The sequence below is a fragment of the Coffea arabica genome, chromosome 6e, assembly GCF_036785885.1.
Source record: "Coffea arabica cultivar ET-39 chromosome 6e, Coffea Arabica ET-39 HiFi, whole genome shotgun sequence".
NCBI lineage: Eukaryota > Viridiplantae > Streptophyta > Magnoliopsida > Gentianales > Rubiaceae > Coffea > Coffea arabica.
In genome coordinates, this window is record NC_092321.1 from 14,539,409 (window position 1) to 14,669,984 (window position 130,576).

The window sequence follows — 130,576 nt, forward strand, 5'->3', positions numbered from 1 at the left end:
TTTACAACCATGATTTTATACAGACGTTCGAGTTTGACATTGTCTGTGAGCACAAAAAATGTGCGAATCATGCTGTTGATTTCATGACTTCAAACAATTATTTCATAGTCAACCATTATGTCTCTCAAGTTGACAACACTAGAACGTAGACACTACTATTTAACCTTGTAATCCTACACTTTGCAGATACAATGCTCTAGATTTAGGGTTGGTGGCTGTCTAGCCGAGGAAGAAATTTTCAGCTGGCAAGTAGGCTAGAAACTATTCTATATATATATATATATATATATCTTTTGCCTTCAATAAAAAAAATAAAATATCATGAAGCAAATTAAGTTCAATTACTGATGCTTTTCTTGTTTTTGTGTTTATTCTTCGAAACCTCAATAATATATATTGATCATCAACCAAGTCTCTCCCAACTAAAATATTAATGAGAGAGAAATGCCAAGGAAATTAAATAAAAGCAGAGTTGGGGATGGGAGAGTCTTAGAGGGTTGGAACACTCGAAGACTTGAAGCATATGGCAGCCTCCTGGCCGTTCTACGTGTAAGCCAGGAGGCTGCATGAGACTGTCAATAGTAAAAAGTGTGGCTGAAGGAGGGCATTCCTGTAAATTTAAACAACAAGAGATGAGCTGATCGGACAAGGAAGCCAAAAGAGGTTTTCCTTGGACAAACATTAGCAGTTTTTCTCCTAGTCTTCGGTGGTTTTGGTCCTTTTGGGGGGAGGGAGAGAGAGAGAGAGAGAGAAAGAGAAAGAGAGAAAGAAGTGTTCAAGTTTGGAGGATATGCTTAAACTTAAGACCGCTTTATCTGAAAATTTGGTTGCAGAAAGTCGTCTGGTTCGCTTAAAATAGCTTTGTCTTTTGCTTCATTTGCATTCAATTCTCCCTTGCTCTCTTCTGTCCTGTTTCTCAGTTTCTATCCTCTCCTCAACCTCTTGCGCTTCATTAATCCTAACCGACCCCTTTTCTCTCCTCCCTGTCGATCTCTTTTCTTCTCTTTTCACATCTTTAGAGCCATCCCTCTAGCTCTATTTAAACCACCGTTGGATCACTGCTATGGTCATCAGTCATCAGAGAAAGCATCTGATCATACATAATAGTAGCCTTTTAGGAAATTTCAGGGATTTTCGCTAGACTTATGGGGTTTGCAAGAGCTCTTGTTGAAACTTCAACTGAGCAAGAAAGCAAACTTTTTGTTGGAGGAGCTTCTAACTCCATTAACTCTTCTCCTTTCATGGCTTCTTCCAACAAAACCAACAACCACACTACTCAAATAGTGCTTGACCAACAACAACATCAATCACCAGTGCCATCACAGATTCATCCAAGTCATCATCAGCACCTTCATCAAGACCATCATGCTCATCATCATCAGCATCAGCATCAGCATCATCAGCAGAATATTAATCAGATTTCTTTTGGCATGATGCAATCATCTTCATCAGCCATTCCTGGCAACTTCATGTAACCCTTTTCTTGCTCCTAAATTCGTCAGAAAAACTCCCTCAAAAAACCCGTTTCTTACTTTTGGCTTTTTCTCTCCGTGTTTCCTTTTCTTTTCTTTTTTTCTTAGAAAATAAATCCCCCCTTTTTTTTTTAATTTTTGTTGCCTCTAATCATTTCTTGATCTTTTCTCTTTGTCTGGTCTCCTTCTGTCTGGGGTGTGAGCAGAAGCAAGGATACTGGAGCTTATGATTTGGGCGAATTAGATCAAGCCCTTTTTCTTTACCTGGATGGCCAAGAACCCTCGGCAATTCAAGAGCAAAGACGTGAGCTCCCATCTTTTGTTTTTTAAGTCTAAAATTTTTTCCTTAACCTTCAAAATGATCTAGCTCCTTTCATTTCTTTCTAATTTTATGCCTACTCCTTAAAGATTCTCTTGGGGAATACTCTTGGTCATGAGGAAAGTGTGTTCAGGGATCAAATCTGACTGTACTTTCTTTGACCAGATCCTCTGAGCTGAAAAATTTTCCAGTTTTCAAGAAACAATGCTGTTTTCTATTACGTGTCCTTTTGGTTTCAATTGATTTCTTGGGGTTGGACCACGACATGTAACAAACTCTTTGAACTACTACATGATTTTCCTGCAAATTTCTGCTCGTACCTCTAAAGGGTACAAATCAAAATTAAAAAAAAAATATTCCTTTCACTCTCTTTGCTTGCAAAGAGTTCAAAATGCATGACCAATTGCAGCTCTCTTGTCCTTTCTGACCCTTGTATCGGGATTTCATCCTTTCTTATCATATCTTTCCCTGAAATAATTTCCAAAAATTTATCCTCAATTTAATGCTTATGATGCGCGTGCAGAGAACTCCGGGATGAGGCCTCCAACTCTAAACATTTTCCCTTCTCAGCCCATGCATGTAGACCCCTCATCAGCAAAGGTATCATTCCGTTAAAAGATGTCTCTTTTACTTGTTCTCATCAACTTTGACATTGTATATCTTAATTAATTGGGTTCGCTTGTTAATTAGTTGTTGATACTAATTTTTTGGTAGGCAAGTACCGGATTAGTTTCCAATTCTCCATCTAGCAGCGGTTCCAAGAGATCATCTGAGCCGTCCATGGAGTTATCAAACCCCAGAAATGATGTTGCTTCTGCACCTGAACCAGCAAAAGCTGTAAAGGTGGGACTTAATTAACTAAGTACAGATCGAGCTAGTCAATATACTATCTGATATGCCGGCAAATGATTGATTTGTTAGTTTCTTGTAGACTCAGATTTTGGGGGGGTTTCACTTTCATTATTTTAATCTTTCTTTTCATTATTCTTGATTGTCATAATTCTTTTGATTATTGTCGTTGCAGCGTGAGGGAAACCGCAGAGGTCCAACTTCAAGTTCAGAGCAAGAAGGACCAAAGACACCAGATCCTAAGGTAACCGCTTTCTCTTTTTTGGTGAAATCTATCCCTACTTGTCCCCCGCTATTTAATATATTGTACCATAGCTGATAGAGTTCTCAATTTATATTTTATTTCTACCACAGACACTGAGGAGGCTTGCTCAGAATAGGGAGGCAGCCAGGAAAAGCAGACTTAGGAAAAAGGTCAGTCCACTCCAAGATTAGTATGTTTATCCAAAATAAAGGTATACATTTACCACAAAACTAATCAGTTTTTTTTTTTGCTTGATCTATCACAGGCTTATGTTCAGCAGCTAGAGTCAAGCAGGATCAAACTTACTCAATTAGAACAGGAAATACAAAGAGCTAGATCTCAAGTAAGAAATACTACATTTCTCTCTAATAAATGTAGCTATTAGAAGAGTGCATCTTTTATCTTTCTTTCTTGCACTCAATTCACTATATAAAATGCTATATTCAAGTGACCCCAGCATTTTTTTAATGTTTTCATTTTTTTTCCAGGGAATTTACTTTGGTGGAGCTTCTGCCCTTCTAGGTGGTGACCAATCCATGCCTGCTCCTATGGGCAACATAAGTTCAGGTATATTAGAGCCATATATTTTCATAATTTACTTTGGTAACAGATTTAGTTCAATACATTTTCTCAGTTGCAGATGCTACCGTCTTCGACATGGAGTATTCACGATGGCTGGAGGAGCATCACCGCCTAATGTGCGAACTTCGAAATGCAGTGCAGGAGCACTTACCTGAAAACGAGCTCAGGCTTTTCGTCGACAACTGTTTGGCTCACTATGACGAGGTGATGAATCTCAAAAGCATGATCGCCAAATCTGACGTTTTTCATCTTGTTTCCGGCATGTGGAAGACTCCTGCTGAGAGATGCTTCATGTGGATGGGAGGTTTTCGCCCATCGGAGCTCATCAAGGTATCTGTATATATGTATATATATATATATACACGAAAACCCTTTTCTCGGAACTAGGTTTTACGTAATAAAAAGTTAATAAAACGAAAAAAGACCATGCAAACCCTAGCTAGAAACCTTTTATACGGCTAAAAACAAAATGGGCTCGATTTATTTAACTTTTTATGCTTTCTAAAAACAAGTTTTGATTTATTCCGGCTTGTTTTATATTCTTGAAAAATTGTCTTCGACCCGACAAGGGTTTTAGAGGTGGTGAAGAAAAGGTTAACATTGGTGAGGTCGGGGAGGAATATAGTACTAAATAGACACGATGAGACACTTCACAAGGAATGTAAAATGTTGTTTAAGGGCACGGAGCAAGTTGTCGGTGTGATCGTAAAGAGGATCACCATTATGTAATATCAAAGAATGACGAGAAGGTATCGTGATGCTTTCCTTTGTAAGTTCTTGTTAGGTATTATTCCCAACTCAGCTATAAAGCCCATGTCTGTTACTCACCATTATAATTCCAGTCTTTGTCTCTCTTTTGCATTAGAAACAAAGATGATGCATACTTGCACGGCTCTTTAGCTATATATTAACAAGGCTTTTCTTCCAGACATGTTATCTTTCTGAGACAATTAAACAACAAATTTGTACAAAAAATATTTGGATTATTGTTAATGTATGATGAGGTAATGGTGGTGGATTAACTAATCTTTTTGTTTTTTTGGCTTGTTTTAATGTAGATAATAATGAGCCAAATTGAGCCATTAACAGAACAGCAACTCCTGGCAATATGTGGATTACAGCAGTCAACACAGGAAGCTGAAGAAGCCCTCTCTCAAGGACTTGAAGCTCTTAATCAGTCCCTCTCAGACACCATTGCTTCTGATGCCCTGAGCTGCCCTTCGAACATGGCTAACTACATGGGCCAAATGGCTCTAGCCATGAACAAACTCTCCACCCTTGAAGGTTTTGTTAGACAGGTATCCAACATTAAACATTAAACTCCCCCCCCCCCCCCACACCCCCACCACAAATATAACTGTAACACAATTTTCTATTCAATCACAAACATGCATGCTTATGTATACATATACTAATTGGTTAATCACATCACGTAAAAAGTCATTCTTCCCTAGATTAAAATAGGTACACTGAATATAATGTAGTATATACTTTAGAAAAAATTAATGCATACAAGCTACTAATTACATAGCAAAAGAGGGTATACAGCATGCATTTTGAAGTGATGACGTTGAAAGTTTTTTTTGTGGGGTCGTAATCGTAGAGGACAAGAATCTGTCCATTGCTTGGGTTGGGAGACCTGCTCCAACTGATGACCAACTCTCCTCTTCCCTCCAGCTCATACATGGACTAACAGGAGTAAATATTATGGCAGGATTATGTACTTAAACCGTAGAATCCTTAAAGTAACTATACCTTAAGATGGTTTGGGTCAAGGAGGAATCTCGCACGTTGGATTTGATTAAGTTAAGGTCCACCCTGATGTTACATGCACGGATATGTCTTAGCTAAAGAGAGTAAGTCAGGGTCCCATCTCTCTGGGTCACATCTCACATGGGTGTTGGGGTTTTCTGATCGAACATCCTGCGGTCCACATTGTGTGGGTACACTCGAAAGTCTGTGACCGTGACCCTGTCCTTCTGTGAAGTAGTTGCTTCCTCCTGTTTGACGCATCAGGCCATCTCTCTATCGAGTCTAAACAACATTTCTTTTTTTTTTTTTTGCAAACAATAATTTTTCTCTATTGAGTCTAGACATAGTTTGTCAAACACACGAACCCAATATTCTTTTCTAAGAGATTCACCAATTTTTGGAGTAGTATTTGGATGATAAATGAGTGGAAAAGTAATTAAATTGTTTAATTTTAAAGATTGGAAACTATAAGCTAAGGAGGCACAATTTTTCAAGTTCGCAGGCCTTTATGCAACTACATGAATTTCTGTAGAAAAAGTGTGGCTGCGGAAATTTATGTGAATGGCGTAGGCTGATTGCTTAAAGATTAAGATCCCATTTGATAGAGATAAAAATTTTCCCAATATTCCTATGTGATGTCACATGGTCATCATCATTCCTAGCAATCATGTTTTAGAGAAAAGGACCTGCAGGAAACTTAAGAGTCATTGAATATATTAATCATCTGCTTGATGAAATTCTTTTACTCGTCTGCTAGGCATTAAACTTGGTTTCTGTTTTGAGTCCGTTTCAGGAACTAGTCCAAATTTGCATTGTCATTCTCAAAGTTCACATTTATGGTGTATTTTGTCAGATGAAATGTTTCTTGGTCATGCACGTGCAACTAATGATATAGGGACTGCAAAACAGAAAATGAAACGTATTGGGAGACTCTTATAGATTAGAGAAATAGTACTAAATGTATGTCAACGAAGTCTAAAATTCTAAATCATTTTGAATATTACAACTGATGAAAAGTTTTCTTAGATTGATCCCCATGAAATTTTCTAGTTCTAGAAGGTTAGTTTTTTCCTTTTTCTCATTCACATCTCATATTGATTATCACATGGTTCTTACGAATAAACTCTATAGAACAGTATCCTTGCTATTCTTGGTTTCCCATATTATTACCCTTACAGAATTGTTCAGACCAGCTGCATGATCCCAGTCCCTGTCTAAACTGCTACAGTAAGCAAATGGGGAGAAAAAGAGAGGATTGGTTACACTTTCAAGTGATTTTTGAATGTAGCACCAGATCAACTCTGCACTGGTCAAAACAATGGAAGTAAATAAATTCCACATGTCCCAATTTCAACCGGTGTGTTCTGGACCAATCAAGAAATTCAAAAGGCGGGGTGGCCGGAAAGATTATGAGGGTCTCTAAAGATTTTCTATACTCATGTCAAATGTTAAGACTTCTGCCCAGTTAAGATTACTCCATTACCAACCCAAGATGCAGATGGAAGATGCCTTCTCTTTTATATTTTTCATCCTCCAAAAGTCAACATACATGCATGAGTACATTTTGTAACTTGTTGTTGCTGTTACTTAATTTCTATATAGTTTTGTTTTGACAAAAGACAGAAGGAAAAAAAAAAAGAAAAAGAAGTCGGCTCTAATATTCAAGGTGTCATTCATTTTCAGGCTGATAATCTGAGGCACCAAACAATTCATCGCCTGCATCAGATCCTGACAACCCGTCAAGCTGCAAGGTGTTTTCTGGCGATAGCCGAGTATTTCCATCGCCTCCGTGCTCTCAGCTCTCTTTGGTTGGCTCGTCCTAGGCAGGAATAAGAAGGGAAGGGAAAAAAGAAAAAGAAACCCTAGCTAGTCATCACCCATCTTAGGATGTTCAGCTTTTTATCTATTTCATGAAAAATATTTAATGTTTCTAAATTTTGTCATTTTCGATAGAGATGTATAGAGTACTATAGATAGACAAAATTAAGGTGGCTAGCTAGTTTTTAAATTACAATAGTAGAAGCAAACTCTTTTTGTACCTAGCTTGGTGTTTTTCTCTTTCTGTGGTTTGCTTTTGTCTTTGTTTTCGTCCTTGGTCATGATAATTAAAACGTTAATCATGATTTAGCAGCCATCTCTGACGGAGAAGTGAGAACCAATAATGTTTGGCTTGAAGAAAATCATGCATGATTAGGGAACAACAGGTGGTTGAGATGTGTTGTTTTACTGCCATATGTTGGAGTGCTTGAGGGCAACTTCTTTGGTCAAGATTGACAAAGGGGAGAATAGATCAATGAGGATTAAACTCAAGTACTTGGACTATGGACGTAGAAAAAAGATCACATACCACCAATTGCACTTACCCTTGCCTCGACTTTGTCTTACCATTGGATTTGGTAGGTTATTACTTGTTCACATGGAACTTAAAAGTCCATTATGATCCATTGAAAACTTATGGATAAAATTCTTTACAATAATAGTTTCTGGTAATTAATTTGTCGAAGGTTGCGGTAATAATCCAATGATACTTTGATCATTCAGTTTAATTAGGGGCAGTGGCGCATCAAAATTTTTTCAATTTGGAAGACTATTAAACTATGAAAGAATAGTTAAGGAAGCTGGTTAGTTGAAACGAGGTATCTCAGTCATGGATTAGTTAAAACGTTATGAGGAGGGACGTACTATTGCTTGCAAAATATAGAGAGAATATGGAAACTTCACACATAGGGTTGGTAGTTGGTAGACTAAATTCAAGGTCTCTCTCTCTCTCTCTCTCTCACACACACACACAGAGAGAAACATCCACTCTTGTTCACCTCGTATTTTATGATGGCATTTCATACATCTAAGTTTGTGGGGTGTGTCTGCATACACAAGATGAAGAAGCAACAATATGGACTTACATTTGTGGAAATTCATCGGGCAAAATAGCTAGCTAGCCTTTTTATTCTTGGGAAGCATGCTCTTTACACAAGAATTTTAATAGGCAAAACAATTATATGCAGCAAGAAAAATAAAAACTTAAGAAACTAAATTATTTGAGTATGTATTTGATAGACGAGATTTTGTACAAATCCTTAGAAAAGACGCATGCCCAAAACGAATCACAACAATCTTGAGCAGGTCAATTTTTGGTTTTCCATCGGCATTTTGTATTTGGGGGAATCATCATCAGCATTGATTAATACAATAAACACGTTAGGTATCAAAATCCATTGAGCTTAATTATAATAGGCTTTGCAGTCAGGCCTAAAAGGAAAAGTAGGCTTGAATCTTGTTCTTGATTTTACCATTTCCAACCAGAGTGGTTTTTGGCATACAAACATTGGCAAGAAAATTTTGCTTGTTTAGTCAATTTCATCAAGGGTAACATGCGAGATTGAATTAAACAAAGACATATGGCTGCTTCTTGATGAAAGTGTTGGAATTGAAACAAAACCCTACAACATTTTGGTTAAGTAAAGAGTGTATTTATTCATGTGGAATTGTATGCGATTCTCCAGTTAAATTTCCTTTTACCTTTTTCCTAGGCTGGCGAAAGCTTTGTATTGTCTAGGTTGCCTTTTCTTCGATGTCAATTCAGTATGGTATATGTACCAGAACTTCAAAACCACTTTACTATATTTGAGTAGTATGAAAGCAAAATAAACACATTTTGACGAAAGAATCATGAGCTTTACACGTTCCCAAAACTTCTAGAGATAAAGTTCTTTCACACTTCATAATCTTTATAATTTTTTCAGGGAAAGCAATTAAAACTGTTTCGCTGGAAAGTGGCAATTTCGACTCATCATCTTGCCTCTAATTCAAAGACTACCAAGAAATGGCACTATTCTTAGTTAAAGGTTGGAATTTGACTTCCTTTAAATTTCCTTTCGCCAAAAGTCTATTAATTAGATCAATGTGGTACTGTCATTGGTATTTGCACAACCTTTATATCTATATATATATATATACACACATATAAAAGATAATCAATAGTAATTTTTTGTTTGTCCTTTTGATGATTCGACTCTGTAATCTTCAATTATTAGTGAAAAATATTTTACTAATTAGACAGTACTTCGTTAGCACAATCTATATATATATTGTAGAAGGTAAGATGGACCATTTGTTACCACAAATGTAGAGGCGAAATTGGGCATCATAGATATTTGACGCTAGATGTCTCAAAATCGGTTTCCAAAACACTTTGCACATAAAACATATCTACAACAATTTAGCCCCAAAAAACAAAATTCGTGTTGAAAAAAAATCTCAATATTTGATTCCAAATCATCATCCTCTCCAACATTACCCATAACAAAGTGCAAGGTTTTTTTTGGGCCAAAGCCCAGAAAGTTACGGCAAACAGATCCAATAGAATTACATCTGCAGCTGCCGCTGAGCCCATAACCTTGACACCTTCAACAAATGCAGCAGTCGGAGCCACAACTTTTTGCACAACTGCTCCAGGTACTAGACTAGTTTGTTCCTATATTAGCTTCACTTCTGGATCTAGGCAATATGCTATAGCAATATAGTTGAATTTATTAAAATCAAAGTTTTGAGCCAGGTGCTGCTGGTCAGCTGGTGGTTAATTTCTTGCCCATGCTAGTGGAAGTGTTTGCTTTTCAAATGGCGCAAGTGTTTCTTACTTTGTCTATATAAAAAATGATTCTTTATGGTTCTTTGAGGACTATGAGAGATACTACTTCAAAATTATCAAGTAGAGTTCTTACGTTTACTGGATTTCTCTTGACCAGTTTAGGTCTCCTTTCCCTCCAGTGTAGGAGTAGGACTAGTTGAAGTATAAAATTTACTAGTGGTGGTTCATCGGGTTCTCTTTGAGTCGTTTAGATCTTCCCTCCCTCTAGTATAGGAGTAGAAGTAGTTGTATCTATCGTATCGAAAAAAAAAAAAAAGAGTTTTAAGCCAGGTGTTGGTCGGTTGGTGGTTAATTTTGTTAGGACCCAGGCACGGAACAAACAACTATTGAGACATCAAGTGTACAACAATTTAATGAGGAATAAGTCACAAGTATGAAAGATAAATGACACACAATATTTAACGTGGTTCGGTTCCATCATTGAGCCTACATCCACGGAGAGAAACTCGTTCTTTATTATGAGAGGAAAGCCCTATACAAGAATACAATTTGAACCCAAATTCAACCCTTGTATACCATATCTCATCTTTTAAGAACCCTCTTTCACACCCCATATATAAGACTACATGATACCCTCTTGTGTGCCCTTATGTGTCTTTGTAGTATGCCAACCTACCTATTTATAGAGAACATTACTGCCAAAAAAATCAAATAACAATTGAAAACCAATACTATTTTCTAAACTCATATAGAGTAGAAAATAGCATCTAACTAAATAGAGCTTTACCTGACTACTATTTCAAATAACTAAAACCAATTAGGAAACTAGTTACTTCCACACAAAACACGAAATCTACCTAAAAGAAATTAAGCCAATTTCCTAACAAATCTCCACCTTGGCGAAAATTTCTTTTAGTAACCATTTGCCTTCAACTACCAAAAATATGGTACCAAACTACACACCCGAATCAATACAGTCCTGATACCAAATTGATTCAATCGGCAAATGAACATGTGTAGTTGCCCCCGAGTTTAACCTCCTGTTAACTCGCGAGAAGGTGTCTCAATTCACCATCCCCTTTGCAGGATTTCTTCTCACCACCACTTGCAATTTGGGATCCCCTTCTGTGAGTTCTAACCCTAACCATTGAGGCAACCAAGTGGTAAAATCACCATACTTCTTCCCATCCTCAGGACTGTCTCACCACGTGTGATTTCTAAGACTCCACGTAAAACGAAAAATTCGTAACTGTCAGAGTCTTCTGGCGCATGAAAATTAGATCTCCTTGTTTCTTTAGGACACTTGCCACACCACCCAAAAAACATAATCGAAATCTAAAAATCACCGGGATGAAGTATCAACCGTTGAAGGTGTGAGAAAGTCTCCACCGATTCATGTCCAAAATCAACATTGGACTCCATCTTTTTCTTGACCCTTGAATCACCTGCTTAGATTCACCATCAAGTATTTTCATACTTTTCGACTTCCTATCCTTTACCATCAATACTTTTTGCCAAGCCATTGAAACAAGAATACCACTCATTAAATCGTTCAATTATTAACAGCCATCAATCCACTTGATCTCAATAATTAACTAGGATCCAACCATGAACTTTGCTCTATTACCCAGTCTCACAACCAGGCTCTGATACCACTTGTTGGGCTCTGAGAGAGCCAAACTCGGGGAGAATTTAACCATGAGTTAGAATGGGAACCACAACCATGGGTTTGACACCATATCCAACCCAAAATCTTAAGGCATTGGGTTTATGGATCATTCCCACTTATATGTTTTTCATTCTACTCATCTCTTTCCGATGTGGGATATTGATTTACACTTGATATCCCAACAAGTGGTATCAGAGCAGATGGTTATGCTGGGCAGTGACTCCAGGATAAAAAGCCAGTGAGAGTGGTAAGGCGTGGCTTGAATAAGAGCGGGGAAAAAAAAATCATGCAGACCTGCAGTGAGGCAAGGGCATGTGGACTCTTGAGCAAGAATCGTACACTCCAGATTGAAATGGGCTTGATGGAGTGAATGGGTTAGGGAGAAAGGTCCGATGTGGAAGAGATTCACAATTGAGGGGGAGATTGTTGGGATATCAAGTGTGAATCAATATCCCATGTAGACACTAAATTTTTACTCATTTTTGTTTTAATTATCTCAAAATTTTATCTTAAACATTTTTTAAGCATTTTGGACATCAAATCTTTTAATTTTATTCATTTTTGCTTATTTGTCTGTTAATTTTAAGATTTTTTGAAAAAAGAGAATTGCTCACAAAAAAAAAACATTCTTTAAATTTTTAGATTCAAATTAGGAAGGTTTGTTGTTTATTTTGTTAAAAAAAAAAAGAAAAAAAGAAGGAAACCCGCACGCGGGTTTTAGACTGATTAAGAGATTCTGAAAAAGAAAAAAGAAAGCTGCGCACGCAGCATTACAGAAGCATGAAGAAATCGGAGGGCTCATGTTTTTGGGTAAAACTAACTCTTCATCCTCACCTTTGAGGTGAGGGTTTAGGGGCTTAGGGATTCCTATAAAAGGAGGAGCCGCAGCCAAGATGAAGGGAGAGGGTCTGGACGGCTAGATTTTGAGATAGAGAGAGAGCTGGAGGTTGGAAAGACGGCTGGAGAGAAAAATCGAGAGAGAGAACTAAGTAGAAAGATGACAGAGGAAAGAAAGAAGGGGGTGGACGGTTGGACAAAAAGAATGGGTGACGGCTGAGAGAGGCATCAGCAGAGGAAAAGAGAAAAACTAGAAAAGGATAGCAGAGAGCTTCGAGGCAGCGAGGGTTTTGAAGCAAAAGAGAGAAACAAGCCGAGGGAGAGAATCAGCAGGATGGCGGCTAAGTAGAAAGGTCGAGAGAAAAAGAAAAGGGGAAATCTGGAGAGATTTAGAAGAAAAACTGAAAGAAAAATGAGAGGAAAGAGTAGCAGCGGGGAAGAAGATTTTTCAGAAAAATTTTTACCCTCCAGGCTGATTTTCCGTTATCTATGGAGGCAATTTTCTCTATGAAGTTGGCTCTTTCTTGGGTTTTTTGAGTAATCTGGAGCATCTGCAACGTGAGGGGAGTGGGTTTTGTTCAGATGCCTTGAAGGGAATACCACAGAAAGCTCGTCAATTCTTGACCCAAAATAACGCTTTCACCGGCGCTAAAATTTTCGGCGAACAGTTCGTGGGTTTCATTTTTCCAGAAAAGCTCGTTTTCATCGGGATATCTCATCTGCAACTAATCACGAAAGCATTCTTAGGTATCTTCTCCCCTGTTTGGGTCGATTTAACAGATTCTTTTTGCAAAAATCAGAGCCTATCAGGCATGAACTGTCGAACTTTTTTTGCTGCTAGTTTGCTAAGTTTATCCCACAGCTTTGCCATGTTGGGATCTCCTTGATCCTCTTGTTGTTACTCTCCTTTATGTTTTGTGAATCTTGAGCATTTAAGTTTTGCAAGTGAAAAGTATAAGTTGCATAATCTTGTTGGTTTGAAATATGCTTCGGATGAAACCCAGAAAATGCAGAAAATTCTCGCCGAAAGTTCGCATGTTTGTTTCTAAATTTTGTGCTTAAATCCAAAGGTCTTACGTTTGCAAAGTTTGAAGATTGTTTGAGGATTTTGTTAGCTGAATTCAAATGGTGTTTAACTGGTTTTGCGCATAAAAAGAAATCTGCTGCAACAAGCTCGAAGCTTTCGGCTTGTTGCAGCAGCGTTAGTGAAGCTCAATTTTGGGATGGCTGAGGTTTTGGTTTGGCCTGAATTTGTTGCTTAGGTCTGTTGGTTGTTGGAAGGTGATGCTATTGCTTGCGTTTGCTGCAATTTAGTGCAGCAAAGTATGGCACCATAGCAGGCTATAACATAAACAGTGCTTTGTAAAAGGGTGCAGCGGGATTGATCTTCGGTTGATGAAACATACGAAAGTAGCTCCAATAGTTTGTCTTCCTCATGATTTTATGAGAGCTTGCATGACATGCCACCAAGACTGCATTTGTTAATAAATGTTTAGCCGTGTGTAGCTAACTTTAGTTTAAAAGTGTTTGTGTGAACTTTTGTTTGCCGAAAGTTGCCTCGAGTTGCAGAAGCTTGTGCGTGGAAAACTACAGCAGAAATGGCAGAAAGAAATAGCTTCAGCCTTGGCCGAAAAGTTTTTTTGATTGCATGCATGTAGATGTTTTCTAAAAATTACACTTCAGCCCTCAAGTCTCCCCTTGCTCCACTATGACCCAACCAATTGAATGATTTCCTCAATTTGGTCCTTGGCAGCTCTAACTTTCCAACTTTTCATTGCTTGTTTGATTCAATTAACCACCATGCTTTGTTTAAATTGCTAGTTCATGATTTTAAGAGCTTTATGACCCAGTGAGTCTGTATTTGCATATTTTCTTTAATTTTTCCCAATAAATTGGTACCTTGACCATTTCTTTTATTTTGGAAGGTAAATTAGCAATTTCACTTCGTTAGGGCATCTACACAAGGGAGGTATAACTTCTTTTATCTTTTTTGTCTCTCCCCTATGTGATCCAACGTACTAGTGAGAATTGCATGTCTACTTTGCCTGCTTTCCTTGCTTTTCCTTAATTCATTTCATTTGCTTTTACTTTTATTAAGTCATTCTTTTATTTATGGGGTATGTGTACACCTCTTGGCTTGTAATAGATAGGGTTCGGAGAGCATTTTTATTCCCTTTTCCTCTTCCCCATTTGTTTTAGTTAGCAAATGTAATAGGTTCATTAGCTTGATTGCTTGCTTTTGTTGCTACGTGCTAATTTGCTTTATTAGGCTTTTGCATTTAGTCGAGCATGCTAAGTGTTATGTGCTACGTGTTTATAGGTGATTGGCATGTCTACTTACTTGCTATAGTCATAGATGAATGTGATGGATGAATGCGTCAACGTGGCTAGTCCAACGCTGGTCATGGTTCTTCCCCTCGAGCTCTCGCAAGTCCAATGCTTGTGAGAGAATTTTAGAAAAGGGCTAGTCCAATGCTAGACCCAATAGGCCGTCCCCTCTCGTTAGTACATACTTGCATGTTTCACTACATTTCATACATTTTTCTTAGTTTTCTAGCATTTGGCATGCTCCTCCAATCCTTTCCCCTTCATTTTAGGTTTTTTGCATTCTCATGCTAGTTATAGGGTACAATTGCTTGAGAGTCCCCTTTCGGTAAGGGAAACGAGCGAGTGTGGCTACAAAATAGCCTTAGCACGCTAGTTCTTCCTTCTAATCAAAGGGAAAATTAAAAATCATGAAGTTAGAAGTCATTCCCGTACCCGACTTGATGCACTCCTCTAGGTTCATGCACCTCCATTTTACCATATCACTTTTTCATTTTTTTATCTACATTTTCTCACTACTTATATTTTTCTCACTCCACATGCCATGTTCACATTTCTCTTCTTTCCCTATCACTCATTTATTTTCTATCTCACAAATTGCACCCAATTGCACTTATATGCATTTACTACTATTTATACCATATTTTCATCCACTTGCGCACAAACACCTTCATTTTCTCAATTGGCACACATGCACTTTTCTTACATTTGCACACATTGCACCTTTCTTACATTTGCACACATTGCACTTTTCTTACATTTGCACACTTGCACTTACATTTGTATTTTTATGTTATTTTGCATTCCTCTTACATTTTTCACACTTGCACTCATATTTGGGTCTTCATTTGCATTACCCGTGACCTCTATGAGAGTTTTCCTTATTGGCCATCACAACTCATGTGATTGGGACCAAAAAATCTCGTACGAGACATTTTAGATTTAGGATTGCATTTTTTTTCATATCCATTAGTCATATCCAACATGCAACACATACTTTGGGTAGAAAAATTGGGAAAAGAAGGGCTAAGTCACGCAACTAACTTTGGCTAGGGTAAGGGAGTGCCTTGGGCTTTGCCTTTGCCTTCTCCCTTATCAAATGTGACCCCCGATCCCTTTCTTTGGTTACGTAAACCTAAAAGTTCCTTAAAAAGGGTTTGTTTGCTTTTCTTTCCAAAAATCATTTTTGGGTGATTTGGTACACCCTAACTCTATACCAAGTGGCGACTCCATTTTCCATTCAAAAACCCTTTTTGAATTTTGTTTGGCCAAACCGTCGCATTTCACAATCCCACGGCCTTTTATTTTCATTCTCACATATGTTCCCATACATATCCCACACACTATTTTCACACTTCAAAAAGTGGGGCGCGACATCCCACATCGGAAAGAAATGAGTAGAATGAGGAACATATAAGTGAAAATGATCCATAGACCCAATGCCTTAAGATTTTGGGTTGGATGTGGTGTCAAACCCATGGTTGTGGTTCCCATTCTAGCTCATGGTTAAATTCTCTCCGAGTTTGGCTCTCTCAGAGCTCAACAAATTTCTTATCCATGCTAGTGGAAGTGTTTGCGTTTCAAATGGCACAGTTTTTCTTACTTTCTCTAAACAAAAAATGCTTCGGTATGGTTCTTTGAGGATGTCAAGAGATACTACCTCAAAATTATCAAGTAGAGTTCTCTGTTTCCGGGGACAATATAGTGGCTTCATCTTACTGCATCCTATTGGATTAAAAAGCTAATTCTACATTAAAACATTGTGTAGAGATGTCCAAATGTTAGATGTGCTTTTTTGATTTGGCTCTTTGTGGCTGTGTCTTTGAATGTATTAATTTGAAATTCAAATCCTGGATACAGATATATCAATTCATAGAAACTTGGTTGGAGTGACATGACAAACATTTCATTCAAAAAGCAAATAGCACATTGCCTGATGCATATGTTTTCTACTTAGAGCATACTATCAGCTCCAGAGGGCAATCTTCTGAAGAGGTTGCTGGGTATTGAAGGCATCTTGCTCCTGAATCTTGGGTGACGCAGAAAGTAGAAGCCTGCTAGCAGAGTCACTAGTTTGAAAGGTGTGACATAAAGAATTATTGCTGTGCATAGGCAGAAGACTATGAAGAGGCAGGTGGCTCTTGGATCTCTCCAGCTAAGCAGAGCATGAAACCTCTCCCCTTGAGTTGCCATATCTCCAACTACAGTTTGGATTTTTCCTGCCACACTACGAAGTCTATCATACCTCATCCTTATAACATCTTGAGGTTTGGATGTGGGAAAAGTGTCAAATTCTTCATCTAGTTCATCTGGATGAACCGCTTCAGCCCATGAAAGTTTAGTGTCCATATGTGGAGGATGCCTTGGCCTGAATCGGTAATTCCATATTCCAATGAGGAACATGTAAAGAAAAATGGTTGGAAGGATCAACTCAGGGTAGCATATCAATATGCAGAATAGGACATGCACTAGAACGGAGGTCACTGGGTTTTTCCAGTGACGAACTTCACCAAGCCATTTACTCATGGACACCATGCCTGTGAAGAGGGAAACAATTCTGAAGAAGTTTGCTTTGCTTCTTCTCATGCTCCACATGTGGGAATCTACATCAAGCATGTATTCCACAACCTCTTTCCTTAATGGAGGCTCAGCTCGTCCGAGCCTGGATGCTACTATGTTCATGGCTTCATATCTCAAACTGTCTAATTGGCTTACAGTGAACGGATGCAGATAATGCATTTTTGGCAGTAATGGACGACCATAAAGGTATATCATATGTGTAAGTGATAAGCAGGTAAAGCGAAAGGCAATTTGAAGTTCACCCATTTTCTTAACCCCTGATGGTTGCAGAACCAGAAGTGGGTAAGAATGGGTATAAATCCTGTCTGTTTCAAGTGTTGATAGCCTGATTCTCACCTTTCCAATTCTGGAGTCCCTTCCAGGTCCACCTCCAGCCGCTGGTTTTTCGTTGCCTCCCAAGTGGCAGTTATCAAAAACCCCCAGTGTGATAACTGTACAAGGGTCATAAACTTCCCAGGTGTATTGTTCATTCCATTTAGGACTGAAGCTTTCAACAATTGTTCTGGTTCTTACCCACTTCTGTCCATATTTAGCTACACAGTATGCATCTGTTGTTCCTCGACCATCCTTAGTTTTCATTGGTTGTAGCCCTTGTGCACTTAAGATCCCCACTTCTAGGATCCCAATTGGCTGCTTCCATAACTGGCGAGCAGTTGGGCGCTGATCACTTATGTACATAGTTGATTCATCTAGTACATGGTAAGCACCTTCAAGACAGGCTCGGATATGAATCCTAGTAGAGAATTTGTGCTCCTTTCTCCTATCTGCCTCCAGAACTCCGAACCCAAACTTTTCGAGGTTGAACCAGCTAGAATGAACTGGCCGGTGATCTAACCTTCTTTCAAAGATGTTAAGTGGCAAGCTTTTCCTGCCTACAAGTTCATCTTTCGTTGGGCTTGATTTGTTTTCAACTGTAAGTACCAGCTGCTCTTCAAAAGGCTCGGCTGCTACAAAGATTAAGTCTTCATTCCAGAATGGACTAGTTGTCCGAGTTGGACATAGTTTGGTTTTGAGTATCTGGTTTCCAACTTGAGCCTTGACAAAAACCTGAGGGAGTTGACTCTTGTCCTGAGATTCAACATCCTGTGCTTCGATTATGTTGACTCTCAAGTACCATAATTTGGGTGAAACATACACCTTTGATCTGACACTGTATACACCTTCTCCTTGAACTGTAGCAGCATCTGAGTGCCATGATTCTGGGAAAGCTTCATCAGCTTGTGTTCCCATCCAAACTGCAAGCATAATCTCCCCCTTTACCTTGCTGTCTCCTCGCCGGTGCTCTAGTCTGTACCACTGCGGTGCTAGAGGGCTATCTGGTGGAACCCTCGTGGGCACTTCATTCATGTCAAAGACCACCTTCCCTAGATAATCATCTCTTGCTACCATCTCTCGGTCTCTGACAAAGACTTCAAGCATCGAAGACTGAATCTTCTCTTTTGAGAATGCAAAAACTTGGTTCCATTCAGGGTTCGTCTTCTTCTCAAAACGCTGTGTTTTACCTTTGTAATTCCCGAGTTTCACCTCCACATATGGATCACAGCTTCCAGTCACAGGGTTTGTGGGCAAGTCTTTGGCTTTGACCACTCGAACATAAAGGTAATACATCTGTTCGACAAGATCATAAGTGCTTGTGATTCTTTCACTGCTAATCCACCCTCCACCACCACGTACTCCCCCATGCGGCCATCGTTCCCCAAGCTGGGGTTTTGTGTCCTTGATGTTGTAGTCATCTGGCCGAGTTGAAGGTGCCTGAGCATGCATTCTTACTAGAAGTGTTTAGTTCGTCAGTAGCTGCCTGCTTTCAAGTTGCCTCAGTACCAGCAGCGAGTCTAAAAGAGCTAGATTATTGACAGAGAAATAAATAAATAAGTCACTTAACCTGAAACTTCACTCTGCAAAATTTGGATGTGTCATGGACCAGAACCTGAAGTGAGTCTCACTTTTCACCAAGCAATGGCAACCCACTTTGATATTCTTGATCTTCTCCTCTGAAATTAAGCTATGATTGCAATTTGCATGTGAGCCAAAGATTAAAAAATTCAGAACGGGAATGTTAGTGCCAAGAAGTTGTAGACCTACTGAAGTGTGAATGTTGCAGTGGACTAACAGTTTGAAAGGAATTCGAGAGTTCTATGAGTAAAGAGTGCTGTTGCATGGCTTTTGGACTTGGCGGCTACGCTTTGCTGTCTAAATGCCCCTTGCTTTGTACATTTCACTGTGCACTTTTGATCGCCTTCTATCTTTAAATCACGGTATTCTTTAGAAAAGTATGCCACTTTGAGGTGAATTAAGCAATCACAAAATTTAAAAGTTGAATTTAGCAATCATATTAAAACTTTCAAGACGAATTTGCTTTATCGTTTGATTAGTGAAGTACAGTTGGATTGCTCTGAAAGCCTGTAGCTCTCTAGATAGAACAAGACTAAACACATTGCCTTTGTTAAACGCATGATTTCACATTGGCCAGATTTTGTGCGATTATTCTGAGATTTAGATGCTCCTAAGTGATATATTCAAATTCTACATCTTAGTCTTTTGTAAAAAAAGATGTTTGATGCCATATCGGTAATGACAATGGCGACCTTTTTAAAACTTTAAATATGTTGTATTTCTACTTTCTTAGATTCTCTGACTTTGTTTAAGAGTTGGTGTTCAATTCAGCTGTGGCATCTATCTTTCCTCACTAAATTAAATGTCAGCGAATTTGCATTAGAAGCTTGGCCAGTCTGGACTCTGGAGCCAATAGCACCATGGCCAATAAAAAAATGCAACCAACATTGAACTCCAAAAAGTAATGGTTATCTCCTCAAGTCTCATTAGATCTGGTTACATTTTTTTTTTGGTGAATTGTTAGTCTAGTTCTATGCCTATATTCGTTGTTGAGCAAAGAATGATAGTGGGGAAGTTTGGCCAGTCTAGAAACTCAAACGTCAAAGTAAGTTTCGAAAAGCTGAAGAACTGTAGTGGAACCTAAAAATAGCAAAAGTAATCAAGAAAGGTAACAGATAAACGACCATGCCCCTAAAGATGCTTTTATCCTTTGCTTCCCATCTTTATTCTACTTTAATCATCTTTCTTTATGTTATCAGGTGCTTTCTTAACCCAACTGGACTCTTAAAGGTATTCTTCTTCCATATTCCTTTCTAAAGATATTAGGTTGGCCCATTTTCTTCTGTTTTCTGACTTGTTATTTTATAGTAGCTCTTTCTATATTAACTATCTCAGCCAATAGGTGATTCCTGTTTTCTAGTATTGTTGATAATTTACTTCGCTAATAATGACTGGACCACGCAGATACAACTAATTAGTGCCCACTTAGGTAGAGAATTATAAGATTCTTCGTCAGTTCTTTGGATGGAAAGCAGCAGTTTAATGTGCAGGCAGCAGATGATGAGCTAATTCTTTTTCCATGAAAACTTGATTATGACTGCTGCTTTTCCCATTCTTTGTTATGTCGACTCCAGAGTCCAGGTTACCAGTACAAGAAAGAAATAACATCTAACATTGTTTTTTCAAAAAAAAAGTGAAAAAGAGAGGAATGTAGAGAATAGACTTCTGCAAACCGCTTCTGTTTGTTGAATTTCATGTAGTGCCACAACTACTCCTGTTATCTACGTTTTCCGAGTTTTAGGCCTTGAAGGAAGAGGGTGGAAGGAATTGAAAACTCAGAGAATTGGACTTACTTCAAGACTACATATCATTACAATGTTGCAAAATTAGAAAAAGAAAAAGAAAAAAAAATCAACAAAGAGTCGAGATACAGGGTTGGCCCTACTTTAAGTCCTGTCAAACTCAAGAAGTGAAGAACAAGAGCAGAGCAAGTGTTTAATTTCACAGCTCGTGCTTTGGGTAAATCCTACTGGATGCTAAAAGAAAAAAAAAATTGAGTTAGTTTATCTAAACTAGATTGCTTAGGGATCTGTTCATGAAGAATTTAATTTGAGGAGATTATTTATTTTAGGAAAAGAAGGTAACTTCGGGTAATAGTATGGGAAGATTTCAAGAGGATTGTCATGGGATGTTGTCATTGCAGTCAGCATTGCTCACCATTGTATTTCTGCAACATTGATCCCAAGAACTACATGTTTTCACTAGTCTTCAACTGAGATAAGTGAAAATTTTTTTTGAAGGTAAGCAATTACAGGAATATGCTTATATAGAATTGGAAGTATTAAGTGTAGGTGTGGAAAAACTTTTTATCATATGGCCCCGGCAGCATGATGAGCAAAAATAACAGAACTAGGACTTATATATTATATCACGTATGCATTGCAGACACAGATGAAAATTACATGGCAAACATTTGAAGACTGTCTAACCATCCAGACATTTGCCACAGGATCTGCAGCTTTAGTCTTCTGAAGAAATGTGAGATCATGAGGGTGAATTTCAAGTTGAAGGGAATCCCCAAATTTGACATTTGGATATTCGTCAAGCAGGCAAATGCACCTAGGATGAAAAGATTGATCACAATCACGGCAGTGGCAGAACCAATACCTTGGGTGCAATTCTACTTCGCAAATCTCGCAGTAAAATTCATCAGGACGGTGAGCAAACGGGGGATAAATCAGGGGGAGGGGTGCTTATCCCATCTATGAATGACAGTGATTGTTTTTGCTAGACAAGCACACTTGACATCAAGGTAGAACTCACATGTTTCAGTTTCACAACCATTGAAAAATTCATTGCAGGCGTTTTTACGAGCGCTGCAATTAAAAAGGAAAAGTTTTTTAAAACGTCCAAGGAAGAGCGACTGCTCAGGGTGGCCTGGATGTTGCAGCTCTCCTGGTAAAGCAGCACAAGAGAGGCGGAGAAAGTAACTGCATGAAGAACAACTATAAAACTCTCCTAAAATAGGTCCAATGCAACAATTGCATAGCATCCTGTTAGTGGTGCCCTTTTCCTTTTGCGTATCCAAAAGAAACAATGGATGGTCATGAGTTGGGTGGTTGACTTGTGTTCCATCCGGGATATCTATAGAGCAGATTTTTTTGACCAGGACTGCTATCAGATCAAGGGATACATCACTTAGTGGTAAGGAAATTGGAATTGGACAGACATCCTCTTTCACTTCAAAATCTCTTTTAACCGACCTGGAGAAAACTTAAGAGCAAAACATCAGACGAAGAGAACAAAAAGGCTGGTAATTTTAGGTCGAAAGCAAGTGTCAACCTCAATGACTTGCTCAGTTGCTGTAATTGCACATTTCACACGTGTTGCATATCTGCAATCAGGGCACTCATATACCCAATATGGGGGGTGCATTTTCGGATCACAAATATGACAAGAATAGCCAAACTTTCTAAGTGCATTTGGGAGAGAATAGCCAAGAACTAGAGGATGATCATACCAAGTATGCGTTGTGTTGGTTGGCAAGGAAGCACAGCTTTGCCTCAGTCCCACAAGCATTGCAGAGAAACGAAGCTGGTCTTCGTAGTAGTGCCAATGGATGGTCATGACTGTCATGTTTTATTGTTCGTTTCTCCAGTGCAAAACTCATGCAGACATCAATATCACAGATGGAACAATGATATGTAGAAGAATCCCATTTTTCTCAGCAGACATTACAACAGCAAGAGTTATCTGTATAAGGTGGTGCTGTGTGGAGTGTGAGAGTGTGCTGAGCATCGATAGGGTGGTGTTCAATCTCTAGTGGTTGTTCGGCGCAAGTTTTGTGAAGGAAGAAATCACAAGGCTTGCAAATGTATGCAGGGCTAGCGGAGGTTGTTTTCCTGCACCCTAAACAGTTGCCTTCTTTTCCATCCCCTTCTTCGCTCAGAGTTAAACTATGTCCATGGCTGAAATGATTAAATTCCATACTGTTGGATATTCTCACTCTGCAATTTCTCTCTTTCAGTGGCAGCTACCAGGGGAAGGGACCAGGTTACAGCCCATGAAATAGTTGGGAAAATACTTTGGATTTGCCTCAATAAAAGAAAATCAGCATATATGGAAACAGACAGAACATTTATTTTTTGATAAACATTCATCTGGCCTTGCAAATAACTGACACACTTCAGTTCAAAGAAAGTAGTCCTCTTTTAAAAGTTTGGTGCTATTCAAACTCTGAAAACAATGCTTCTATTATGGCTAAAGTTATTTACATTCCAAGAGTGCAGAAGAAGGCATGCAAAAAGAGAAATGAAATGTCATGCTCTAAGATGTAAACCACATCTTTGTGCCCCAAAGGCAAAAACCAGTATTCTATATCAGCATTGAATTCGAAAACAGTACAGGCTAAAACTATTCTATTTTGGCTTGTACAGGGATTCTCATTTCAGAAGAATCATTCATCAACATTAGTGGGGAATTTTCAAGTAAACTGGCTGCTGAGTTGAATAGATCAAGAGGCAGAAAATTGGATTTAATTAATTTAACTACATTTTAGTTGACAGTTTTCACAAAACAGCATTTATTTGGACATTTAGTTCAATCATTTTTAGATAAATTTCATTGTCACCATTTTGTGCGTATTGTTAACCTTGCTGAATATTTTTGTGAAAGAACCTTGTTGAAATGGATGAGAAATTTCCAATTTTGTGATGAATTTAAAAAAAATTCTACAAAAGGGGTGATTTTGGTGGGATATTCCGTAGGGGGGTTTTCGCATTCTGTGATGTTGAGCTCGCATTCCCGGAATGCGAGCTCTACTTATTGATGTGCATTCCGCGAATGCGAGCTTAAGTATAATTTAAATTTTTTTGCTTTTTTTTTGGGAGCTAGAGAATTTTTTCCAGAAAATAGTAAGAGCTAAATGCGAGCTCCTAAATGTTTTTTTTAAAAATTCTTCAAATAGCTCGCATTTGATAAATTTGACCTCCAAAAATGGTATTTAATTTTTTTGTTAGATTTTGCATTTATAAGTATGACTTTCAGAAAATTAAATTCAAACTTGCTAGAAAAAAAATTTAAAATGAAATTTACGAGCTCCCAAAAAAATGTAAAATTAACTGTAAATGTTGTTTGTTTTGTAGAATTTGCCTTTACTAAAATGCTATCGGTAGTAAAATCTTATTTTAAAAGCTCTACTAAAATCTTATATTTCGGAGAAATGTTAGAGAAATGTTATTTAAAAATCTGTAATTAGCAGAGGAATAAATTTTTTTTATTTTAAAACTTGCACGTGCCTAAAGTCATCAAATATGTGCTCTAAAAAAAATCATATTTCTTTTATATTAAAAAAAATTGGTAATTGTACGGTTATTATAATACATTTAAATGGTGGAAAAAGTACACATGCATAGTTTTTTCTATCTATTTCATATATCAATGTAAAAATAGAATGAAATTGTTAACATGTAAGGTGTTGACTATATTTTATGAAAAAAATACTAACTTTTTTTCCTTTTTTATGAAATAAATTTTTTTTATCAAATTCTAATTTTCCTTTGTTATTAATGAATCGTATTTATTTGTTGACACCGATGAATATTAGTTATAAGAATGTAATAGTTAATAGTCATTAATATCTGTTACAATTTCAACTGTAATTTTAGAAATTTCATAACGCAATGTTATTTTAAAAAATTATATAAGTTATTTTTATGAAGTGCATGTTATTTGTTTGGTAGTTGAAAAGGAAAAGAAAAAGAAATTTCATGGAAAGCTCACTGCAGTGACCTCGCATTCTCGGAATGCGAACACCCCATTTGTAGAAAAACCTGCAAAAACCGCCCCAGTTATAGAATGACTTTTTTTTTTCATCATAAACTAAGAATTCACCCTGAATAAATCTAGGAATAGCTGATCAAGTCGGAGATCAACCCATCTCTTAAAAACATAAGAAAAGATTAAAAATGGGGAAATTTTTTTTCTTGTCAATTGAATTCTCATAATGCGTACTTCACGTAGCAGTAAGGTGTGTAATTGCCAAATTATCTATTAAATGAAATTTTAGCTCAGAAAAAAAAGGGAAGGAAAAAATGTAATTCACAAAATAGGACAAACAATTGATTAAAACCATCTAGGTTGGTCCAATGGGTTAGTTTACCCGTTTCCCTCCATTCTGGGTCACTTAGGCTAGCTCGGTCCATTCTGTAAAAAGTCCATAAGAATTTTAGGGACTAAGGTTTGCCTTCTGCGAAGAGTTCTTTGTCACAGGGGCCTTGTATAATTGGATCTGTCCAGCCCAATCTTCTTGTTATACGTGACAAGGTTGTGGTGCTAAATGCCTTGGACTTGAGAATTATGAAATGAGTAATAACTGCTTCTTAGTAATGCCTGTAGTGGGCCTTGGACTTTTCCTAGAGTGCAAACGAGCTAAGTTGCGTCGAATTTTGACCTAATCGATTTGAGACTCAACTTAATTTTATGAAATTTGAACTCGAACTCAAGTTTGATGAGTTCAAAATGTAAAACTTGAGCTCGAACTCGAATCCAAGATTAAAAAATAAAAAATAATTATTTTATTTTTTAAAAAATGAATAAAATAATAATTTTCTTAACAAATAATAAAATATTAGGAATATATATATGTAATTTTACTATTCAAAATAAAAAATAAAAAAATATATAATCGAGTAGACTTGCGAGTTAACGAACTGAATATCTTTGAGTTCGGGTTCGATTTGGTCAGTTCGACCTTGACTTGAGCTCAAGTTGAGTTCGGATTTGAGCTGCTCGCAAGCCGTTAGATTTGTTTCCAACCCTAACTCTCCCACACACCTCGAAAAAAAAGTAAGTGCTTTAAATTGCCTATAATTTATATGGGATGAGCACTGTTAGAGAGGTCTGGACAATTTGAATTTTGGTAATATTATTATAAAACCCTTGTGGGGATAAATTCTTTTTTTTTTTATTGTTAATTGTGCAAAGGACATCATTTTTAGTTACCAAATTAATTTGGTTGGCAACACCTTAGAATTATCAAAAGTGTTATTCTTAAAATCATTTGTAAGTGTTTCTAGGTGTTAATCATCATATTTTCTGTCAAGTGTTAGACTTATTCATGTCATTTTACCTTAACTATCCAGAAATAATAGAAAATCCCAAGTCAACTTTTATTGTCCCTTTTTTTTTTTGTTAAAATGTTCTCCTCCTCCAGTCTCCTCAAACGATTTTAGTCACTCTAATAAGTAATAACAATTAACGGCTTCTAAAGTAAACCTCCATTATGCTCCACTCTCACTCCAGCTATGCCAACCCTAGCTACAGTACTATACCCCAATAGAGAGGGTATATGCTATGTATTCCCTCCATCTCACATTGATAGTCCTGTTTTCCTTTTTCGTCGGTTCCAAATCATAGTTCACTTTCCAATTGAAGAATGTAGTTGTCTTTTAATTTCTCTAAAATACCCTTATTCAATGTAAGTTGTTATTACTATAAATTACCTTATTTAATATAGATTTTTAGTATTGAATATAACCTATCCCATTTAATGCATTTATATATTCTAAAACATATTGATATATGAAAAGCCAACTTTATTTAATGTAAGGATATTTTAGAAAAAAAGTAATCTAAATTTATTTTTTCAACAAAGTTAGCTATTTTTTCTTAAATTATGTGAAAAAAAACTAGAATTATCAAAATGTGACAGATGGAGTACTATATACTATAGTAGCCGCCTTCAATGCTATTCCCTATAATAGGGGCCAGTCCTTAAACCTCATCTAAAACCAGTTAGTACCAACCTTAATTTACTTCAGTATCTTTAAAGCCTCAAATTATGACCTGCAGATAACTACGTGAATATGTGATATGTTTTCAATCCATATGGGATGCGTTTTCAATTCATTTGTAGCATAGGCTACTAAGTACGGGTGGTCATATATAAAGCAAGTGAACATATTTGAGTCCACATTATAATAGGGATCATTATAGAAGCCGTAAATAGTCAAGTACTGCAGAGAGCTAACCAATATTTAAGGTCATACATTGCACTTAACAAGCTGGCACTATTACTTCTTGGATTCAAGGGAGACTCTGAAAGCACAGCACACAGATCAAATCAAGAAATTTATTTTGAGGAGTCAAACTGTAACACATCTAAACTTTTTTTTTTTTTTTTTAAAAGGATACCATCCCTTAATATATTAAAAATCGAGAAAAAAAATACATCAAATTAGAGGGGGGTCAAACCTGACCTCTGTTAAAGAAAAAGAAACATGTAATGATGGAAAATAAACACACATATAAAGGAATTGTAAAGACATAACAGATCAATCCAAAGAAATCATCCACACGAGGGTGCTCCACATTTGTGTGACTGCGAGTGAGCATTGGAATTTGGTTTGAGATCTTGACGTGTTTGCATTGTTTTACCTTTTTTTGAAAGCTGTTTCCTCGCTTTCTTTGAAAACACTTGGGTAAATTGCTGTTGTACTAGATTCTGGTCTTGATCTTTGTGTTTGTCGTGTTGTGAATCGTCTTCTTCTTCTTCTTTTTTGTCGTTATTGCATGTTATACTTGAACGAATAAAACTAATTTGATGTGGTCGGGGAAGTGTACCATGTAATTTTTCCCATTTAACCTCTTCGAACACATCTTTGAAAGCTGGCACTGGATTTTGAGGCACCGTGGTTTTCGTTTCTGTTCTTGTACTTGTACTTGGAATCACAAGGAGTGGTAAGGCAATGTCGGGGTCAGTGGTGTCGACCTTTTGATGATTATCGTCTCCCAAATTCTGCTTCTCAAAAGCTTGGGACCCATCACTTTTATTCCAATTAGAATTTTCAGCATTTTGATTTCTAATTGAAGTATTGTCGGCCATTTGCTGCTGACCATCTCCCAATATTTGCTCCACTAGAATATGGGACTCCTCACAATCATTTCCAGCAATGTGATCGCATGGTCCCTCCCTTTGGTCATCAACAACGAACTTTGCTTTTCCATGCTTGACAGCTTTTTCGTTGCAGTTTTGCCCTGGCACAGCAGCCCCCTCTATGGGCTCCATCATGCCTGGGCCTGCTACCACGTTCAGCTCCACCAGCGCCAATTCTCCCGTATTAGCAGTCCCTTCCAGCACTTCCTCTGGTTCGCCAATCACGCGGTCAGCCATAGCGTGAAGAATGGCATCAGCAGCAGCCTCTATCCCCTTCTCCACAAGCACAACCGTAGACCCTCCAAGCTGGTTCAGTAAGCACGATGCATCTCCCACAGCAGTAGTAGGGGTGTCAACGTGCAGTGACCCCTCGGAATGGCTCTTACCCGAATTCTGTGTCGCACCAGATTTCACCCCATCTCCTTCACTCACCCCCCTTCGCTCCTCATCCTCTGTACGCTGCGTGTTAGCTGGTGAGGAGCGAACCTTTGCGCCCATCACCCCTGTGACCAGATCCTCCTGCGTCTTGTGCAAGCGCAAATCAGGGTGCTTCACACGGCAATGATTCTCGCCATGCCCTTGACGATAGCAGTGGCTGCAATAATTAGGGAGGTTCTCAGGGATAAGAACCTGCCAAAAACCATCCCCATCTCCCATATCGACCCACACCCTCGACGGAATCGATTTGAGCAGATCCACCTCAACACATACCCGTGCCACATTCGGTCGCGAAAACGAAGACGTAGCCGCATCCACGAATAGCGGCGTACCCAAGCAGGAGACAAGATGAAATAGACATGGCTTAGCAAATAAGTGAATTGGGAGTTTGGGCAATCTAAACCAGACGGGAACAAGGGAAGACTCTCTGTTCACATGGAACTTAGATGTCCACTTAAAAACCCTCATGGGGGATCCATTCACGTACCACAAACTTCGTCCCCAAACGCGAAGGAAATCCGCTTCACACTGAAATTTCAGCAACACATGCCTAGCATCTAACAATCCCACAGTCGCCGTATCCTTCAAATCAAGAGTCGACAAGAATTTCCTCAGGTCAGGCAGCAGCGGCTGCCCCTTAGAGAACTTTCCAACCAAAGTGTAGCGGAATGGAGCAGCAACCATTGCTATGTCAGCCGCACTGAAGACCACCGCAGGCTCTCCACGGTGTGTTGTCATCCTCGCTTGAACTTGCACTACCTCGAACGTCGGTTGTGGCTCAAACAACGCAGAGAAGGCCTTCTTCCTAAAGGGGGAGGAAGAGGCCGACAGCCCCCCACCCGGAGGAGGGGGGGCAGTCTCGGCTGCCATGGTTAATTAGTGTATAACATAAAATTTTTTTTTGGGGTCAAATTTTTGCAGATGCAAAAGTTTAAACTTACAAAGAACAATTTTGAAAATTCAATTTTCTAGGGAGGAAAACACATGTTGTAAAACTTGGAGGAAGTGGCCCCTCTCCGTCTCGTCCAATTTTTGTCTATGCCTTAAAGCGTTACAAAAGAAATTGGGCTAGGAGAGGGTTTGAAAGTTGAATATCTGACTTTTTTGAAAGTATAAGCTTAAGTGATTATAAAGTTTGACGAGATTTCAGCCATGTTCAATCCTCATTAGCATACCGGGTTGAAAACATCTTAGTCCCCATTTGGGGTTGTTGTGATTTATCAAAAAGCACTTCGATTAGTACTCAAAGTATTTATTAAGAGTTTAATCATATCATTTGGGTACATACTTAAATAAGTACTTTTTCTATTTTATAATAAGCAATTTTTGAATTTTTAAAATATATTTATCTCTTTATTTAGTTCAAAAGCTATATTAAAGTTAATTTTTATTTTTGAAATACAAAGGAAATCGGGCTAGGAGAGGGTTTGAAAGTTGAATATCTAACTTTTTTGATGAAGAAAGTACAAGTTTAAGTGATTATACAGTTTGATGAGCTCTCAGCCACGGTCAATCCACATTAGTATACCCGCTCGAAAATGTCTTAGGCCTCATTTGCGACTGTTGTGACTTATCAAAAAGGTCTTCAATTAGTACAGCTATTGCTCAAAGTATTTATTAAGAGTTTAATCATATTATTTGGATACATACTTAAATAAGTATTTTTTCTATTTTATAATGAGCAATTTTGAATTTCTAAAATTTATTTATCTCTTTATTTAGTTCGAAGTCATATTAAAGTTAATTTTTATTTTTTGAAATACAAAAGCTGCTCTAAAAATATTAATTTTGAACTTGTGCTAAAAGTGCTTTTATGTCCAAAAACTCTGTTTCTAAATTCAAGGAATAGTATCCATCAAACACATTAAACAAATACTTTTACCCTGCAATAGTAATTTTTTAGCAAAAGTACCCAACCCTAAATGGGTTCTTATATATTATTGTTGTTTTGTCTATATTTTTTTCGAACACGAAGATGTAGTGAATTGATTTCCAACCTTGATGGAGTAGATTGTTGAGCCAAGTCCAAACATACATAAAATGCTAGATGAACACTGAGTAGATGACAAACTGATCAATTTATTCAAAACAAATAATACATTATAGCCCTCGAGTCCTTGACTTTATTAAACACATAGATAAGCCATGGAGGAAACAACTGAATAAACATAGTAAAAGAGCATAAAAACCAAGAAACCTAGATTTCAAGAGGGCTAGGATTCTGAGAAGCAACAGCAAGGAGCTCCTGATTTTTCTTGAATATATCCATGACTTCTTCTTTTAAAGTCACCCACGCCTCAATCGATCTTGTATCCATTAACATGACTAGATTCCCAATTCCATATAAATCTGTACCCCATTTCCAAGGCATGACCATAGAGGCTTTCCCCATCCAAAGTCAGCCGCATAAAGACCATTCTTACAGCTACTGGAGATTGGAAAAGGTTCAGCAGCGTAAGAGTACTTCTCCTGCATATATTTGATAGGCTCGATCAACTTGAGCAATCGATCTTCACCTTTTAAACCTTCCACGAAATCACTGTTGATAGTATCAATTGCCTCACTTATATGATCCACCAACATTTGCAGCTCAGGATTAGAATCATCCTTACACGTCGAAAAGGCCATCCAATAGATATTTCCAAATGAATGAGGTGGCAAAGGTGGTGAACTTCTTGACCTAAGATTGACCATGAGTACCAAAGGGTTTTTTTTCTGAATCCCATATCTTACTTTGATAGTGTCCATGTAAGAATTCCAAAGAATTCCCAATAACAACTTTCACCGAACTTGGGTTCATCACAGATGAAGTTACAACTTCAGTTTTAAGTGAAGCCAAGGCAGAGTGATTAAACACAAACCTGTTGGTGACAAAGCTCTGCTTTCTTTGGGTTGAGTAACGTGTGAGTCAGCAAGCATAGACTCAGATAATTTTGGTTCTGGAAGAAACAAAGAAGATGAAGTAAAACAGGGATGTATTTGTTGTGAAGAATCATTACGTGCTGTAGCTGCCCAAGCTTTTGGGAATGTCAACTGCGAGAGACCATCGACAATCTTGTGAGAAGTGTATAATGTTAGAATATTAGTGTGGCAGGCTTGCTGAAAGGGCAGTGAAATTCTTCTCCAAAATGTCTTCAATATCTCAAGGTATGTTAATCTAGAATTTATAAGTTTTGGACAACAATTTCACAGAGCCAGGATGAAATGGAAGCAACTGATGTATCATCTGATTTTTTGGGCTCCTTAAGAAACTCAAAAAGTTGAACTTTTATGCGAGCTTCAGAATAGTAGACCCCGTCATCATTGCACTCGAGTTCGAAGTTATCTTTGATCCTTCCGGCTAGAGGATAAAAGGATACCAAAGTTTCTGAGAGAGATCTTTTAAGAAGTTGCCTTCTTTCCGAAAGGACATCAATCACATAGGAGCTTTGGTTGTTAAGGTAGAAAAAGACCCGTGGGTTTGAGTACCTGTGAGGTTGAAGCTGGTCCAGAATAGAAAGTCTGTGAATTCTGAAGTGGTGTGGCGTTGGAGATGCCGGTTTTATGTCTTCCTTTGAGATGATTTCGATGTCCCTGTTGACAGTTTCTATACAATTTGTGGCACCTCACTTTTGGGGCCTGAATGTCGAAGGAGTCCATAATATATTGGGGTGAAGTGTTACTTGAATTTTTTTAAAATCTTTTAATTAATTCATTATACTCCCTCCCTCTCATAATTTGAGCCGTTTTTTGGAAAAAAAAAAAAAAACTTTTCAAGGGAACGTGTAATGCTTGGATGAGGTGGATTGAAGTGATTTTATAACGTTGTCCTCAAAATCAAAGGTTGAAAGTATGATGAGTTCATTGACAATTGCAAAAAGCTACTTTTTCAAATAGTAAAGTGAAAAAACTAATAAAATATTGGGTTGATTTTTAAGGGTTTGTGGCAAGTACGATTAGCCTGCGGTTCATATGGTTATTATATATTTTTTATGATTTGGTATATATTCACATATTTTTGTTGTATTTCCTGACGAACAACAAATTAAAGTTATGTAAGTATATATTAAATCATGAAATACAATAAAATTATGTGAATATATATCAAATTATCAAAGGAATACAACAATTGCATCAATTGCACCTAAGGCCAATTGTACCTGCCCCGTTCCCAATTTTTAGCTTATTTTGAGATATCGAAAAGGTGAAAACATGACACTAACAATAAGATAAAGAAAGTACTATTTTTTATGTCTTGGGAATGGGTTAAATCCACACCCTTACAACGTAGATTTAAATTATATTAGGTGTGAATTTAAGCTGTAGGGATATGAATTTAATATCATTTTTTTTTTTTGTCAAATGATCAATTAAACCCTAAAAGTAGTTAGTCAGACCATCCCATCTATTTGCTTGGTTAAAGAGACGGAACCTCGTTGCATATGAGCCGCACGCTATAATTAAAAGGGCGCATCCGTCATTTGGTACACGGAAAACGGTAGGATTGCTAAATGAGACTGTGAAAAACAAAAAAGTTTATTAACCGATGACGCACGCTTTTAGAAAATTTCTTGGAAGCTAAAGAGATTTTCTGTTTTAAAAAAAAAAACTTCTCAGAGAATAGCTATAACATAAATTATTCTTGCTTTGCAAAACTAATACAAGTATGTTAGGAAAATAAATCTGGATTTATATATTGAAAAAGAAAAGAGAGAAAAACTACAAAGCAGAGTCATGACAAAACTTTAAAGGGAATATTTTATTGGTAAATAGGTAAAATAAGGATAAAGAAAAGTAAAGAAGGATAAAAAAAAGAAATTTATTTCAGCAAAGAAGGAAGTATCGTGGTTAACAAAACAATTTTTACATTAAGGGTCTGTTTGGTTGGAAGTAAAATATTTTCCTTGGGAAAATATTTTCCGTGGAAGTAATTTTCCATGAAAATCATTTCCCTTTCATCATTTTCAGGTGTTTGGTTAGTTTATTGAAAATATTTTCTTACTTCATTTTTCTGGTGTTTGTTTAACTTTTGAAATATTTTCACTTTTATCTCTATCTTTACTTTCTACACATTATAACTACATACTTCTTCCCATGCAAAATAAGAAAATTTATCTCATTGTTTAACTTTAAAAAATCTTGGAGAAATGTATATATGAATAAAAAATATCTCCTTAAGCAATAAACAAATTGTTGGCCATTTAGTGTCAAAAATCAATCATATGCAATGCTTATTGTGACATATATCTTGCACTCTCACTGCTGAAAGTTTCTCTAGAAAAGAATGTTCCTATTATACATAATTAATTACTAGCATAGGATGAGTAGGATGATGTTTTTTTTTTTTTTTATTTTGAATATACTAGGGGGAGGGTTGGGTTGGGTGGTACGGGGGAGGGAGTGTAAGGAAGAGGTCTTGGGTTCGAATCCTCCTGTTTACACTAAAAAAAAAAAAGAACATACTACAAGATGTTTTCAGTAAGTTTGGAACATACTACAGGCGGGATGCATGCATTTCGGAAAACAACTTCAGTAAGTTTGGAAGGGAAGTTGTTTTCCATAAGATGAGTGAAAATATTTTACATAGGAAAATGTTTTCAGTAACTTTTGTGCAACCAAACACGGGAAATTAGGAAAATATTTTCCTGGAAAACATTTTCACCTGAAACAAACGGACCCTAAAAGGAAAATTAGTACTGACACATCCTATTTGAGATCCACACACTCTCACTATTTTAAATTGACCTAGAATGCACTGAAATTAGGGTCATAAGGGTTTGTAGATATTACATAGAGGTGTGTAAATATCATTTTCTTTTTTTTTTGGGAGAAAAATTGTTATACTTTTTTTTTTTTTAACAATTTCGTAATATCAAAACATTTAAATCTATCTATATCTATCTACCGATACTAATCAAAAGTACAATTAGTTTTGGTATTACAAAGTATTCCGTATTGTCTTTTTAATAAATTGAGGCGGATGATATACTAGCTGTAAGAAAACTAAGGCTAATTTTTCTTAATATTCATTGAATTGACCAAAATGTTCATAAATGATATTTAAGGTTACAAAAAATGCCTATTTACTAACCATCATTTTCTTTCTTTTGGCCTACCACCGTCCCCGCATACCTTTGCAAACAAAGCCATGGCGACAACATGATCAATCGTCAAAAGGGTAGATTGGTGGAACAAGATGTGCATTTTCATAAACTCAGCTATGGATTTTGGGTATTTTAGTTAGGTCAATTAAGGAAAACAAAAGTTGGAGCTTTTTAGGAGTTTTTCAGAATGTCAATATCAATATATCATCTCCCTAAATTAATTACGTATATGGTACTTCTGATTACTATTCATTAAAGCACAACTCTTAACCCTCCAACTTCCTTTTGTAGTTAATTCTTAAATAATGCTGAAATGTTTTGATTATAGTCAACAGCATATATATTCCTAAATCATATATTAGAATTTGGAAAAACCTAAGAAAAACAAAAATGCAACTATAATTGCAAACCAAATTTCAATTGACGAGAACGAATGGCCAATCAAAACAAATGTTTTAATTCATTTAAACCCTTAATTAACTAAATTAACACGTCCAAAAATGTATTTAATTGATATTCAAAGATTGTACATGTATTCAAATTAAGAAGAACTACATTATAATTCATATATATTGAATAAAAGTTGAACAAAATACTAAAAAATTTAACTCACATAAGATGACAAAAATAACAATGGTCTAAATAACATCTATGCAAACAATTAATATAGTCAGAGTTTGATAAAAAAAAAATTCATTTTGTGATAACATAATCATGAAAAAAGCACATGAGTTAAATGTATAAAGCAAACGGCGTTTAATAATAATTACCAAAGAATGAAACCTCCAATTCAAGGGTAACTTATTACAAAATAATGAAGCAAACAACTAAATAAACTATGTGATGCAATAATTCAAAGTAGCATTCCCGAATTAACTATGACAATTTGTTTCATGAAGTTTTTGCAGGGCTGCTGATTTAGAACTTTGATTGAATTGTCTCCACAATATTCCTGTCGACTTGGAATGCCTTGGCTAGAACATCACTACTGATGAGCGGATTGGATCCAAAGACATTGGCCGCAACGGATATGACACCCGGATTTTGACTGTTTAGACCAGCTATGGCAACAGCATTTGTGTATCCCACGTTTCTCTGGAAATGGATGAGTCCTGCCGGAAAGACGAAAACATCACCCTTTTGAAGGACCTTGGTGAACAGGCGATTCTCTGGAGCGGAAGTGACGAATCCAACATGGAGAGAACCTTCAAGAACAGTGAGGATTTCAGTGGCTCTGGGATGGGTGTGAGGAGGGTTGATTCCCCAGGGCGCATAGTCAAGGCGCGCCATTGAGATGCCAAGAGTGTTGAGTCCCGGGAGTTGAGCTGCAAACACTGGGGTGACCCCGGAGCCAGACGGGTTCGAGGTGTTGCCGGGTTCCTGCAATCCACTGAAGAAGAAATCTTCTGCTGTTACTTTCTTGGGATCTTTGCATACCACACCATTCACTCTAACTGAAAAAAGTTACCATTACAATCAATAAGGAGTTAGCCCCGTGACACCAGGGGAGGGAAGGAAAAAAGCAAATTAAAACTGGAAATTAGTTAAACATTTTTCTTTATTTGCTCTTTGATATCGTTGATGTGATAATGAAAGCATTAGCACACGAAGAGCTGGCCAGAGCGAGTGAATATGAAAAAGTTGATATGCATTACCTGCGCCGCCAACATCAGCTACACAGAAATCTTGCAAAGGTTGGGGATCAAATGCAAGGGAAACGTAACAGAAACAAAAAGCAAGAAGACTTGAGAAAACAATTGAAGTTGCCATTTGGGCGGACGGGGGAAGCAAAAAGAATACAAAGGTTGATCAATAATGGATTAGCTTTTGGGTGTTGGACGTGTTTCTCCTACTCAAGCAATATATAGAGGTCAGAGCTAGAGGCACTTCACATTGTTGCAATATTTTAGTGATCCGTAGACATATTTGTCTGCATTTTATGTAAATGGCCGTCCAATAGCATACACATGAAATAGTCATAGATGTGGTTAATCCACCGACTAAAATTCTCATGCATTCTGATATTAAATCGTGCAGAAATCCACATTAGTGTGAGCCGGCTTCCGCGTGGAGTAACTTTTTTAAATTAATCAAAATTTTAATCTATTTTTTCTATCCGGCCATGATATAGTCATCTACAGAATTTAAGATTTGAAGGTGATCTAACTGTTTGGCTTATTCAGAAACAACCAAGCAAATTGCTGCGTTCGAATTCATGATTTCTACGAGAATGAGTGAGGATCGGCTGAAAATAAAATAACTTCAACGGCAAAATTGTAAAGCGTAAACTAAATGGGATAGGGAAACTCATGAATTAAAATGTAGCTACAAAGTATAAACATGTAATGTCTATCTATTTATGCAAAATATTAAATGTTGGGTAAATATTACTTTAGATCCTTCAACTATAAATGCGCTTCTATCTTAAAACCACTTTATAAACCCCATCTTTCAGTCTTTTTTCGAATAAGTTCTTGTGTATTTTCTCCACTCTTCTAATGGACCCCCTCTTTATTTTTTAGCACCTCTGGCTTAATTTCACATATATTCGCCAAAAGAAACTTGACAAGGAGCTCCTCACTTTCCCAATTTCAACCTCATTAATTCTCAAATTTTGTTCGAATTAATAGGCAGAATAATTTTCATTTAATTTCACATAGTAATAGATAGATAGATAGACGTTTCTAGTTTGTAAAAACATTTTTGTATTAATAACCACTAGGGGATGCGCATGTATTTAGTGCCTGTGATTAAAAAGAATTTTTTCATTGGACCAATAATAGTATATTTTGGAAAGAAATAATAATCAAATATGATAAAACTAATGATAGTACATTTTAATTGCAGCACATATTTGTACACTTTACTTTATCAATACTTTTATAATTTTATCATTCCCAAAAGATTCCTATAGATGTCAGTTAAAAATCGCACAAGAGGAGATATAAGTTGTTTCAGACAAAAGAATAACCTCCAATGACTAGTTATAGCAATGTGTTATTTACACACGGTATTAATATATCTTTGTGTTAATTACACAAAGCCACATTTCAATTAAATGTGTTTACAATACCATTTTAGTAATTATACCACCATATAAGCTTATATGAGTTGTATTCGATGTAAAAATGGTTGCAAAATAATTTCATATTTCAGAAATACTCATATGTCTTCATAAATCAAAGTTTTAAACGTACTAAAATGAGGGTATTTCGATAAATATATCTAAACACATGCTGCTCTCGCTTGTACCAAAAGTTTTAAAACAATTACACAACATTCCACATTTCCAAAAAATCTCTATCCATGCGATTGAAATTCAAACCCCCCATTTGACAACAATTCATTCTTATATAGTATAAAGATTCTCGATCTCCACATTACAGAATCGAAGAAATTGCACAAGAGGCCTTATTCATGAATTTTCCTCGTCCCTTTTTTGCATTTTTTTTTCCTTTCGAGTTATTTATTTTCAGCTGATCCTTGCTCACTCTCTTAGAAATAGCGGATTCCATTGCTGCAAAATTCATGGATGCTTGCCATGTAGTTTTGTACATAGTTATCCTCCTAATTCTATGTGTAGCAACTCAGCCGGAAACTTCTTGAGAGAATTAATTAATATTTGAAAGATTATGACTATATGATGGCAGGGCAAAAAATTAATAAAAATTCTATCAATGCAAACTGGTTCCACCACGCGGAAGCCGGCTCACACTATTATGGATCTGTGCAGGAATTAGTATCAAAAAGCATGAAAACTTTATTCCATTAACTAACCATATCTATGACTCATTCCTCTAGAATGTTGATTGGACGGCCATTTAAATGAAAGGAAAAAAAAAGGTCTAGGGGTATTGCTTGAACATCAACTTCCTCTCTATAAATAGCTTGAAATGGAGAGACACGTCCACCAAACAAAAACTAATCCCTTTTTCATCAACATTTCTGTTCTCTTTGCTTCCCCCCTCAGCCCAAATGTCGAATTTGTTTGTTTTCTCCAGTCTTCTTGCTCTTTGTTTCTGTTACGTTTCCTTTGCATTTGATCCTCAACCTTTGCAAGATTTCTGTGTAGCTGATGCTGGCGGCGCAGGTAATGCATATTAACTTTAACTTTTTCATATTCACTCGCTCTGGCCAGCTCTTTATGTGCTAATGCTTTCGTTATCACATTAACGATACCAAAGAGCAAATAAAGAAAAATGTTTAACTAATTTACAGTTTTAACTTGCTTTTTTTCCTTCCCTCCCCTGGTGTCACCGGGCTAACTCCTTATTGATTGTAATGGTAACTTTTTTCAGTTAGAGTGAATGGTGTGGTATGCAAAGATCCCAAGAAAGTAACAGCGGAAGATTTCTTCTTCAGTGGATTGCAAAAACCTGGCAACACCTCGAACCCGTCTGGCTCCAGGGTCACCCCAGTATTTGCAGCTCAACTTTCGGGACTCAACACACTGGGCATCTCAATGGCGCGCCTTGACTATGCGCCCTGGGGAATCAACCCTCCTCACACCCATCCCAGAGCCACTGAAATCCTCACTGTTCTTGAAGGTTCTCTCCATGTTGGATTCGTCACTTCCGCTCCAGAGAATCGCCTGTTCACCAAGGTCCTCCAAAAGGGTGATGTTTTTGTCTTTCCGGCAGGACTCATCCATTTCCAGAGAAACGTGGGATACACAAATGCTGTTGCCATAGCTGGTCTAAACAGCCAAAATCCGGGTGTCATATCCGTTGCAGCCAATGTCTTTGGATCCAATCCACCCATCAGTAGCGATGTTCTCGCCAAGGCATTCCAAGTCGACAGGAATATTGTGGAGACAATCCAATCAAAGTTCTAAATCAGCAACCTTGCAAAAACTTCATGAAACAAATTGTCATAGTTAATTAATGTATTCCAGTTTGAATTGCTGCATCCTATAATTTATTACTTGTGTGTGCTTCATTGTTTTGTAATAATGAATCCCTGAATTAATGGAGCTTCCATTCTTTAACAGTCAATTTCTGCCCACGTGTTATTGAATGTTAGGCATCGGGTAATTGGGTCAGAAGTTAGGAAATTGGGTCAGCAATTTGGGTTAGTAATTGGGGAGATTAGGACACGAACGGTGTCGTTCCAATTAATAAGGGATTCATGGGAGTTAAGGCGGTGCAATTGTTAGTTAAGGCAGTTAGTAGCGTATTAGAGGAAAAATAATAAAAGGGGGCCCACACATGTACAGTAAGCAGGCAATAACAGAATTCAGTTGCTCCTTATCATTTCTTTTTCCTCTTCTGCTCTCTTTCCTCTCTCGCACTCTCTCCTCATTCTTCCTCTTCCCCTCAATAATCAGACTAATCTGGGAACTTTACCTCTCAGATCCTAACAATTGGTATCAGAGTCTTAGATCCTTGGAATACAATCGATTTCTATGGCAGAAGGTACGAGATTCCGAACCTTAGAAGATCAAGTGAAGCAACAAGAACTCAAGCTCTAGGAATTAATGGAATCACTGCTATTCCATCAGTCGGAGCAGCAACAGCTCAAGGACAATTTGAAGAAAGAATTGGAAGAAAACAACAAGAAAATGGAGAATATGCTGACCGGAATGGAACAGAATTTCAACAAATCCTTGGAGCAGAAGTTCAGCGCACTCTTATCTAAGATGACCTCTACGCAGGACAAAAGCACGGATAGAGAGGAAAGAATAATGGCAGATTTGCCGCCACTTCTTCCTACACCTCCAAATCATCAAAGGTTGCGACCTGAAGTAGAACAACAGAATGCCTGCAAACGAGATTGGGGTAAGTTCCAGTTTCCGAATCCACCAAAAATAGACTTACAATTGTTTTCTGGGGACAATCCTAGGGAGTGGCTGCGAAAATGTGAGAAATATTTTATGAACTACCAAATCCTAGATCACCAGAAGGTAGAAATAATAGAAATGTACTTAGATGGGAAGGCTGATAAGTGGTTCCAAGGTGTTAAGCTTGAAAAACCTGGATTAAGTTGGGTAGAATTTGGAGATCTATTATGTAAGAGGTTCACAGATAGCATATGTAAGGATGTGGTGGAGGAATTCAACAAATTAAGACAAGAAGGCAGTATAGAGGAATATCAGGAAAAATTTGAAGAATTGAAACCATTGATGTTGATTAAGAACAGGAACTTGGATGAGAACTATTTCATCTCTAGCTTCATTAGTGGATTAAAGGAAGAGATCAAACCGATGATTAGAATGCTAAAACTAGCTACATTGACTGAGGCTTTTGAGTTGTCACAGTGGCAAGAGTACTCACTCAAAGTACAGAATAAACACTCCAAGGAGAACTCCAGACCATCTGGGAAGAATAGGTTTGGAATGACAAGGGGAAATACTTCAGCCTTAAGCAGCAATACTTATAGAGTTCCTGCCAATAATACTGTCAAAACCTCCACGGTCAGTAATAGATTACAGGAGGACATCAGAGAGCTGAAGAAAATTTCAGCACAGGAGCTGCAGTATAGGAGAAGTAAGGGACTGTGCTTTAAGTGTGGAGAGAAATATAGCATTGGCCACCAATGTGCATTAGGACACGTCAACTGCATGATACTGGAAGAAAAAGATGATGCTGCTTTTGAGGATGCCATAGGAGAACAAGATGAACAAACTGGTAACCCAGGACAAACTATGGAAATGTCCTTGCATGCATTGTCTGGTTCCTTGCGAAGGAAAACAATTACATTGACTGGAATACTGGATGGTGAGGCGGTTTTCATACTGGTAGACACTGGTAGCTCTGATAGCTACATTAACAGTGAGAAGGTCATTGGGATGAATATTGACTACAAATGGGTTGAACAACCATTCTCTGTCATTATGGGAAATGGAACCACTGTGACTAGCAATGCTATCTGTTCAAATGTACACTGGAGAATCAACCAACATAACTTCAGATTCGATTTAAAAGTGATGGAGCTAGACGGATGGGACATAATATTATGGGTAGATTGGATGACACATTTTAGTCCTATCACCTTTGATTTCCAGCAACTCAGGATATCACTGCACCATGAGGGAAGTGAGATTCACTTGCATGGACAAGCTGAGGACTGTGAGATGGACTTGATTAGAGGGAAGGATTTGAGGACGTTCATAGAATACAAGAGACAAATGTGCATGGCCTTAAATTGTAAAGGTGAATCAGAAGGAAAAGGGGAAGATATTCCATAAGGAGTCAGGGAGCTGCTCCAGGAATTTGAAGATGTGTTCTAGACTCCAAGCTCCCTACCTCCCAGCAGGAGTGTTGATCACGCCATTCATCTTAAACCAGATGCACAACCCTTCAAGTTGAAGCCATACAGGTATCCACACTGCCATAAGGAGGAAATAGAGAGACAGGTGGTAGAAATGCTTCAGAAAGGGATAGTCAAGTACAGTAACAGCCCATTTGCATCCCCTGTATTGTTGGTCAAAAAGAAGGAAGGAACTTGGCGTTTTTGTGTGGATTATAGAAGGTTGAATGAATTAACCATCAAAGATAGATTTCCCATACCCAATGTGGATGAATTACTGGATGAATTAGTTGGGTCAGTCTACAAAACAAAGCTGGATCTCACGGCGGGATACCACCAGATTAGAGTCAAGCCTCAAGATACATTCAAGACAGCTTTCCAAACTCACTGTGGGCATTTTGAATTCCTAGTCATGCCATTTGGACTCACTAATGCACCAGCAACGTTCCAGTCACTGATGAATCAAGTGTTTCAGCCATATTTGAGGAGGTTTGTACTTGTCTTTTTCGATGACATCTTGGTATACAGTACTACCATGGATACACATGTTCAACATTTAAGGGCTGTATTTGATGTTCTAAGAAAGCATCAGTTCTATGTTAAGAAATCTAAGTGTGCCTTCGCTCAGAAGAAGATTGATTACTTGGGACACACTATCACAGACAAGAGGGTCAGCATGGATTCTTCAAAGATTAGTAGCATTCTCCAATGGCCTATGCCTCAGTCAGTCAAAGAGTTGAGGGGCTTCCTTGGGCTTACTGGCTACTACAGGAGGTTTATCAAACACTATGGCCTTGTGTGTAAACCACTCACTGAACTATTGAAGAAAGACAGTTTTAAATGGAACAACCAAGCACAGGATTCCTTTGAACACTTAAAGAAATTGATGTGCTCAGCTCCAGTTCTCCAACTACCAGACTTTAACAAGTCCTTTGTGGTGGAGACTGATGCCAGTGGGGGAGGTATTGGAGCTGTCCTTATGCAAGAAGGACACCCCATTGCTTTTTTGAGTAAAGCACTTTCAGTTAAGAACTTGGGACTTTCTGTTTATGAAAAAGAGCTTTTGACTTTGGTGATGGCTGTTACCAAGTGGCGGCACTATTTGATGGGCAATCATTTCATTATAAGAACAGATCACCAATCCTTGAAGTACCTCTTGGATCAGAAGCTGAACACTGCTATACAGCATAAATGGATGACTAAGCTCCTGGGGTTGGATTATAAGATTGAGTATAAGAAAGGGGTTGACAACCGAGTGGCAGATGCTTTATCCAGAAGGCATACAACTGGCCACCAGGAAGAGCTTGGCTCTTGCTTGGCTATCACATCTGTTCAGCCTGGCTGGATGGAGGAATTACAGAAAAGCTATGAAGGAGATACATGAAGCCAAGACATTATGAGCCAGTTAATCTTGGATCCTAATTCACATGCTGACTACAGCCTGCTGGATGGGATTCTTCAGTACCAAGGAAAGATATATGTAGGAGGAGCTAACAACATCCGAAGCAAACTAATCCAGACTTTACATGACTCAGCCATAGGGGGTCACTCAGGCCAAAGGAACTGTTGGCAGAAGCTCAAGTCCCTATTTTTTTGGCCTGGGCATGAAGCAGGAGGTGATAGCATATGTGCAGAGCTGTGATATTTGTCAGAAGAACAAAGCTGAGCATGTCCCTTATCCTGGATTGTTACAACCCATTCCTGTTCCTAAGCAAGCTTGGCTTCACATTTCTATGGACTTTATTGAAAGGTTGCCCAAGTCACAGGGGTACGATACTATCCTGGTAGTGATTGACAGATTCACCAAATTTGGACATTTTATCAGGCTTACTCACCCTTTTACAGCTAAGTCCATTGCTCAAATATTCCTGGACCACATCTACAGGCTGCATGGCTTGCCAGACTCTATCATCACTGATAGGGATAAGGTGTTCACCAATGTGTTCTGGAAGGAAATTTTTAAGTTGGTAGGGGTGGAACTGCACTACACCTCAGCTTATCATCCTCAAACGGATGGTCAGAGCGAGAGGTTAAATCAATGTGTGGAGAGCTACCTGAGATGCATGACAGGTGAACTTCCCTCCCAGTGGAGCAAATGGCTTTCACTAGCGGAATGGTGGTGCAATTCTACCTACCACTCTAGCTTAAACATGACTCCTTTTGAAGCCCTCTTCGGTTACAAGCCCACACCACTACCACTTGGGCCTTATTTGGACTCAATGGTGCCTGCAGTGGCTGACATGGTTCAAGAGAGGAGCAGAATTTCAAGCTACATCAAGGATCATCTTGGAAAGGCTCAGCAGAGGATGAAGCACTTTACGGACCAGCACAAAACTGAGAGAAGCTTTGATAAGAGGGATTGGGTGTTTTTGAAGCTGCAACCATATAGACAATAATCTGTGGCAGTGAGGAAATGCCTCAAGTTGGCTGCAAAGTACTATAGTCCATTCCAGATAGAGGAGAAAGTTGGAGTAGTTGCCTACAGGCTCAAACTACCTCCAGAAGCAAGAATTCATCCAGTGTTTCATGTGTCTCTATTGAAAAAGAAGATTGGGCCACTTCAGTGTAGCTCTTCTCAGTTGCCAGAGCTGGATGAACGTGACCAGTGTCCACTGAAACCAGAGATAATTTTGAAGAGAAAGGTCATCATGCGCAACGAGAGGCCTGTCATACAGTTTTTGATCAAATGAGACCATTTGAGTTATGATGAAGCTTCTTGGGAGGACAAGACATTCATTGAGAGTCAGTTTCCTGAGTTTCAGACTTGAGGACAAAGTCTGCTTTAATGGGGGAGGAATTGTTAGGCATCGGGTAATTGGGTCAGAAGTTAGGAAATTGGGTCAGCAATTTGGGTTAGTAATTGGGGAGATTAGGACACGAACGGTGTTGTTCCAATTAATAAGGGATTCATGGGAGTTAAGGCGGTGCAATTGTTAGTTAAGGCAGTTAGTAGCGTATTAGAGGAAAAATAATAAAAGGGGGCCCACACATGTACAGTAAGCAGGCAATAACAGAATTCAGTTGCTCCTTATCATTTCTTTTTCCTCTTCTGCTCTCTTTCCTCTCTCGCACTCTCTCCTCATTCTTCCTCTTCCCCTCAATAATCAGACTAATCTGGGAACTTTACCTCTCAGATCCTAACATTGAGCTCCAAACATATAAACCAACAGTACTAGTCCCATATCTTTGGAGCACATATAACTTTTCGGTCTAAATCTAACTTGGAAATGAATATCAACTCTTTATAGGCAATGAACTCTATTTGACGATCTTCTAGGCACAACTATAGATGGTGCCACGGACCCCAAAAAAGAAAAAAAAAATCTGTAAATGCAATTTGTATAAGACTTGGAACAACAAACTTAATTATCACCAACTTTGGGAAATTTAAGGCTTTGAAAACGTTGTAAACCAAGTTTGTGGCCATATGATATTAAACTTCGAATTGTGGGACATTTTAATTACTAATCATATGTTATCATTCTCTCTCTTTTTCTTATAAAGATAAATAGGCCTACGTCTATCTACATTTGAGAAACTCAAGTGATCAACATATACACTGGTTTAACTATCTGTAACTACTACTACTACTATTGCATCAGACATTCCATGGACAACCCCCATTCAATCAACAATTGCCAGTTCTCTTGAGTTCGAGTAGGTTTACGCCAGGAAACAACCACCGTTTGAACTACTCGACTGATAGCTGTAAAAACTTGTCCAGTGCTTGTAACAAAATTCGTAGCAGGCCATTAACGTAGTACTGTAGTAAAAAAAAATGTTGAACATATGGAGGGTGGGTGGCTTCCTAGGTTAATTAGCGACTTATATTCAAAGTTTTTTTTTTTCATTTTTTCAGCTCTTGTTTCGTGAACTTGTCTCCATAGACGTCGGGTGGGCTTTCTCTTGTAACATTGTCACTTTCAAGTCTTTTACCTTCTTTTTAGATATAAAATTTTTATTTTTAGTATGTCATAAGCATGAGAAATAAGGGTAGAGCTAGATGCTTGAAGCCTCGTCAAATATTGGATTTTAGACTATGTATGTGGTAATATCTGAATTCCTCCTCTTTTTTTTTTTATTAAATTACATAATATTGCTGATATAGCAGTAAATTAAATTCTTTAAGTATGTTATCGTACGTGGATACTTGATGCATGCGGTATGCATTTGGTGTCATGTTGTTCTTGTTCACAAGACTACGCACTGCCCATGACACACTAAAGTTGTAATGTCTCTTTTTTTTTTGGGTAAATTTAAAGCTACATTAATTGAATACGTTTGATTTTATATTTTGAATGTTACTGTTAATTATTTAGTTTTTTCATGTGAATCATAATTAACTTCTTAGTTTAAGTACTTAATTTTTTATATGCATCGTAATTAATTTCTTAGTTTTATAAATTAAAGGGTTCAATTGTAATTTGCACCCTTGACTATTCAAGCATCGGACTTTGCACCTCAAATTTTTAATTCCAGCAACTAACTACATTCAACTTTTGATTTTCAGCAATGCACTACAATAATCCAAAACAGAATTCTTCCGACCAATAATTACTAAAAAGACCATTACAACCCTTCCTCTTCTTTTAAATCAAAATGCCATTTTTATCAGGATAGGGGCCAAATCTCACATAATTAAGGCACAGAAAAATAATCTACCAAATAAGAACCGAAGTAGAAGCTAGGTAATTGGGGAAATTAAAAGTTTAGGGAGCAAAGTTCAATTTGCAGATAGTTGAGGGGTACAAAGTGCATTTAATCATAAATTAAAATAAAAATCTTCTTAGTATTATTTTCTGTACAATTAATGGTCAATTTTAGTTCGGAAAGTAAATGATTGAGAAGATTAAAAACAGAAAAAGTTTGATTTTAGGTCTGAAATTTGAAGTCAAATCACTCCATAGGAGCACTGCAAACTGCTTCTGATGGTGTACCTAATACAAAAAGGCATCGTATTAATCTTATCAACTTATTCAATGCCGTACAAGCACTTGCCGTCCCATGATTATTCAAGCTTTATATCCACAGGCATTTTCTGCAAATCCATTTTCATTTCCCAAATTTGAAGAAATCAATTGCAGGCAGGCAAAGGAGCACCACATAAACATCTATTGTTGAAATAGGTCAAGTAACCAAAACTCTGCAGCTTTCCACCTCTAGGAATCTGACCACAAAGGCTGTTGTAACTAACATTCAAGCCCCCTAAATTCAATTCGGCCAATCCCTCTGGAAGTCTTCCAAATATGTTATTATGGCTCAAGTCCAAATTCACCAAGCTGTCTGGAAACTCGATCTTTGAAAGATTAAACGCAAATAAGTTCCTCGACAAGTCAAGAGACATTATAGACTTATCCTTGCCAAACAAGAATGATGCATCACCTTCAAGCATGTTTCTTGACAAGTCAATCCGAAATCGGAATTCAAGGTTACCAAAGGACTTAGGAACTGGACCGGTGAGCAAATTGTGAGAGAGAAAAAGATCGGTAAATGTTCCCGCGAACCTCCCAAAGGAATCAGGGATGCTTCCAGTGAGTTTGTTGTATTCTAAGTGAAGGCTGAAGAGTCTAGGGAGCTGAGAGAGTGAAGGAGGGATTGAACCTTTGAGATTATTGTGTGACAAGTCCAAGACGCCAAGGTTCTTGAGCTGGCTAAGAAAGGAAGGAACAGGCCCTGAGAGATTGGTGTAGCTGATCCTGAGGAAACTGAGATTATTGAGCTTGCTAATGGTTGATGGGATTTCTCCTCGAAGATCTGGGATTTTTCTTAAGACTAATACTTGGAGTGAAGAGAGGCTGCCGACAGCAGGCGGAATGTGGCCGGAGATGTTGCCGTGGAAGATGCCAAGAGCAATTATTCGGCCAGTATTCTGGTCACAGGCCAAAGCATGCCATCTGCAACAGTCTGTATTTGGATTCCATGAGGCCAATTCATCTGGATTGTTTAAGGCTGCTTTGATTTCTAGTAGGGTTTTCTGGTCTTCTGCATTACATGGCTCAGCCCTGGCAGCGAGATAAAGAGATGGTAAGGCGAGAAAGAAGAGAAGAGAGGACAGAATGGCTGTAGATATTGTAGAAGATGACTTCTTCATTTCTGGTATGGCATCTAATAAGACAATATGGAGTAGCATTTATGCTACAATGTTGATAATAAACGTATAGCACAATTATCTCCTTCATTGCTTTCATTTGCATGTTCTACCAAACACTTCTGTCTCTTACATGTGTATAACATAGAATATGCACTACTTGTTTCAGGTGCATCACAAAAAAACATGCAGAAAGATTGCTTGCCCTACTCAAGGCTCGTTTGTTGCATGGGATTGCATTGCATTCAATTTTTGAACATATCCCCTTTTTCTCTGCCCGCTTTTTAAATGCCATCATTCTCCTAGTGATTTTTTTTTTTTTTTTGAAAAAAAAATCTCATTTGTTTTTGAAAACTACCTTATTAATGTTCAAACTTTATTTTAGTATTTGTGTGACCAAATGTGGCGGTTAATTATGATTAACGTAGTTGTTTTGATTCTACAATTGTAGGTTACATTTAACATTGCAAATAAAAAAAGTGTTATAAGACCGGATTAGTCAATCATGTCAAAGTAACAATTCCTTGTGTTCTTAGAGATGTGCCATTGCCTCTCCTGACCCCTTACAGGTATTAGGGGTAGTGGTGGGCTTGGGATCCAAAGAACGAATAGGCAGAAGAATAGGTTAGGCTTATGTATAAAAGAAGCCCATTGAAAAGAAGTAATGCTAGATTGCTCTTGGACAATGGATATCGGAGCATTTTATCAAGCTTTTCTGGTGGTGTCTTGTGGGCTAATATTCATTGTTTTTGGTGGATTCTTACTCTTGGACCACTATTAAGCAATGTTTTGTTTCGTTTAACTTGCCATTAAGAAATATCCAAGAGTGCGAGAAGTTTTTTTTTTTTTTTTTTTTTGCTTTTTGCACAAGCATAGGTAAAAGACAGGGTTAACAATACACTTTTACCTATAAATATCCTCCTGTACTTGTGACATTTTGAGAAAACTTGGCTGATCGCAATGCTATATATAACAAATTTGATGACCGAACTTTTTTGTGATTTTTTTTTCATTTTAATTCAAAAAATTGCAAATTTTACTTACAAATTCATCATTTTAGTCTAAATTTTGAGTTTTCATTCAACCTTGTAAGTTGATTACCTTATCCTTTTCTCTTTTAGTTATATCCCGGGAAAAAGAGCCGATGTCATTTTGCATATATAACATGTGGACAATTGCCATGATGTTCTTATGGTTGATTGTCAATTGAAAGAAATTATTACTTTTCCCCATTCCGAACTTCTAAATCTCTTCTAACTCCTAAAGGCTTATGTTGTTGTTTAGTGGATTACAGACTTTGGGTAAATTCTTGCCTTCTCCTTGCTTGAAAGTTAAAATGTGAAGATAGTTATTCCTTGAAATTTAATAGGGCCCCCATGGGTCCAAGATTTCGTAGATTTTTGCACCAATTAAATTAAAAAAATAAAAGTATTAAAGAAGAAAAATTTGTGCATAATTCAAGCGCAAGAAATCAAGAATAAGACAAAACAAAGGGAAAAAAGAACATACAAATCAGAAGAGAGAAGGGAAACAAGACAAATATTGCTTTTGGTCTCGAGTCAAAACTTCTTCTTTTATTGCACGCAAAAATTTCTTGATCTTATTAACTCAAATTGATATCAATAAATCCCATTACAAGGTATTGCTATTCTGTAGGACTCAAATCTTTTGGGTTTTAATGATAACAACACCCAGATTGTAGAATTGAAGGGTTCAAAGAATCACACATATTCACACGCAACTATGTATAATGGAAGATAAGAAAATGAATGAGTCAAACTCACAAAATTACTAATATTCCTATCAATACGAACATCTCATGACAATAAAAACCAAAGAGTAGTCTTTAGGACTCTCTTAATAGAATACTCTACATAACACCCTATTTTTAATCTGCTAATTAAATTCGTTCCATTATTTAAACTAGGAGAACTTGAATCCAATGAAAATTAATTTCTATACTTGGATTATTTGCCAACATACTCGATTCATTCTCACAATCTGAGTTCTTCCTCAATTCAGACGACTACTTGCAGCCGACAAGTATTATTGTATAAATCTCTCGATCTCAAATTGAGATAATTAAATCCCGTTCCAAGGCCCTGGATACCCCCCAAGCATTATCATTGTCCAAGTTCCTCATTTCTTGCAGGCCGGCATGGGATCCCCACACAAACACTTGTTGTGGCAATAAGAATTGAAATCAAAACTCTGCAGCTTCCCACCTACAGGAATCTGACCACAGAGCCTGTTGTAACTTGCACCCAAAAATCCCAAATTCAATTCAGTCAGGCCCTTTGGAGGGCTCCCAAAGATCTTGTTATGGCTCAGCTCCAAATAGACCAAGCTATCTGGAAACTCCATATTTGAAAGATCAAACTGAAACAAGTTCCTGGACAAGTTAATGTTCTGTATCGTCTTGTTCTTGCCAAACAGGAATGATACATCACCTTCAAGCCTGTTGGGCGATAAGTCAATCCACAATGAGACGTTCAAGTTCCCTAAAGACTTTGGAACAGGGCCAGTGAGCATGTTCTGGGAGAGATAAAGATCAGGGGCACTTCCTGCAGGGAAGTTCCCAAAGGATTCAGGAATGCTTCCAGTGAGTTTGTTGCAGTCTAAATGGAGGGCTCCGAGGTTAGGGAGCTCAGGTAGTGAGGGAGGGATTGAACCAGTGAGGTTATTGAATGATAAGTCCAAGAAATTCATGTTCTTGAGCTGGCCAAGGAATGAAGGAACTGGCCCTGAGAGATTAGTCCAGCTGAGTCAAAGCAAAGCGAGATGAGCCAGCTTGGAAATGGAAGATGGGATTTCCCGGCAAAGATTTGTGAGTTTTCTGAACTCAAGCATTTGGAGATACGGAAGGTCACCAACAGCAGGTGGGATTTGGCTGGAGATGTTGCCGGAGAAGATGGTGAGTGCACTTACACGGCCAGTGTTGAGGTCACAATCCAGACTGTACCAGAGCCGACAATGGCATTTTCATCTTGCAGCAACACAAATGTACTGATGAGGAAACTGTGTAACTAAAACAGTACTATCAAAACGTAGGATAGTAGTTTGTTGCAGCATCCGAGGGATTTATGTATGTAGCTGAGGCAAAACGACCGCAAGGAGGTCAATTTAGTTTACTAACAAAAGAAAAGGAGGAATAAGGACCAATATCTAAATTCGGCTCAAGACAAATTATTACTTCAATCTTCTGCTTATATTCGTACATGTATCTATTCCTATTCAAATCCAAATTCTAAGAAGTAAAACTCTAAATACATCTTATTACAGGGTGCAATGCAACGATAGGCTAGATGTTTGATGTCACTGAAATTTGATATCCCTCACTTGCAGGCTGGAAGAGGAGCACCACACAGGCATCTGTTGTGGAAATAAGTGTAATTGTCAAAGCTCTGCAGCTCCCCACCTCGCGGAATCTGACTACAAAGGCTGTTATAACTCACATTGAAAAACTGCAGGGTCAGTTCTGTCAATCCATTTGGTAGACTACCAAAGATCTTGTTATGGTTCAAGTCCAAATTCGTCAAGCTGTCTGGAAATTCCACTTGGAAAGATCAAACTCAAACAAATTCCTCGACAAATCAACAAAATGTACTGTCTTGTTCTTGCCAAACAATAATGATACGTCACCTTGAAGCTTATTGCGTGAAAAGTCAATCTCTAACGTGAAATTCACGTTGGCTATAGACTTTGGAAGAGGCCCGCTCAGCATGTTGTGAGACATACAGATCAGGAGCAGTTCCAACGAATTTTCCAAAGGAATCAGGGATACTTCCGGTGAGCTTATTGCGATCCAGTCGAAGGCCACCGAGGTTGGGGAGATCGAAAAGCGAGGGAGGGATGGAACCAGCCAAGTTGTTGAATGACAAGTCCAAGAAAGTGAGGTTCTTGAGCTGGCCTAGGAATGAAGGAACAGGCCCGGAGAGATTAGTGTTGCTAAGTATCAACTGTTTGAGGTGGACAAGCTTGGAAATGGCTGATGGGATTTGGCCTGTAACATTACTAAGTTTATGAAATATCAATATTTGGAGATCTGTGAGGTCTCCGATTGCAGGTGGGATCTGGCCAGAGAGGTTGCCTGCCAAGACGGAAAGAGTAATCACACGCCCAGTATTAGGGTTGCATTCCAAACCATACCATTCACAGCAGTCTACTTCTGGAGTCCATGAGACGAAGTTGTAGCGATCAATAAATGCTGCTTTGATCTGTAGCAGGGCTTTCTTGTCATTTGAGTTGCACTTGGCTTTGGCACCAAGAGACGGATATGGTAGAGATAGGAATAGATAGAGAGACAGGAAGACAACGAATCCAACTGATGCCTTCATTTTACTGATTTGGCAATTCTTGCTTGCTACCTAAACAAGAAATGATTGTGATATATATAGTCTTCTAATGGCCGCTTTTCAGACTATGCACATTATGCATTTTTAAACAAAAAATACGCCGTTACGAATTCATATTTTATCATTCAATGAAAGTTGAACGTTTTTCTTGGGATATGGAGTATGGACCGGGTGAGCTGCACCCAGTCGTCCATAGCAGACCCCCTCAGGTTGAACATCTTGCTTACAGATATACAGGTAAGCATGTAAGCCTACTCCCACTTGATATCTTGATTCAATCCAGCAAAGTTGTTCTCTTGTCTGCTTTGCAAATGTGTATACACATGAAACTTCAAGCAGACACGGATAACGAATTGTAAGAAGATTCTTTTGCCATACGTCTAGTGGATCGGATATGGGTTTCTACACTAGTCAATTTCAATTGTAAGCATGGTGCAAATACTACTATAATTTAAGGTAGACATTAATATAATAACGTAAACATAAAAAATATAACCAATTTTGTCTCTCATAGAAATTTGTGTCTCTAAACAGGGATGCATGTATTCCTATCATTTGTAAAAGGAATGCTATGTGGTTTGATGTGGATCCCTTCACTTTCAATAAAAATTAGACCAACAAGTGTCCCAAAACGAAATAAAAAATTTAGGATTTAGAAAGAATATTGATAAAGACCACTGCAATTTAACTAGTAAACATGCACTCATCCACAAGAATGCCCCCAACCCTACCAAAAGGAAAAAGAAATGAGGCCATTACCACTTGCATCTTTTTTATTTGTTTGGCCTAATTACTATGCAAATACGCACACAAATCGTTGTTTGCACACTATTTGATGCCAAATATGCAATCACTTTCAGATGTTAAAAGGTAAGCATGGTCATTAACATGTAGGTTGGAAATGCAGAAGGAAACGGGAAATCTCTACGCGTCTGCGACTTGCTGCTTTCAATTCAAATGATGAAATGGACGAATAGACAAGTGAAAATACGAGTGGAGGTTTCGGGCTTCCCATATCTTCCCACGCTGGACTGCTTCCAATCATTATGGCATCCGCTGTTTTGGACCTTCACCAACTAGAGCTGCCACAAAAAAAGGGGCTAAGTTCCTGTTTGGATCGTGGCCTCGTAGGTCAGGGATTCAAATCCTACTTATAGTGAAAAAAATTTAAAAAAGGTGTCAGCGCACTCATTTGATCTAATCAGATTTGTATATCTGCTAATCTCTTTCACAACGTCATCTTAGAATAAAATATATCATGTTATACAAATGTTATTGGAAAAAAAAAAATAGAGCAAATCTATTGGCTTTTGTGTTGGGAGTGGTCTAAGTTGAAGTCCTAAAACCGTGGCACGTCTTCAGGTAATATTTTTCAAAAACTATTTTTTTTCAAATATAATAATATACAAATAAAAATAATTTCAATAGTATCTCATGTATACAATATATTAAAAATAATTTATAAATATATATAAAAAATAAAAAAAATAAATTCTACAACATCTTCCACTTATCAACTACCACCCGCCACCACCACCACTATTGCCACTACCCCTTTCGTCCTTCCCTCCTCCTCACCCCTCTTTCTTCTTCCATCTTCCTTCTCCCTCTTCTTCCCTCTCTTCTCTTCTCCTTCCCTACCCTTTCTTGCCCCTCCCCTCCCCCCCCCCAATCTGGTCGTGGCTAGATCGCGATGAGAAGGCTGCAACCTGGTCAAGGCTAGATTGGGGTGAAGGAAAGAGGTGGGGTGTGGTAGGGAAGGGGAGAAGGAAGAGGGAAGGAGAGGGAGAAGAAAGAGAGGCGAGGAGGCAGAGGGAGAGGGAGGAGAAAGAAGGAGGAAGCCAGGAAGGGGGTGGTGGTTATGGATGATAATGTTAATTTTTAAAAGATACTTCAAAAATTTTTTAATTATAAAAAGTATCTCAAAATATATTTTAAAATTCCTCCCTAAACACTACAACAAACATTTATGGTAAAAGTTTTTCATATACATTATTATAGTAAAATATTTCAAAAACATCTCCCAAAACAGTGTGAGAACCTGTAATTTTTCCCAGTTTCTAGGTTTTATTCGGGTTACTGGCATGTTTTCTGCATTTTCTTTATTCAAAAAGTTTCTAGATAATTTTTATGAGTAAATATAGTTTTTAGGTGAGTTTTCTAGTATTAGTTAGGTTTTAAGAAATTAAGAGTGTATACCGGACGTGAGACCCACTAAGGCAAAAAGTTCAGAAAAATTCGGCCAACTAGGTTAAGTTTTGGATACTGGGTTTAAATTATCGGGTGTTAAGAGATAATTAGAAGTTACCAAGTGGATTGATGTAAGAGGGAACAAAGAAATATGGATGCATTAACTAGGGTGACAAGTATCACCATATGATTAGTTTTCACTTTTTGAACACTATTCACCCTTTTACCATTTGGTTAAAATAACTCAAAAATTGACCAAAAATCACTCAAAAATTAGCTCCTTGAAGCCGGCCCTCTCCAAGAAAGAAAGAAAGAAAACTCTCCAAGTTCTTGCTTCCATTTAGCTCAAATCCATCAAAACAACCACTTAAACTTGCTTTTGTTCCATAAAACCTCTTCATTTAGTGTTGGTGAGGTGATTGGTGAAGTTGTTTGGAAAGCTAAGGTGACTAGTTGCTCTCTCTCTTGTGTTGCTAAGGTGAGTTGTGAAGGAACCCCTCTCCTCCATCTAATGATGTTTAATTCATGATTGGTGGTAGTTTAAGATGTAATTTTATGGATTATATCTTGATATTGGTTGAATTGGTGAAGTTTTATAATTATTGGTGATTTTTTTGATTTCATATGATTATTATTATGTGGTCATGTATGATGATTGGAAATGATATTTAAGGAAGTTAGAAGGTGGAAAAAGTGGTTAATTGCAGGAAATTTCTGTTTTGGAAGGAAAATTGGAAAACTAGGGTTTCATGTCCTACATTCTAACCGGCACAGTACCTCATAGTTAGAGGCTGAATTGGCATTGGGTTAAAACATGAAAGTTGTAAGGAATGATATTTTAGAGATTCCTACAAAATTTTAGGTCAATCGGAGGAACGTAGCTTGTGAAAAGACTGAATTACCCCTGCTTCCCTGTTTTTACCCGAACTTGAGAATTGCTTCTGTAATTGGTTATTTTGGTTGGGAATACTTTGGAATTGGTTGTTGAGGTTTTCTGATGAATTGTAGCCGTGTATCTTAGGTTTTAGATGGCTTTGGAATTACTTGATTTGGACTTAGGTAGCCTGACTTATGATGTTTTAACCAGAATGTGGTTTGTGAACCTGTGTTTTACGGTTCTGGGTTAGTATTTTGCATTTTTGACCTGGTTACACCTGGAACTGGACAGAGTAGCCTTCTTTAACATTGTAACCCTATCTCTTAGCTTTGAAACGGTGTATCTTGCACCTCCATCCGATAATCGTAGTGTCAATGGTACCAAAACCGCAAAATGATGTCAAAAACTATTTTTTTTGGGTTAGAGCTTATTCCATTTCCGGATTTTCCTGGTTTACTCTAGTGCTTATGTATTCTTATGGAGCTTATTTTGGTGGTATTGGAACTTGGTATTCAGAAAAATTGACAGGTTGTCGAAGCCTGTGCAATAATAAAACCTGCTCAAACTAAAGGTAATTTCTGTAGATAGTGGTAAGCAGGGTCGAATCCACAGGGACTGGGAGTAACTGTTTCTTTTCAAGTTCACAGTGACAAGGGGAGTGTTTTTATGCAGAAGGTGACAATCAAAGAAATTCAACTAAAATATAAAAAGCTACTAAAAATTACTAAAATCAAATGAGTGATAATTAAGGATCTAGCCAAGGAATAACTTCAGCAATGGTTCACCTAGTTGATCATTGAAGCAAAGGCAATTCCAATTATTCATCAATAAATAGGTTATAACTACCAAACAAGCGATGGCAGTCAACCCCTCCTTACTGTGTCGGTGATCAAGGTACGCCCGTTAATCACTGCTCTAATTGAGAAATAATCCTAGGTACGCCCATAGAATTTAATTCCCCAATTGCCTTACGTATTAGAGGAGCCCTATTCTAACCAAATAACGCACTACCAGGGTTATTTTAGATTAGCCCGCGTATTCCCCTGACACAAACCTAATCATGCCAGTTGCCACTATTTAAGAGCAGTTAAACAATTACGGATTTAATGCCCTAATTGACAATAGATTATCCAATCAACTAATTATCTGGATCCAAGACAATCAATTAATTAAATAACCATAAGCATAGCAACCAAGAAATATGCGGATACCAATAAATAAAAGGGAAAAGATTAAATTAAAACGATCTCACAATTTCTAGGCAAACCAGAGCCTCAGTTGTCCCTTGACTAGACAAAGGGATTTAGCTCATTGCTGATGAACAAAGCCCACAAGAAATTGTAAAGAGAGCCGCGGCCATTGTCACGGATATTTGGAGAATTCAATTCGCAAGAACTAAAGGGGAAGAAAAGTCAAAGCTATTCCTATTTGCTCCTGACATGCGCAGGGAAGTCCTAATCAAAAGCTTCAAAAGGAAAATCGCAAGCTAAGATCCTCAGCAATCTTCATACGTAAGAAAGAAACTAGCTAACAAGAACTAAGAAAAAAGTCAACAACTGCGGCTAAGCTACAAGACGGAAAGCTCTCCAATGTGCGGCGGCTCCCCTTCCGGAGAGGAAGAAGAAGACCCCCACTTCAGCCCTTCGTTCCCCCTTTTAATGCTGCGCTCTGCGAATTACCAAAAAGGACTTGTATCTCCTTGTTCCAAAAATGCCCTGGATGCCTGCTACTTGAACTCTTTCCTGATAACTGTCAAATCGGCACTTATTATGGTATTTTCGTTCTACTCCCTGAAATATATGTAAAATACTAAAAGTGAGTAGAAACTAACAATTAATCCAGATTGGGTCAGGTAATAAAAGGAAATTAATAATAAAATAAATGATAAAATCGCAACCTATCAATTTCCCCCACACCTAAACCATGCTTGTCCTCAAGCATGAGAACAGTAAACAAGTACTAATATTTGACAATGGTCATTGCTCCATCTACCATATTGCCAAAATACCGGGAAAAATATATATCAAGCATGAGTGATCAAGATCCAAGAAACATCACTTCGGTTAGCTTCTAAACCACAAACTCCTCTAATTTCAGGTTAACTAATCTAAGAAAAAGGAATGACGCACAACATTTATCAACAAATGGTCCAACTATTAACCAAAATCTCAACATTAAATTCATAATTCGGCAAGCTGACTTTTATTACACACTAACACAACCTTCACTTTTTTTTCATGTTTTTTCTATTTTTCTATTCTTTTTTTTCTCAATAGCAACAAAAGACTTAGTCGCTAGCCATTTGAGCCTTTTGACGCGAACTCCAACATTGGCCAGATGAAGGAGCCCGATTACTCAGCTTCTATCGCCACGTGACCACGTACTCATAGGAATTACTACTTTTTGACGCGAGAATCGACACTTTTGGTGAAGATCCCCGGTTACTCGGTAGTAAATACTAGCGGAGTACAGTCAACTCTTATTCACATCCAAATAATACCAAAAATTCAAAATAACACAAAAATCAAAAGGAACTTTGCAGCTGCTAGTCTCATTTTTAAATATGGAGAACTAAGATTAATAACCGGACCAATTCACATGAAAATGCCAACAATCATTCCCTATGCCTAGGAAAGTTAACCAAAAATTATAAGAGCTACATAATCACTGATATTCACCAAAGGAATGCTCTTGGATTCAACCACATTAACTCGACACATTTTTATTATTAAAACTTGGCAAAAGTATAAATAGAGGCAATAATCCAACATCAAACTTTGGCATCACTTATGAGCTAATCATTAAAAAGGAAGAAAGAAATTGAACGAAAGGTGGACAAATAGCAAATTAAAAATAAAGAACTAGTATAGCTGTCCCCCCCCACACCTAGATCCTACATTGTCCTCAATGGAGGAAATAAAGCAATTAAAGTGAAAAGGACAACGAAACTTCCCTCTCGAGTAGCTAAGGGGTCGGCGGGAATGGCGGAGGGGAATCGATGTGGTGAGACATCAATTCAACCAGCAAATGCAAAACTCTGTCCACCCAAAATCTCAACAAAGTCTCCAATAATGTGCTAAATCCAGCAATATCAGTTCAGGACTTCAGTAATAGCAGCGCAGTCACAAGCCCTTGGTAGTCAATCAGATCTCTAACCAAATAGAGTTAACAAGTACTCGCACCCTTACCATTGGTGCAAATCGCAATTCAAGTTCAATGAGAGTTCTATAGCAGAGCAGATCAGTAGTAAAGCAATAGCCCCAAGTATTAATCTAGTCACAAGAAAGATTATAAACCTCTAAAGAAGAGCAACAGGCGACTAGAATTCTAATGAATAGAGCAAGTAGAGGAACCGTAGGTGGGAACCCAGTCCACCGAAGTCAATAAACAAACCCAGGAAACAAATAAGTCCGCAAATGAGTCAACAAATTGCACAAATGATCGGACCAAAATCACAGACACTGTTCCTCCAAATCAGTAATATAAACCAACATCCAGAATGTCCTAAAAAACTCGATTAAAAACTACTAATGCCAACAAGGAATGCAGTTACCGAATTAAATCAACCAAAATTTCAACAAACACCACCCTGGCCGAGAGTCCTTCCAATTATCACAAACAGCTGCGAAAATCCAACCCACCCAAAAACTAAACGATTCCCCCCCAAAGCTCTGAACAAATGGCCCCAGCACTGTCCCGTAGCAAGAGGCCAAGCAGTAAACAATATAAGTAATAATAGCGCCGCAATTGGGCAAGAACAACTTAATCTCAGGCATTCAGATTCCAATCAACCAGCCCATAGAGTAGAATGAACCCAAAATAAGCAGCAATTCCAAGTGAAAGCAGGCCAACCAGTACCACTGGTGGAAATAACCCAAATATGCAGGGACCCAAATAGCACCGATTAACACTGAGAAATTGGGGAGCAAGTGTCAAATACCTCCACTGGTACTACTCCAGGCGACAGACAGAGCAGCGGCGGCGCGCGTCTCCAGCAACGATGGCGGCAGCCTGGACAGAGCGCGCGTGGCTGGCAGGAAGAGCTGGGCACCGCGAGAGAGCGGCGGTGGCTCGCAGTGTGGCCGCGGCTGGAGCGTGAGGTGAAGTGGCGGCTGCGCCGGCCACTGGAGTCGCGAGCCTTTTCGAGGAGTTGCGTGGAGTTGCGGGCAGGAGTGGAAGGCGGCGGCGCCAATGTGGGCTGGTGGAGCGAGCGAGAGGTGGCCGTCCGTGGGCAGCAGTGGTGGCGCGGCTCTCAGTCGGCGTGCGCAGAGAGGAGGGGAGTAGCGGGGAAAGAAAAGAGAAAGAAAGAAGAAGAGAGAAAGAAAGAAAAGAAAGAAAAAGAAAGGAATTCTCGTTTTTTTTTTTTTTTTTTAAATTTGGAAACCAAAGCTACGATGAAAAACTATGCCCCCTTTTTTTTCCTTTTTCCTTTTTTTTATTTTTTTTTGAATCCTTACCTTTCCCGCGAACGTGACGCAGGCACGTCAAGAGAGCAAGAGAGCTCCCAGAAGTTTCAGAAGTTTCTGATCGTGAGTGTCCTGCACATCACCACGCGGGCACGTCATGAGGGCAAGAGAGCTCCCAGAAGTCTCAGAAGTTTCTGATCGTGAGCGTCCTGCACATCACCACGCGGGCACGTCATGACTGAAGGGCACCTATAAATCAGCAAAAATGAAAACTGAAACCCAAAATCAGTCGAATTCAAGGAAAAACATATTTAAACTAACAAATAAAATCAAACAAACAACTAAAAGAAATTGGGTTGCCTCCCAATGAGCGCCTTTCTTTAATGTCTTTGGCTAGACATTATCACGTTTTGTTCATGGAGGATAAAATCGTGTGGCTCGTCTTAATGCTTCATCCTCTATATAGTCCTGATAACCCTCGTAAATAGAATAATCCTTGAGCATACGAGCTACGGGCTTCCATGGACTAGTAAATGGCGCCAAACAAGTCAACGATAAGTTGAATTCTCCGTTCACTCCTCCCTCGCTTGCAGTTATTGGTTCAAGATATCTTGCCATCGCCACTCTTAATTTATTCCTGTCATGAAATTCAAAATTGTCTGGTATAATAAAGTCAATTTCATTAACAGGAATTGAGAAGTAAGAGTCAGGAGAATATTGATGAAGGAGTGGAGGGGATGTCACCGCATTTGGAGATTGTTCACTGGATTCATTCACTTGAATGGGTTGCGGTTGGGGTTCCATTTCTTCCTTTTCGGCTTCTTTTTCAACTGCATCTGTAGATTTCTCATTTTGACACTCTTGCGTCTCCTCATCACTAGTCAAGCAAGTTGCACTCTCATTTTCTTCTAGATCAACAATGGTTTTCAAGGGCAATTCTTCCATTTGAGAAGCCCATCGATTTATTCTGGATGTCAATTGACATAGTTGATCTGCCAGATAACTCATTGCATCCTTCGTCATCTCATCCCTCATTTGTGTCTCCTGTTGGAATTGGTATGTGTTAGTAGTTATTGGTTCAACTATTTCTTCAAAATACATACCTGACAGAGATGACGATTCTTGAGACTCATACTGCTGAAAATTCATTGGCCCCGTTGCATAATTATAATTGGAGTCATCCCACCATCCTTGATCATACCCGTTTGGATTAGGGTCATACCACGTTTGAGACCAGGGTGAAAAATCTCCGTAATTATTGAATGGGACACTTAGATTATCTTGATATTCGGGGCACATACCTGTTGAATGATCCCTGGCATAACAAATTTTACAGGTTGCAGCAGCCATTCTTTTTCTAATAGAGTTTACTGCCTCTGCATATGCAAACTCAGGAAAAAAACAAATCTCATCGCCTTGCCCGGAAATAAAATCCAATACATCACCAAAATACGGAGTGTTAGAAGCCATAAACTATATCAAAAAAAAAATACGAGAAAAATAAATAAATAAAAATAAAAACAAGATGAACTCAAAAAAGAAACAAATTAATCTGGCACCAGTCCCCGGCAACGGCGCCAAAAATTGACAGGTTGTCGAAGCCTGTGCAATAATAAAACCTGCTCAAACTAAAGGTAATTTCTGTAGATAGTGGTAAGCAGGGTCGAATCCACAGGGACTGGGAGTAACTGTTTCTTTTCAAGTTCACAGTGACAAGGGGAGTGTTTTTATGCAGAAGGTGACAATCAAAGAAATTCAACTAAAATATAAAAAGCTACTAAAAATTACTAAAATCAAATGAGTGATAATTAAGGATCTAGCCAAGGAATAACTTCAGCAATGGTTCACCTAGTTGATCATTGAAGCAAAGGCAATTCCAATTATTCATCAATAAATAGGTTATAACTACCAAACAAGCGATGGCAGTCAACCCCTCCTTACTGTGTCGGTGATCAAGGTACGCCCGTTAATCACTGCTCTAATTGAGAAATAATCCTAGGTACGCCCATAGAATTTAATTCCCCAATTGCCTTACGTATTAGAGGAGCCCTATTCTAACCAAATAACGCACTACCAGGGTTATTTTAGATTAGCCCGCGTATTCCCCTGACACAAACCTAATCATGCCAGTTGCCACTATTTAAGAGCAGTTAAACAATTACGGATTTAATGCCCTAATTGACAATAGATTATCCAATCAACTAATTATCTGGATCCAAGACAATCAATTAATTAAATAACCATAAGCATAGCAACCAAGAAATATGCGGATACCAATAAATAAAAGGGAAAAGATTAAATTAAAACGATCTCACAATTTCTAGGCAAACCAGAGCCTCAGTTGTCCCTTGACTAGACAAAGGGATTTAGCTCATTGCTGATGAACAAAGCCCACAAGAAATTGTAAAGAGAGCCGCGGCCATTGTCACGGATATTTGGAGAATTCAATTCACAAGAACTAAAGGGGAAGAAAAGTCAAAGCTATTCCTATTTGCTCCTGACATGCGCAGGGAAGTACTAATCAAAAGCTTCAAAAGGAAAATCGCAAGCTAAGATCCTCAGCAATCTTCATACGTAAGAAAGAAACTAGCTAACAAGAACTAAGAAAAAAGTCAACAACTGCGGCTAAGCTACAAGACGGAAAGCTCTCCAATGTGCGGCGGCTCCCCTTCCGGAGAGGAAGAAGAAGACCCCCACTTCAGCCCTTCGTCTCTGTTTTCAAACTCGGACCGGACCGGCCGGTCGAACCGGTTGAACCGGGAACCGGCCAGGTAGCCGGTCCGAGTCACATTAGAAAACCGGAAATTTAAAACCCGGTCAAAGCCGGTCAAAAACCGGGTTTGACCGGGTTTGACCGGGAAAAAACCGGTTTTTCCGGTTCAACAGTATTTTTTTAAAAAAAAAATTCAAACTTTTTAATATTATGTTTTGACCCCCTAAATTGTTAAAACTTATTGATATACCTCAAATATTTGATACTTTATAAATATTGTCCTAAAATTTGATGTTATTTTTCAATTAAATTCATAATTTTAATTCTAAACTTGTTAATATTTATTAAATAATATAAATTGCTACTTGATTGTTCTAATTTCTTTGTATTTTCTTGTTAAATATATTTGAAACATCAAATATATATGAATATGCCTTTATTAATATCAATATATTATTAGATATTATATATATAACATTTTAATTTTAAAATAATTTTTATTTATGACGTCATCCGGTTCGACCCCTATCGACCCCCGGTCGAACCCATTGACCCCTGACCCCTGACCTCGGCCGAGTCGCTATCCGGTCCGGTTCTGAAAACATAGCCCTTCGTTCCCCCTTTTAATGCTGCGCTCTGCGAATTACCAAAAAGGACTTGTATCTCCTTGTTCCAAAAATGCCCTGGATGCCTGCTACTTGAACTCTTTCCTGATAACTGTCAAATCGGCACTTATTATGGTATTTTCGTTCTACTCTCTGAAATATATGTAAAATACTAAAAGTGAGTAGAAACTAACAATTAATCCAGATTGGGTCAGGTAATAGGAGAAATTAATAATAAAATAAATGATAAAATAGCAACCTATCATTCTTATGGAGCTTATTTTGGTGGTATTGGGACTTGGTTTATGACTTGTAATTGAGTCTTATTGTGCTTATTTGAATATGTTAGGACGTGACGGTGGTGCAAGACGCTCTTAGGCGGAAGTACATGAAATATCATTTGCTTGATTGGTGAGTGTACCACTCACTTGTTGTGGCTTTGGTATATGTGAATTTGATGCCTTGAAGGCTTGTTTGCTGCGTTGAACTTAATTAAGTGAGGGTGTACTTGATCGCCCTCACCCATTTGGTATCTCATATGACTGTTTACTGTTTTACTGCAATGATTGAATGATACCTGAAATTCTGAATTGGTTCATGAATTTGGTGTCGTTTGGACGAGTATCCAACGACCATTACTGATACGACTGAGCTCAACCCCATTGGTAGTCGATTGGATCGAGCCGGCGAGGGCTTGGTCGTGAAAATTGACGAGCCATGGGGACTGTTATATGGAATCTTGTAGTAGTGAGACTCTTGATTCCGGTATACTCGAGTATTACCAAATTGCTAGTGTTTGGAGTTCGGGTCCGGTAGGGGTATGTTGGGTGGAAGGAATGGAAGTAAAGTGGAGCCTACGGTTGGTTACTCTTAAACATTGACGGAGGGTCAATGAGGTTCGATCAAGAATGCAAACGAGGAAAAGGGCTCTTGAGAGCTGCCCGTATCCTTTTATCACCACTATTGATGTGTGCCTTTGCTTACTTTTGCTTACTTTTGATGTATTGGAATGAAAAGCTTGATGCTTATATGAACTTGGTTGCTTGAATGGTATTATTTCACTGGGCGTAAGCTCACTCTATTCCTTTTGTTTTCCTTACAGGAAAATAAATACTTTTGGACTGGATTTGATAATTGGTTGCCGAATTGAGCTAGATGGACATATCTTTTGTATAGCTCCTTGATTGAAACCCTAAATATACTTTTGGGTCCGTTTCTCTTTTGATTTGGCAAACCGTACATGTATCCACTTTGGAATAACTTTTGTATGCCACTTTGGATTGTAAATGTTTAATTTCAACATGTAAATATTTGCTTGATGTTTGATTGGGTTTTGACGTGTCGGTTACTATTTATGGCCGACTCTGGTTTCATTTTTTTTTTTTTTTTGTGATTTTGACTTGTTTACGCGCGTTTGTAAGTTCCGGAACGTATTAGATTGCTCTGAACTGAACCGTTAGTCCTGGCGAGAGCTGGGCAGGCAGTTCGCTAACCCCTTTGGTTCGCCTTAGGGGTAGGTGGGGCTGTCACAAACAGCTAATCCAAATGGTGCTTTTATCTTCCCATATTCATTGTCCGACACTATTACAGGGATAACCTTGACCCTATAAAAGGGCCAAAGTTGATTACTGCAAATTTATGTATCAAAGGTCAACAATATTTGATTTGTGTGCAAATTAATTCACTAATTTGCCAAAAGTTAATAGTCTGAGGTACTACAGTTGTTAAATGATGGTTTAGAGGGAAAACTGCCATGCGTAATCAATAGCTCAAGTAAGTAAGCCAAATGAAATTAATTAATTAACCCTCGTTAAAATTAAATTTGCGATGGCATGGATCCTTTTTTCTTTTTTTCTCCCATTTCAGGTGGGGGACTGTAAAGACATGTACCTGTCTAAAGTGTAAATCACCCCGGTTCTTCATATTTAAATTTCGTGAATCCACATACTCTTCAATAATGATAGTTTTTTTAAGCAATATTGACTATATTTTAACTTTAAATGTATCACCGTTGGCCTTCCCGTGCAAGTATTTACTTAGCTCCAAGAAAAATAAGAAGTGCTTCAAGTCGAGGCAAAGATGGAAGTATCGACAATCATTAATTTAGTAAATCTTAAAAATTATAGATTTTTAAAATAATATTAGAATCAGTGAATTAAATCTTCATTAATCGTGTGAACTCAACCATCAGAACTGAAAAGTGCATATTAAATAGGAATAATTTTAGAAACCTTCCCTGAGATTTTTGACAATTGCAATTACCTCCTTTAAGGTTTGAAAAATTACACTTATCTCCCTTAATGCTACGAAAAGACTATGATAACCTTCACAAACTTTACAAATTTTAAATGAAAATGAGTTTAAAGGAGAAAAATATATTTTTTTAGTAATACTTCTTTAAACTAAAACTGTAATGTCATCTAATCATCATACTTTATTCTCAATTTTTATGGCTAGATTTATTAATCAATTTACAAAAACTCAATCAATCAATTAGGAAGACTTTTGTTAAAATACAAGTATCTTCAAAAATTACTTAACCAATAAAAAAGTCCAAAGTACCAAAAAGGAATGCTTTCAAAATATGACTTAAATTTTCCTACAAAAAACTAGTTTCAAAATGATATTGGATAGTTGACTTTTTCGTATATAATTTGTTTTACATGTAAAAGAGGAATAATATTGGATATTCATTGATTTTTTTCCTTACATCATCAAATGTTACCAAGACTTTCTAGGGAGGTTCCGTAATTTTTTAAATCCTAGGAGAGGTGGATGTAATTGTCAGAAACCTTTGTAGAATTATCCCTATTAACTATCATAACATGATGTCACGCATGACGTGTTAAGCATTTCACTTTTTATTTTCCAGTAAATAAGTGATCATTAGCTAGGATTGGTATTGATACTTGCATCTTGACAGGGTTTACTTAATGAAGATCCAAAGCAGCAAAGTTCCGTAATGATTATGAGAAGATAAAGTATGCCAAAGAAAGCTAAAATCCATTTTTGACTGGCCCGTCCAATTCAGCCCTTTTTATTCAAAGCAGCGAGTCATAGCCGCGTGGCAGCTTCCCTTTTTGCTCTGAATTGCCAGCTTGCTATGATGGATCCTATGCTTGTGTATCTTTTAACATCTGATAGTGATTGCATCGGTTTCGGCATCAACTAATTATTGTAGCAGAACACTGACTTAGAGTTAAAGAATAAACCCTTGACGGTTTTGGGTCAATCTACCCAGATAGCACATGTTTCGCTAAAAAAAATTCAAGAAAAAGTAAAATAGAAAAACTGTTTTGATTGAATGACGAACAGAGAGATTTACTTTTATATTCATTCTGCATTCTACGAGGAGTATAATATTGTACGTGCACATTCTTTTTTTTTTATATAATAATTTATTCTACACCTATTCTTATTTCTACTCTAATCTATTCTAGGGGAACTTAACTAGGCCTATGGAAAGATCGACGGAGATTGAACCACCATCAAATTAAACGGGTGTATTACACGCTGTCTGAATTTTTTGGAGAGCCAATACCGTGGCATCCTATTCCACCAAGCACCAAGCCTTAATGGCTTAATTGGACTAGTGGTTTGTCTGTGCACATTCATTCATCGAAGAATTGTATCATCGCAGCCAGTGTCAGGGAAAAGCAGTTCAGTCAAACTCGGCCTTGTTTGGATTGCTTGTTTCCGTCGGAAAATATTATTGTTTTCCGTGATCACATTTCCCTATCACCTTTTTCCCTCACATATATCAAATCGCTATAGTAATTTTTCCATGAAAAATGATGGAAAATGCAATCCAAACACAACCTAGCCTTCAAAAGTTATCCTACGATCTGTTATCCATGTCTGCTTGACCTTTCCTCATATGTAAACCATCTAGATTTTAGACAAGGAGACATATTGTTTAACTGAATCAGACCCCAGTTAAAACATATTTCTTATCTACGTCAGGATGTGAGTGAAAAAGATGTTCAATATATGTTTCTTATCATTCGCTGAATTGAATGATGAAAACGTAAATTCGCAAAACAGTAGTAATTGCATAATGGAGATTGCAAAATAGGATAAGTGGGACGCTCTCTTCAGAAATCTTATTCTAGATGAACTACTTGATAAGTCCAGTAGTTAGTATTTAACCAGTTTGATATTGTCAATTGTACAAACAAGAACCCCATAATCTTATTCTTTTCATGGATCAAAAATCAATTACCTGACTTGAGATAAAATTTTCATTGGCCAGGTAGTTGGTCTAGATTCAGATTGAAAGATGAACCGATTTACTTGATACTCGAAGGGAATTCGATTTGGTAAGAATTCAATCGAATCTTATTCGCCAACTAGTCAAGCTTAATTTGAGCAGTATTTTATATTCGATAACTGATCTCAAATTCACTAATTAAAAAAAACTCAATCAACTTTGATTCGACAAATAAACAAATCAAATTTGATCAAATTTTCAAAATCGTTAAAATAATCAAATAAGTTTGAACACTAGAACGTTGGATTTGATTAGACTTGTTTACATCCCAGACCAGATTGAGATAAAATGCTTATCCACTTGCTGACATTGTCGTGTGGCAACTGGCAAAGACACTAGACTCTATATATATCAGAATTGGTTATTGTTAGGCAGTGCAAGACTGGCTAAACCAATCAATAATGAAGTCCTCAGTTGGATTCATTCTCTTCCTGTCTTTCCATCTATTCCTATCTCTACCATATCCCTCTCTTTCTGCCCATGCCAAGTGCAACGCACATGACAAGCAGGTCCTACTAGAGATCAAAGCAGCATTTAACAATCCCTACCACTTGGCCTCCTGGAATCCAGATGTAGACTGCTGCGGATGGTACGCTTTGGATTGCGATCGCAACACTGGGCGCGTGATTGCTCTTACCATCTTCGCAGGCAACATCTCTGGCGAAATCCCGCCTGCAGTTGGAGACCTTCCATATCTCCAGAACTTAATGTTTCATAAACTTACAAATCTCACAGGCCAAATCCCATCAGCCGTTACCAAGCTTGTTCACCTCAGAGAGCTGACAATTAGCTGGACTAATCTGTCGGGACCGGTGCCTTCATTCCTTAGCCAGCTCAAGAACCTCACCTCCTTGGACTTGTCATTCAATGACCTCACTGGTTCCATCCCTCCTTCGCTTTCTGAGCTCCCTAACCTCCTAGACCTCCACCTGGATCGCAACAAACTCACCGGAAGTATCCCAGATTCCTTTGGAAGGTTCGCTGGAAATAGTCCTGATCTGTTTCTGTCTCACAACATGCTAAGTGGCCCTGTTCCAAAGTCCTTAGGCAACGTGAATTTCTCTATTCAGATTGACTTTTCACGCAACAAGCTTGAAGGTGACGCATCATTCTTGTTTGGCAAGAACAAGACAATACAATTTGTTGATTTGTCGAGGAATTTGTTTGAGTTTGATCTTTCCAAGGTGGAATTTCCAGACAGCTTGACGAATTTGGACTTGAACCATAACAAGATCTTCGGCAGTCTACCAGTTGGATTGACTGAATTGAACTTGCAGTTCTTCAATGTGAGTTACAACAGGCTTTGTGGACAGATTCCGCAAGGTGGGAAGCTGCAAAGCTTCGACAGCTATAATTATTTCCACAACAGATGTCTGTGTGGTGCTCCTCTTCCTGCCTGCAAGTGATTTCTGAGAAATCCATGGCAGGGACATCAAATGACATCAGTCATCTAGCCTTTCATTATGTTGCATCCGAGAATAAGATGTATTTGGATTGCGGTTTATATGTTAGAATTTGTATGTTTAATATGTATGCAAATATAAGCTGAGGATTGAAGTTAACTTGAAGAAGCGGAGGTGAGATAATGTTAGTAAACAACTACCCCTGCGTCCTTGCAGTTGCCTCACTATCAACGCAACAAAAACTACTCTACTACATTTTGATAGTATGTTTTATTTACTGTCTCTTCATCGCTATATTTGCGTCGCAGACAATATGAAAATGGCATAAAAATAAAAAAGAATTGCAGGGTAATCTGAGTCAGTTCGGATTAGTGAGTTTTTGACATCCGAGTTTTCATATACAAGTTTATAGTAACACACTCTAAATAATTGCCAGCGCCACACCCGTATCCTCTACCCTCCACTCTCCTAAAATAACTTGAAAATAAAGTTTACTTTTCTTTAAAATTTGTGTCTTTAGTTTCTTTTATTTCAAATTCATTGTCATATTATCTTATAATCATAAGTGATTAATGTAATTAGAAGGAATTGAAACAGTAATCAAAACTGAAACAAAACCATTATCAGAAGTTCTAGAACAGTGGAAATAACTTTCCCTAATCCCCGGAAGCTGGAGCTCAATTTCACCTTTCAAAGCAACTGTCGGTGATTATTTTAAAACCACTAACATGCCTATATTGATACTCTTGAGAAGGGTGTTAATTTTTTTTCCTTTTTCTTTATGTTGTGCTTGTCGTGACACGCTGTCATTCTTTTTTTCCTTTTTTCAGTATAAGTGGAAACTTTTAAATCCAGATTTCACATTCACATTCTCTCCTCCTATACCACTCAAACAATCTCTCCCCCCACGTCACCATTCATAGTTAATAAAAACTCAAAACACATATCCAGAAAGCGTAATATGAACAATATTCATGACAAATTTAAAAAAGAATCTTAGAAAAAGAAGTTTCAAGCGCAATCAAACAATCGTTGATAAATCAACCAACAAAAAATCGTTGGTAAATCAACTGACACAAAGTTTTTAAGATAAATATGTCAAAACTTGATAAGAATATATTACAACTAAACCTATTTATAAGTACAAAACGACCAAAAACAAGTAAAGAATAAAACATGAGGGCTACCAAAAAATAAATATGGGAATAAAATATGATAATTCTTCAAAAAAAATAAAAACAATAAACAAAATTACTAGAGATATCTATAACGGGTACCTTAATTAAGAACCATAAATGTTTTTTGGATAGCTTTATTGACCGCACACAGTTAGCTTCAAATCGTGGGGCTCACGTTATTCAACCACCAGATTTTGGGCTGGTGGTCACCACCAAAACATTAAGACTTGGTGGACTAGGAGGTCAAGGGTTCAAACCTTGCCTCCCACCAATTGCCACAACATATGGACTTGTTGAACAAAAATCCATACGGGTGCGTAGTACACTCGTATGATCCGGTGATAGTTCAATCACCTCCGAGTTATCCCAGAACCTCTTCAGGTCCCTCCTCCCCCTAGTATAGAATAGTGTAGGTCTATCGTATCCGACAAAAAAATAAAAGATGTTTCACATCATTCATGCAAAGGTGGAATTATCAACAATCACTAATTTAAATCTAAAAATAAAGCATTTTTTAGACAGTTACAATGAGTCCGTATCAGTAAAATTAGGTCATAATTAATCTTGTGAACTCAAGGAAAAATGGACATTAACGATCGCAAACAATTAACGTCATGCATGACATAAGGTTGTGTTTGGATTGCATTTTACGTCATTTTTCATGAAAAAATTACTGTAGCGATTTGATATATGTGAGGGAAAAAGGTGATAGGGAAATGTGATCACGGAAAACGACAATATTTTCCGACGGAAACAAGCAATCCAAGCATAGCCTAAATTTTCATTTTTTTTTTAGAAAACAAATTTTTGTCTATGTTTCCTTTTGATACTAATACTTTTATTTATTCATTTATTTGTTTGGTTTATTTATGTAAAATAAGTTTAGGAAGAGAGAATGTTGGCCTCATCTCAAGGCCTAACGTTTATTTGAAATGTTATTTGGAGTAATTTTGTTTGGATAGAATACAATTTGAAATATTATTTGAAATAATTACTGTAACACTTTTGTGATGTGATGTATATGACATAAAAAAGTAATTGAAATTATAAAAAGGCTGGTTGGAAAATGTGTTTATGATGCAAGCGAAATATTATTTAGAATAATTTCACTATCCAAACAAAGCCATGAAACTCAGATAAAAAGGTAACTGAAAAGATGAAAAGGTAACTGGAAACTCAGATAATTTTACTATATTTTTTTTGATGTGATGTAACTCAGATAAAAAGAGATAACTGAAAAGATGAAAATGTATGTTTCTATATAAACAAATGACATTTGGATAAAGTTCTATCCAAACGCACTATTATTTGCATACTACTCCAAGTTTACGCCACATAGCCATATGCCAGACGTTCCGAGTCAAATCACATGGAAATATGTAATTATTTATTGATCTTGCTAAAGTTAGAAAATTTTGCTAAAATCCCAACTTCCTAAAAACATATATGGCTCCGTTTGTGGAATCACCGTCCCGATCTAGACTAACATGCGTGTGATATATACCGACATATATATATATATATATATATATATATATTGGAACCTTGCATGTGATGAGACGTCCCTACAGGTCTATGACTTGTTGGTTTCCAGTTTCCATTCAAAAGGATGAAACAAATCGATAAGTTAAAAAATGGTATTACCTTTTTGGATTATCTTATCTTCCTGTGCTTGACTGGTTGTATTCATGACATGTGACGTTTTGCCCCTTCCCTAAATGAAGCTTCTCCAGCTGTCTCTTAGTGTAGATCGACCTTGCTTGGATCTCAGGTGACAGTATTGAAATTCTTGAACAGGTCAGTCATGATATCAATTCTTATCAAAACGGTGTGCGGACTTTCTGGCAAAATTGGATGCAACAGCTGATGAAGAGTTTACGTCCTTGTCTTGTCTTGTCTTTTTAAACCCATTTCAATTTCTAGAGATTATTAGAAGATGACTGACTGTAGGAGCTTTTGCTTACCTCGTTCTGTAAACGTTAACCGACATTTCTCATTATATATTATAGAGTTAAAAATAAAAAGTCTCCTGTGATATATTTAATATACAAAAAAGTCCCTTGAATTTTATTAAATTTAATAAATTCTATTAGTTTATAATTTAGTTTAAAACATGAGGTATCTCGGATTCCATTAAGTTTAACGAATTCTATTAGTTTACAATTTAGTTTAAAATATGAGATATTAGGTATATCACAGGGGACTTTTTTACTTTTAACCCTATATTATATATATCTTTCCTACCAAAAAAGAATGGTGATGATAATTTAGTTCTGATTGTCTTAATCACAAATTGCTAATTTAGCTGTCGATAATAATGTTATTGTAGCTATCTAAAAATTGTTATACTTGATTTTCAGATTTACTTACATTTGTTTAACTGTTTATCGTGTATTCTTGTTAGCACTTGAATTAATGCCGAACCACATGGCAAACTTTTTTTTTTTTATTTGTGGCATAAATTAAAAGATATGATGGTAAGTTAACTACGCTGAAACTTGAAGATACAACTTGTATTGTAATAATTGCATGAAACGATTTGACCAAGAAATTTCTCCTAGGAAATTTATAGATTTGTAAATGCAACCAATTTTGACTTCCCTTATAAGTTTTACACAACCTTTAGATTTGCCATATCACTCCCTTTTTTTTTTTTTTTGGTTTCTAACTTTGACTGGTCTTCTTGGAGGGTAAAATGCAGTATATTTTCAAGGCTGAAGATGGTAAGGCGTGCGACCCCCAAAGCTTAGGGGGGAAAAGTATTATTAGCCCAAAAATAAAGGCCAATGATACAAAAAAAAAAAAAGAAAGAATTGATCATCCTTGAATTGATCATTGGCAATATTAATTGAGAGAGAGAGAGTTGAGATAATTCAACTTGCACGTGTTGACTGACTAACATCATTAATCCAATTATTGCACAATCAGCCTTTCAATTGAAAAAAAAGAATATGCTTTGTCGGCACCGCTACAAAAGGTCTAATTTGTTGTGCTGTACATCATGATTTCAAATTGAAAGCATAAAATATTGCATTCTAGCTTGTACTAGATATATATAAATTGCATTATTCTCATTAAACTACGGCTTTACTTGTACTTAAATCTAAATCAGTCAACAAGCAACCTTGCTAGAATGTATTCTCCCTGTAATCTGTCCCAGAAAAGAAAAAGTTGAGTAAAATCACAAGCAATCAACTAAGCAAAGCCCTGCACTGGTACTATTATTACTATATCTATGCTACACTAATTTGCAGTCACGATCACGAATAATAAGTTGCTTGATCAAGTATTATACTGTAACAATAGCCAAATTAATCAGAACAATGAAGAATTCATCTTCTTATTCATCAGCAGCCCTTCTCGCCTTCTTATGCCTCCTTTTTCTGTCTCTACCATCTCCTTCTTTCTGTGCGCATCCCAAGTGCAACTCACATGATAAGAAGGTCCTCCTGAAAATCAAAGCTGACCTAAACAATCCCTACCATTTGGCCTCATGGGATCCTAAAGTTGACTGTTGTGAATGGTATGCTTTGGAATGTGATCGAAATACTGGCCGTGTCATTGCTCTCACCATCTTTGCAGGCAACATCTCCGGCCAAATCCCACCTGCTGTTGGCGACCTCCCATATCTCCAAAACTTGGAGTTTCGTAAGCTTACAAATCTTACTGGCGAAATCCCATCTACCGTTACCAAGCTCGTTCATCTAACATTCCTCCGACTTAGCTGGAATCATCTCTCAGGGCCAGTTCCTTCCTTCCTTAGCCAGATCAAGGCCCTGACTTTCTTGGACTTGTCATTCAATAACTTCACTGGTTCCATCCCTCCTTCGCTTTCTGAGCTCCCTAACCTCCTTGCACTTCACCTAGACCGCAACAGACTCACCGGAAACATCCCTGAATCGTTCGGGAACTTCGCATTTGGAAATAGTGTTCCTGATATTTATCTTTCCCACAACATGCTCACAGGCACAATTCCAAGGTCTTTTGGTGGCTTAAACTTCTCACTGAGGATTGACTTGTCACGCAACAAGCTCGAAGGTGATGCGTCATTCTTGTTTGGCAAGAACAAGACCGTGCAATTTGTTGATTTGTCGAGGAATTTGTTCGTGTTTGATCTTTCCAAGGTGGAGTTTTCGGAGAACTTGATATATTTGGACTTGAACCATAACAAAATCTTTGGGAGTCTTCCACAGAGCTTCACTAATTTGGGTCTGCAGTTCTTTAATGTGAGTTATAACAGGCTGTGTGGCCAGATTCCGCAAGGTGGGAAGCTGCAAAGCTTCGACTTGTATTCTTATTTCCATAACAGATGTTTGTGTGGTGCCCCTCTTCCTGCCTGCAAGTGATTTTCAGAAAATTGGGACAGAGGAAGCAGGGATTTGTTAAAAAAAAATAAACAGTTGTCATGATATTTAATGTACTTATTTCATGTCAGGTTTGCTTTTGCAGTTTCCACACGAAACTGAGAAATAATAATAATTTCATGGCAAGATTGTATCTCATGTATTATATGGCATAAAAATAAACTCTATTTTCGATAATGGGATATGTGATCTTTTACTGCAAGTGTGATAAACCTAAACAGTTACTGCTATTTAACTAACTCTGAAACAATGCATTAGGGATCTAAAAATTGTTTTCTTAGACCTCCTAATTCTGAAATAAGAGTGTTTACTCACTGCAATCAGTGAACCAAATGTGAATGTAGCTAAGTAATTGAGTATGACCTGTGATTAGATTTGTGTACAGGGTGATCACAAAGGATAAGGGGGGTCTCCAAGTGTTTCTCTTTTTTACAACAATGAACATTAGTATTATTAAATGAGGAGAGCAAATAGATAAGGATGGATATAAAGTAAGTTTAGCTTTAGCAGGCAGGTGTTACATCTTTTAGATGGTTCTATTCGTTTCCCTAAGCTATTCATTGAATTAAAAGAAGAGTAACGTGGAAAGTTATTCAGGGCCACAGATTCCCTAGATCTGCAATTTTTCGATGATTGTCAAACCTAATTTTTTTTTTTAAAACTTGAATTTATTTTAATCAGATATGACTATCAAAAGACATGCTAGGATGTATTGGGTTACAATAATGATTTTTTCGGATAGAAAATATGTAGGAGAATCAATGTTTTTTTTTTAATTTATATCGATTTCTTAGATCTTTTATATCTATTGATTTTAGATTTATATGTATCTGCGACATATTTTTTTTAATTGATGTATTGTCTGCAGATTTATTAAATAAAATGATCTTTTCTATTAAAAAAAAAATGTAAAAGAACCTTCCAGGTGTACCACGAATATTCGAGCAATCATCATGAATTGTTCTCAATTCCTCGAGTGTCATTCTTTATGTGCATCTGAGGACTCGTTAAAATTCACCAACAAAACAACACTTGAAGTCCTTAATTTTGTATTAATCCTGACAGCCTAGGTTAATGTTGGTAATGGAGCTTTGAAGAGAGTTATAATTTCTTTTTAGTTTCGACTGTGCAACTGCAAAGACATCTTGAAAATTTAAGGTAATTAAACTTACATTCATTGAGGGTAAAAGCATAGACATTTCAAGAACTTTTTTTTTTTTTTTTTAAAATTTTCACTGCATCATAGACATGCTGTGAATTGAAGGCTCAATTGCAATTTTTAAAAAATTCACTCCCCATATACTAATCAGCCTAAGGAATTCAATTCCCAGATACGAGAATTTTCATACAACATTCCACTTCTGGTGGAACAAATTTTATTCCAAGGATCATATTATACATGACACAGAACTGGATACAAATGTTTTAGTTATTAACTTCATGCCGACATCTTATTTAAATAGTAATAATAATAACTATAACTCTTGAGCAACAACCGGAAAGTAAGTGAACATGTGGCAGTGCAATCAATGTGGGATGGATATTTTTTGGGTAAGCCAAATGTTCCTTTCCTCAACTCCCAGAGTCACTGGAAACTTAGCAGGCAGGAAGAGGAGAACCACACAAGCATTTGTTATGATCATATGCTGAGGAAGCGAAGCTCTGCAACTTCCCACCTTGCGGAATCTGACCACAGAGGTTGTTATGGCTGACATCGAAGCCTTGCAAGTTCAATTGAGTAAGTGAAGGAGGGATTGAACCAGAGAACTTATTGAATGACAAGTCCAAGAAAGTCAGGGACTTGATCTGGCCAAGGAAGGAAGGAACTGGCCCTGATAGCCCATTCGATTTCAGTCTAAGGAAATTGAGACGAGTCAGGCGGGAAATGGAAGATGGGATTGGACCAACAAGATTTGGGAGTCTATTCATATCTAGCATCTCCAGATACGGAAGGTTGCCGATAGCAGCCGGAATTTGAGCCGAGACTTTGTTGTCATCGAAGATGGTGATATGAATGACACGGCCAGTTTTTGAGTCACAGTCCAAAGCATACCATGAACAACAGTCAGTGTTTGGATTCCATGAGGCCAAGTAATAGGGGTTGTTCAGGCCTGCTTTGATTTGTAGAAGGGCCTTCTTGTCGTCCGCGTTGCATTTCGCGGCAGCTAGAGATGGAGATGGCAGGGAGAGGAAGAGGAGGAGGGAGAGGGAGAGAATAGCTGTGAATGCAGAAAATGAAGTCTTCATAGCTGATACTGAAGCAACTTGTTAATCAAGGATGCTGTGATGCTGTGGACTGCAACAAATACTACGTACTATTTATAGTGTTTTGAGTGCAAGTGCATGCTTCTTGACTAATTGTTTAGGTACTTTTTACTGGTTCTATACGTGTAGACACGGACCAGGTTTTAGCTAGATTACGTGCCGCAATCTGAATTAATGTCTACTTCGATACCGGCAATGACACAATTTGTCACTCGGATTATGCATTTTATAAGTATTTCAGAAAAATGCAAGTGACACTAGAACTAGTCTTAGCCTCATTCGGAGTTGCAGCGATTTTGATAAAAGAGCATTTTTAGTTACTGAAAGTGCTTTTGAAACGCTTCATGAATACCATCCCATAAAAGTAGGAATGAAACTTTTGGTATTAAAAGCACTTTTAACAAAAGTCCGGATTTGATGTTTTTATAATAGCTTTTGTGTTTTAAAAAATAAAACATTAAATTCAATCATTTTATCCTATATTATGAACTAAATAAATGGATAAATATATTTAGAATTTTCAAATTATGCATTATTTAATGCAATAAGTATTTACTGAGCTATATATCCAAATAATATTCTTAAAAGCCCTTAATAAGCTTTTTTATTAAAAGCTTTATTGGCGAATTGCTTTTCAATAAGCCATTGTACCCTAAAAAAACCCTTAATTTGATTGATTACAAATATAATTATATATGTTAATCTGCACATGTTACTAGACCCTTTGGAACAGCAAAAAGCATCCTCCTGAAATTTCTTTTCCAACGATGTTTAGCCTATACTAGTGGCTATACAAGCTGCAAAACTTTACTTTGAATGTTTTAACATTTGAAGATTACTTGTATTCGTTGGAGATAAATATGATATGGAAAGACGAATGGCACATTCAATCTACATTTGAATAGTTGCCGTTGAAGAACTTGTGCGTGGATTGTGAAAATCGTTGCAAACAACCAATCGTCATTAAAGTCAAATGAATACTTTTCTTTGTGTTAATACCTATTGAAAGAGGTTTAAAGAAAACTTAAAGTTGCTGGCCACACTAACCCTTTCGTTTTTATTCTGGATTCCCATCTCCCTATTTTTGCCTTCGGCTACTGCCGGCCGGCTAAGCTTGGCCTTAAGTGAGTTATAATTTTCGCCTTAAAAGCTCCAGTTCTTGCTTCTTCTTTTCTCTTCTGTCTTTTCATTTAGGGAGTAGTTTTATTTCTTAAAGGCAAAGAACACGGATTGGAAATTTAGTGAATTTTAATGGTAAGATATGTCACTCTTTTCCTTCCCTCCGGGTAGATAATTCAAGGCATGTCTCTACCAATTTCAATCTGAACAAAATTGGATAAAGGTGTACATACCTAAAAAGCAAGAAAATTGAATATATCTGTTGGGTTTTGACATAGCAATCATGACCAGGATCGCTGGGTTGGACTTTCTTCTCTTCTGAAAGAGTCTAATTCTAGCGTCCAAATCTTTTTTAGCATCCCGTCGGTAGAAAATCTTGACCTTCAACCTCATCAATTTTCTAGAGGCTCGACATTGAAAATCAAGTTAAATAAAAAGCGAAGTCAAAATTAACTGCATCTTCCAAATCTACATTTGACATGTACTGTGTTGTTGTCACCGCAATCCAGAGTTTGTCATGTTTAAGCTGTTGATTGAGCAATTATTAGTGCTGCAGGGAGATGAGTTTCTAGTCCTCATTATCCGCTCTGTTTCATTTCATTTGTTGAAACTTCAAACTTTCTGTTTTTTTTTTCTTTTCTTCTGAGCGAAACTTCACAAAACAAGAGGGAAAAAAGAGAAAGAGACAGATCATTCATTGCAGCGGTTCATGGCCACGAAAAATAGCCGAGAAGAACAAGAAGTCATTACGCGTATTTCGTTGGGGTGAAATTGAAACATGTATTAGTCAAAGACTAGTAGCTTTTTGGTTCTCTAATCTTCCTACTATCCATTGCTGTTTTGTACTACCCTCCCCTGATAAAGCTTCTCCAGTTAGCTACAGATTTAGCCAGCAGAAACCCTTCTTGAAATTTGACTTTTTTTTTTTACGGAACAGGTACAGAGCACAACGTTGCAGGGGATATACGATATAATACTTACATTCTCTTCACTTCAGAGTTTGACTGAGACAATCATCTTAATCTCCATTATTGCATTAGCAGCTAACATTTGTCACATTACGCATAAGAGAGAATGTTTTCTCTCCGGTGCTTGGATTTTGCTACTCCCTCCGACCCATTGAATGAAATTTGTTAGTAGTAAATTATGAGCTCAATTTCTAGCTCATCAGGCTTGATTGCACGATGCTCCTCACGTAGGGAGATGGTTTCATACGTGAAATTTTATTTTTCTATCGAAAAAATAAATTTGTTACGTGCTCTATGCAGTCGATGGTACATATAAATTATACAGAAAACTTGATGATACTCATGCAAGCAACAAGATGTTAGTTTCGATGTCTTAGCTTTAACAAGTTTTGTTGTTCAAGCTTTTGGTTGCAATTTCCTCCCTCATATTTGAGTTTTTTTGACATGTTTGATCCCTTTGCCTCTGAAATCATATTGTTCAAATGCATATTTGAGGGAATTGAAATTTTGATTTGATACACAATTACTCCAAAAGGAAATCTAAGTATTTGGTGAATTTTAATCCTCATGCAAACTGATCAGCTTTGTACTGTTATTATTAAACTGTAAATGGTCCAACTAAAAATTTTTTTTTCCGTTTGATCAAGTATGTCAGAAACTCCAAAGACAAAAAAGGAGGAAATTTTGAAGTGGCTTGCTTACAATTACTATTCCATTATTTGATGTCTGTGCCCAAAGACTTTTCTTGATTTTGCAACATAGCGGAAGAAAAGAAGCAAGAAACAGAGTAAAGATGAAGATAAACAGACGAGGCAGCTTTTGGTTCATTAAAAAGCTTTGTAGTGTTCTGTTGTCAGTTCAGTATACAAGTTAACTGAGTATTGGAATGAAGAAGAACACCAACCTAATTACGAGGTTTCCTCTTCACAAGCTAAGCCATTGTCATGAAGGATCTTCTTTCCACTCTAATCTGTCAAGGGCATCGACAATTGCCTTGCGAAATTGACCGCCATGGAGAAGGATGGATGAGACATGCCCACCAGTAACCCATCTCACTTCTGAGCCAGGCCAAGCTTTTTGAAGCTCCAGCACCGAGTGCTTTGGAATATATCCATCATCCTGAAATTGGCAGTACATAATACATAACTATGTCCAATATTAAAACTGCTACTAAGTCAAACCAAAACAATTCTTTCAATATAACACCAGTTCTTGAGTAAACTTTGAGCAAAAAGCAAATAGCTTTTGGGCAATAATGCTCTGAAAGCCAACAAATTCATATTTCAGAAACCAGTCCAAGAAAGAGTGACTGAAGCAGAAACTTCTGATCATCTAATTTTGAAACAGAAAAAGGCTTTGGCTTGCTGTACATACAAACTTGATGCATCAATTAATTATGTGGCCAAGAGTAACAAAACTGAAGTCAGACAGATTGAGAGCCTTTCCTACTCAAGTAGTCTTTATATGCGTTTTTCCTTGAAATGCTCATTCAAAACAGGGCTACTGAAGAAGACAAACTTGAAGTGGAAAAAGAAAGAATGTAATGATTGAAGATGTAAAAACTTTGCCAAAGGGGACAAAAACTTAAAGGATGCAATCATATTCTTGTCAAATGCAATCATGTTGTTGTCAAATTACAAATCAATATTCACACAGCAGGATCTAACACTTACAGTGGCTGCAACAAATATAACAGATTTGGGATTTTTGGGTATTGGAAACCGAGTGACATCTGTGAGAGATAGCACATTTCTCATCCTGTCTCTCACTTCCTCAAGGGTCATTGCAGCCTTCTCCATAGCAAGGTCATCTCTCAGCGCATCCCATGCAGTGGCATGTTTTAGCACCCCTTCGCAGAATGCCACAACAGCAGAATGTGGAGAGAGAAATGGGAGAGTTGCAATAGGTGTAGGGTGTAAAGATCCAACCATTGCCGCATGTACTCCCCCTAGATATCATATAGAAGTAAATTTGAGAGTAGAAAACAGCCAAAAGCTATGTCAATGTCTTTTCTTATTCTCCAAAAGTTTGTCCTCTAGCCTTCTTGAATCTTCCTAATACAGCTAATTGAAAAATAGTTCTTTCATCGACAAATTTGTAACTCAAACAAGAGGCAACATTCAAATTCCTCCAATTTTCTGACTAAATTTTGCCAAATAAGTGAGTTAATTCATGAGCCTATGATGACTAGACATATTCAATCTACTTGTCCACAAGTCCTATGATTTTCCCTCTGGCTATATGTTCACAAGTAAATTTCTTGAGTTTCAGGAGAATTTGGTAAGGAGATGAGGATACTTGAATGCTAAGAAAAATCAAAACTTATCAACCTATAATCAAGAAAATGGCTATAGTCTTACCCATGCTAATTCCGCATACACCCATTTTTCCAAACCCAGCTTCAGAGTCCAACCAATACAGAAGGCTTCTAGCCTCCTCAATTGTGACTCTTCCCAGTAGCAGCAAGTCACTCACACACAAGAGTTTTGCACCACGCTGAAGAAAAGGACGTCTTTTTCCATAGAAGGGACTACAAAATATGTTTATTGCCAATAAGATGCAATAATCATACGAAGCATCTTCAAGGAAAACTTTTTGCATCTGCTCTTAAAAATTTACAAATATGCAAAACTTATCTGACCTCTCAAGTACCATGGTTGCTATATTCTCCTTCAGCAATGGTCCACCAAGTCGCAATCTTCGTTCAAAAGTATGATCTCCAGTACCTGAAAATAAAATATCTCATGATGTACCAAATCTATCATCAGCAGAAAAACATACAGTTAAAACCAAAAGGACAACCAGCAAAGAGATCCAGCACAACAATAACTCGAACCGATGTAGCATTTAACAGAAAGGCAAATCGTAAGCAGATATATCATTTTCACTTGTACAGTGGCAAAACATCCTTGCATCGTAGACCTTTCTATGTTACATCTGTTCAAGAAATCTTGTTTCTAAGAGAAGTATCTAGTACCTAATACCAGGTTTAGAATATACAACCCTTTGGAATTGGGATTCGATTTATCTCAACATCTTCACTAGGATTTGAGACAATAAGAACCTCAGTAACCATGTCCTTCAATAAGTTCAAAACAATTCAAGTTTCTGATATAATTTACTAGGTTCCTCTTTATCAGCCATAATATTGATATGCCAGTTCTCCTTGCTTGAAAATGTTTCACATGCAAATATGCTGGAAAAAAATATCTGAAGTTATTATAATATCAACAGTGATTGACTGTGAACATATCTTTTCTCTTGTTTCACAGTGAAACCAAAAGCAAGCAATTACACTCCACATTAAGTCTGCAGAACATTGTCCAAGAAGTCATTATTTAGCACAGAAAATGCACTAGACTGTTTAATAAATTTAAGCTTCATGAGGATTGTCACCTCCTATTGTGAATAAAGCTAATACATACTATGGCAGGTAGAACTGACCCTCTTAGCTGACATTGTTAACTTTGACCCTCTTAGCTAACCCTCTTAGAAACGACGCTCTTGTTAACTTTGAGAATACAAAAGTGCTTAGTTTCTGGGACACTGACATTAGCTGGACAAGGAACAATCTTAGCATGTAAAGTTTCATATTTCTTAATTACTGAAGTGCAAGAGGAGGCGTAGGCTTTGAGGGGGAAAAAAATCAACAGAACAAGGAATAGATTTGGGGTAAGATCTTATGATATAGCCTAAATAACGATATACAGCTAAAGGTGGATAAACGATTACTTGTTATTTGTGTTCATCCTTCAACAAAAACTAAGAAATAGTCCCCGTCATGCTGAAAACATAAACCACAGAAGAAACTTTAGTATCAGGAGTAAACCACAGAAAAATGCAACAAGCGTGAAATTAAAAGGCCAAATCATCTAAATTAAGAAGTAAGCAAATCATATTGCAAATCCGACATTAAATTTTACCTTGTAAAATTACAATTTATACTTGCTTAATCAGAACCTTTGAGAGTTCTAAAAATTAACATTCATATGCACTGAAAATATCATACTGGTGAACACACAATATAAGTACACACAGATAGATATATAGTCCCACAATTAACAGAACAGAAAGTTTCACTTTTTTTTTTTGTCTTAAATTGAAATTCAGAAATTACACGAACTAACTCACTCTTCATTCTCTTCTAATCCATATTACTACAACAACTGAGAAATTTAAGCTATCATAACAAGACGAATTTCTGAACCCATGATCAGATCATGAATAATATAGCCAACCAAAGGCAAAACCTTCTAGTAAGATAAAGCATAACATTGAAATGAATTAAAATACAGCACATTACCGGCAAGGTGAACCACACAGGACATCCTATGAGGAGAAACAAATTTTGGAGCAAGAAAAGCAACCCTTCCATGGTGACTCTCAGTAGGCAATGCACTGAGAAGCTCCTTATCACAAGGCGTCTTAAACACCCCTTCTTTCAAACAAGCTGCCTTGGATTCCCAAACGATTTTCCATATGGGCTCAACCAACATGGGAGGCCAATTCTGCCCTTCAACATTTGGGAATAACTGGTTTATCATTCTCTCAAATAGCTCAAGCTTATTTCCACCCCACCCTCTTGAAAAAAATGGCGGGGTAATCTTTGTTCTGTGCAGAACCGCACCATATACATGATCCAATACATAGTGGAGCATTCCCAGATTTACAGTTACCATTGTTAAGCCAAGCCCAGAAATTTAATCACTCAAAATTCCCAATAAAAAAAAGAAAAGAAAATTTTTTATAAGAGGTTAAAGATTCAATTTTTTACAATAAAAAAAATCAATTTTAACGATCAAAGAATGCAAATTGGATCCATCATTGAAAATGGTCCAAACATTTCAGCTTTGGACCTACAAGATTGTTGATGAGTAAAGAAAAGGTTAAATAAATTTCTAGTTGGATCTGATAGGAAAATAAAAGTGATTGAGGAAATTGCTTTTTGCATTAGAATATAGCACTATATAGATGCCAGTTTAGTTAGGAGGTAGAGAGGAAGGAGTGGCAAGTTTTCGGGCAACAACAGAAAACTGTGGGCGGAGGATGAGGATTGAGGAGGTGGAAGAGGAGAAAATGTGGAGCCCACGTGCACTGTGCCAACTCAGCCACTGGATTTATTTAATTCATTATTGAGGATTTGTTTATTTGGATAATGATTGTTGGGGCTCAAATAGAAGAATTCAGTTTGTGGATAAGACTTGTCCCTTAGCAGCAGGCCCGGCCCGTCCCTGTTGCAACAAAATTAAAGTAAATAAAACAGGAGCAATAGCAAAATTGAACCAAAGACAGAGATGGCAACAGGGCGGGGGACGGCGCCCCAAACCTCCCCTGTCCCGCCCCGTTCCGTCCCTTTTCCCCCACAAGTGTTTGCGGGTGATAATTTGATTTTTTTTTCTAGAAGTGTTTGTTTAATAGATCAAAATTAAATTCAAAAAATAAAATAAAATATGAAGCTGAAAAAGTGAAAAAATAAAAATGAAATAAGAAAGTGTTGAAATAAAATATCAAGAAAATTTAGAAACTCAATTTGATTGTATAGATAACATTTGGGAATACTCATAGAACGCGTAACATGTTTGTGCCAAATGTCAACTACGAATTTGGATAGAAATGGAATAAAGGTTATGTTTAGTTGCCGAATATTCTAAATTTATTATTATTAGATTATATAATATAATATATTTATTTATATTAATAAATTGAAACGGGGTACGAGGTGGGGGATTTAAAATAGTCGGGGAGAAGGAGGGAGAAAAATCCCCCTCGCCCCATTACTCCTCCTACGAGGCGAGCACTTGCCCCCATTGCCATTCCTACCAAAGAACGAGTGAAAACTGAAAGGGTAAAAAACAAAAAAATCTCCTATGGTAAATATACAACACGACCCCTCATGCTTTGAACTAAATTTTAAAGGTGACGAAATCAGTTAAACTTAACAGAAATGGACGAAATGACCAAAATGCCCTGATATAATTAAGCAAAAGACAGCTCAAAAAAACCATTTGTTTTATTCTCTAAATAGAGAGAATTGATGGTTGAGGGGTAGAATAGGTATATTTGATAAAAATTAGGTATAAAAATTTTGTTTAGGTTCCAATAAGTCATTTCCGTTAAGTTTAACGGATTCCGTCACCTTTACAATTTAGTTCAAAGCATGAGGTGTCGTATTGTATATTTTGAAACCATAGGGGGCTTTTCTGTGTATTAGGCTTACCACATGGGGCTTTTTTGTTTTTTATCCAAACTGAAATGATATCTACCAATGAGTGTTTGAGTTGAAGGTTAAGAGGATGTTTGGATCGTATTTTTTGGAGAGTTTTTGGAGAAAAATTAACGTACTATTTGTTTTAGAATGTGATGTATATAAAGTAAAAAAATGATTAGAAATTGTGTATAATGAATATTCATGAAAAATAAAAAAAATTGTCCAAACAAGTCTAAGTAAACTTGGCTATGCCATTTTTGCAATCTAACTTCATGAAAGAAAGAAAATCATTATGGATATATAAACAGTAATCAATTATATGCTAAAGTGTTTAATATTATGAGTTTCTGAATTAACTTTTTTTTCCTATAAGTGTATCAAACTTTGTTCAATTATTATACACTTTCGTTTTTGAAATGTTAAATGATTTTTTGCTGATAGGTTAAGTGTACTGAATATACATTATGACTATCAAGAGGCATTGCATATGTTCGAGGGTGTAATCTCAGGCATCACTTCACTAAAAAGAAGTGCACATCTTAGTGTTCGAAATCCAATTACTTAATAAAGATTGTGAAAAGAATTAATCTTTGACAACACGCCTTCTTTAATTACACAAGTCATAAATATCATGTCTTTTAAAAAAAAAAAAAAAATCGTGAGATCTTTCTCATGATTCACCAATGTTTATCCGAGCGCATCAATCAAAAACATTTTATAGTAGGCCGAGAAATGATCAACATTATCCCTGAAATCATTATTATTAGCGTATAAGTTGAGGTCTAATTGCTCGCCATAATCTGAAAATACAAAAAAAACAAAGCATAATTCTTTCCTATTAAGGTGTAACAAAAAAAAAAATACAAGAACATAATCCAAAATGACAAGCATTTCATCAAAGTTCATACAAAACAAAAGAGAAGAGTTTCATATACATATAATTTCCTTACCCCCCTTCAAAACATAATTTATTATTTGCAGTCTCTCAATACTAGTTAATTTCATATTGGAAGTGGATTGAACCTAGCCTTTGGGACACAAACTAAAGGACGAGCTTTAGGAAGGGTAATACCAGGTCCTTCTTCCATGTCCACTTTACCATTTCCTTCACCATTAACATTCCACTCAAAGCACTGAAGCATTGCTGCAAGACTTGTTTGAACAACTTGCAAAGCCAATGAAGTTCCAGGGCAACCTCTTCTCCCACTCCCAAATGGCAACAGATGAAAATGCTGCCCCCTTACATCTGACCGGCTTTTGCTGACATTCCCCTCCTCATAAACAAACCTCTCTGGACGAAATTCAAGTGGATTCTCCCAGTAATTGGGGTCCCTTCCAATAGCCCATACGTTAACGAGAAGTCGAGTTTTTGCTGGTATGTGGTAACCTGCAACTTCGCAGTCTTCACTTGACTCTCTTACGAGCATTGGCACTGTTGGATGAAGCCTCAGAGTTTCTTTTACTATAGCTTGAAGGTAAGGAAGTTTTGAAATATCTGATTCATCTATAAGTCTGGTTTTTCCTATGTTAGAGTCAATCTCTTGGACTGCCTTTTGCATAATGTGTGGATGGTTGATTAACTCTGACAGTGCCCATTCTAGTGTAATGGCTGAAGTGTCAGTTCCAGCTGCAAATATGTCCTGCAAGAATTTGAAACAGATTTCAATTTCATCATCAGACTGAACTGCCATACTTCCTATCACATTCATTGGACAAGATCTCTACAGACATGATATTTACTGACTCAGAATACGAGGGTTTCTCAACCAGCTCCAAGAATTTTCTGAACTTCAAAAATTTTAGGTGTATCTTTTCAGCGTGCAATTTGATCTTTGGAAGATGATTGAGGTGAAGAAAAAGTTTAACTAAAAAGCCCATGAAACAAATCCATGAATTCCGTGATTCATGGGCAACAAATTCTCTCTTTTATCTTTTTTTTTTATTAAATATTTAATCCAATTGCTGCAAGTTAAGCAAGCCTATCAGCATCCGAACATCATCTGAATCAGAAGTCAAGAATCCAAGTTGGCCTACATCGTACTATGTCTGAGTTCACATCTTAGAAATCTTCATTTAGTTGGTTAATGTTGAGTCCAAAACTCCCCTAATTACGTATGACAGCTTCTGAATTCTTTTATGTTCTCCTGACGAGGAATATGGTACTTGGGGTTGGAACTTGGAAGCCGGCACTTCAAAGCATGCATTCATTTAAAAATACCCCATGGTACAGAGTAGCATGCCACTTATATGGACATGGAAGCAAGGAAACGAGAAAAAGTTCCTAAGTCACTGGAGCATGCAGAAAATTTAAGCACTCTCAATCCACTTGCCACAAAAACAGGGCATTTAGTATACTTTAACTGCAAAATTGTTGTGTGTACCGTATATTTCTTGAGCAGATCAAATGAACAATCATCTAGTTTTCCACCTTTGACTATTTCGATGAACATCCTGTGTCTGATGTATTGACTACCCTGATGGTAGTAGATGCGGTATTCTCGTTGCAGAAATCTAGTTCCATTTAATAAATCAACTGCGACAATAAAAGGTAAAAGTAAGCAAGAGGAGGCAGCCATGAGTTTTACCAGGATAAAAGCCTTGATGTTCGCTCTTGTCAGTCTTATGTCTGAGCTTTCATCTTCAGATATATCGAGCAATATATCAAGTAGATCCTTCATTTGTTGACCTGCATCATTGTTTTGCCGACGCTTCGTCCTTGTCTCTTGATGTTCCTTTATGATCTTCTCAATCATTACGTCAAACCTCTCAGCTGCATCTCTAATCCTCTTCTTAAATCCCTGCAAATCCAAATTCTTGCAAAACCAGATAAAATCAGATACATTAAACTTCCCAATGAGCTCTGCTATCTCATGAATTATTGTCTTTATGTCTGCAGCCTCATTTTCATTCTCAGAGCATCGTCTGCTCATAGCCATTCTTGATACCACATTGTTTGCTAGCCTAATGAGTTCTGCACCAACATCAACTGCCTCACCAGCGTTAGATTTTCGCGATAGCAGCTCCATAAAACGCGTTATCTCATCGCGTCTAACTGGAAGTAACAGGTCTAGCGTCCGACCTCCAAGAAGTTCAGTCATGCATAGCTTTTTCATGAACTTCCAATAAGGTCCATAGGGGGCAAAGGAAAAACCCTGTGAACCATATGCTATGTAGTCAACAACAGCAGAATTGGGTCGGTTAGAAAAGGAATTTTCACGTGTTTTGAGGAACTCTTTCGCCATTTCGGGTGAAGAAGCAACAACACAAGGAACAGACCCGAGGAACAAGTGAAGTAAAGGTCCATAGCGATTTGAGAGCTTGTGGAGAGCTTGATGGGGTATTGGAGCAAGAAGATGGAGGTGACCGATGATCGGTAAGGCTAGCGGGCTTGGAGGAAGGCGAGAAAGTTTTCGATTTCCGAATAGTACATGGAGGAGAACGGTGGAAATTAGCCAAATTAGGAACAGAAAAATGTAGCCCTGGATATCGGCCATGATTGAATGCTAATGTGAAAGACTGACTTTGTAAAGCTGCAAGTCCAGTGTTGCTGCTTATATTGAATATTCAAACTATCACAGTTGATGTTTCCTTTTCGTTTAAGCCTTTGTCTTGTCTCCTTCCTGCACTTCTTTGATTTTACCGATATTTATCCTTTAAAGATTCCAAATAACCCTGTGCTTTTTGCAACTGCATGCTGCTTATGTCTTGCACCTTGACCGTTTCTAAAATTGCATCCAGACAACAAGGATAAGATTTTGTTGCAGTTTTTAGCTGAACTCTTGCTGATTCAGCTATAAATCCTGATCCACATATTCCTGATATGCTCGTGTTGTGATGGATTTCTGACTCAGTGGTTCATCACAATTGTTGCCTGTTCTAGTTATGTATATTCTTGTAACTGAATAGAGTAAATTTCACATGGTTTTTTAGCATCTTTTCAATTTAAACATTACATAGTGTAAAGTTTTCTTCAGTTTTTTTGTTATACAATTTGTCAGTGTTCTAGTATTCATATTCTCTTGCCTAATGCCACATTTGGTTTCCTGAAAATCCAATCTGGCCGGCAAACTTTCTTGAAATAATAGACAAATCGCTACTGTTTGTACTCCTTGGTCATAATTTTTGTCCCTAAACTAGTAGTTGAATAATGCAACTTACTTTTAGGGTCTGTTTGTTTGGGTGGAAAATATTTTCATTTTCCAGTGTTTGGTAACCAAATAATTAGGGAAAATAATTTCTCAGGAAAAAATTTTACTCCAAAACGATGGAAAATAACTTACCCTTTCCTCTAACTGAAGTTATTTTACTCCAATCGAACTTCTCTATCGAACGTCTCTCACGTCAAAATAAAACCACTTAAAAAAAAAAGGGCAGACTTGAGAGATAGATGGAGACCGAGAGAGAGGGAGATGTCGGCAACAATCTCTGATGGCGAGATGACAGGTTGGCAACCATCTCCGGCAACGGGATTGCGATGACTACGTGTTTCAGGTGAGATTCTAGTGCTATACGAAGGCAACCCACTGTTCTTCATTTTCTTAAAATTTTTATACAAACAATAGTACATTAATTGGCTGCTTACAAAAATTCATTATTATTTTTTACTTTATTTGTTACAGTGCTCATAGTAGGCTGTAGACTTTAATTTCTTTTCACTACTAGTGCCACCAAATAAGAGGATTCATTATTACATGAACCACTTTTTGGAGTGAAAAAAAAAACAAAATTATTGATGTGAAGATGGAATGTTATGACTTGAAAATCAATTATTCTAATAATTAATTATGTATAATAGGAACATTCTTTTCTAGAGAAACTTTCAGCAGTGAGAGTGAAAGATACATGTCACAATAAGCATGGCGTGTGATTGATATTTGACAATGAATGGCCAGCAATTTGTTTATTGCTTGAGGAGAAATTTTTTGTTCATATATGCATTTCTCTAAGATTTTTGTAAAGTTAAATAATGAGATAAATTTTTTTTTTATTTTGCATGGGAAGGAGCATGCGATTATGTAGAAAATAAAGATAAAGAGGTAAAAGTGACAAAAAAGTTGGAAAATATTTCAAAAAGTAAACAAACACTAGAAAATGAAGTAAAAAAATATTTTCAATTGACTAACCACACACCTGAAAATGATGAAAGGGAAATAATTTTCCTGGAAAATTACTTCCATGAAAAATATTTTTTCAAGGAAAACATTTTACTCCCAGCCAAACGGATCCTTCATAGATGTCGTTTTCGTTCTTCTCTAATTTTGCTGCTCAATTTTCTACAGTCCAAGGCTCAAAGTCAGGGCAGAAACTAAAAATTACCTCAGACAACGACTTTAATTACTTGATCAACGCAAATTATTTCGTTAGTGGCTATCAAGAAAGACTTTTCCAAATCAATCATTGCAAAGTCAGGACTCAGGAGATCTAATCCCCTGCCTTCGGCCCTTCACTGAACTAAAACTCGGGGCCAATCCTCCGTCTTCCGATTGGGCCAGGCCACTCGCTGACAATGCAAAGACAGCCTTGCTCTTCTGGCGCTGTCCTGCTTTCATCCAAAAGTAAATTAGTACTCAATTAGAAGGATCCCTAACGAAAAATTTATTAAGCTCTTCGACGCAAAGTCTAATTGGAAAGGGTTATTGTATTTTACCCCTCGAACGTTTTGAACTACTATTAATTTCTTCGTTAATATTATTTTGTTAGTTGCTCTACTCTCAAAACTAATTGTCTAACGTAACGGTGTTTGTTAGTTCGGGTAAAAAATGATGTTTAATTCTCAAAATCATTATTACATTACCCCATAAACTATAAGCTTATTATTAATTTACCCCCTAATATTATTATTTAGGTACTTTACATCATTGTAAGCGATTTTAGCATGTTGAAAGGGTTTAGAAGAAGATACCTTCCTCTTTTTTATAATTAAAAAAAATCAAGAATTTAGAATAGTTCTTCTCCTTTATTATTTCACCCTTTTTAATACCAAGAAAAAAAAAGTCAAAGGTGTTCTTCTGCCTTTTTTTCCTTGCACTTTTATTGATACTAAAAGAAAAACAAGAAAAGAGAGATAACTAAATTGCGAAAAAGAAAGAAGAACAAGAAAGAATATAATATTTTATTATTTTAAAATCACTCCTTACTCTTCCATCCATCACTCAACTCTTACCTACCTTGAAATCATGATAATATTGGATTCTTTTATATTTTTCTCCTATTCAAAATTGAGTTTTCTGTGTCCCTCTTACCCATTTCTTTTTTTCTTGGTATGAATAATATTTAAAAAAAGAAAGAAGAAAAATTATTTTTCTTTTATTTTCATGGTACTCTTAGAGTAAAAATAAAAAAAAAGAAGAATAGCCATTCCAATTGTTTAATTTTTTTAAAATTATATACAACCCAAGGATATTTCATTAAAAGTTTTCAACATACTAAGTTGATTGAATGGTGGGATAAAATAGCTAAAGAATAACACTAAAGAGTAAATTATAGGGATGGTAATGGAAGCAAGTGTTCATGGGGAGAGGTGTGGACTTGGGCGGAGGGGAGAGAAGGGGAAGGGATGGGGAATGGGAGAATTTTTCTTCTTCAGTCTTAAATGGGGCAGGAGGCGGGGAAGCATAACTCCGACCTATCCCCCACCCCGTCCCGTAAAATATATATATATATAATTACTAACACTTCTTTTTTTCATGTTAAATTATTAATACATCTATTTTTTTTTCATATTGTGTTAGGTTAAACTATTAGTAGTACTTCTAATATTAGTTTTTCCAAATAATAGTACTATTAGTAGTAGTGGTGGTGGTAGTATTAGCCTTTTCTAATAATAATGGTGTTAGGAATAGGTGTCTCTGTGGGTACTCGCTAGGGGATTGGAATGAGGTGGGGACAGGGGGAAGTTATATGATAACGGGGCAAGGGGTGGGGTTCCTCTGTCCCAAACACCTAGTTGTCATCCTTAATAAATTAATAATGGGATTGTCGTTTAAGAGGATAAAGCGACATGTGACAATAACCATCTAACAGTGCTATAAGAGAGAAGGATATTTTTGTTCAAAATTTTTTTAACATGCTATGTTGGCTTAATAGTGTGGATAAGATGGCTAAAAAGATAACGTGATGGACTAAACTGATAGTAGTGCTTTAATTTAAAAGACTGAAAAATCTAATTTTTCAAAGTTGAGGACTTAGCAGTGAAAATCTATCTCTCAATATTCGACGTTTCCACTTATTTTATATTGGAAAGTCGAAATTGCATGAAGTTAAGGGTAATTTTTGATCATGCAAAGCAATTGGTCAAATGAGCGGGACTAGATTGAACCTTGCAACTGATAATCAAGCCGAAGGATGAGCTCCAAGAAGAGTTGCACCTTTTCCCTGATCCATGTCAATTTTGCTATTTTCTTTTACGATCGATCTTCCATTCAAAACATACTGAACCATAGTAGCGAGGCTTGTTTGAACAATTTGTTGTGCCAGTGAAATTCCAGGCCAAATGGCAAGAGATGATAATGTTGTCCCCTTACATCCAATTGGCCTTTTAGGCTTCCATTTTCTGTGAGAAATCTTTCGGGTTGAAATTCAACAGGATTTTCCCAATACTTAGGGTCCCTAGGAATGACCCATAACTTGAATAAAAGTCTAGTCTCTGAGGGTATGTGATAACTAGACGTGGCAATTTGGATTGAAATCCATTTATCCATCCATATAATCTATAATTAAATGGATTTGAATCATCCATTTATAGTGTTGGTTTTAAATGGTTGACCAAAGTAAAACCATTAAATTAAATGGATTTACATGGATTATCCACAAAAACCATATATATCCATTTACTTAAAAACCAAATAAAAGAAAAGGAAAGGAAATGACTAAAACACAAGAGTCCACTAGTTTCAGAGTCCTGATGTTCTGTCCCTTCTTGCAACTCTCCAAAAAACTGACCCAATATACTTCTAAGAATTTGCCAGACCTTCCTGAACTTCCTCCATGCTATCACACAACAACGAAACTACCACCTCATCTCATGTCAACCCTCGACAACTGATTAATTATTGATCCTGCATCGGAAACCACTATTTGGTAGCAGAAGATGCATAAGCTCAATCTCAGTGGCATTCTTCACGCAACTTCTCACTGACGACGTCATACAAAAAAGTTGTACCTCAAATCAGCAGGTAAAAAAGCACAAGTCCAGCATCATAAGAATAATTTACATGAATCAGCGATCATTAATCTATTTAAACAAGACTAATTTGTTTAGCTATTCATGAAGGCGTTGTTACTAGCACTATGCTTATTATGTTTATGAAGTGCTTGATGAAATTCCCCTGAGAACGTTGAATCCAATATTCCATCTAAAGCAGTCTATTGCATGCCAAGTATGGGGAAGTGGATGTATAACCATATAGTAATCAGAGTACCTGGCTAGAAAATGTCGGCCATTATCTGTCTGGAACCTGTTCTGCAGATGTGGGTTCAGCACCAAGAAGTCTTTCAGCCTCAGCGTTTGCCTCTACCTGGAGTCTCCATTTCTGCAAGCATATATAGTTTAGACTCTCATATGAAATAAATGACTATCCCCTATTGCTGTTTTGATGTCACTCTATGTAACTGAAACTGTAGAGATAGATAGCATCAGCCAATTCTGACTATGAGTATAAACTTTTCACCAGGAGTCCCTACTTAAATTTCAAACAGAGCCTCTAGTATTTTTTTGCTGTCATTTTGCACTTAATGAGATCTGAATTTTTTTTATATTTTTTGCTGCAGTGAATATTAGGTACTTGTTCAAATGGAAGGAGAAGAAGAGCACAATGTTGAGCGAGTTTCATCAACAGATTCTATACCTGAAAGTGGAGAGGCTACTGGAGAAAGTTCAGCCAAGCGAATTAGGAGGCAAACATCAATTGCTTCGGATGGTTTTGATACTGTAGCAATGACTGCTGATGGAAGGAAAAAAGTTCAGTGTAAATGGTGTGCACAAACATATTTATTAAAAGGTAATTCTGGAACATCTAATATGCTCAAGCATTTTGAATCTTGCAAGTGGAAAGAGTTGACGAATACAAGCTTTGGGGCTCCTTTGGATCAACATATGTATCATGAAAAAATTGCAGTTGCTATTATAAAACACAATTATCCTTTTGAATTTGTGGAACATGAGGGCATTCAAGATCTGCATAACTTCTTATGTGAAGAGGCAAAACCTGTATCAAGAAATACAATCAAAGCAAATGTTGTGAGAATGTACTCAAGAGAAAAAGAAACTCTTAAACATGCCTTAGAGAATGTGAAGAGTAGAATATGTTTTTACGGAAGGGAAACTGGTAGGTTTTGTATTTAACAAAAATTAAATATTTGAGAGCAAATACATTTGTAAAAATATTTAATACTATAGTCAAGTACAAAACTTGATATATTAGATAGATGAAAATACTATATTTTTGTTAAATATAAAACCTTCCAGTTTCCCTTCCGTAAAAATATTAATGTAACATTTTTCAATTTTAGTTACAAATATTTATATATTTAACATAAATTAAATGATTTAGAATAAAGTACCCATAAAGAGCCAATACTTTACTCATCTAATGGATGAAAGTCATAAAGAATTAATACTTTATGGGTCATTTCTTTTTTTTAAAAAATATTTAATTTATATTAAATACATAACCTACCGATTTTCTTTTTGTAAGAATATTACTGTAATACTTTTTGAATTTTACTTACAAACATTGATATATTTATCATAAATCAAATATTTGAAAGTAAAATACGCATAAAGAGTCAGTACTTTAAATGGATAATGCGTATTTTTTCATAAACTATACCCCTTAAAGTTTGTTAATTGTTAATTGATTTGTAATACTTTGTCATTCATTGGACATGTAGTACAAAGGGCAAATCTGGTACAAAATTCTAATTTCACTCCCTAAAATAATATTTTAATCGTTTGGACTGAATTTGCAAAGGATTAGTAAGTTCAGGGGAGGTCAATGCAATTTTTCAAACCACAAGGGAGGTCAGTGCAAGTGTCAGAAACCTCAGGGGAGTTTTCTGCAATTATCCCTTTTTAATATCCCTATTTACAACATCCGTTCATCGATGTGGATCGATTTAATAAGAAAAAGGTTTTAATCAGGTCAAATGAACATTAATATAATATTTAGCAATTTATTTTTGAATTAAATGAGTTTCAGTAACTTTGCCATGTGAAGAACATGCTCCGTTCATTCCACATTAGACGTCTTTCTTACCCTTTAGTTCCATTAATAGAAAATTGATAGCAAAATAAAGTGGTTATTTTTATTGCTTTCCACAATGAACCATAAATAAGTAGTAAAACTGTAAAAAGGTAGTAGATTTTTAAATGAGAGTTAGGCGTAAACTGTAAATAATGATAGTTCAAGGGGTAACTTGCAATTAACTCAAAGTTACTCCATCGCAATTGTAAGTCCAAGCCTGAGCATAATTCTGGAGGGTAGTGTTTCTTGAGTGAATGGGACAAAACATAAATCTATAGTACTCTATGATTTATTTTGAGCTTTGCAGGGTAATATGCTCAATGACGTTGAAATATAATAAACTCAACCAGGGATCCATATATATAGTGCATATATTTTATAGTATAAGGTATTAGGAGCTTCCAATTAAAGTTTGTTGTTGAAGATTGAAATTTCTCCAATTGCTGAAAGTGAAGCTACCCTGCTTATTGGCTTGTTTAATCCCTTGAAACAATTGGTCCAGTTGCTAGGAGTGGATTGAGCCTTGCAACAGGGACACAAACCAAGGATGAGCCCTGGGAAGAGTTGCACATTTCCCCTTTTCCATGTCAATTTTGCCATCTTCTTTACCATCAACCTTCCATTCAAAACACTAGATCATAGCAGCAAGGCTTGTTTGAACAACTTGTAATGCCAGTGAAATTCCAGGGCAGCCTCTTCGGCCGCTACCAAATGGCAAGAAATGATAATTTTGTCCCCTTATATCATATTGCCCTTTTAGGTTCCTTTCTTCAATAAGAAACCTTTGTGGTTGAAAGTCATGAGGATTTTCCCAGTACTTGGGATCTCTGGAAATAGCATAAACATTAACTAGTAGTCTAGTCTTTGCTGGTATGTGATAACCCTCACTACTGCAGTCCTCACTTGACTCTCTCAAAATGAATGGCCCGCCTGGTGGATGAAGCCTTAGTGTTTCCTTAACAACGGCTTGAAGGTAAGGAAGTTTAGGAATATCTGATTCTTCTACCAGTCTACATTTTCCAACGAGAGAATCAATTTCTTGTGCAACTTTGTCCATTACACATGGATGGTTAATTAGCTCTGCCAGTTCCCATTCCACTGCAATAGCTGGTGTATCTGATCCACCAGTAAATGATCAAACATAGTAAATTATCAATTAGATTGTAATATGTTAGGAAATAGCACCAAAGAAGTTCGACGGATGTCCATTTTACAGTTATGATTTTGTAGTCACTAATGACTGATATAGATGAATATTGACAAGATAATACAAAATTACCAGAATGAAAGCTTTAATGTTCTCTTCTGTCAATTTGAACTCAGAGCTTTCTTCTTCTGATATATCAAGTAAAATGTCAGGAAGATCCTTGGCAGGTTCACCATCAACAGGTTGCTTTGCTTTCTAATCTCCTGGTGTTTCTGGATGATCTTTTTCAATATCTCATCATACTTGTCGCGAACTCTCTTGAGCCTTTTTCCAAGTCCCTGCAAATCCAAGTTCTTACAAAACCAGAATAAGTCAGAAAAGTTAAACTGCCCACAGAGCTCAGAACCCTCTTGAATCGCCTTCCTGACTTCTACGGCCTGAGAGTCATTTCCAGAACATTTTTTGCTCATGATATCACATTATTCGTTGTTCTCATTACCTCGGCTTGAATATCAACTGCCTTGCTAGCTTTTGCATACGTTACAAATGATTGTATTAAATTCTTTACTTCAGAATGTCTAATAGGAAACATTAGGTCTAAGGTCCGACCTCCAAGAAGTTCAGACATTCAGAGTTTTTTCATGAATTTTCAATACGGTCCATAAGGGGCGAAAGCAAAGTCCTGTGAGCCATAAGTTAAGTAGCTGATAGCAGCTATTTGAGGCCGGTTGGAAAAGGAAATTTCATGAGTTTTGAGGCACTCTTTAGCAATCTCAGGTGATGATGCAACCACACAAGAAATGGAACCAAAGTATATGTGAAGTAAGGGTCCAAAGTATACGTGGAACCAAAGAGCTCTGTGAGGTGCTGGAGAAAGCAGATGAAGGTGTTCGATAATTGGCAAGGCTAATGGACTGGGAGGAAGGTTATTAGAAGTTCGATTTCTAATTAATTTTCGAACAAAGATGGTTGAAATGAGCCAAATGAGTAAGAGAATGATGTATCCTTGAACATCAGCCATGATTAAAACTTGGTGAATCTAGTAGATTTATCAAGCAGAGAATTTGAATTTGGTTAACTATGTAGTTAATACTGCTTATAGTACAATGAACAAGTAGGATTATTCTAGTTTTTATTGCACATTAGGTCGAGACAGCAATGTAATGAGGTCACTTGCAATTTTATCTATGGTTGATGAGGGTGGTCGTTTCGAGCCGGGCCCCAACCTCGACCTCCACCCCGGCCTCCCCTTACCGAGTCGAGGACTACATTACTGAGGTCCCCTTATCCATCCCGGTCACCTCGGTCATCGCGGTGATCGCCTTGAAATCCCATTGTGCCTGATGGGACGGCTGAGGTCCGGTCACAAATTGACACCTGAGGGGGAACAAGACATATGATAAGGCCTGTCTGACAGACCTGTCGGGGCAGACTGACATGCTCAATTTGTTAGGACCTAAGAAGTTGAATCCTACCGTCATTCCTTCTCAATTGTCCCTTATAAATACAGGAATCTCACTCAGAAAAAAGGGGACAAAAAAATTGCTCTGTAAGAACTACTACTCTCTAAGGAACATTCTAATTTCACTCCAATCTATACTAACTAGATCGTCGGAGAAATACCGGGGGATTCAGTCCCACCTTTTATATTTTGAGCAGGTGATTCCCGAGGAGCAGTACGCACTCCAGGAAGTCACTCCCGCATTTTGGTACAGCTCATTAAAGTCGAAAATCACCTCTTCAATTGGTGCCGTCTGTGGGAACTTCGAAGACATCAAAGAATGAAACCTACACGTTCTAGGAGCAGGAAGGTTCTCACCATCGGGGCTGAGCCCAGTGCTCCAACCCTACAAGAAAATGTTTTTGAAGGACAAGGGTTTCCTAAGGCTCAGCCTACTAACGGAGAAGCCATGACTCGAATGGCTGAATTCGTGGTTGAGAACCCTAACATCTTTGAAGAGTTGGGAAGATATTTCAAGAGACAAGGCAAACAAAAAGTTGAGTCCTCCAAGAGAAGATCGGATGAGTCTCCCGAGGTCCCATCCGAAGAAGAATCTGATGGGAGACACACTGTTAGTAGCACCGCAAAGCGAGTCTCATCCAAGACTACTTCTAGAATTGCCTTCATTTCTAAGGTGTTCTCACGGGGTCTACTGAGAAAGCGAGTTGAGAAAGAATCTCGGCTCCCGAGAAGGTTAGAAGTGGATTACATGAGGGATCTACCTTTTACAGATGATATTAACGAGGAGAGACTCCCTTCTAACTTCAAACTCCCCACGCTACCGTCCTACGATGGCCGAGGTGACCCTGAGAATCACCACCACGCCTTCATTTTGGCCTTTCGATTATACTATGTCCCCGACCCTTTGATTTGTCGGCCCTTCCCAGTATTCTTGCAAGGAACAGCTCGAAAATGATTCTGTGGTCTTGAATCTAGGAGCATTTCCTCCCTGGGAGAACTGGTGGCAAATTCATCTACCGATTTGTGTCCTCCTGACCAACGACTAAGACTTCGGCTTATCTGCTAAACATACAGTAGAATTCGAGGGAGTCCCTCCGTTCTTATGTACAAAGATTCTATGATGAAAGCGTGCAGATACCTGATCCTAATGAGCAGGTAACTATAGCCGCCTTCACCAATGGACTTATCTTCGGAGTGTTTAACACCGGAGTACATAAAAAATATTCCCGCATGCTTCAGGAGCTCTAACAGAAGGTCGAAAAAGACATACAGACCGAAAACCTGAACCGCATGAAGAGAGAAGCCCAAGTGGCTCGCTCAGGATCTGATTTTCGAAGGAAGAAGGAATCAAGCCGAAATGAGACTGGCACCGGTAGCGGTCTCCAAAATCCCAGCCAAGATCGTCGGAGCGTTTTCCACAGAATAACCAAGGGAAAGTCATCCATCCCAGATTTTGAGCTGACCCCCTTGAATGCTAGCCAATCTGGCGTACTCTCTGTGATGGAGCAGAACAACCTCAGATGTGCCCCTCAAAAGATGTACGGAAAGAGAGAAAAAAGGATCTCTAGCATTTACTGCCTATACCACCGAGTTGTTGAGCACGAGACTGAGAACTGCATTGATCTGAAAAGGGAGATAAAGCACTTCATCAAGTAGGGGCACCTGAAACAGTTCATCCGCCGAGATGGGAGTTATAACAGAAGTGAATCCCGTCGCGAAAGGCGAGGTGACCAATGACGAGATGATCGGCTGGGATAGAGGAGTAGTTGCCGACCTCCTGAGGTTCTTAGGGAGACGAGAAGACCTCTCTGAGACGAGTCCCCAGGTCATAGGCCAGGTTACTGGCCAAATATTGCCGAAGTCATCGACAACATAGCCAGAGGTCCGACGGGAGGGGATAGTCAAAACTCTCGAAAGAAGATCTACAGACATGTTAATCCGGATCAGGCCAAAACAAGCTCTCGCCTTACCGAGACAATCACATATGGCCCAAGTGATCCCGTCCCGACTGCTTCCTATAGTCATGAGGCCCTGTGATAGAAGTGCTCATCAACAACTATATCGCGAAAAAGATGTACGTCGACCCTGGAAGTTCGGTAGACGTAATATATTACTGAACTTTCGAAAGTCTGAAATTGATCAGGAATCAGCTCACACCCGTAAGAACTCCTCTAGTAGGGTTCGAGGGACACATGGTCCACCTGGAGGGGATGGTTTTGCTAATGGTGACCGTAGGATGCCATCCTCGGTGCCGAACCGTACCCATCAATTTCGTTGTAGTCAAAGTTGATTCCCCTTACAATCTGCTCATGGGTCGACCCACCCTAAATGCTTTGCAGGTTGTGTACTCAACGTACCGCCTAAGTTTCAAGTTATCAACTCCCTCAGGCATCACCGCGGTGAGCAGCGGTGTTTGCGCAGCACGGGAATGCTACCTAACTATCCTGCAGGCTGCGTCCTCTTCGACGGTCGAGACGAAAATTGAGGGTAAGAGGTCTAGCATTCTCTCGGTAGACTACATAGATTCTCAACAATCCGGGAAGCCTCAAAGACTAGAGATCGGAGACAAGGTGGAAGAAGTTTCCCTGGATCCTTCAAACCCTGATCAAACCATCCGCATCGGCACTGGGTTACCTGGGCCTCTCAAAGGCGAAATGGTCAACCTTCTTAAAGAATACCAGGATATTTTTGCCTGGACTACCGAGCAAGTTGTGGGAGTATTCCACCATCTTATGCTGCATGAACTGAATGTTGACCCACGTGCTAAACCTGTTAAGTAAAAAAGGAGGCATTTCGGCCCAGAACGCAACAAAGCCGTGGTCGAAGAGGTAGACAAACTCTTGTCGGTGCGGATGATCAAGGAGGTGCAATATCCCACATGGCTATCTAACCCTGTCATGGTTAAGAAGGACACCGGGGGTGGTGAATGTGTATAGATTTCATGATCTGAACAAGGCTTGCTCAAAGGATTGCTACCCGCTACCGAGGATCGATGCATTGGTCGATTCAACAATAGGTTACGAAGTCCTCTGTTTTCTAGATGCTTTTAAAGGCTACCATCAGATCGGAATGAGTGAAGAGGATCAGGAGAAAATGGCTTTCTTTACAGATCAAGGAATCTACTATTACACAATCATACCTTTCGACCTGAATAATACCGGGATGACGTATCAGAGACTAATCAATCGAGTTTTTAAATCCCAAATAGGTAGGAATGTCGAAACCTACGTGGATGACATCCTCCTAAAAAGCAAGCACACCTCGGCGTTCTTATTCGACGTGAGGGAGGTCCTCCGCGACACTAGGATGATGCTAAATCCTAAGAAGTGCGTATTTGATGTGATTTCAAAAAAATTCTTAGGATATCTGGTGTCACGCCGAGGTATAGAAGCCAATCCTAACAAAGTGAAGGCGATTCAAAAGATGTCTTCACCTAGCAGCCCCCGAGATGTACAAAGACTGACGGGAAAGCTAGCAGCTATGAACCGGTTCTTATCACAATCTGCTGCCAAGGTTCTGCCCTTCTTCAAAGTATTAAAGAAGACTGACAAGTTCTCCTGGACTGAAATGTGTCAACAAGCTTTTGAGCAAATAAAGGAGTACCTGCACTACCTCCCTACTCTTACCTCGCAACAGGCTGGAGAGATGTTATATCTTTACCTATCTGCTGCTGAGGAGGTAGTAAGTGCAGTGCTAATCCAAGATAATGGTACCCAAGTGTCAGTTTACTACGTTAGCCGAGTCCTCCGCGGGGCAGAGACTCGGTACACCCAAGCCGAAAAGCTCATGTTGGGATTCATCCACATAGCCCTTAGGTTGAAACCTTATTTCCTGACTCACCCCATACGTGTGAGAACAGATCAGCCCATTAGGCAGATCTTGTCACAAACTGAAGCTTCTGGGCGTCTCACCAAGTGAGCCATTGAGATAGGAGAATATGACCTAACATATGAGTCTCGAACTGCCATTAAAGCCCAGGTCCTAGCAGATTTTTTGACCGAACTCACCTTTCCTGTGAGCGAAGAAGCCACCTCGGCCAGCGCCGAGCCTCAACAGTGGACGTTGTACGTGGATGGGTCGTCTAACGGGTCGTCTAACAATGATGGCAGTGGAGTTGGATTGCTCCTTGAAGATTCTCACGAGGAAACATGCTCATATGCCCTGCGATTTGATTTCTTCGCCTCCAATAATGAAGCTGAGTACAAGGCTGTCATTGCGGGCTTGCAATTAGCTCGCAGACTTGGTGCTCGACGTATCTCCGTCTATAGTGACTCCCAACTCGTCGCATGCCAAGTACTGGGGGAATATGAAGCCAGGAAGGAAACCATGCAACGGTACCTCTCCAAAATCTACCAGTTGGCGGCCTATTTCGAGTCTTTTGAAATTCAAAAAATACCTCGATCCCAAAATAAGCGGACCGATGCGCTGTTCCGGTTGACCACCACCTCGTTTTCCGTAGTCCATAAGACGATTCTTGTGGAGGTTTTAGCCGAACCAGACTACTTGGAAGACAAAGTCTAACCGGTGAGTTCGGTGGACACCTCGATGAATCCTCTAATCAGATTCTTGGGTCAAGGCATTCTTCCAGACGACAAAGTTAAAGCGAGGAAAATTCAGCACAAAACTGCTCGATATGCGCTCCGCGACGACAGTCTTTACAAAATATCTTATCTTGGCCCGTGGTTGCGATGCGTCATCGCTGAAAAAGAAGAAAACGCCCTTCGAAAGATACATGAAGGACTGTGCGGAGCGCATGTCGGCTAATGGATGTTCGTCAAGAAGGCCTTACTACTTGGCTATTTTTAGCCGGCGAGATGCCCAACTCCTAGTACTTTGTTGTTCTTCTTGCCAGTACCACGCCTCGAAACATCATCAGCTAACTAATCTTATGGTTCCCATCACGTTCCCATGACTTTTTGAGCAGTGGGGCACAGATATTATTGGACCCTTCTCTAGGACCGTAGGCAATCATGCCTATGTGGTAGTGGTTGTCGATTCCTTCACAAAGTGAGTTGAAGTCAAGCCCTTACGCAGCATAACCGGCCTGACTGTTTAAAAATTCTTCTGAAAGTGTGTGATCTATCGTTTCGATTTACCACGAGTCATCATCTCGGACAAATGAGAAGTAATTTGCGGATAACCCTTTAAAGGCGTGGTGCGAAAACCTTTGGATCAGACAACACTTCATCTCGGTAGGACACCCCTAAACCAATGGACATGTCGAAAACTTCAACCGAACAATTCTTCATGGCCTTGAAAGTATGTTACATCAGCTCGGATCTTATTGGGTGGATGAACTCCCCAGTGTGCTGTGGTCTTATCGGACCATGCCAAGATCTGCTACTCAGGAAACTCTATTTTTCTTAACCTACGGGTCCGAAGCAGTGGTTCTCGTTGAATTCCTCACTCCGAGCTCTCGGATGGCCCCTTTCACTGCCGAGACAAATGAATAAGAGCGAACAATGGATCTCAATCTCGTCAAGGAGAAGAGAGATGCCGCAGCAGCCCGAGTTGCCTTGTATAACAATATCCTGACTAGTTACTACAATGTCCGTGTCAGACACCTTCGACTCAGCCCGGGAGACCTCGTCCTGCGAAAGAACTCAGTCAGCCGAGCTGAACCCCAGGGCAAATTGACTCCGAGGTGGGAGGGGCCATATCGCCTAATTGATGCTAGTCAGAATGGTTATTGTAAGTTGGCTTACCGAGATGGTATTCTAGTACCCAAAACTTGGCATGCCGAAAACCTTAAGTTGTATTTTCCATAAATTGTTGATATTCCATTCAAGATTACTTGCAATTTGTCTTCTGTTTACTTAATTATTTTCTTAACATCACTACTTCGTGTTGTTCAAGAAAATTAGTAATGTTAAGAAAATAAGGGGACAAGACAAGTAGAAAAGAAATGGAAAAGACAAGTAGAAATGTGATAGAAGAAGTGACTTTTTATTGAGAGTGCAACTATTCTATTACAAATAATGAAAAGACAGGTACAAAACGCCGAACTAAGGAGCTCGTCTAAGAGCCACCCACTTCGGCTCCACCTTCTTCAGCTCCGCCCGAGCCTTCTCCTTCAGTAGCTCCGTTGAGCTCATCTTCTCCAACAGCTCTGCCGAGCTCATCCCCATCCAGTACCAGTTCGAACTCGATCATTTCATGATTGAATTTTTCATGAACTTTGATCAAATTCTTTCCGGCCTGGATGCCCTCAACCATGCGATCACACAGCTCCTTAGCATCCTCATTATAACTGGTCTTATCCTTGAACGTGTCTAGCTGTTCTGAGGAGAGGTGGGGAGCCACATCCAGAATAGCCGAGATATAGCTGAACATGAAGTTCGGCACGGTCAGCTCGCCGAAAACATGCATGAATGCCTCGAAGGTGCGAAATTCCTCTACAGCCGAGCTGCCAGCCTTCTCAATAGCTTTCCTTGAAGACTGTTCTTCTTCAAGTCATCGATTCTTTTCTTTTTTCAAGGCAGTCTTCAAGGAATTCATGGTGGCCTCGGATTGCTCCATCTTGATCACCGCAGTGTCCCGCTGCTTGAGGAGCTGTGCCTTTTCTTCTTCAGCTCCTTCTCCAGCCGGGATACCTTGTCCATGAGCTCGATCGAGGGCTGATTTTCGACCAGATTCATGTATCTCTGTATCAACTCGAAGAGGAAGGCTGAAGTAGAAACCCACGCTACTGAAATGCTTCGCATCAGCTCGTCAGAAGTGAGCTTCTTGGAGTAGGCGTGGTCCCTTGGCAGACTAGAGTGGACCAAAAGGTGGTGGACCACTCTGGGATCCTTGCACCGATCATTGACACTCACATCCCACACCGGGCATCAGTGCCAACAGGGGTGCCTCTTATCTTCCCCTTCAGGTTGGGGTTGAACGAAGTGCTATTCCAAAGGAATGACCCCGTGACTGGTGCCTCGGGCGTCTGAATCTACTTCCTCCAACCAGGAGGAGGAGAAGCGATGGTCACGCCTCGGGTAGCCACTCCTTCCGGAATGGCCGAAATCCGGGAAGTATCCTCAAGGATGACCGTTAGTGGCGTGCTGGCCGAGGCACCAGGGATGCTTTTCTTCTTTTGTGCTCCCGAGGACTGGGCAGGGGCCTTCCTCTTCTGTGGCCTCTTGGCCACCGCAGCTGTGTCCAAGGTGATCAGATCTGAAACCCTCACCACTGCACAATGAAGTGGGATTACTACTTAGAATCAAGGAAAAGAAAAAATAAAGTAATGAATTGAAAGATACAATATTTTTTGAGCCGAGCAGAGAAGTAGGGAGGACGATCCAAGCTGATAAGAGCTCGGCTGATCCCGCCGTGTACAAGGACCGCCTCGGAATATGCCAAACTGTTGATCCTGAAACCCAACTCGAAAAGTTTGCAAAAATTCTCCTCTTCATGCTGACCCGGGAAATGATCCTTGGTCGAGGTATGCGACCTCCACTAAAAGCCTCTGGGAAAGTCCTCGGCGGGGACGAAGAGAAAATTGTGCTTCCACTTCTTTATTGAAGAAGGAGCGTCCACCACCAATTTCGGTACATTCTTATTTCGGTTCCCGAAGTAGAATCATCCTTTTTTACTCGCGCTGTTCTTGATGGTATAACAGCTACGGAAGAGGTTGACTGTGGGAGTCAATCCTTGCTCTCGGTACAGCATCTCGAACCCGACGAGAATCCGGACCGAGTTCGGAACCAACTGGGTGATCCTCACACTCCGGTATCTGAGGTAGTTCCAGAAGAAACTTATAGTGGGCATCCTCAACATGACTTTCAATTGGTCCGTGTAGATGGTCACTCTTCCTTTTGGGGGCCGCTCGACTGTTTGGTTCGCCCTGAGAGTATAAATACTGTAATGCTGACGGAAGGGGTACTTGCGTATCACCTCATTTGCCGCAGCCTGGTCGATGACACTGTTGAAAAAGACGAGTTGGCCGAAGTCTATCGCTGAGAGATCTAGAAGGGTGGCCGACTCCTGCATCCCCTCGTCTTGGGACACTTCGGATTCGAGAGCGTCGTTGTACAACACCTCGGATCCTTCTTGGCTCTGATCTGGTGAGGTTTCACCCCCGCCGGACACCTCGGCTGTTTCCTCCCCCGGGGTGGAGGAACTCTCTTCCTCTTCAGTTGGGTTGGGCCTCTCCGCCGGATCGTAGCTTGGCCTGACTGTCTCTTTATGCGTACGGGCTACTCGAGCCATAGTACAGAAAGTAAAAGAAGAGGTGAAACTTACTGTTTATGAAAGAAGAAGGGCTGGGGTGAGTAGTTGACACAGTTCGGGTATGCTTCCTTACTTCGAATACTCGCTCTGGCCTCAGACGACTTACTATAGGGGTTGCTATAAATTCTCACGGTAAAAAGTTTAATGGTGAGGAAGAACCCCCTATTTATACAAGTATAAGGGAAAATGAAAGGGCAGCGTCCCTCGAGTTCTCCAAGGACGCGCCCTCTCTCCTCATTTATGATCAGCCGTCATCTTGACCTTTTGTCACGCGTCCTTTCACACAGTCATTATGACTGACGGCCGTCTCATCACCCCTTACCTTATCTTACCCACTTGCAGTTGATGTGTCATCCCCTCTTGACCCGTTAATGACCCGTTGTACTCACATGAAAGCCCCGGAAGACACAGTGATCCGCTTCTTCCCGAGACTTGGGGGGGCTTATTGAGAATGATCGTTTCGGCCCGGCTCCGGTAAGCCGGGCCCCAACCTCGACCTCTACCTTGGCCTCCCTTTACCGAGCTGAGGACTACATTACTGAGGTCCCCTTATCCATCCCGGTCACCTTAGGCATCGTGGTGATCGCCCTGAAATCCCACTGTGCCTGATGGGACGGCTGAGGTCCGGTCACAAACTGACACCTGAGGGGGAATAAGACATCTGATAAGGCCTATCTGACAGACCTGTCGGGACAGACTGACATGCTCAGTTTGTCAGGATCTAGGAAGTTGAATCATACCGCCATTCCTTCCCAATTGTCCCCTATAAATACAGGAATCTCACTCAGAAAAAAGGGGACGAAAAAAAGTGCTATGTAAGAACTACTACTCTCTAAGGAACATTCTAATTTCCCTCCAATCTATACTAACTAGATTGTCGGAGAAATATCGGGGGATTCAGCCCCACATCTTATATTTTGAGCAGGTGATTCCGGAGGAGCAGTATCCACTCCAGGAAGTCACTCCCGCATTTTGGTACAGCTCATTAAAGCCAAAAATCACCTCTTCAGTTGACATTTGTAATTTTTGAAACAATGCTAACTAAGATTCGATTACCATTTAGGCATCTTTTAGGCATTTCCCATGATGTTAACATACTCGGGCAGCCATTGCTTTGTTAATTTAGTACTTTGGAAGAGTTACCAATCAACAGTAGCATGCCGTCAAGTGCAATAATATGAAAAGAACACTTTGTATTCTTTTTCCAAGAAGCACTCTCGATCTTGAATATTATATTTCCTGCAAGATAATAACTTTTTCTCACCCTCTAAGCCATATAAAACTGGACAGAAAACGAGATTTGCTCTAAGACTGATCAAACTGCAGATAAGATTTGTTTCGATGATCAGAGTTCTACTTGATGAAAATTGTATTGTTAATTTTTCTCTACTCATGGATCATATATATGAAGTTGGAACTATTTATGTTGCTTGGCACTTTCAATTTGCTTTCTCGTGACAGTATTTTAAGCATGGTTCGCTTTCCCCATTATTCTTTTAAAACTTGACGTCATCTAACAATTGATCACATTTAAGGAAAATGCTTCAGTATCTATAACGAGACAGTTTTTAACCATTTGATTACCTATTAAACACCTCCACCTAAATAGGATAATTTGGTGATAAATTTCTCATTTGAAATAGTAAGTTAACATAAAAAAATTAGTAACTTTTGTGTCTCGAAAGGTAAATTAGAATAAATATGAAACTTACTTTTTCAAAGAAATAAATTATTACTTTATAGCCTAAACTTACCTTATTATCAGGAGTAAGTTTAGTTCAAGTAATAGTATGCTTTTATAGATAAATGGTAAATTTTACATATAAGATAGTAAATTTGATTAGTGACTAAAACTTACTAGTTTATTGCATAAATTTACTATTCCACTTGAAAAACTTACATCAAACTGGCATTGGAAAGTTTATTTGAAATAATGATAAGATTTTGCAATTGAAAGGCAAGTTCTGTTAGTAGAAGAAAGAATTGATTAATGAATGAAACTTGGTATTCTAGTTAATAAATCGTGTTATATCCATATAATAAATTATTGTACATATAATTTTAAAAAAAATTTATATTTTATAATACATTTTAAAACTACTCTGAAAAATACTTATATTTTTCATATAACCGTATAAAACATGTAATAATTTTTGAATTATAATTCAATTATTTTGAAAATTTGGATAACAATAACAATAGTTATATATGAAATATCACTTGTCTATATATCACAATTTTTGTATATGAACATAATAAGGTCACCAAGTTTTTAATGAATTTACTGTCTGAGACACCAGAATAGGAGTTAAGGTTATATTAATGTAAATAATCTTTAAGAATCGTAGTAATTTGCCTATTATTTTAGTTCCTTAACTCTTAAATATATTCGTATTATTCACATATGGATTTATACAAATTTTTTGTCGAACTCATATCTTTTGCGTTCAGCTTTTAATAATGTATAATAGAGGTATGTATTATATTTCATATTATATCCATCCCATATTTTACTAACTATGCTTATTACTTTATATTGTAGAAACTTAATATTATACTTGTGAAGCTTACTCATAACAAGAATTAGTAAGATTGATAAGAATAATCTTAAGTTTTTATGGATAAATATTATGTAATCTGCTAAAAATATCATCTTATAGCAATCTTAAGTTTAAAGGCTAGTGGTACACAAACTGTTAAAATTATCATTTCATAAATGATTAAAACTTACTCCTCGATGGCATAAATTTATCATATTAATTTGATCTACCTTAAGAATTACCATAATCAAGTACACATTGCTTGTTGTTTTAAAATTTGCACTAAGCTCACTATTCCCATCATTAATAGTAAAATACTCCTAACTAAAGCACAATAAAATGAAGCTTTTTTGGCCTTTTTGATATAGTGCTTGTGTTTACTATGAAATTAGTAAACCTTTCTTACATTACATAGTTTCTGTTAAAAGTAGGAACATTTTCTAGATAAACTTGAAAAATTTGTAAAATATTTTATTCTTTTTCACCAGTATAATGAAAATAATTTTGCGCGTTGACAAAACAAATAGAAAGAAAAGACAAGGGTTATTATCACTTTACCCTCTTAAACTATATCACTACTATCAGTTTACCCGCTAACGTTATCTTTTAGTTACTTCACCCCCATAAGTAATTCAATTCAACATGTTAAAAAATTTTGGACAAAAATACCTTTTTATTCTATAGCATTACTACACTGTTATTATTACTTTATTCTTTTAAATTATAGTGATATAATCGATTTAATTCCTAACATTATTTTCTTAGCATTTTACTTCATCGTTAATCTAACAACTATGGTTAACAATTTTTAAATATATTTACCCTTATATATATAATTAAAAATAAAAAATTTAGAATGATTATTCTTCCTTTTTTTCACTTTAAGAGATCCAAAAATATAAAAATAAAAGAATTTTCTCAAATTTCTTTTTTCACACTTATTAATACTATGAAAAGAAAAAGAGATAGGAAAGAAGGAAATAGAAAATTAGATTTTGCAAAGAAAAAAAATCTAACATTATCGTATTAATTTAAGGATGTTGGGATTAGAATTGAAATCTAATGGTAAATAGTTAAGTAAAAGAATTTTAAAATAATAAAAGTATTTAATTCTTTCTTATTTGTATTTTCTAAAAAAAAAAGAATTGAGCTCTTTCTCTTTATCTCTCTCTCTCTCCCCCTCTTCCTCTCCCTTTCGATCTTTCTATTTTTTTAATATTAATAAGATTGTCAAGAAAAAATAAATTAATACTTTGACTTTTTTCTTGATATTAAAGAGGAGAAGAGTCATTTTAATTTTTTTATTATTTTTATTATACAAAAAGGAGGATACTTTCTTCTAAAGTTTTTTAACTTGCTAAATTGGTTTAATGATGGGATAAATTGCTTAAAAAATAACTCTATGAGGTAAATTGATAATGAAACTATAGTTTATGGGGGTAAAATGATAATAACTTTAAGGGCTATACTTGTCTTTTTACTTTAATTAACAGACTCCGTTAAATTTGACCGTTAGTCTTGGGGATAAAATGACTAAAAGATAACGTTAAGGGAGAAATTGATAATAGTATCAAACGTTAAGGGGGTAAAGTGATAATTACCCAAAAGACAATGGTACAAGTATAAACGTGAGCAAAGGATTATTATCACTTTTATCCCGTAAACTATATTACTACTATCAGTTTACCCCCTAACGTTATTTTTTAGTCACTTCACCCCCATAAGTAATTCAACTCAACATATTAAGAAATTTTGGATAAAAATACCCTTTTATTCTATAGCATTACTACACTGTTATTATTACTATATTCCTTTAAATTATAGTAATATAATCGATTTAATTCCTAACATTATTTTCTCTGCATTTTACTTCATCATTAATCTAACAACTATGGTAAATTTTTTTAAAAATATATTTACCCTTATATATATAATTAAAAATAAAAAATTTAGAATGATTATTCTTTTTTTTTTCACTTTTAGAAATAAAAAAATATAAAAATAAAAGGATTTTCTCAAATTTCTTTTTTCACACTTATTAATACTATTAAAAGAAAAAGAGATAGGAAAGAAGGAGACAGAAAATTAGATTTTACAAAGAAAAAAAGTCTAACATTATCGTATTAATTTAAGGTTGTTGGGATTAGAATTGAAATATGGTGATAAACAGCAAATTGAAATAATTTTAAAATAATAAAAGTATCTAATTCTTTTTTATTTGTATTTTCTAAAAAAAGAATTGAGCTCTCTCTCTCTCTCTATCTCTCCTTCCCCCTTTCGATCTTTCTAATTTTTTAATATTAATAAGATTGCCAAGAAGAAAGAAATTAATATTTTGACTTTCTTTCTTGATACTAAATAGAAGAAGAGTCACTCTAAATTTTTTATTATTTTTATTATATAAAGAGGAGGGTACTTTCTTCTAGATTTTTTTAACTTGTTAAGTTGGTTTAATGGTAGAATAAATTGTTTAAAAAAATAACTCTACGGGGTAAATTGATAATGAGACTATAGTTTATGGGGGTAAAGTGATAATAATTTTAAGGGTTAAATATGTCTTTTCATTTTAATTAACAAACTCCGTTAAATTTGACCGTTGGTCTTGGGATAAAGTGATTAAAAGATAACGTTATGGAGAAAATTAATAGTGGCACCAAACGTCAAGGGGGTAAAGTGATAAAAACCCTTCTTCCTATAAGTGTATCAAACTTTGTTCAATTATTATACACTTTCGTTTTTGGAATGTTAAATGGATTTTTTGCTGATAGGTTAAGCGTACTAAATATACATTTTGACTATCAAGAGGCATTGCATATGTTCGAGGGTGTAATCTCAGGCACATCTTAGGGGGTGCTTGTTTCACAAATTGGAATTGGAATCGAAAATGGAAATGGAATCATAGACTCTGATTTTGGAATTAAACTTTTCATTCCAATATGTAGCTTGGTTCACACATTGGAATTAGCATCATTCCAACTCTTGATGCTTGGTTTGATGAGTGTTTCAGAATTAAATACAATTAAATTCCAAATTTACCCATGATATAACAATTCTTATAAAGCATTTAAAGTACCGACTCTTTATGAATATTTTACTTTTAAATATTTAATTTATGATAAATATATCAATGTTTGTAAGTAAAATTGAAAAAGTGTTACAGTAATATGCTTACAAAAAGGAAATCGGTAGGTTATCTATTTAAGATAAATTAAATATTTTTTAAAAAAAGAAATGACCCATAAAATATTATTAAAGTATCACTTTCCCATAAAAAACCAGCTCTTTATGGCTTTCCTCCATTATAAGAACAGAGTACCCATTTTTCCATAAACAAATTTATTTATTGGATAAAATAAAAATAAACCCGTTTTTCAATAAAACACCAGTTCTTTATGGCTTTCCTCCATTATAAGAACAGAGTGCCCATTTTTCCATAAACAAATTTATTTATCGGATAAAATAAAAATAAACCCGTTCTCCAATAAAACACCAGCTCTTTATGGCTTTCCTCCATAAATTATCCATTTTTTCATTTTTCCATAAGCTAATTTATTAGTTGGATAAAATCAGAATAATGTTAAATCACAAAGCCTATAAAGTCTTGGATTTGGGTTTCCAATCTGTAATTGCAGATTTTGTGGCAAAGAATTGTTACGGAAAAATACCAGCTTGTTCTGTTCTATCCTTCCAAAACCAGCGAAAGGAGATATTAGGACGGCTCTAAGAACCAAAACAATGACAACCAAAGCCACACATTTGCATCCCAGAGAATTCAAATGCAGTCCAAAAAATCTCAAATGCTTACAATGCCATAAGTCCATTTGAGATTCAATCTTTAATCCCGACTATCTCGTCATCGTAATCAATACAAAAAACCAACAAATCAGAACTGATCCCTTTTCACTCCAATTATAGGAATTCATCCATAATTCCAGAGCCACGACAGTTCAAATCAACACATCACCAATGCTGAGATTGAGGGTTTTCTTCAATTTTTCTTAGAGATCTTTCTCGTGGAGATCTTGTTGAACAATTTGCCCACTGAAGATATTTGCCCACTATTAATCCATTTAGATCTACTTTAGATCTTTTTTTTTCAAGAGATTTTGGATTACAGATGAAGACCATATGATAATGAAGAAAAGATAGAAAAACTGATGAAGAAGAAGAACAGAAAGAGTGGCGTGAGATGGAGAGAAAGAGAGGGTAGAGGAGTTTTGTATGTGATGGTTAGGTCCGTAAAAAATGTTGTCCACGGGAATGAGTTGAGGGTTTTGTCCAAAACCTCCCAATTTATTCGGGAATGGGATAAGTCTTATTTTTTAGAAATGATTCCAAAAATTACATTCCAATAGGCTTAATCCAAGCAATAAATAAGGAATTTATTCCATTATGTGATTCTCAAACCCTTTAACCAAGCAGCCCTTTAATGTTAGAAATCTAATTACTTAATAAAGATTGTGAAACGAATTAATCTTTGACAACACGCCTTGTTTAATTACACAAGTCATAAATATCATGTCTTTTTTTTAAAAAAAAAAAATTCGTGAGATCTTTCTCATGATTCACCAATGTTTATACGAGCATCAACCAAAAACATTTTATAGTAGGCCGAGAAATGATCAACATTATCCCTGAAATCATTATTAGCGTATAAGTTGAGGTCTAATTGTTCGCCATAATCTGAAAATACAAACAAAAAAAAAAGTATAATTCTTTCCTATTGAGGTGTAACAAAAAAAAAAAATACAAGAACATAATCCAAAATGACAAGCATTTCATCGAAGTTCATACAAAACAAAAGAGAAGAGTTTCATATACATATAATTTCCTTACCCTCCTCAAACATAATTTATTATTTGCAGTTTCTCAATACTAGTTGATTTCATATTGGAAGGGGATTGAACCTAGCCTTTGGGACACAAACTAAAGGACGAGCTTTATGAAGGGTCAAACCAGGTCCTTCTTCCATATCCACTTTACCATGTCCTTCACCATTAACATTCCACTCAAAGCACTGAAGCATTGCAGCAAGACTTGTTTGAACAACTTGTAAAGCCAATGAAGTTCCAGGGCAACCTCTTCTCCCACTCCCAAATGGCAACAGATGAAAATGCTGCCCCCTTACATCTGACTGGCTTTTGCTGACATTCCCCTCTTAAAAAACAAACCTCTCTGGACGAAATTCAAGTGGATTCTCCCAGTAATGGGGGCCCCTTCCAATAGCCCATACGTTAACGAGAAGTCGAGTTTTTGCTGGTATTGGTAACCTGCAACTTCGCAGTCTTCACTTGACTCTCTTACGATCATTGGCCCCGTTGGATGAAGCCTCAGAGTTTCTTTTACTATAGCTTGAAGGTAAGGAAGTTTTGAAATATCTGATTCATCTATAAGTCTGTTTTTTCCTATGTTAGAGTCAATCGCTTGGACTGCCTTTTGCATAATGTGTGGATGGTTGATTAACTCTGACAGTGCCCATTCTAGTGTAATGGCTGAAGTGTCAGTTCCAGCTGCAAATATGTCCTGCAAGAATTTGAAACAGATTTCAATTTCATCATCAGACTGAACTGCCATACTTCCTATCACATTCATCGGACAAGATCTCTACAGACATGATATTTACTGTCAGAATACGAAGGTTTCTCAACTAGCTCCAAGAATTTTCTCAACTTTAACTGCAAAATTGTTGTGTGTACCGTATATTTCTTGAGCAGATCAAATGAACAATCATCTAGTTTTCCACCTTTGACTATTTTGATGAACATCCTGTGTCTGATGTATTGACTACCCTGATGGTAGTAGATACGGTATTCTTGTTGCAGAAATCTAGTTCAATTTCATAAATCAACTGCGACAATAAAAGGTAAAAGTAAATAAGAGGAGGCAGCCATGAGTTTTACCAGGATAAAAGCCTTGATTTTCTCTCTTGTCAGTCTTATGTCTGAGCTTTCATCTTCAGATATATCGAGCAATATATCAAGTAGATCCTTCATTTGTTGACCTGCATCATTGTTTTGCCAACGCTTCGTCCTTGTCTCTTGATGTTCCTCTATGATCTTCTCAATCATTACGTCAAACCTCTCAGCTGCATCTCTAATCCTCTTCTTAAATCCCTGCAAATCCAAATTCTTGCAAAACCAGATAAAATCAGATACATTAAATTTCCCAGGGAGTTCTGCTATCTCATGAATTATTGTCTTTATGTCTGCAGCCTCATTTTCATTTTCAGAGCATCGTCTGCTCATAGCCATTCTTGATACCACGTTGTTTGCTAGCCTAATGAGCTCTGCACCAACCATGGTTCGCCATCGCGGGTCGCGGTCGCATCGCGGTCTCAATTGTTCCATATCCGTCGCGGCATATCGGTTGAATATCGGGTGATATGAACATTATAACACATTAAAGTTTTCAAAAATTTTGAAAAAATTACTAAAATTAGAAAATACTGAAAAAGACAATTTAAAAAAATATCGGAGTCGACTCCGAGTTGACTCGGATATATCGACCGATATCATGTATCACGGATTCGAATCGGTCAATATCGGTCGAGTCAGAGCGAGTCGTCGCGGATATGGTGATATCCGCGATTCGGGGATCGGTATCGTACCGGTCCCTTCCGTTCCAGATACGACTCGGCCGATACGTATCGGTATCGGCCAATATGGCGAACCATGGCACCAACATCAACTGCCTCACCAGCTTTAGATTTTCGCAATAGCAGCTCCATAAAACGCGTTATCTCATCGCGTCTAACTGGAAGTAACAGGTCTAGCATCCGACCTCCAAGAAGTTCAGTCATGCATAGCTTTTTCATGAACTTCCAATAAGGTCCATGATAGGGTGTTAATTGTTAGTAATTTTATTGTTAATTCTCCTCTTTATCCTTGCCAAATATTGCTTTAATTGTCAATATATATTTATATTTGGTATTTGGATATAATTTCAGAAAGTGGAGCAGAAAAGTGCTAAAAGGGGACCTTCTTGAGAAGATTTCTCCACACGTGAGAAGCTTTCCACAATCAGCCCAAATTGTGCAAACCAACGGAATTGCTGATGAAGAGTTGCCTTCCTATTATTAAGTCCTGGCAAGTCCACTAACAATAAGAAATCAAAAGGAGACAATTCTGCGGGGACCACGTAACATTGATTTAGAAAATGTGTTCTTCTTTTGGGAGATGTACTCATTAGCCATAGGTGGACTTTGATGATGAAAGTAGCTTTTCTATTTGCTTCCTACGTAACTAGTTCTCTTATGAAACTAGTGCAGAGGAGAATTGGAGGGACAAGCTTCATAAGACATTAGACTAGTTTTAGTTTTCTCTCCAGGAAGCTCCGTAGGAGGATAGAGGTAGTTTTTGGTTTTCAGAGGAGGAGTTCTTCCTTCCTTGTTGTGTGGTGTGCAACTTTTCTTAAAAGAGTCTAGCGAGACTCAAGTTTCTTCCTAAATTCTTAGTTAGTTATTTATGTATTTGATTCCATTTAAATTGCGTGAGAATTTTATCATGAGGCGTGGCTAATCTTCTCCTCTAGTCAAGGATCAACGCGAAGACGCAGTTCCAAATATCTGTGAGATCTAATTAATTTTACGTGTTCCTTAATTTGTTAATATTTGCATGTTTTCTATTTTAATTTCCATGGGATTATTTTGTTAATTGGATATCAAGGGCCCGATGTGCAATTTGACTTATTAATCTCCTGTCAAATTAATCAATTAAATCCATAATTTTTTAGTTGGTTAATATTAGTGACAACTAGTATTTTCACATACTAGGGGAACATGCAATCTGATTTAAATAACCCTCGTAGTGTGTTATTAATTTGGGTTAGGCTTTTCTAGTTTTTAATGCAATTAGGAAATTAATTCCTACGGTCGTACCTAGGAGTATTTCCTGGTTAGAAGTAATCAACGGTCGTACCTTGGTTATCAATAAATTAAGGAAAAGCTGGTCGTTAGAGTTTATCGGCGACTATAACTAGCCTATTAATAAAATTAAGTGAACCTTCTTTGCATCAATGATCGGATGAATGGACTGTGTCTGCGTAGTTGTATCCTTGGCTAGAATTTATTTATCATTTATTTAATTGCTATTTACAATTGTATTAATTAATTAATTAATTTTGGTTAAATTGTTTAATTATTTTTAGTTTATTTCTGATAAAAATCCCCCGTGTCCCGAACTTGAAAAGAATCGAATTTTTCCCAGTCCCTGTGGATTCGACCCTACTCACTACTATACACAGAAAATTCATTTTTCTCGAGTAGGTATTTATTATTGCACAGGCTCGACACCTGTCAGTCCATAGGGGGCAAAGGCAAAACCCTGTGAACCATATGTTATGTAGTCAACAACAGCAGAATTGGGTCGGTTAGAAAAGGAATTTTCATGTGTTTTGAGGAACTCTTTCGCCATTTCGGGTGAAGAAGCAACAACACAAGGAACAGACCCAAGGAACAAGTGAAGTAAAGGTCCATAGCGATTTGAGAGCTTGTGGAGAGCTTGATGGGGTATTGGACAAAGAAGATGGAGGTGACCGATGATCGGTAAGGCTAGCGGGCTTGGAGGAAGGCGTAGAAAGTTTTTGATTTCTGAATAGTTCACGGAGGAGAACGGTGGAAATTAGCCAAATTAGGAACAGAAATATGTAGCCCCGGATATCTGCCATGATTCAATGCTAACGTGAAAGACTGACTTTGTAAAGCTGAAAGTCCAGTGTTGCTGAAAGTCCAGAGTTGATGTTTCCTTTTGGTTAAAGCCTTTGTCTTGTCTCGGAGGTGCGAAGAGTTGGTAAATCTTCATATCCCAAGGTTCTCCTTCCTGCACTTCTTTGATTTTACCGATATTTATCCTTTAAAGATTCCAATTAACCCTGAGCTTTTTGCAACTGCATGCTGCTTATGTCTTGCACCTTGACCGTTTCTAAAATTGCATCTAGACAACAAGGATAAGATTTTGTTGCAGTTTTTAGCTGAATTTCTTGCTGAATCAGCTATAAATCCTGATTCAATTTTACATAATTCATTCTTTATAAAAAAGGGAAAAAAATAGAATTTTTCTACACATATTCCTGATATACTAGTGTTGTGATGGATTTTAGACTCAGTGGTTCCTCACAGTTGTTGCCTGTTCTAGTTATGTATATTCTTGTAACTGAATAGAGTAAGTTTTACATGGTTTTTTAGCATCTTTTCAATTTAAACATTACATAGGGTGAAGTTTTGTTCAGTTTTTTTTGTTATACAATTTGTCAGTGTTCTAGTATTCACGTTCTCTTGCCTAATGTCACTTTTGGTTTCCTGAAAATCCATTCTGGCTGGCAAACTTTCTTCAAATAATAGACAAATCGCTACTGTTTGTACTCCTTGGTCATAATTTTTGTCCCTAAACAAGTAGTTGAATAATGCAACTCACTTTTCATACATGTCGTTTTCATTCTTACCTAATTTTGCTCCTCAATTTTCTACGTAGTCCAAGACTTCAAGTCAGGGCAGAAACTAAGGGGGCGTTTGGTAGAAGGGTATCGGAATGAGGTTATGGAATAAACTCCATAATTGATGTTTGGTTCACTACTATGGGAATTGAATCTTTGGAATGATGTCTAAAAATTTAGCAATCCTCCATTCCCTAGTAAGTTGGTGGGTTTTGTCCAAAACCCAAGTGTGATTCCAAAATTTTATAATTACATAATATTTAGTATAATTAATATTTATATATGTTATATATATTATAAATTTATATTTATATTATAATATATACATATATATAATATATTATAATTATAATATTTTATTATAATATTAGTATATTATATAAATATATATTATAATTATTTAGTTAAATAAAATTATATTTATATAATGTATATTATAGATTTATTAATATTATATAATATATATGTATATTTATAAATGTATATTACATGTGCATAGAATTATATTATATACATGTATATAATATTAATAAATTATATAATAATAATAATAATAATAATTATTTTAAATATAATAATAACTATATTTAATATTAATATGCATTATATTTATATAAAATATTAGTACAATTAATATTTATATATTATATAATTATAATTATATATTATAACATTTGTATAATTAGAATTATATTATATATATAATATTTAATTTAATTAGTTACAAACTTATAATAATAATATTATTAGTTATATGTATTATATAATGTATATTAATTTATGTAATATTGTTGATATTATTAATTATACTAATAATTATACATGTTTACTAATAGAAATTATTAATTAGTTATACTAAATTTACTAATATATTTATACTAATATATTTAATTAGTGAAAATTTCTTATATCCCATTTACAAAGAGCCAATGACTATCATTTACGATGTATTTTATAATATATTTATTATATCCATTCTGAAAGAGCCGACGAACCAAACATCAACTATAGTAATGATACACATTTCAGATATTTGAATTAAACAGATGTATTAAAATGAATGACCTCATTCTAAATTCAGAATATCCGATTCCGAATTCGAATCTGATTCTGATTTGCGAACCAAACGTCACCTGAAAATTACCTCAAACGACGACTTTAATTACTCGACTCGACACGCAAATTATTTCGTTGGCAATCAAGAGAGACTTTTCCAAATCAATCATTGCAAAGTCAGGACTCAGGAGATGTAATCCCCTGCCTTCGGCCCTTCACTTGACTAAACTCGGGGCCAATCCTCCGTCTTCCGATTAGGCCACTCGCTAACAATGCAAAGAGCGCCTTGCTTTTCTGGCGCTGTGCTGCTTTCATCCAAAAGTAAGTTCGTACTCAATTAGAAGGATCCCTAATCAAGCACCTACAATCCTGGTTGGAGAGATCACCCCAACCTTAGCTATGGAGGAAATAGGCAGTCTAACTTTGTGCCAAATAGACAGCAAGGACACCAACAGCAGTACCATCCTCGCCCACCACCACCACTCCCTTCAAACTCAAGTCCGTCCATGGAAGAGATGATGAAGCAATTACTTGCTAATCAACAAAAGACGGATTCAGACCTGCAAAGCATGAGAAATCAACTGGGACAGGTGCAATCATTGCAAAATCAAATGAATCAAATGGCTATAACAATCAACCGTTTGGAGTCCCAAGTTCAAGGAAAATTGCCATCTCAACCTGAGGCAAATCCAAAGAATGTAAGTGCAATGACTTTAAGGAGTGGCAAGGAAGTTCAAGGACCCGAACCGGTGATTCCTAAAGACAAGGACGAGGAACGGATTGAGAAAGAATTGGAAGAGGAGGGCACAGACAACAAAAATGCAAAGGTACCCTCGAACCCAATTCCTACAGCTAAAACTAATCCACCTCCCTTTCCTAGCAGGTTAGAGAAACCAAAGAAGCAAGACAAGGAAAAAGAGGTCCTGGAGATCTTTCGCAAGGTGGAGATCAACATACCCCTACTGGATGCGATTAAACAAGTACCCAGGTACGCAAAATTTTTGAGGGACCTGTGTGCCAACCGCAAGCGGTTGAAGGGGGATGAACGAGTTATAGTTGGGGAGAATGTTTCAGCAATTCTACAAAGAAAGCTTCCACCGAAATGCGGAGATCCAGGTATGTTTACTATTCCTTGTAGGATAGGTAATACTTTGATTGGAAAGGCCATGTTAGACCTGGGAGCCTCAATTAATGTCATGCCAAAGTCCATTTATGCTTCCTTAAACTTAAGCCCTTTGAAAGAGACTGGGATAATAATTCAATTAGCTGACAGGACCAATGCATACCCTGACGGGTTAATTGAAGATGTTTTGGTAAAAATTAATGAATTGGTTTTTCCAGCTGATTTTTATGTGCTCGACATGGAGGATGAACACTCCCGTGATCCGTCACCTTTGTTGTTAGGTAAACCCTTTTTGAGCACAGCCCGAACCAAAATTGATGTTAATAAGGGTACTTTGTCTATGGAATTTGATGGTGAGATTGTTCACTTTAACATCTTTGAGACCATGAAATATCCATCCGATTCAAATATTGGCTCTGTTTTCTCGATAAATGTTATTGACCCTGCTATACAGGAGGTTTTTGAAATTGAAGGCAGGGATGAACTAGAGGTCGTCCTGACCAGGCACTTTGAGTCCGAAACAACCTCTAGGGTAGAGTTGAGTGAAGAGCTTAAATGCGTGATTGGATCGTTGCAAACGTTACCAACCACGAAGACAAGGTATGATCTTGCACCGATTTTCATACCCGAACCTCATCAAAGGTTACTTCCATCTGTGGTGCAGGCACCTGTCTTGGAACTAAAACCACTGCCGAAACACCTAAAGTATGTATACTTAGGTGAAGGGGAGACACTTCCAGTGATCATCTCCGCGGGTTTATCAAAGGTTCAAGAAGAGAAACTACTTCGAGTTCTTAGGGAACACAAGCAGGCGATAGGATGTTATACGAAATATGGGCCGCTTATGGGCCATGTTTTGGGCTGCAAGAGATTGAATCTTTTAGTAATAGTTAGTAGTTTATTTTCTAGATTTCTATTTTATTTGCTAGGAATAAATTCGGTCCAAGACCTCATGTTGAGTTGGATCCGATTTATAGAGTCTAGGCTCACTATAACTTAAGTTGGTTAATTAGCTTTTATTGGGTTATGTTGGGCCAGCTTAAAGCCTTCATTGGATCAATTATAAGCTGACCATTAGATAGTGGATTTGAGTAGTGGAATCGGGCCAAAGGCCTAGCCTAGCCGAGTTAGGGTTTTGTCTTGTAAGGCTATATATAGCCTAGGTTTTCATTCATTAGGGGACAATTCAGATTTTATAAAATATATGTGAGTTATTTCACTCTCTCTTGCCTCAAGAGAATTTCCTTTGAATACTTGAGAATCAATCTCAAGTTGTTCAACGAACTTATCAATCAAGTAGTCTCCTTGATTGTGGCGTTCTTCTATCTATACTTTTGGTTCACTAAAGTGGCTAGTCGTGGGTTAAGGAATCTCCTTAGTTCGTGGCTCGTGATTCTAGAAGGGTCAAAGTTCCGCAAAACATCCCAACTTGGTGTTCGTCTAGATCCGTCTCACATCAGTTGGTATCCAGAGCTAGTCGACGACATCAAGTATATCCCGTAGAGGTTCTTTGTTTTTCTCCTTTTCTTTTTCTTCGTAAGTTTTTCTAGTATTTGTCTTCAATTCTGGTCGTGTCTTTCTTTGTGTCAAGTCCGATTGTTATTACAAAAAAAAAAAAAAGTCCAGCCGCTAGGGTTTCCTTGGGCGCAAGTTTCTTGCCAAATCTGTCCAAACTTTAGTTTATTCCACCAAGTTGTTTTAATTAATTTCCTAAACTGATTTTGTGGTTGAACTTGTTTGGGGTTGGAATCTTGGAGAGGGACTACCATAATCTAGGGTTTCTTGAGTTTCTTGAAACTAATCTTGAAGTCTTGAAACTTTGATACATGTCTTGATAATTATTGGAGGATTGAAGGAGAACATTGGATTGACATTAAATTCTGGAATTCTACCCAAAAAAAACAGCCGAGTAATTGTGTGTTCTTAGAGTCAAAAAAAAAAAAAAAAACAAACAGAAAAAGAAAAGAGAAAAGGCATTCGGGTAGCAAACAACAAAGAAGGAAGCCGCACTTTTATTTGCCAAATTCTGTCTTGTTGCACTTGTTCCAACAAACCAGAAAATTACATCAAGAAAAGACTACTCAAAAGTTTTGACCAACCTCCTCTTGAAAATCTTGCACACCTTGAGCCTTGATCACTTGTATCACCCGTTGAGTTTTTTGAGGATCTTGACCATCTTGATTCTTGAAGATTTGCACCTCCCTACGTATAAACAGTTTCTTGTACGTCCTTGCATCCATACGGGGCTTTCTTGGCTTATGAGTAAACCTCTTGGGAGTTTCTTGAGCAGGCCGCTTGGGGTATTCTTGGGTGACGTTGCTTGTGTCATCTTGTGAAGCCATTGTTTAGCACCAAGCGTCAAAACTGTCCTTGTGTGGAGCAAAGAGGGGAGGGCCGAATTGTTGTTCTTGAGGGAGAGTAAGGGACGAAAATTTTGAGGGGATTTAAGAAGAGGCAATTCTGGAAAATTTTGGGGTTAGGAAGCTACCAAATCTGGAAAATTTTTTAGGAAATTCCAGTCGACTTTGAGGGGAATTTAAAAAGACAAGAAATCTGGAATTTTTTTTCGTGGAAGCTATTCTGATTTGATAAGGTAACAAATCTAGAAATTTTCAGCGGTTAGGAAGCTACCAAATTCTGTTTTGCAGCCGACTTTGGAAGGTTTAAAAGGAGCAGAAATCTGGAAATTTTTTTAGCTACCAAATTCTGATTTGTTATAGCCGACTTTAGGAAGGTTTTTGGAGAGGGAATCTGGAAAAATTTTGGTAATAATTCTGTTTGGTTAGCCGACTTTAAGGAAATTTCCAAATAAGTCCAACACCTAACTTGTTTCCAAAAATCAATTGGGCAATTAAGTAAAGCACTTGGGAACTCCATCATCGTACTTGGACTTTCTTTTTCTTTGTACATCAATTTTTTCCTCTTCCATTCCTTATTCATTACTTGAGCTTTCCATTTCTACTTTTTGTTTCCTTGTTCCTTTGATACAATTGGGAGCTATATTGATTAAAGTTTGATTGAACTTCCTTGAGAAAATTTCTGATTTCTTCAAAGGAAACAAACAAGTGGTTTGAGAAGTGAATTGGTGAGAGCATTAGAGTACCATACACACTTGAGTGAAAACACGAGAGGAGTGAAACACGTAAGGGAGCGAGTGAGGACTGTTCTACTAATTTTTGTTGAGTTTTGCAGATAATAAAAGTATGAGACAAACGAATGCTCAACTGGAGCTTCACCATCTTGTGCCTAAAGGAGTAAATACTGTGGCATTGCGTGAGATAACTGAGCAATTGGAAATCATCAAAGCTCAAAAAAATGATTGGTTTTATACACGTTGCCATATCAAGGATAAAGTTTGCAGCTTAGCCATTGATAAGGGTTGTGAAGTTAATCTCGCAAGTACTGTCTTGGTTGAGAAATTGAATCTTCCAACCATTGATCATCTTCGACCTTACAAGTTGCAAAGTGATAGTGGTGATATTTGGATTACTAAGCACACACTTGTTCCTTTTCGTATTGGTCAATACGTGGATGAGGTGTTGTGTGATGTGGTTCCCATTCAAGTGACGCATGTGCTGTTGGGACAATGGTGGATGTTTAATCGAGAAGTCAAATATGATGGATATACTAATAAGTATTCCTTCACATTTAATGGCCGTCGTACCAGGCTTGTGTCGCTTAACTCTAAGCAACTTTATATTGATCTAGCATACATGAAGAGTGAGCATGAGCGTTATAGTATGAAGAAAGAGCTGGAGGAGAGAATTGTGATTGAAGAGGTAAAATTCGAGGGAGTTGAAAAGGAGAAAGAGGTTGAGAATAATGAGGGGAAAAAGTCAGCTACTGAGCATGAACAAGAGATTAAAAATTCTAAGAGTAAGCTGATTGTGAGAAAGGATGTGAGACCATATGTTTTTTCTAACGATCTTGACTCTACTTTGTTTAGTGTTTCTACTTTTATGCAGGTTAAGCAAGGAAAAATTGAGTTGATCTTGGCATGTTCTATGCCTAAATCCATTGGTGAATATCAAACTTTTCATGGAGTTTGCACCTTAAGTGTTGTCTCTCTTTGTCATCCACTGATGTTCAACGTCAACCATGAGCCTGATTTGCTTGTTGGGAGGAATAATGAAGTTTCAAAGGGAGTTTCTACACTTGAAACTTGTTATAAATTTCCTTCTTATTTTGTTGGTGACAATCCTTTCCTCATTGGTCCAAATTCTGATTCCTTACAACCTGATTTTATTCTTCAATTTGAAGGTTCAGAAGCTGCCTATCTTGATCTTACTCCATTTGTGCAAGATAGGCCATACCAACAACAACTTGCAATGAATTTTGTAACTTTGCAAAATCATGTCCGGGACTTTTCTAACCTGATTGAGCATCACTATGAAGATCCTTATCTTGTGAATGTGAATGGTAAGCTATCAAGTGATTTTATTCCTACAAATGCTAATCGTGTGATTTATTGTGTAGGTCCAAAGTCGACCATTCATGACACAGGACTGATTAGAGAGCTTTGGAGTGGTTGGAGTCAAGCCTTGAGTTTTCCATGGCAGATTGTGAGCATTTTCAAGCTGACCAAGAGACATGTGCACCGAATTACAATAATCATGACGTATGCAAGTATCATTCATTCTAAGAGAGCCAATATGTGGAGATTTGAAGTTTCATACTGCCAATTCTTGTAGTACTATTCATTTCCAAACATGATTTGAGGACAAATCTTTTTCAAGAGGAGGGGAATGATACGAAATATGGGCCGCTTATGGGCCATGTTTTGGGCTGCAAGAGATTGAATCTTTTAGTAATAGTTAGTAGTTTATTTTCTAGATTTCTATTTTATTTGCTAGGAATAAATTCGGTCCAAGACCTCATGTTGAGTTGGATCCGATTTATAGAGTCTAGGCTCACTATAACTTAAGTTGGTTAATTAGCTTTTATTGGGTTATGTTGGGCCAGCTTAAAGCCTTCATTGGATCAATTATAAGCTGACCATTAGATAGTGGATTTGAGTAGTGGAATCGGGCCAAAGGCCTAGCCTAGCCGAGTTAGGGTTTTGTCTTGTAAGGCTATATATAGCCTAGGTTTTCATTCATTAGGGGACAATTCAGATTTTATAAAATATATGTGAGTTATTTCACTCTCTCTTGCCTCAAGAGAATTTCCTTTGAATACTTGAGAATCAATCTCAAGTTGTTCAACGAACTTATCAATCAAGTAGTCTCCTTGATTGTGGCGTTCTTCTATCTATACTTTTGGTTCACTAAAGTGGCTAGTCGTGGGTTAAGGAATCTCCTTAGTTCGTGGCTCGTGATTCTAGAAGGGTCAAAGTTCCGCAAAACATCCCAACTTGGTGTTCATCTAGATCCGTCTCACATCAGGATGGACCATCGCCGACATCAAGGGAATTAGCCCTGCGGTGTGTATGCACCGAATTCGACTCGAGGAGAATGCTAAACCCGTACGGCAAGCTCAACGGAGATTAAATCCTCTCATGATGGAGGTCGTAAAGAAAGAGATTTTAAAACTGCTGGACGTTGGAATTATATTTGCAATATCAGATAGCCCGTGGGTAAGTCCAGTACAGGTGGTCCCGAAGAAGGCAGGGGTGACAGTGGAATCAAACCAAGAGGGTGAGCTCGTACCAATTCGAAAGCCCACCGGATGGCGACAGTGTATCGATTACCGAAAGCTAAATGCCGTCACGAAAAAAGACCATTTCCCCCTTCCTTTCATTGACCAGATGGTGGAGCGATTAGCATGTCGAGCTTACTATTGTTTCTTGGATGGATTTTCAGGTTATTTTCAAATTGCCATCGCACCCGAGGACCAAGAGAAGACTACTTTCACCTGCCCATTTGGAACATTTGCATACCGAAGGATGCCATTTGGATTGTGTAATGCACCTGCTACCTTTCAAAGATGCATGGTAAGTATCTTTTCAGAATATGTTGAGAAGATTATTGAGATTTTCATGGACGATTTTAGTGTATATGGTGAAAGTTTTGAAAACTGTCTAGATAACCTGAAATTGATCTTAGTAAGGTGTATAGAAACTAATCTCGTGCTTAATTGGGAAAAATATCATTTTATGGTTGAACACGGGATAGTTTTGGGTCATGTTGTATCATCTACAGGTATTGAGGTTGATAAGGCAAAAATAGATGTTATATCTACTTTACCTTACCCAGCGAGTGTGCGGGAAGTTCGTTCTTTCTTGGGTCACGCAGGTTTCTATAGAAGGTTCATCAAGGATTTCTCGAAAATTGGAGCACCCTTGTTCCAACTTTTGCAAAAAGATGTATCCTTCGAATTTGATGAAACATGTAAAGGGGCATTCAATAAGTTAAAGGAGTTATTGATCACCTCACCTATTATCCAACCCCCTGACTGGAACCTCTCATTCGAGATCATGTGCGACGCCAGTGACTATGCAGTTGGTGCGGTATTGGGTCAAAGAGTAGGAAAAGCAGCTCATGCTATTTACTACGCATCTCGAGCCTTGAACGGAGCTCAATTGAACTATTCAACCACCGAAAAGGAGCTTTTAGCGGTTGTTTTTGCCTTAGAAAAATTTCGGTCTTATTTACTTGGTGCTAAAGTTATTATTTTTTCTGATCATGCAGCTTTACGGTATTTATTGACCAAGAAAGAGGCAAAACCGCGATTGATACGGTGGATATTGTTGTTACAAGAGTTCAACCTGGAGATCCGAGATAAGAAAGGGGCGGAGAATCTGGTAGCAGATCACTTGAGTCGAGTACAAGTCGTCGAAGATGACATCCCATTGAGAGAAGCATTCCCCGAGGAGCATTTATTTTCTATTAACTCACCTTTGCCTTGGTATGCAGATATTGTTAATTTTCTAGTCACTGACAAATTTCCTACAGGATGGTCTAAGGCAAAGAGAGACAAGTTGAGGAGCGATGCAAAGTTCTACATTTGGGATGATCCTTACCTCTGGAAGCGGGGTGCTGATCAAATCATCCGTAGATGTGTAAGTGAAGTTGAATTTCAATCTATTCTAGCCTATTGTCACTCTTTTGCATGTGGAGGTCACTTTGGACCGAAGAGAACGGCTCGCAAGGTGCTAGAGAGTGGATTCTATTGGCCAACTCTATTCAAGGATGCCTACTCATTTTGTAAGTCATGTGATAAGTGTCAAAGAGTGGGTAATATCTCTCGTAGGGATCAAATGACTCAAACCCCAATGATTTTTGTTGAAATTTTTGATGTTTGGGGCATTGATTTTATGGGTCCTTTTCCTTTGTCCTTTAGTTTTTTGTATATTTTGCTTGCTGTAGATTATGTTTTGAAGTGGGTAGAAGCAAAGGCTACCCGCACTAATGATTCCAAAGTGGTTGCAGAATTCGTTAAGTCTAATATTTTTGTTCGCTTTGGGATGCCGCGAGCAATTGTAAGTGATCGGGGTACTCATTTCTGCAACAAAACGATCGCTGCAATTTTTAGGAGATATGGTGTCTTGCACAAAGTCTCTACATCCTACCATCCTCAAACAAATGGTCAGGCGGAAGCATCGAACCGAGAGATCAAATCAATTCTAGAAAAGATGGTCCGACCCGATAGGAAGGATTGGAGTGTGAGACTAGATGATGCACTATGGGCATATAGGACGGCATATAAAACACCCATTGGCATGTCCCCTTACCGATTGGTATTTGGAAAGCCATGTCATCTCCCGGTCGAGTTTGAGCATAGAGCATTTTGGGCGGTCAAACAATGCAACATGGATATCGAGGAAGGCGGAATTCAAAGAAAGTTACAATTACTAGAGTTGGAAGAAATCCGAAATGAAGCATACGAGAATGCAGTGATCTATAAGGAGAAGAATCGGATCTTTCATGACCAACAGATCTCTAGGAAGACATTCGTCTGCGGGCAAAAAGTTTTACTATACCACTCCAAATTGAAACTATTTCCAGGTAAATTACGTTCTCGTTGGATTGGCCCTTTTGTTGTGACTAATGTCTTTCATTATGGTGCAGTAGAGATTCAAAGTTTGAAAACGGAGAAGAAATTTGTGATGAATGGTCATCGTCTCAAGCCATATTATGAAGGATTTCCAATTGAACGGGTGGAGATGATGCAACTGGAAGACCCGATTTGCTTAGTTTAAGCAAATTCTGGACTCCGTCTAGCCAAAGACGTTAAAGAAAGGCGCTTTTGGGAGGCAACCCAATTTTTGATTTTGTTGGTTTTTGTTGTGCGATTCGTTAAATATGTCGTTTCTCATCTGGGTATTGCTTAAATTTGATATTTTTCTCTACTATGATCAGGACAGGTGATCATGGCGTGCCCATGCGAAGAGGGCACGCATTAAAGTTCCAACTTCAAGGTTTTGGAAAAGTGACCAAATGAGGCAAAAAAGGCGAAATTTGATCAAAGATCTCAATACCTCAAATTCAGTAATTGTGGTTTTTGATGCATTAAAGAGGTTTAGAATGCATGTTTAGATCATTTTACATGTGCGTGAATGGTTTATTTTGACATAGAAATGATCTATGATGCATTTTGGGAAATTGGGGTATCATTTGTAATTATTCCAAAGTTGAATTTCTGCTAAATTTTGCAGCAGAAAACGCGTTTTTTTAATGAAACGCGCCACTGAATCGCGTTTTCATAGAATCGCGTTTTCAAATCTGCGCCTATAATTAAGAAAACGCGCCTTAAAAACGCGACAGGAAGTCGCGTTTTCTACCAAGTCGCGTTTTCCAGCCTGTTCAGAAACCAAAAACGCGTCTTCAAATACGCGACTTAAAGTCGCGTTTTCTCACGTAGTCGCGTTTTCAATGCTGCAAATTTGGTGAAGAAACGCGACTTCACAAAACGCACCTTGAGGCGCGTTTTCTTGAGGCGCGTTTTCTGAGCACAATGATCTGACCTCGGATCCTTTCAAAAACAACCTCGGATCCTTTTAAAAATGACGGCTTGGATCACTTTTCAACTCTACTTTTCTTCATGTTGGCTTGTTTTTAGTAAGTTTTAGTTCTTCGATTAATGTTTTTGTGTGTTTTGTAGGTGGCAATGGCAAGAGTTCATGCAAATGATCTCAATTGCAAGGGTGTTTATATTAAAGCAAAAAGGGAGTTTTCATGTTCAATTGCTGCATTTCATGCATTTAAAGTGTTTCATGTTTAAGTTATATTCATGCATGATCATGTTAAATTTGAATTTTATTCAAAGAACATGAAGTAGGTTGAATGTGGAAGGTTGGCCAAGCAAATTTGGAGGATAAACTGCAGAAAACAGCTTTTTTTTTCTGCAGCAAATCCGGCCAAAAAACTGGCCGGATTGTAAAAAAAAAAAAAAAAAAATGTGTTTTCTCTCTTTCTTTTTCTTTTCTTTCTTTCTTTCTTATTCTTCTCCCGCTGCCTGCTTCTTCTTCTTCCTCGCGAGCTCCGCAAGCCGCTGTCCCTTTCTTTTTCTTTCTTCTTCGGCTGCGAACCTCACCCAACAGCCGTCCACCCCAGCTCTTCTCGCCGCTGCCTCGGCTCTCCTCGCAAAGGGTGACCACCAGCTCATCTGACCTCCTTCACCCTTGCCATAGCCACCGCCTCCAAGATCCGCCTGAAGCCCCGAAAGCCGAGCACCACCAGATCCAGCTGCCGCAAACTCTTCTCTCTCACAGCCACCACCTTCATCGCACTACTGGCTTCGTATGCACGCGCCTGCCTCAATCTCTTTCTATTATTTTTTTTTATTTTCTTATTTTATTATTGCAGTATGTTTTTATTATTTTTATTACAGTACGTTTTTGAAAATTTTGCGTGTTTGGAATACCTGACATTTCTATTCCTCCTTAGTTGGGTACTTCTGTGTTACTTTGCTTGTTTCTTTTTACTTTGCTTGATTTTTATTTATTTAGTAGATTGTCTTGTGAATTGAATGTCCAATCGTTAATCATTATATATATATATATATATTTTAGGTCGAATTGTGTTTAATCTGCTGTACTTTGTGTCTAACTGTAGGTAATTTGCTACAGTTGTTTGTTCAATTGGGAGGTGCTTTTACATTTGGCTAAGTTTGGAACCACGAGTGTTTATTGATTGCATTTGTTATAAGTATTGAGATATCTGTATAACTTGTGAGTGAATGCAGTGTGCATTTTGTTCATTGAATTGATTTTTCATTTGTTAGTGCTTTGAATTTCTTGTTTCCATTATTCGTTAGCAACTGTTGTCTATTGTGGTTTGGAGTGCAATTTGGAAAGAATGGTGAAACCACGATCCCGATCCTTTGACCTCCGCTTCGCCTCCTCCAACTACAGGTGCTAATAGCTGGCACCAGCTTCAGGGGAGTTTCGTTGTCCTTCTTCTTATTTTTACTGTTTCATTATCACATTGAGGGCAATGTGTGATTTAAGTGTGGGGGGGATTTGGATTTGATTGGAGTTTCTTTAAATTGTTGTTTTTTTTTTATTGTTGTTGTCTTGATGAATAAATGTGGCAACTCACTCTTCTATTGCTGATTGTGATTTATCCTATGAATTTTGGTTAGATGGCAAGTAAAAGCATATTATCTTGGTGAATATTATGAGTTTAATGACTTGGTGCAAATTGTGGTTAAATTGT

The 130,576-nt window shown here is 37.6% G+C and overlaps 11 protein-coding genes, 1 long non-coding RNA gene and 4 pseudogenes across 17 annotated transcripts; 6 read left to right on the forward strand and 10 right to left on the reverse strand.

Moving 5' to 3' along the window:
• Nucleotides 1-724: 724 nt before the first annotated feature.
• On the forward strand, nucleotides 725-7,260 carry LOC113695409 (bZIP transcription factor TGA10-like). 4 transcript variants are annotated; one of them, XM_027214496.2, is made up of 11 exons: nucleotides 725-1,471; nucleotides 1,679-1,776; nucleotides 2,315-2,391; nucleotides 2,506-2,634; nucleotides 2,816-2,884; nucleotides 2,995-3,054; nucleotides 3,150-3,227; nucleotides 3,373-3,451; nucleotides 3,519-3,796; nucleotides 4,525-4,764; nucleotides 6,902-7,260. In XM_027214496.2, exons 1-11 carry the CDS (start codon nucleotides 1,146-1,148, stop codon nucleotides 7,049-7,051), a joined length of 1,584 nt encoding a protein of 527 aa, XP_027070297.1. In that variant the 5' UTR covers nucleotides 725-1,145; the 3' UTR covers nucleotides 7,052-7,260. The 4 variants fall into 4 exon arrangements, with proteins under 4 accessions (XP_027070297.1, XP_027070298.1, XP_071911495.1 ...); XM_027214497.2 differs by having other exon boundaries at nucleotides 3,525-3,796; XM_072055394.1 differs by lacking the exon at nucleotides 6,902-7,260 and adding an exon at nucleotides 6,397-6,757.
• A 9,212-nt stretch (nucleotides 7,261-16,472) lies between these two features.
• On the reverse strand, nucleotides 16,473-19,530 carry LOC113695150 (FT-interacting protein 1-like). 3 transcript variants are annotated; one of them, XM_072055396.1, is made up of 3 exons: nucleotides 19,300-19,529; nucleotides 19,145-19,219; nucleotides 16,473-19,058 (listed from the first exon to the last, which is right to left on the reverse strand). In XM_072055396.1, the coding sequence occupies exon 3, from the start codon at nucleotides 18,979-18,981 to the stop codon at nucleotides 16,591-16,593; it is 2,391 nt and encodes a 796-aa protein (XP_071911497.1). In that variant the 5' UTR covers nucleotides 18,982-19,058; nucleotides 19,145-19,219; nucleotides 19,300-19,529; the 3' UTR covers nucleotides 16,473-16,590. The 3 variants fall into 3 exon arrangements, with proteins under 3 accessions (XP_071911497.1, XP_027069946.1, XP_027069945.1); XM_027214145.2 differs by having other exon boundaries at nucleotides 16,473-19,015; nucleotides 19,100-19,530; XM_027214144.2 differs by having other exon boundaries at nucleotides 16,473-19,219.
• Nucleotides 19,531-35,332: 15,802 nt separating this feature from the next.
• Nucleotides 35,333-36,318, reverse strand: LOC113694696 (putative germin-like protein 2-1). Its single transcript, XM_027213550.2, has 2 exons — nucleotides 36,162-36,318; nucleotides 35,333-35,960 (listed from the first exon to the last, which is right to left on the reverse strand). The coding sequence occupies exons 1-2, from the start codon at nucleotides 36,274-36,276 to the stop codon at nucleotides 35,425-35,427; spliced, it is 651 nt and encodes a 216-aa protein (XP_027069351.1). The 5' UTR covers nucleotides 36,277-36,318; the 3' UTR covers nucleotides 35,333-35,424.
• A 2,117-nt stretch (nucleotides 36,319-38,435) lies between these two features.
• LOC113694695 (putative germin-like protein 2-1) lies at nucleotides 38,436-39,762 on the forward strand. The gene is made up of 2 exons (XM_027213549.2): nucleotides 38,436-38,596; nucleotides 38,805-39,762. Exons 1-2 carry the CDS (start codon nucleotides 38,482-38,484, stop codon nucleotides 39,338-39,340), a joined length of 651 nt encoding a protein of 216 aa, XP_027069350.1. The 5' UTR covers nucleotides 38,436-38,481; the 3' UTR covers nucleotides 39,341-39,762.
• Nucleotides 39,763-46,521: 6,759 nt separating this feature from the next.
• On the reverse strand, nucleotides 46,522-47,845 carry LOC113696436 (polygalacturonase inhibitor-like). The gene has a single exon (XM_027215851.2). The coding sequence runs from the start codon at nucleotides 47,843-47,845 to the stop codon at nucleotides 46,829-46,831; it is 1,017 nt and encodes a 338-aa protein (XP_027071652.2). The 3' UTR covers nucleotides 46,522-46,828.
• Nucleotides 47,846-49,962: 2,117 nt separating this feature from the next.
• Nucleotides 49,963-50,809, reverse strand: LOC113695471 (polygalacturonase inhibitor-like; annotated as a pseudogene).
• Nucleotides 50,810-51,127: 318 nt separating this feature from the next.
• LOC113695472 (polygalacturonase inhibitor-like) lies at nucleotides 51,128-52,188 on the reverse strand (annotated as a pseudogene).
• Nucleotides 52,189-67,621: 15,433 nt separating this feature from the next.
• On the forward strand, nucleotides 67,622-68,885 carry LOC113695855 (polygalacturonase inhibitor-like). The gene has a single exon (XM_027215028.2). The coding sequence runs from the start codon at nucleotides 67,660-67,662 to the stop codon at nucleotides 68,662-68,664; it is 1,005 nt and encodes a 334-aa protein (XP_027070829.1). The 5' UTR covers nucleotides 67,622-67,659; the 3' UTR covers nucleotides 68,665-68,885.
• Nucleotides 68,886-72,913: 4,028 nt separating this feature from the next.
• LOC113694598 (polygalacturonase inhibitor) lies at nucleotides 72,914-74,380 on the forward strand. The gene has a single exon (XM_027213440.2). The coding sequence runs from the start codon at nucleotides 73,163-73,165 to the stop codon at nucleotides 74,183-74,185; it is 1,023 nt and encodes a 340-aa protein (XP_027069241.1). The 5' UTR covers nucleotides 72,914-73,162; the 3' UTR covers nucleotides 74,186-74,380.
• A 1,163-nt stretch (nucleotides 74,381-75,543) lies between these two features.
• LOC113694531 (polygalacturonase inhibitor 1) lies at nucleotides 75,544-76,520 on the reverse strand. Its single transcript, XM_027213360.2, has one exon. The coding sequence runs from the start codon at nucleotides 76,448-76,450 to the stop codon at nucleotides 75,800-75,802; it is 651 nt and encodes a 216-aa protein (XP_027069161.1). The 5' UTR covers nucleotides 76,451-76,520; the 3' UTR covers nucleotides 75,544-75,799.
• Nucleotides 76,521-79,349: 2,829 nt separating this feature from the next.
• On the reverse strand, nucleotides 79,350-83,596 carry LOC113697157 (uncharacterized). Its single transcript, XM_027216636.2, has 5 exons — nucleotides 82,859-83,596; nucleotides 81,197-81,281; nucleotides 80,916-81,085; nucleotides 80,229-80,503; nucleotides 79,350-79,674 (listed from the first exon to the last, which is right to left on the reverse strand). Exons 1-5 carry the CDS (start codon nucleotides 83,232-83,234, stop codon nucleotides 79,498-79,500), a joined length of 1,083 nt encoding a protein of 360 aa, XP_027072437.1. The 5' UTR covers nucleotides 83,235-83,596; the 3' UTR covers nucleotides 79,350-79,497.
• Nucleotides 83,597-85,570: 1,974 nt separating this feature from the next.
• Nucleotides 85,571-88,428, reverse strand: LOC113695407 (3,9-dihydroxypterocarpan 6A-monooxygenase-like). The gene is made up of 2 exons (XM_027214494.2): nucleotides 87,349-88,428; nucleotides 85,571-86,403 (listed from the first exon to the last, which is right to left on the reverse strand). The coding sequence occupies exons 1-2, from the start codon at nucleotides 88,255-88,257 to the stop codon at nucleotides 85,765-85,767; spliced, it is 1,548 nt and encodes a 515-aa protein (XP_027070295.1). The 5' UTR covers nucleotides 88,258-88,428; the 3' UTR covers nucleotides 85,571-85,764.
• Nucleotides 88,429-92,655: 4,227 nt separating this feature from the next.
• On the forward strand, nucleotides 92,656-93,911 carry LOC140009231 (uncharacterized). The gene is made up of 2 exons (XR_011816586.1): nucleotides 92,656-92,937; nucleotides 93,543-93,911. It is a non-coding gene; the product is annotated as an uncharacterized lncRNA (long non-coding RNA).
• Nucleotides 93,912-95,483: 1,572 nt separating this feature from the next.
• LOC113696437 (cytochrome P450 93A2-like) lies at nucleotides 95,484-97,175 on the reverse strand (annotated as a pseudogene).
• A 2,125-nt stretch (nucleotides 97,176-99,300) lies between these two features.
• LOC140009741 (uncharacterized) lies at nucleotides 99,301-102,137 on the forward strand. Its single transcript, XM_072056032.1, has 5 exons — nucleotides 99,301-99,453; nucleotides 99,760-99,864; nucleotides 99,956-100,392; nucleotides 100,526-101,465; nucleotides 101,595-102,137. The coding sequence occupies exons 1-5, from the start codon at nucleotides 99,301-99,303 to the stop codon at nucleotides 102,135-102,137; spliced, it is 2,178 nt and encodes a 725-aa protein (XP_071912133.1).
• An 11,118-nt stretch (nucleotides 102,138-113,255) lies between these two features.
• On the reverse strand, nucleotides 113,256-117,152 carry LOC113694553 (cytochrome P450 93A3-like; annotated as a pseudogene).
• Nucleotides 117,153-130,576: the final 13,424 nt, after the last annotated feature.

What these genes read in the sequence shown, in the direction of transcription:
- LOC113695409 (XM_027214496.2), top strand. Translation starts at nt 1,146, where the DNA reads ATGGGGTTTGCAAGAGCTCTTGTTGAAACTTCAACTGAGCAAGAAAGC. An exon ending in AAAGCAGACTTAGGAAAAAG is followed by an intron (nt 3,055 to 3,149) that starts GTCAGTCCACTC and finishes GATCTATCACAG; the next exon opens with GCTTATGTTCAGCAGCTAGA. An exon ending in TTGAAGGTTTTGTTAGACAG is followed by an intron (nt 4,765 to 6,901) that starts GTATCCAACATT and finishes ATTCATTTTCAG; the next exon opens with GCTGATAATCTGAGGCACCA.
- LOC113695150 (XM_027214145.2), bottom strand. Translation starts at nt 18,981, where the DNA reads ATGCATGCTCAGGCACCTTCAACTCGGCCAGATGACTACAACATCAAG.
- LOC113694696 (XM_027213550.2), bottom strand. Translation starts at nt 36,276, where the DNA reads ATGGCAACTTCAATTGTTTTCTCAAGTCTTCTTGCTTTTTGTTTCTGT. An exon ending in AGCTGATGTTGGCGGCGCAG is followed by an intron (nt 35,961 to 36,161) that starts GTAATGCATATC and finishes AACTTTTTTCAG; the next exon opens with TTAGAGTGAATGGTGTGGTA.
- LOC113694695 (XM_027213549.2), top strand. Translation starts at nt 38,482, where the DNA reads ATGTCGAATTTGTTTGTTTTCTCCAGTCTTCTTGCTCTTTGTTTCTGT. An exon ending in AGCTGATGCTGGCGGCGCAG is followed by an intron (nt 38,597 to 38,804) that starts GTAATGCATATT and finishes AACTTTTTTCAG; the next exon opens with TTAGAGTGAATGGTGTGGTA.
- LOC113696436 (XM_027215851.2), bottom strand. Translation starts at nt 47,845, where the DNA reads ATGAAGAAGTCATCTTCTACAATATCTACAGCCATTCTGTCCTCTCTT.
- LOC113695855 (XM_027215028.2), top strand. Translation starts at nt 67,660, where the DNA reads ATGAAGTCCTCAGTTGGATTCATTCTCTTCCTGTCTTTCCATCTATTC.
- LOC113694598 (XM_027213440.2), top strand. Translation starts at nt 73,163, where the DNA reads ATGAAGAATTCATCTTCTTATTCATCAGCAGCCCTTCTCGCCTTCTTA.
- LOC113694531 (XM_027213360.2), bottom strand. Translation starts at nt 76,450, where the DNA reads ATGAAGACTTCATTTTCTGCATTCACAGCTATTCTCTCCCTCTCCCTC.
- LOC113697157 (XM_027216636.2), bottom strand. Translation starts at nt 83,234, where the DNA reads ATGGTAACTGTAAATCTGGGAATGCTCCACTATGTATTGGATCATGTA. An exon ending in CTGTGTGGTTCACCTTGCCG is followed by an intron (nt 81,282 to 82,858) that starts GTAATGTGCTGT and finishes TTTTATTTTCAG; the next exon opens with GTACTGGAGATCATACTTTT. An exon ending in GCAACCATGGTACTTGAGAG is followed by an intron (nt 81,086 to 81,196) that starts GTCAGATAAGTT and finishes CATATTTTGTAG; the next exon opens with TCCCTTCTATGGAAAAAGAC.
- LOC113695407 (XM_027214494.2), bottom strand. Translation starts at nt 88,257, where the DNA reads ATGGCCGATATCCAGGGCTACATTTTTCTGTTCCTAATTTGGCTAATT. An exon ending in ACATCAAGGCTTTTATCCTG is followed by an intron (nt 86,404 to 87,348) that starts GTAAAACTCATG and finishes AAATTCTTGCAG; the next exon opens with GACATATTTGCAGCTGGAAC.
- LOC140009741 (XM_072056032.1), top strand. Translation starts at nt 99,301, where the DNA reads ATGGGAGTTATAACAGAAGTGAATCCCGTCGCGAAAGGCGAGGTGACC. An exon ending in GTCCCCAGGTCATAGGCCAG is followed by an intron (nt 99,454 to 99,759) that starts GTTACTGGCCAA and finishes GAAATTGATCAG; the next exon opens with GAATCAGCTCACACCCGTAA. An exon ending in CCACGTGCTAAACCTGTTAA is followed by an intron (nt 100,393 to 100,525) that starts GTAAAAAAGGAG and finishes ATGGTTAAGAAG; the next exon opens with GACACCGGGGGTGGTGAATG.